The sequence below is a fragment of the Metopolophium dirhodum genome, chromosome 5, assembly GCF_019925205.1.
Source record: "Metopolophium dirhodum isolate CAU chromosome 5, ASM1992520v1, whole genome shotgun sequence".
NCBI lineage: Eukaryota > Metazoa > Arthropoda > Insecta > Hemiptera > Aphididae > Metopolophium > Metopolophium dirhodum.
The window spans coordinates 22652644-22774539 of record NC_083564.1 but is presented as its reverse complement, the minus strand read 5'-3'; the positions used below and the strand labels follow the sequence as shown (position 1 = coordinate 22774539).

At 29.4% G+C, this 121896-nt stretch overlaps 9 protein-coding genes, 1 long non-coding RNA gene and 1 pseudogene across 15 annotated transcripts; 8 read left to right on the top strand and 3 right to left on the bottom strand.

Moving 5' to 3' along the window:
- The first annotated feature begins 2510 nt into the window (after nucleotides 1–2510).
- On the top strand, nucleotides 2511–16737 carry LOC132945435 (uncharacterized). 4 transcript variants are annotated; one of them, XM_061015176.1, is made up of 4 exons: nucleotides 2511–2822; nucleotides 13731–13853; nucleotides 14052–14296; nucleotides 15926–16737. In XM_061015176.1, exons 1-4 carry the CDS (start codon nucleotides 2730–2732, stop codon nucleotides 16341–16343), a joined length of 879 nt encoding a protein of 292 aa, XP_060871159.1. In that variant the 5' UTR covers nucleotides 2511–2729; the 3' UTR covers nucleotides 16344–16737. The 4 variants fall into 4 exon arrangements, with proteins under 4 accessions (XP_060871159.1, XP_060871158.1, XP_060871161.1 ...); XM_061015175.1 differs by lacking the exon at nucleotides 2511–2822 and adding an exon at nucleotides 10483–10967; XM_061015178.1 differs by lacking the exon at nucleotides 2511–2822 and adding an exon at nucleotides 11239–11475.
- Nucleotides 16738–18627: 1890 nt separating this feature from the next.
- On the top strand, nucleotides 18628–23570 carry LOC132944439 (histone-lysine N-methyltransferase SUV39H2-like). 2 transcript variants are annotated; one of them, XM_061013767.1, is made up of 5 exons: nucleotides 18634–18914; nucleotides 18981–19174; nucleotides 19237–19300; nucleotides 20712–20900; nucleotides 20997–23570. In XM_061013767.1, the coding sequence occupies exons 2-5, from the start codon at nucleotides 19118–19120 to the stop codon at nucleotides 22685–22687; spliced, it is 2001 nt and encodes a 666-aa protein (XP_060869750.1). In that variant the 5' UTR covers nucleotides 18634–18914; nucleotides 18981–19117; the 3' UTR covers nucleotides 22688–23570. The 2 variants fall into 2 exon arrangements, with proteins under 2 accessions (XP_060869748.1, XP_060869750.1); XM_061013765.1 differs by having other exon boundaries at nucleotides 18628–18914; nucleotides 20712–23570.
- A 1701-nt stretch (nucleotides 23571–25271) lies between these two features.
- On the bottom strand, nucleotides 25272–30077 carry LOC132944440 (ATP synthase subunit O, mitochondrial). The gene is made up of 6 exons (XM_061013768.1): nucleotides 29920–30077; nucleotides 29817–29864; nucleotides 29623–29733; nucleotides 29418–29550; nucleotides 27990–28102; nucleotides 25272–25610 (listed from the first exon to the last, which is right to left on the bottom strand). Exons 1-6 carry the CDS (start codon nucleotides 29944–29946, stop codon nucleotides 25410–25412), a joined length of 633 nt encoding a protein of 210 aa, XP_060869751.1. The 5' UTR covers nucleotides 29947–30077; the 3' UTR covers nucleotides 25272–25409.
- Nucleotides 30078–35256: 5179 nt separating this feature from the next.
- Nucleotides 35257–49035, top strand: LOC132945113 (thymosin beta). Of its 2 annotated transcripts, XM_061014760.1 has the most exons (6): nucleotides 35257–35448; nucleotides 45983–46114; nucleotides 47664–47777; nucleotides 48040–48165; nucleotides 48278–48391; nucleotides 48638–49035. In XM_061014760.1, the coding sequence occupies exons 2-6, from the start codon at nucleotides 45985–45987 to the stop codon at nucleotides 48661–48663; spliced, it is 510 nt and encodes a 169-aa protein (XP_060870743.1). In that variant the 5' UTR covers nucleotides 35257–35448; nucleotides 45983–45984; the 3' UTR covers nucleotides 48664–49035. The 2 variants fall into 2 exon arrangements, with proteins under 2 accessions (XP_060870743.1, XP_060870744.1); XM_061014761.1 differs by lacking the exon at nucleotides 47664–47777 and having other exon boundaries at nucleotides 35263–35448.
- A 5593-nt stretch (nucleotides 49036–54628) lies between these two features.
- On the top strand, nucleotides 54629–62154 carry LOC132945134 (cAMP-dependent protein kinase catalytic subunit beta-like). The gene is made up of 3 exons (XM_061014789.1): nucleotides 54629–54913; nucleotides 57474–57861; nucleotides 61432–62154. Exons 1-3 carry the CDS (start codon nucleotides 54629–54631, stop codon nucleotides 61842–61844), a joined length of 1086 nt encoding a protein of 361 aa, XP_060870772.1. The 3' UTR covers nucleotides 61845–62154.
- Nucleotides 62155–67925: 5771 nt separating this feature from the next.
- Nucleotides 67926–70394, top strand: LOC132945759 (uncharacterized). The gene is made up of 2 exons (XR_009664593.1): nucleotides 67926–68216; nucleotides 69519–70394. It is a non-coding gene; the product is annotated as an uncharacterized LOC132945759 (long non-coding RNA).
- A 3503-nt stretch (nucleotides 70395–73897) lies between these two features.
- Nucleotides 73898–78081, bottom strand: LOC132945019 (uncharacterized; annotated as a pseudogene).
- Nucleotides 78082–85027: 6946 nt separating this feature from the next.
- Nucleotides 85028–89846, top strand: LOC132945899 (histone-lysine N-methyltransferase SUV39H2). The gene is made up of 3 exons (XM_061015711.1): nucleotides 85028–85545; nucleotides 86709–87303; nucleotides 87371–89846. The coding sequence occupies exons 1-3, from the start codon at nucleotides 85536–85538 to the stop codon at nucleotides 88020–88022; spliced, it is 1257 nt and encodes a 418-aa protein (XP_060871694.1). The 5' UTR covers nucleotides 85028–85535; the 3' UTR covers nucleotides 88023–89846.
- A 7981-nt stretch (nucleotides 89847–97827) lies between these two features.
- On the top strand, nucleotides 97828–100416 carry LOC132945900 (uncharacterized protein C6orf136 homolog). Its single transcript, XM_061015712.1, has 6 exons — nucleotides 97828–98205; nucleotides 98299–98574; nucleotides 98700–98788; nucleotides 98859–99083; nucleotides 99670–99739; nucleotides 99803–100416. Exons 1-6 carry the CDS (start codon nucleotides 98071–98073, stop codon nucleotides 99977–99979), a joined length of 972 nt encoding a protein of 323 aa, XP_060871695.1. The 5' UTR covers nucleotides 97828–98070; the 3' UTR covers nucleotides 99980–100416.
- Nucleotides 100417–102131: 1715 nt separating this feature from the next.
- On the bottom strand, nucleotides 102132–107517 carry LOC132945898 (putative uncharacterized protein DDB_G0271606). Its single transcript, XM_061015710.1, has 5 exons — nucleotides 107167–107517; nucleotides 106438–107085; nucleotides 104205–104618; nucleotides 102516–102708; nucleotides 102132–102422 (listed from the first exon to the last, which is right to left on the bottom strand). The coding sequence occupies exons 1-5, from the start codon at nucleotides 107248–107250 to the stop codon at nucleotides 102292–102294; spliced, it is 1470 nt and encodes a 489-aa protein (XP_060871693.1). The 5' UTR covers nucleotides 107251–107517; the 3' UTR covers nucleotides 102132–102291.
- A 6691-nt stretch (nucleotides 107518–114208) lies between these two features.
- On the top strand, nucleotides 114209–120018 carry LOC132945378 (probable ATP-dependent RNA helicase DDX10). The gene is made up of 12 exons (XM_061015102.1): nucleotides 114209–114500; nucleotides 114925–115116; nucleotides 115190–115340; nucleotides 116865–117108; nucleotides 117192–117393; nucleotides 117466–117628; nucleotides 118193–118376; nucleotides 118437–118613; nucleotides 118686–118903; nucleotides 118979–119196; nucleotides 119252–119622; nucleotides 119684–120018. Exons 1-12 carry the CDS (start codon nucleotides 114402–114404, stop codon nucleotides 119823–119825), a joined length of 2361 nt encoding a protein of 786 aa, XP_060871085.1. The 5' UTR covers nucleotides 114209–114401; the 3' UTR covers nucleotides 119826–120018.
- Nucleotides 120019–121896: the final 1878 nt, after the last annotated feature.

Sequence of the window (121896 nt, the reverse complement as noted above, 5' to 3'; positions counted from 1 at the left end):
TAACGTGCGGTTTGCTTACGACGCACGGTGCGCTGCAGCCGACGACGTGCGGTTCGCTGACGACATACGGTTCGCTGCGTAACTGGCGGTTCGCTGACGACGCGCGGATCGCTGACGACGTGCCGTTGCGCTGAGGACGTTCGGTTCGCTGACGACGTATGGTGCCTTGACGACGTGTGGTTCAATGACGACGCGCGGCGCGCTAAAGAAGTGTGGTTCGTTGACGAAATGTGATTCGCACGATAATTCATACATTTTCCATTAGAGGCTATATATTTCCCATTAGGTGCTTAATATTTCACAGACAAGCATACATTTATTATAAAATCATTGATGTCATCCATTATACTGTAAAAGACCTTCTTACAATGTGGACTATGCCTACCGGGGACACCACAATAAAAAAAACGCGCCATGTGTAATACCTCTTGCGTTTGAACAACATGGACGATATAATGTCTTACGTTTAACAAGCAAATGGTGGTGAGGAAACTTACACATATTTGTCATCATGAATCGTGTTGTACTAATTGTTTCAATAAATAATTACAGAGATTTATTACATATAAAAGTGACCTTAGTTTAAAATAATTAGGATTTAAAGTTAATATGGGTTTTCAGGAAGTAATTTCACACTTTTCTAACTTTGTGAAGTGCTAGACAAAGAAAATAGATGATAATTCAGTGATTAGAGAGTATTGGTGATTTGGTTGTAGATGGAGATGAACATTGTTCGCGGTGCATCGTCTCTGTATTATTCAAGTCAAGTACATTTATTATAAATATTATAATATTATTTTACTTAAGAATTTCGTTAATTTCTCATTTATTCCATATTTTTTTCTACTTGAGGCTAGATATTTCCCAGAAAAGCATAAATTTCCCATTAGGTGCAAAATAGGGGAAAGTACGAGTGCCCCCATAAGTCGCAGGCATGTAATTATACTTTTTAGTTGTTTCGTTGTAATTTGAAAATATTATTAGTCGGTATATGAAACTTTTAGAGTATATTATTATTTATTATTATATACACAGTGACATTTTCAAATGTAATTTTGTTGTCGAAAAAAATTTTACCTACTGTTGTACTTATTCCTCACCGACTTCCGGAAAGCTCTTGATAAGGTGGACTCTAGATAAAATTCTCGTGTCTAATAATATTCACGCTGGTTCACGATTGATGTTTTTATTATTTAAACTAAAATTAAAATCGTATATATTTCGTTAAGATGAATTGATACCTTAAAAATCTTTACAACAACAAACGTTAAGTAAAAAAAAAAAACGAATTCCGTACCTATACTAGCAGTTTATTGTTGAAATGTATATGAAACCGTTTATGTGCTTTTTCAATGTGTTGTGTTAAATTAACTTATGGTTTTAGTCAAACAGCATTGAGCGTATAATTTAACAGTGTATAAGACGTAATTATAAAGTAATTCTAATATTGAAATTTCGTTTACAATGAAATGCCAAACTGAAGCCAACTTTTTTAAAAAACAAATTATGTTGTATGAAGAAGGCTGGCGTTCAATCATTTTCTCGATAATTCGAAGGAAAAGCGGCAGTGGTATATTTTAAATTAAGAAATATTAATGGGTATATCAATACTTTAAATTAAAGCATGTAGTATAAACTCTAATAGAAGATTAATGCTACTGAAATCACCATAATATATATAAATAATTGTTTTAATTGTATTTCTCCCCCGTTATTTTCTTCTATGTTTTCATTTTCGTAATATTTCCGCCCCATTTGTAATGTTTAAAAAAGTGTCTAGATATAGGTCTATCTTCTGTGGTTACTTCATATTTTCTGTTATAATTTTGTTGCTTAAACTGTTTTTAAGAGTTTGACACTTTAAGTCACATAGTTTAAACTTTAAAATTAATGTGGTTAGTTTATATGATAGTAATATTATATTGTTAGATATTACAATATTGATAGCTATACCTAGATACAATCAATTTAAGAAAAAATATAATATTAAAATTTAAAAATTTAAATCTTGACAAAATACTGAAAAATTAGAAAAATTTAAAAATTATCTGGAGTTAAGAATTCATAAAAAAATTTATGAGCGTTTGAAGTTCATGTTTTTACAAGATTGGATTTTTCTATACATGATACAATTTTCAAAATATTTTGTTTTGTTTTGAACTGTTTAGGGACATTTTCAGTTTTAAATTTTTTAAATTTTTTTTTCTATAATAAATATTCAACAACATTTTATTTGTTGGGTAAAAAAGCGTACAAATTTAATACAAGGTTCCTGATATATTGTTACAATATCAGTTGAAAAATATTAATAATACATAGGCACAATATTATATAGGGTGGGGGATGGTGACACTTCTCTCCGGGCACCGTGACTTGACCGAAGAAAAATGCCGTTCGAGGCCGAAGTTTTGAAACGCCGTCTGTGCGCGTCGCAACCGACGCCTTAGTCCGCTCGGCCACTCCGTCCCCCATAATATTGTTATATAGTCCAGGTACCTGGTACTTACTATGCTCTATCAGTCTATCAGCTAAACCTACTATACCTAGCTAGTTTATATTCAACCTGTACCATATGGTTTTTACCTACACCGGTTTAGTAACCGTAGGTATATATAGTAAATATAATATTTCCTATATACCATCGTGCATCCAATTGTTATGATTCATCTCACGATATTGTAATATATTATTATTATTATTACGTCGACAAAGAATACACGTGCATCATCATGACGAGTGAAGTTCTCGAAGAAATGCCCGAAGCAATAATGGAATATTTCTGTGAGCAAGTATTGAAACGCGATTGGCCAAACTGTATTCACGTGAGTATATAATATTTAAAAATAAATGTTCATATGTATTGAACAATCGGTAAATATATTTGTATAATAGAAAAATTGAAAAAAAATCTTAGTAAATTATTCCGTATTTGAGAGAGATTTTGATTTTGAACTATAGACTATAGTGTGCTATATTAGATTTGCATATTTTAAATGAAAAATACAATGATTTAAGAGCAAGAGAATCATAGAAGTTTTTAAACTTGCGTTTAATTAATAATAAATTAGCTGTGGTCTTGCCAATAATGTTGTTGTTGATTGGTATGAAGTTTATAATTGAGTTTTGAATCAAATTAACACCCAAATCATTAATTAAATGTATTTAAGGTAATTTAATGGTTTTTTTTTTTAACAAAAATTTAAAATCTTAAACATAACATCGACAGTGCACCATCTTCACAAACTCTTATCGATCTGTACCGATAATACACGTAATCTGTGTAATCTTAGCCCCCCCCCCCCCACAATTTGCGTCTATGATTATATATTATCTATTTTGAACGTATACATGATAAATGTTTATATAAAGTGGTTATATACTACTGCAAAAGGAAAAAAGGTACTTAAGTATAGTCAATAATCTTAATTTGTATTTAATTGATAAAAAATGTAGCAACAGCTACACTAACTTATTAATGAAGCGATCAATATTACAAAAATAGATTTTAATTTAACGTAAAATGAACATGATGTCAATCAGGCCATTCTTTTGAATTCTACTCCTTAATCACAAAAAAATTGATTTCAAATTGAAAACAGTTGTTTGATCGATCTCATGATTTCACGTTGAATTAAAATCTATATTTATTAATACAATGATCTTACTTATAGACTCAAAATGCTTTTTTAATTTTTTGATATGTGGCACGTGTGAAAGACAGTGCCAACAAAAGTCTGAACCCAGTCCAAAACTTTCATGGGTAGTTATTAATTTCACTACCTATAGTATTATAGGTACCTACTAGGATCTTGGAGATTTTTAAATATTTAGTTAAAAGATTTTCCATGACGTATATTCGTCTACGACATTTTATTTTTTATTTCATTGCTAAAATGTATTCTAACACGATTACAATAAATGTACACCAATAATTCAACCTATAAATTACATATATTTATAACTAATTAATATTTTTAGTATATTTAGCGTGTTAGAACAGCAATCATTTTAGATTCTGAGTGGAACGATGAATATGGTTTTACAATGATGTGTGCTTTTTTCTTTAATTTAACTTTCCGGTTGATATTTTTTTTTCTTTGATAATGGTAGACAAACTTATAGGGATCTCGTATTAAACTTTAAATCTTAGGTTTAAAAATGAAAATTTTTATAAATTTCTAACTCAAAATAATTTGCTAATTTTCGTGATTTTTCCTTATTTTGTCAATTTTTGAACTTTAAATGCTTATAAAAAAATCCGTGACTAAGGATTTTTAATATTATTCAAATGTCATTGTAACAATATAGTAGTTAACTTTTATTAAGTCAAAATAAAGAAATCGTTTGATGAGAAATCTTTCTCGTGAATATCCAATTTCGTTAAAATTTTAACTTCAGACGCTCAAAAAAAAAATATTTGTAGAATTGCGCTCAACTTTATTTTATACTTCCAGTAGTATAGTAGCTTATGAGGAACCTTTATTACGTTTTTAAAACTTATGTAAGTACCTATGAATATTAATATATTATGTACGCTATACATTTAAACCAGGGCTTGAAATCGAAATAAAATTTTTCGATTTTAATTTCAATTTTGCTTATCGATTTTAGTTCTTTTTGATTTAAATTTAAAAATAATTTATCGATTTTAGTTTTTTTCGATTTCAATTTAAAAATAATATATCAATTTTAGTATTTTTTGATTTTGATTTAAAAATAATATATCGATTTCATTATATTATGATTTTGATTTTAAATATAATTTTCTTTTTTTCAATTTTAGATTACATTTTAAAATTTAAATATCAAATTTATACTATTATTATTTCAATGTCACTGAAATATTTTCAATTTATGAACTTTAACTATACATTTTTGATTATTCTTTATTACTTTTACATTTCAATCAATGTGAAATTTAGATTCTGATATTGATTAACTTTATCAATTAAATTTCTGTCGCAACCAGGCCCGTATTAAGGGAGGGCTCGGAGGAGCAATTGCCCCTGGCGGCAGTATAAAAATTAGGTTTAGGGGCGGCAAAATATTGAAATGGTCAAAAATGTAAAATGAAGGTTAGCCCCTGGCGGCAATATTTGTTAATACGGGCCTGGTCGCAACCATTTAAAATTTAAATAATAATGCCCAAGATCTAACGTTTACCTAGTGTTTAGACTTTTTTAATAACAAAACACTTAAGAGCCACCAAAATTAAAGATATTACCCAATAGATTGTTATGCTTTTTCAATTTTTTAAAGAATGATTTTTAAATAAAATAACAATTATAAGACATCATTTGGACGCTTTACACCACTATTTACGAACTTCTGTTTTTTAATATCTTCCTTAGCTTTATCCAACATGATAGCTTCATCAGGATGAGTTGTTCGTATGTGCGTTTCCAAATTATGACTAACACTACCTTTAATTACAGGTCTACGACACCCTTCAATTTTACATACGGACTCATTTTTGTCAATATTGTAAGTAAAAAATAATTTTTTCACGGGATTAGTTTGAGGTCTACCCATTTAAAATTATATAATATGACAATTTTACAACGCGATAACTAATAACCGGGCATGAGCGGCATACACGGCAAGCTTCAGCAAACTGAACAGTCAAATCGACAAAATGTAATGATTGAGATTGACGACGCGTAGCAAATTAAATTATTAAAACTATTTTAGTATTTTAGGTTATTGGTTTAAACTTAACAACATACGCGCCACGCACTAAGATATTATTATCTTACCTCCATAATACAAAATATCTATATACGGAATAAATAATGTACGATAATGGAAAAATTATTTTTCCAAGCATTTTACTTAATAATAAGTTAAATGTGTGTATGGAAATAAACTTGCAATAACAACAACTATCGCCTGTCGAACGCTGATTCCTTTTATCCTATAATATGTAGGTACACTATATTGTAAAGATTCTATTTTAACTTTCAAGAAAACAAAATATTAGACACAAGTTATTAATTATTACTAGTAATTAGTTATTACTATTGTGCATAATACGCAATATGGTCATTATGTAAGTATATAATAGTCAATGCTATAACTTATAACCCAATATATCAATGCGTGTGCCTATTAACAATATAAAATATAAATAGACCTGATGGCTGTATGCCTGTATACTTTTTAATTTTAAATTAAATGTTTTTTGTAATTTCTTTAAAATCGATATTATTATGATATGATTTCGATATTGATATAAATTATCGATTTCAACTTTTTTCAATTTTAATATAAATTTTGGAAATCATTAACCAGCATTAATGATTTCGATATTACTTTTGATTTTTTAAAAAATTTTTAACGATTTTTATCGATATTTAAAATCGATTTTGAAATCGATTTCAAGCTCTGATTTAAACCAACAAAATAATTTATAAATTTTCGAGATTTTCAATTTTGACAAAATTCTAACTATAGTACTACTGTTATTTGTCCCTATCTACATTTTATTATCAATTAAAAAAAGGAGGAAAGTATTGTTGTGTTCTACCATAGACAATCATAAAATTGTAAACTATAATATATAGGTATTACATACAGGGACGAACCGAAGGAGGGTCATTGGGGGGTGTACAACCCCCCCCTCGGCAATATTTGATTTTCAGTCGGCAAAATGGAATTAATTTTCACCTGAATTAAACCAATTTTTTTAAGACGAGGAAAGGAAAATTAAATAAATTGTTTAAATGTTAATATTGTTTTAACTCAATATTTTCGTAATGGGTTATGGAGCGGATTCGCAAAAATATAGCGAGACTGCGAGAATCGGCAGTCGGTACAAGATAAAAACCTAATAAACGGCTCATAACCATAAGCGCAACTAGTGGGGGGGGGGGGGGCTTAGCCCACCAAAACTTGTAATAGCCCCCAAAAAATAAATTATTCATTTGTTTCCTAAAATATTAATAAATCTTTAAAAATTAAACTGTATTTCTTACTTTTATTGAGGGGAAAAAATGTAATTATCTAATTTTTATTTAAACTTGACAATTATTTTATATTGCCTATGATAAAATATGGTAAATATCATTAGCTGTATGCCTGTATTTGTTTGAAGGAAACGATTTATGTCGGTTTATTGGTAAGATTGTTATACATAATTTTAATGAATATGCACTGAACTAAAGTATAAACTATAGAGACAGTGAATTGCGGAATAAAAATCCCCGGAAAAAAACTCCCGACCAATAATCCCGGAAAAATATCCCCCAGACTACAATGTTACTGACAACTAGGTCATGATATTGATTGATCAACGATTTTTAAAAGCTAATTAGTGTAATAATTGTCATATTATTAATATTTAATTACAACTATTTTATACTTACTAGTAGTATAGTAAACCTACTTTTTATTAAAAAAATTAAAATATAATAAATCATTTTCAAAAATTAACAATAATATTATTTTGTTTTATATCACGATTTTAAACAATATATTATGTTTATAGTCTTTTTAAAAGATTAGATATCTATTACCTACATTCATTTATTATTTATTTGATAATTATTTGGATTATTTGACATTTCGATCATTCGAAATATTTTTATTTTTTATTTTATAATCTTTTAAATATTGTATCTATAAATAAAACTTGTAAAATCGATTTCTAATAATAATAATTATTATTAATATTGACATTTTGCTTATCGTCATTTATATATTATTAAGAAATGTAATATTTTATTTTGGGGATATATTATAATATATAATATAAATCAACAGATGATGATTACCGATTATCTTGTACCGTAAATAATGCGTGTGTTTGATGTCTGTAAAACTGTTAACAACAGTCTGCAGGCCTAGATTAAGGGGGGGCATGGGGGGAACGGTCCATTAGGGGCCCATCTTTATCCCCAAAATATATTTTTTTAACGCGTCCGATAGTTTTCAAAAAAAAAATTATTTAAGTAAGTAGGTATAGTAGGTTAGGTTTCCAACAATTTTTTTTTTTTTTTTTGAGCATTTTAGATAACCGATTTAACTATTTAAGTATAGAAAAAGGTTGTTTAGTATTTATATAAGAAAAAATTATTTAGCTCTTGTTCCTAAATGAGGTATTTCAGTTAAAAGTATTAATGCATATTATACTAAACTTCAGAGGACCATAGTTTATAACCTAGCTAACCAAAATTGATCATTTGACGGCCGAAATGTTCAGAAAAAAAGCTTTACCGGAATCCATCAAAAAAATATTGTGGTTACCATTTGAAAAAATTAAAGTCGATTTTATTATTGGTACAACTGCGTGTTGAAAAATTTTGAAAATGTTACAAAAAAATGCCTGTTAAAAATAAAGAAACACGTCTTTTTTTGTTTTAACGAAACTCCCTATCATCAATCCATAATTGTTAAAAAAAACCTGTGTACAATGTCATAAGATACACTTTGTATATTTTTTGTATAGTAAAAAAATAATAAGTTAGGTATTTCTAAGTTTCAACTTCAAATTTAGTTCAAATTAAAATTGAAATATTAGGGAGTAAAGAAATTATAAATTTATAGCATGTAACTAAAAATAACTTAATAGTTAACAAAAATTTTGAATTTTAAATTCTAGTCGGCAATTTTGAAGATTACACCCCCCGATGATTTTTTTTGAGATCGTCCCTGATTACATAAACATCTAGTATTAATGTAGAAATATAATTTAGCAAATAAGTAAATTATTGCTCAGTCCAATAAAGCTAAAATGTGCTGAGGCGACTCTTTAATATTTATACATATAACACCGCCGAGTAGGTGGGACGGTTGAACGCGGGTAAGCGACAACTATAGCACAGGCTAAGTGTTTTATTTTATGATTGTTTTATACTTGCATCAATAAAAGCGTTTTTGACTGAAATCGTGGTCAGCCGAAAAGAGTTATCGTGGTCACCAAAAGGAGAATGTAAATAAGCTTGAACAGCAGGTGTCGATACTTACTCGTTTGACGGTTTGGGAATTGGAAACTGAGTTATATCAGTTATACACGCCAAGCCTTAGCGTGACGTATATGACAGTACCTATGTAACTGTACCTATAATAGGTGTCGAGTGTCGAGTGTAGCTCGCCAGTCGCCATTGAGTAAGTCACTGTAATGTACAATATGTTAAATTTGAATTCAATGATAAATCGTTGCAAATAAACGATTATACGAAAAACGGTTCTGACTTTCTGATCAAAGATCCTCGACGGTCCGTCAGCCTATATTACTATATTTAAGTATATTTATTATTTATACTTATTTATACGATACCGTGATTTTCTGCTTTTGTCTAACACACACGTGAAATATAATTTTAGACTGGTACTTTGCGAAACACACCAATTGATCTAATGAAGCGATAAGAATTCTAAAAATAGATATGAATTTGTCATCAAGTCTACTTGAAATCGACTTTTCCACATTTTTGATTTTTTGATTTTAACTTCTCGAAAAATTAAAATACGACAATTTTTAAATATTCTTTTTTATTATGACATTTATAGGAATTCGGGGAATAATATCAAACATGTGGGAAAGTCGATTTCAAATAGACTTGACGACAAATTCAAATCTAATAGATCAGTTGGAATGTTTGGCAAAAATCACGTATAAAATACTATGTCGCGCATATGTTAGACAAAAACAGAAAATCACGGTATCGAATCCCCTTAATTGTATATTTATATTGCTGTATTAATTATTTATTTTACTATAGGATAGTTAATAGTACAGTAAGGTACTATATGTTACAGTACAATAGGTTGAATTAATTTTTGTTGTATAAGATGCATTTGAAAATGTCATTGTGTCGATTTGTGTGTCTTATTCTAATATCAATAAAACATAATCATATTAAAGGAGCATAAAACACAAAACATTTATTTTTCAAGGAATGGCATATCGATTTTATATTTTATTGTTATTTGACTTTCAAAATAAACAAAAAAAATTCTCTACATTTAAATGGTGTTTAAATTGTTTTGAGAAAATATTTAGACAAATTGATATGACATTCCCTCGAAAATATTATTCTCTATCTTTTTTGTAATGGGTGATTTCACTCTAAGATTACATAGAAAAAATGATTATGCGTAAATGCGTTTTATTGTCTATATGTTGCGCGTGGCCAGAGAGAAAAAACAAATTGGTGCGCCGACACCTTCACTCTAAAGGTATACTCATAAATCCAAAAATAGGGATCCGGGTATATCTGCACTGCGTCGGAGAGTTCAGTATATAATACTATAAGTTTATCTTTATTATAATATGCGTCACTCAGACCATTGGCAGAAAACCTACAGATACAACTGTAGGCCCGTAGTGGATCACGCCAGGACTACCCCCACCTTAAGTACGTATTAACGCCAACGAAGGGTCACGGATTCCTTCTGAGGTGGGCACACAGCACACACCACCACCACCACCACCACCACCACCACCACCACCACTACCACTACCACCACCGGCTGCACCACCTTTACGCCGAACATCACACAGACTCACACACACTTAGACGAGTTTTGTATTTTACGTGAATATTGAACACTTGGTTTTGGGTCCGTGAACTGCTGCTGCACCGTCCATTTTACATTTTACTGGTCATCTGATACACTCGTATACTACCTGCCTATACTATACTCTATCAGCTAAACCTATATTTTAGCTAGTTTATATTAAACCTACGTCTGTACCATTTAGTTTTTACCTATACACCGGTTTAGTAATATATATATATATATATATATATAGTATATAATATAGTAAATATAATATTTCCTATACCATCGTGCACCCAATTGTTATCTCACGATATTGTAATATATTATATTATTATACTTACGTCGACAAAGAATACACGAACATCATCATGAGGAGTGAAGTTCTCGAAGAAATGCCCGAATCAATAATTGAATATTTCTGTGAACAAGTATTGAAACGCGATTGGCCGAACTGTATTCACGTGAGTATATAATATTTTTTAAATGTTCATATTATGTGTTGTACAATCTGTAAATATATTTGTATAATAAGCATAAATTATGTTCATAAGGTTAATATAGTGTAGTAATTTATTATTATTACTATTACTATTATGTATTATTATTATTATTATTATTATAATCGGTCTTTTAAAAAATGGGTAGTTATATGGACCAGGTGCGCGCGGCGTCCGATGATTGTATATCGGCGTTCGTCACAATATTGTTTCTACGGTTCTACCTACCATGTGTTTTATGCCGGGGGCTTGAAACCGTAAATATTTTTTCCTATTTCGATTTCGGTTTCGGTTATTGGTATTTATTTTTTCTGTATTTTTATTGTAATAGTGATTTTCATTTTCATTGAAATTGTGTTAAATTAATATTGTTTTTCCTGATAACATTGATTGGCGGACGTACGAACCGCCGGTATACGTCGCTATAATCTCAGAAGTGGGATTACCACAGATTCCTGAACGAACTTTTTCCGTACGTGTATTTTGACAATATTGACCTTAAGAAAGCAGGAGTTGTGGATTTTTTTTGTTAAGTTGAAAATTGTCGATTTTGGACACGACAGTGCTGCCCAAGGCTTATAGCTACCTACTACTATTATAATATTATTTATAAACATTGAGTGCAGCTGCTGCCAAGGAGTAGCCAGAACGATCATACAAAGAATTCAACAGTTTCCATCGTACGGGCCGTTTCACGCATGGACGCGTATCACACGCGACGTGTACCGTACGAGTACGTTTTCATTTACATTGGTTAAATTCATCGGTGCCACTCCGTCACTCCGACGATATTCCCTCGCCGGTATGGTGCGTATATGAACTTATCAATGTAAACTAAAACGCACGCGTACGATACGCGTCCATGTGAAACGGACCTAACTGATATCAATTATAACAACGGAAGTAATCTTATCAATGTCAACATTGTCAACAACGAGCCGCCGCGCCGCGAAGTTATGAAACAAATTTAATAGTTTTTTTTTTTATTATTATTAACTCGCGGCTACTTAGATCATTGGGTGGTTTTTAACTGTGGGGGAGGGTATACTGTAGGTTTTTGTAAACACATATGTGTTTTAGTTTGGCAGATTTTCAAATTGGGCACCCGTAGGTTTTTGCCATGCCCGATCGGTGGATGGTGGCCTCCCTCTCCAAACAGATGTCTGCCCGGTGAGAAGTGCCGCCCGTGACCGAGATTCGAACCGGCAACGGTGCGCGTCGCAACCGACGCCTTAGTGGCTTAGTCCACTCGGCCACTCCGTCCCCCAAAAATTTAATAGCGTTATGTGAATAAAATCGGATTCTTATGAACCAAGTTAATGATTTTATGCGACAATGCTCGGCGCCGAGCTCCGCGTGCGTTCTTATTGTCGGATCAAATGGCTATTACGTATATTTATGTGATGCCGGTCTTTGTCGGAACCGAATCTCATGTTAAAGCATCAAACTGGCATTGTTAAATACAAAAACAGTATTATAAATACGTAATTATCGTATTATATTTATGAAATTTGTTGTGTGTGTTTAAGTGGTTCCCGGAGCATCCCAGCCCCCCAACCCCTATTTGAGCCTATGGATTTTATTTGCCACTTTATTTGGCATATTCGTAATTAAACAATACCAATAGCTGGTATACTGCTGTACGCGAGGTGCGAACACAGTACTTAATAACTAACAACAGTAGTCAGTAGTAAACTAATAACACACTAATAAACTAATACTAGTAATAATTACAATTATATTACCTACCTACATATAATAAAATATAACAAATTTATGGTATAAGGTGGTTTAATTAAGCGATAGTTGTTAACGAAATTAAACAAATAATAAATACGTGAAGTAGTGAAGTCGTGAAATAGGTAGCAATAATGAAATGCGTCGCGTACACGAAATGGAGTGGGGGAACCGGTCAGCACGACAACACGAGGTGCGGCCGCCGTGATTCCAGATTTCATTAAAAAGTTTGCACGTTTCCTTTAACAACTTAATTTCTAACAGTTTACGATTTCGATAATTTTCGCAAAAGGATCAGCTGCACAATTTTTCTGATTTTTTCCAATTTATTAGGTGTTAATTGATTCGGTAGATAATTAGTTAGGTTCGGCTAAAAAACATCAAAATGTGCACTGTTTAAACGGGCAACTCCTGCTTCCAGATAATAATATACACTGTCGTGCCGCCGCTATGTTTTTTGTTACTTAACTCGCGCTGGTTAAGCTTAGTGGCGATGTATATTATTTTGTTGTTGCAATATAATACTTATTTCAATATGAAACAATTAATTCAAGCGATTGCTAAATTGTTGGTGCATAAGCAAATTATTGTTATTACACATTTTTAAGTAGGTATTATTTATTTTGGTTTTAAACAACACCTTTCTCTTGCATCTTTTAACTAAATATTTTGTAAACAAGAATACTGAAATATTGAACTTCTACTGAGAAATATTGTTTTTTTTATCGTTTGTATAATCATGTTGTTATATATTTACCTTTTACCCTGTGGTTGACTTGGGTCTTATAGTTTTAATTATCAATTATGTGAAGAATTGCATAGGTTTACATACTATTATTTTTTTTAACTTTTGTATTAATTATTTATGGTAATATGATTACATGATTGTGACGTAATAATAGATCGGAAAATGCAAAACATCATCGTCCATCGTTACCACCAATACACTGATACAAAAAAATGTGTTAATTTATATTTTTAACTTTTCAGGCATATTATTTCATCAAAAATGCATTAAAATGGATGCGCAAAAATGCGGCATCGAGTTACAAATTATACTATATTTCTAATGACGTTGACAATGGAACATTTATTGGGATTTTATCACGACCCGTAAGTAGGAATAATAAATAAATTCGTTGAATGTTAATAAGAACAATGTGAAAAAATGTGATCTACACTGCCAAACATCACGGCCAAACATATGATTGTTTATGTTATTTTTGAGAATCTTTATTTAATTCTAGGATTTTTTTCATCCATGACGCTGGAAGATACATTATACAAATTGCACAGTAATATTAATTTCAGGAAGAAGGGTATCCAGACCTCGTAGTTGCATACACTTTCCCGGGAAATGAAGAACAATTCCAAAGGATGCTGTTTAGCACTGAGTACATCAACTGGCAGAAGAAACCACTATTCCAAGCTGTACCGTTGAGGATGAAGGCCATCGTGGAAACGATAATTGAGGAAAAGGGATTGAAGAGTAAACTATACTTCAATGCTGTGCTTAAGTGGATGCCAGCCGATGTAGCCGCCAGATTAGACTATGAGTAAGATATGCTATTATACTACACACGTAGTTATGTTATTATTTATATAATTTTCAACTTCAGTATCTTGTTCGATGGGAAAGTGAATTTAGTTTGGGCATTGAAGACGTCAAAGTTTAAAATTCACAGTAGTTTTCAAAAGCACCGGGAAAAACAAAATAAAAATTAAGGAAATTTTTAAATATTTAGTTAAAAGATTTTCCATGATTTATATTCGTCTACGACATTGTATTTTTTATTTTATTGCTAAAATGTATACTAACACAATTACAATAAATCTACAGCAATAATTCAACCTATAAATTACATATATATATAACTAATTAATATTTTTAGTATATTTAGCGTGTTAGAACGGCAATCATTTTAGATTCTGAGCGGAACGATGAATATGGTTTTACAATGATGTGTGCTTTTTTCTTTAATTTAACTTTCCGGTTGACATTTTTTTTTTTTGATAATGGTAGACAAACTTATAGGAATCTCGTATTAAACTTTAAATCTTAGGTTTAAAAATGAAAATTTTTATTAATTTCTAACTCAAAATAATTTGTTAATCCGTGATTTTTCCATATTTTGTCAATTTTTGAACTTTAATGCTTTTAATGCTTATAAAAAAATCTGTGACTAAGGATTTTTAATATTTTTGAAATATCATTGTAATAATATAGTAGGTGCCTTGTATTAAATTTTCAAACTTTTTTACAAACAAATAAAGTTAATATACACCAATAACAAAAAATTAAAAGTTAATTTAACCATTAATTAACTCAATTAAGTTAAAAGTTAATACACTCTTTTTGTTAACTTTTTATTAAGTTAAAAAAAAGTTCATTTGTTTATACAACGCTAGCGTGCTTATTTTTTTCCAACCCAAAACTAAATTATAGGATATAGTGTTAATACCTCATACAGTATTTCCATTTAAGTTAGACTCGATTGATATACATTTTTAACTTTAAACAATTTACGATACATATTTTTTGACATGAAAACAAAATAGACTGAAATAGTGAAATATTATAAAATTAAATATTAAATAAATTAACTTAACTTACTTCTTAAAATGAAAAATTAACTCGTTAATTTCACATTGATTAAGAAAGAAATTTAGTAAGTTAACGGTTAAGTTAATGAAAAGCCAAAAGTAAATATAGTTAAATTAAAAAGTTAAAATAAAATTAACTTTTTAACTTAACTTTAACTTTTTAACTTGTTAATGCCCAGCCTTGAATTTTTGTGTCCAGGCGATATATCTAACTTTGTGTTTCGTGAAAAAAAATATGTACCTACCCATAAATTCTTAATTTCTGAGTTCTGATTATGATTAGTAATTTATAACAGTTATATAAATATCGATATTTGATTGAGAGTATATATACTATATTATTATGGATGCAAGATCATTTTAATAGTCCGTTAAATTATGTTTAATAGCCAACGCATTGTAATATACGATAAGACAAAAAATAACTTATATATTTCTTTTAAAGAACATAAAACAAGTTTTTTTTATAAAAAAGAGGACATTTATCAATTTTGTTGAAATAAAAGATGTACTTTTGTTGAAATATGAATTTTAATTACTCAGTTGAAATTCGATTATCTATAAATTAATTTTGTTTCTAGGATTCCAGATGATGTTTTTATTGACCAATTGAGCGTGGATCATATAGACTTTATTTATTCGCTATGGACTCACAGCGACGTTTACCCCAAGTCCGATCTTTGGGATACAGTAAGGTTCAACATTGGTTTAGGTGTATTCAGCCGGCTTAATGGCGAGCTATTGGCGTGGGTCATGTGTGGCAGTTATGGAGGTCTTAGTACTTTGATGGTTCAGCCAGATTACAGAGGACGTGGATTTGGTAAGCTGATTTTGTTGGCAGTCACAAAGGTAATGGGTGAGAGTGGCGTCTCTCCTTATGGACTTATTAATGAAAAGAACAAAGTTTCGTTGGGTCTATTTAAGAACGTTGGCTATGTCAAACATTCAACGCCATTACCATGCATAGAAGTCGAAGATCCGGATTCTAGTGGGCCATAAATACCGGGACAATTATCTTGGCATTTGCCCCAACCATTGGATTCAAAAATATGCATTATTCGTTTAATGAAAGTTTGAATTCCACCAAGTGAGAAGAGACCACCATAGCGGTAACAATGACGAATTATGCAGAAACTGCTAATATTATAAAGATTAAAGAATAATGAAAATTATTTTATTTTTTTTAATCATAATTAATTAATTTTATTTTTATACAGTTTAGATTGAATTAATTTTTGTTGAAAACGTTGCATTTTATAATGTCATTGTGTCGATTTGTGTTATCTAATATCAATAAAATATAATATTATATCAATATACATAGGCACGTTAAAATATTATGTATTTTTGAATAGCTATATATAGTCTATAAATAAAAACAACTTATTAAGAACCTGCAGTAGCTAGTATTAATTTGCCAATCTTTTTAAAAATTTCAAATGTTTAATAATAGCTTCAAAAGAGTGGAGATTGTATCATGTACTTATAAGTTATAGAGTAAGTACTAAGTAGTTATGAAAATTTGGTGAAAATATCAAGTATCTACGGTTATTATTCATTTTGGAATTATTTTCGTGTTCTGTGGAACCCCGCGCCTGTAAAACCACTAAAACGAATGTTTTATAGCAATAATATTATACTAGTAATTATTATTTGTGTAAACTTTTTTTCCCAAGTATTATATAAATATTCACATACATCTGGCGGAACCCATGCGAGATTGTTCCGCGGAACACACATTGAGAATCGCTGGTGTAGGACACTTATGTAGGTAGGTACTAGGTAGTACATATTATATAGGTAGTGGGTATACCTACGTCCTACTATATGATGAAGTATAAATTATTCCGTCATGGGGTATAAATAATAAATAATGTAATATGATAGTCCCGATGTAGAGAAGTTATCTTCTCTAGTGAGAAACCGTGGTTATAGTATAGAGTTATAGACACAGAAATACAGAATAGACGAAGGATTGAAATTTCGAATTTCGTCTGTTCTATAGTATCGAACTATCAAATACTATATGTATAATAATACGGGAAAACTAGTATCAAAAATCGCGACACGTGTAGTCCCCTGAGCTGGTAACGAACGGGCTAGGATGGTAACGAAGCGCATTCGAGTATTTTCAGAGGGCGAGTAGACGACATACAGATCGACTACAATAAATTTGTTGAAGTACACTGATATGCAGAAGGTAAAGGCAAATAATAATAAGATCGGATATATAGAATATAATAATAAGTATACTGATAATATGATGTACAATAATGTTACGAGGTGTAATATAAATCGACGACTAACTGTATACACAAGACATGTATACGCTACAGTAAAATGAGATTACTTTGATATTTTTTTACTGTTTTATGACAATTTTACTTTTTATTTTATTGATGACTTCTGTAGTATTAACGATAAAACTCTCAAAATTAAATCTTAGTTACAGCTTGTTATGATCAATTATTTAACGTTTTAATTTTTAAATCGTTTGGGATATCAATCTTTATAATATGCTATCAAAGACCAAAGTTACACAACGTAGTGGAAAACTTTGATACCTATATTTCTTAATGTGATATCAAAATAACCCCATTTTATGAAAAAAAATTAAATCATCATGGTACTCCAGTGAATAAAAAGGGTTACCTACTTGAGGTGGTTTTGCATAGCAAATCGAGTGATATTTTCGATGTGCGGAGCGGAGCGACGTCGCCGAGGAGCGTAGCGACGATTGCCGCAACACGCGTATAGGCATTGCCAATACCACACGCAAAAACTTCAAAAGTAAGTATGTTAGGTAAGTTTTGATTTTACCAATCTATTAAGCGTTATAAAACACACATTTTGAAAAAAAAAAATTAAAATTAGTCAATTCTAAGTATATTTTTTAAACAAAATGAGCGTAACGAAAAAATAAAGTTTTTCAATAACTTCAAAACGAAGTTTGTCCAGGCTTTTTTTTTACATTCTTATAAAACACCATAAGACACACATTTTGGAAAAAAAAAATTTTAAAAATCGATGGATTGCTAAACTAGAATCGTTCCTATGGTCTGGGGATTTTTTTCCGGATATTTTTTTCCCGGGGTTTTTCGTTCCGCGATTCGTATGCAAGACGTACAGGTTGGCCTGATATTAACAACCGTTGGCTACAGTGAAAATGTTTCGTTAAGATTGTTTTTACGCCGCGGAGTCAACACATATTTTAACATATTTGGGCGATCGTCATTCGTCAACGCCGTAGATAAAAAATGGTACGTCTGAGTCTGATGTACCACCATACCAAAACAAATTAACAACGAAACGGCGACTCGGCCATCGTAGCAGCTATCGGCGCATGCAACAGATCGTACGTCGTGCGATACTACGACAATACGCCGATTTCCGACATTGGTAAAATCGTATAATTCGTATTGCTTGAAACAGAATGGGAATTTGAATTTCAACTACTTACACGGATTGGGCGTGTTCGTTGTTCGAGCGATCAGATTTCAGTCATTTTAGTACACTTGTTTATGATTTCAGTTGGCTAAGCTGCTACACAGTCTCCAGCGTCCACAACAAGTTCGTAGCATCGTCGTTTTATCTAATGGTTTTCATTGTTTTTCATCGCTGCAATATTCGTTACAGAGAGGTTCAACAAATAGCTGCCTAACTGCTTGGCGCGCTTGCGTTGTCGCCAGTCGTCATTGTTCGAACATTCTGTTCGAGGGACGTCTATATCCTTGTTTAAGATCTGTTCATAATCTATCCACCATTTTGCCATCATGTCTGATGACCGGTCCAGAAACTATAATGAATATGAGCATGCACCAAGTACTTCGGTAAATTTTACTGTTTACCATGCCTAATTAAAATATTAACATTTATTGTTTTCTTCTTATAGGGTGTCAACACACGCCACAGCAACTCACCTGAAATATTTAATCGTGGTTCTATCAACAGATTAGGTGAATAACTAACATAACTTTGTTTAAATATATTATATTTAATGTTGGGTAGTAATAGTGTAACTAAAGTAACCCGTTACTTTGTTTGTCATGCGTTTTTTAGTTTCATAAGAATTATTTCCAAGTAACAAAAATGTAATGGCAAATACTTTTGATAAGTCATTTCCATAGTATAACACAAGACAGTATTTAAAATAATAATAATATATTAAAATATGTCTAATTCGGGTATTAAGCAGTGGCATAGCCAGGGTAGGGACTGAGAGAGCTGCAGCCCCCCCCCCCCCCCCAAATGTTGAAAAAATTTAAAAGTGATTTTATTGGTCTATGATAGTCGCTCAAAAAATGTTAAATTGTATTTAAAATATTTAAAAATGTACCATAAGTATTAACACTTTTCAGCTATCTATCTGTGCTAGTACGTACTTAATGTGTAAAAGTGTATTAACGTACTGGCCTCGGTTTTTTGACAGGGACAAATTTCCCCGATTCCTATAATGTACACTAAAAATATATTTATTATGAAAGAAGCACAGAACACAATTTTTATTCTAAACTTAAATAATATAAGACAGACATTTAAACTTGTTAAATTAAAGTGTATTTTAACAAACATTATTCAGATCAAGTTTACCGTTAGATTAACCAGATCAAGTTTACGTCTAATGTTGGTTAACATAATTATTTTTACATTTAACATAGAAGCTGAAACGAGTGAAACGTTGTTTAACTTCAATAGTAGTCTCTATTGTTTTATATGTTTTTCTTAAACAATTGTTGATCTTGATTTAAGAAAAATATTTACTAAAATACTTGATTTTCAATAAACTAAAAAAATATGCCTTTAAAAATCAAAATATAACCTTTAAATAAAAAGATTTTAGAGTATAGTTATGTACTAAACATTTTGAGTGTTTGATCACAGAGTTTGAGAATTTGTACTAAACAGTCCTAGTGAGAAATATTGGACTGTTTCTTTTCAATATATTTTAACCTATTATCAACATTTTACGTAAGCGTTTATTAATAATCATGACATTTCACACTATGGAGGCCTCACGGCACACCGGTTGGGAAACACTGGTATATTTGTGTATTGCAAATGCAATGTATTTTGTAAAAATGAATTCAATCTACCTATTATTACTAATTGCAATATGAATATAATATAAAATATCCTAGACTGACTGTCTGCTCAGAATAATTTTCATACACAATGACTTATCATTGAATTCAAATTTAATGCATCCATTTAAGTGACTCATTTGACACCTAATGTACAGCATAACATAGTATAGCAGTACCCACTTGCCCTACTTCTTAAATTTTTTTGCTGTATAATCTCATAATTATTGTGGATATTGATGTTTGGTTCAGTATAGTAGTTATTTATATATCAATTATGTTACAGACTCAACAAATGACAAAATCCAAGAAATTGCAAGACGCAGTGTTACGCCGTCAAACACAACTAAGACAAATAAGAAAAAAACTTCAAAATCTGATTCAAATTCATCCGGGATTAAAGTTATTAGATGTTCTGAACAAAGTCCCAACAATGTTGATGCCGCTATATCCAATGCAGAAAATGTTTTAAAAAGTAATGAAATGAGTCCAATAGATCGAAATACTATGTTAAAAAATCTTTGCCTATCAGAAACTGTTAGAGTAGTTAGTAAAAATATTGTTCTTGCAGGTAGTAAAAAAAAAGGAAACAAATCAAGAGATGAAAACACTTCAATCAGAAAAAATACTCATAAAGTTACAAGTCGTATAGTAAACTATGGTAGTTCAAGTAGCAGAATGGAAACTGATATTGATATGGACACGGGCAACACAAATATTAACTCTTCTGTTGACATCGGGGAAGAGTCTACTGATAGTTTGGATTCCACTTCAACAACTACTGTGGTTCCTAAGTTGGTAATATCAACTCCCAAAACTAAAAATAGAGTAAAAAGAAATTCTAATAGTTTATTATCTTCTAATTCTTTCTGTGATTTTATACTAACAAAATCTGAAGATACTGCATCTATAACATTTCCGTCTATTTTAGAAAATTGTGATCCAGCATATAAATACGTAGTTTCTGATAGAAGAATACAAGATTTTATAAAAAATGCAAAAATGATGGAACCTGATAATGTTCTGCATGCCTTTGACCCAACAGAAATAGAGGAAATTATTAATGATGAAATAATTTTAGGTACGCACTACTATTTAGTGAAGTGGAAAAAATGGTCTAGAGGATTTAATACATGGGAACGTTACGGTGCTCTATATAATTCACAAAAACTCTTACTTAAATATATTGAAAATAAAAAGACTGATGAACATACAAATAGATCTAAATATGTAAATGGAATTGAACTTATGATGTCTAGAAAAATTATTTCCATGATATTTGATTTATTCAGAACTGAGACTGGCTTATGTCTGCCAGGAATTTTACCTGAAGTTTTAACTGGTGTGCTTAATAGTCACGATGATGGTCCTATTCGAAAACAAACATTAAAACTTCATACCCTACAAAATTATTTGACTACAATTTCTTTGGGTCACTTTAGACAACAACAGTTGATCAAACTCCAAAAGTGGGAATTTGACATTAATTCAGTAACTCCAGGTTATCAAATTAAAGTAGAAAATAACATAGACCTTGAAGGACCACCAGATTTATTTGCATACATTACGAATTATATTCCTCAAACAAACATTATTATACCAGATGATCCGCCTATTGGATGTTCTTGTAGAAGAAATTGTCAATCTCCTGAAGAGTGTTGCTATGAAATGTCTGGTTGTTTAAAAGCCTATGATAAGAATAAGAATATAGTGGTACCTCCTGGTAATCCAGTATTTGAATGTAATAAAAAATGTATATGTACAAATGCTTGCTCTAATAGGGTGGTCCAACTTGGTAGCAATGTAAATATTTGTATTTATAAGACAAGAAAATATGGCTGGGGTATCAAATCTTCCCAAGACATTCCAAAAGGACAATTTGTTGGTAAATATATTGGTGAAATTATCACAGTTGAAGAATCTGAACAACGTTTAAAAAAGGGGTCGTCTCTATTGGACAATATGTGGAGCTTGGACTTTGATGATTCACAAAACTATAAATATATCATTGATGGAACACATTTTGCAAATTTCACTTATTTTATAAATCATTCATGTGATGCGAACTTAAACGTTTATGCTGTATGGATTAATTGCCTTGATAGAAATCTTCCAGAGTTGGCCTTATTTGCTAGTAGAGATATTTCGGCTGGTGAACAGCTTACAACTGATTATTTTTCTCGGGGTAATCAAGATTCTTTGAAAAAAAATGGCACTAAATGTCAATGTGATATGAAAAACTGCCAAGGGTATTATTTTTAAGTTTAAAATTAAATTTTTATGATAAGTTGATCATTCAAAACGTATTTAGCAATTAACCTATCCTTTATATTTATTATAAGTTTAATACTTAATGATATATTTTATTGATAAGATTAAGTTATAGAGTATAGATTTAATTGTATTTTCGTACTGATTATATTTTACAAATTTATGTAGAACATTTAATGTAATCGATAATAATGTTGTATAATTTGACTCTATAATATATTTTAGTTATTAAACTAAGAACTTCAAACCCTCATTTTTAATAACCTCACTTTGTTTACTTTAAATTTTTAAGGCCAAAATAATTAATATTATTATTCACAATCTATATTCTTTTTTTTTTTTTTAATTGTTAAAGGCATCAACTACAAGGTTATTAGCCTGCGTTACATATATTAAATTACATAGATTACTTATTACTATTATATTTATACATTTTAAATAAGATGACACAGTTCAGTTTCATTTATGAATTTGATTATTTTCTTGGATGTCTCAGGAGTGGGTGAAAGTATCTCGTATAGTAGTTCCTTAAAAAACCTGTAGTTCCTGTTGGATGCGCATTTCATTGAACTGGCGACATTCGAGGAGGATGTGTTTGACTGTAATTATTGTTCCTCAAGTAGTGCATAATGGAGGATCTTCTTTGGCCATAAGGTATCCGTGTGACATACGGGTGTGGTCTATTCGTTGGCGGACAAGAATAACCTCATCCCTTCTGGAATCTATATTCTATACAAATACTTTTACTAATTATTTTTAAAGATGTTCAGTAAATTAATACATTAATTATAGTTTTATACAGTTACTTAATATTGTTTTTATTTTTTGTGTATACATTTTATAATAGAAATAAAGCTTTGATCTTCAACTTCAAGGGTGGTTTCTGATAACAAATTTATGAGGCTAAAACTGAAAATTTAATACAAGGTCGTCCCTTCTACGTTTTTCTTTCAGAAACCTAAGAATCTTAAATATATTATTATTTTCCAAACAATGACATTTTCAAAATATTTATATTAATTTTAAGCCATTTATACCATTATATTGGTATATGGTTACCCCGCTTCAATGTGAGAAAGCAAAGATATTTCTGATTGTTTATTAACAAAATGGTCAATCTGTATTTCCAATATTTGATGATTTGCTTAAAGTTGTTTTAACTTTTCCTACTTATGACTTAGTGCAATTTGTAAAGGGTAATTTCCCTGCTTAAGAAAACTGATTAACTACTATTATGTCTGAAGGACTTAGGCACCTCGTACCTACATCTATGGATCAACTGGCCGAGAACGTCTACATTATAAATTATATTTTTAACTCCAAAAAAATCCGCTGTTATCTCTGACAGACCAGACGCAACAAAGGATAATTGATATTTTATTTGAAAATTAATATGTTAAACTTGGTTCTATAATTCTACCAACGTCAAGTATAATATTAATTGACAGGCTATTGTTTTGATGTGCCATATCATTTTATTTTAATAGAGAACAATAATTTTTGTTTAGAAAAAAAAGGTGACTCGGTCTTAGGCACAATTAGAATGAGTGGAGGCCTAAGCCCCCCCCCCCCACCAGTTTTTTAATCATATTTTAGTTTAAAATATTAATTATCAGGATTTGGTGCTGCTGATAAAGTTTTAGCCCCCCAGATAAATATCCCTAGTTGCACCTATGGACTCTGTCTTGTAATATTATAATTTAGGTGAGCATAAAATCATGTTGGTATCATAAGTTATAAGACAATTTTTTTTGTAACGCTTTGTAGTTAATAGGTACCCAAAAAATGTATCCCTATAGTTACTTCCATGTCGTCGTGAATCTATTCCCACTATTCTACCCTGATACGTTGATATTGACAATGAACAATTAATATTATTATAATTAAATATATTATGTGATTAGTTTTTAGCAAAAATCAGTTCAACCTACCATATTACCAATAAAAAAAATAAATTTAAACAACTACTCGATATTATTAATTATACATTTTAAAAATATAAAAAAAAAACAAATAAAACAAATAAAATAAAATAATTTGTCTACTCGATAAACATTTAATTTTTTTTCCTCAGTTATTAAAAATGATTAACTCGTTTAGTAGTTTAGATTTTTTAAACTTTACCTATTATTTTAGATTTTCTAATCGTCCCGTAAAATTAAAATTCCAAGAACATTGAAAAATGCAAACCGTCCTCAAAAAATTAGGGAGTATAGTTTTCCAACAGGGACTTTTAGAATTTCATGATGAATAAATGTATCATCTTCATCAACCAATTAATCATTACCTACCTATGTACGATATGAGTCTGCTAACCAAATATATCGGAAAAAATTTATAACAAAGAATGTCTACACATTGTTCAACGGATAACATGCAACAATTTCTAAATTGCACATTAAAAAGTAATAAAAACTCAACATCGCAGATAGAACTAAAAAAATCATATAACGCTAGGAGAAATCTATAGGTTATAATCATGGTTGATATTAAAAGGCACTTTTGGCTGGAAACTCGGTTGGAAATACACTGAGTAGTATTACTTCTTAACGTAAAACACAAAACTGTAATGCAATTTTTTGTAAATACTCTAGAATTTTTAATGGTAGAATTAAAAAAAAAAAAACATTATAAATTTACATAGTTCATTTATAATAATTAGTACACACTAAAATATTCCATTTTTTACTATGACTAAACATTGTATTTAAATTTAAACGGCATCCTGGATGATTTCGGTGTACTTCTTAATTTTTGTAGCAACACTCATATCGACATATTTGTCGCCAATGCTGACTATCATTCCACCAATAAGTGATGAATCGACTTTTAATTCTAACTTGATTGTCTCTCCTTTTTTCGAAAACGCTTGCAATGTCTTTTTAAGTTCCTGTTGTTCAGCTGCGTCCAAAGGCTAAAAATTAAAATACATGTATAATATTATTATAGGACCGATTATATTTATCAGTATAAAACATACTATGGTATAATACATTTTTATTGCATATTATAATATTATATGTACACATATCATGTCGTGGCTACTTTATGAAATGGATACAGGTTATTTCCGCATCGGTAACTTGGTAACAATAGTAGCTTTTTAATGAAATCACTCCCACATAATATTGTGTAATTTCTTTAACAGTGCGCTCATCCACTTTGTGTACTGAAATTAAGCATTTACTGCCCACATCTGTTATAATTGTTTTTATGCTAAAAAGCACCACTAAATATTTGAGCTGAATGATTTTGGGTTGAAATAGGGTTATCGGGAGGAGAAAGACAGTATTGAAAAAACCCATTATTTATTTTAAATGGTAAGATCTACTTTTTCTGCACATTCGGATAACTATTTTTTTTTAAAACAATTTTTGGATGCAAAGTTTTTTTTTAATAACAAAGTTGACTAAGTTAAAGTAAGTTGAAATTTATGAATAAACAATATTTGAACATTTTAACATGATTATTTTATATTTCAGATATCTCTGATATTGTTGAAATATGATTATTTTTACACAATGAAGGCATAAATAGACACGTGTTTATTAAATATCAAAATCTAGATAAGCAATTACTAAATTACCTTAAAAGATTAAATTGTTTTTTATTTTATTCACAAGTAAATTAGGAATAATTATTAAAACAAATACGTGTAAAAAAAAATAATTAGCTTAATTATTTGTAAATACTTAATTTTAACATTGTACATTTTGTTATTAGAAAAAATCTTTTATTTAACATTTTTTTAAAACAAAATATTCATAATCTATAGTTAAAATTGCAATAAAAAAAAATTGAGTTGTGATGCAATGAAAGCATTAAAAAAATTTTATTTTGTCAAAATGTGTTAATTTAGTAAAAAATTAGTCAAGTGATAGACAGTTATATTGTATAAGTTTTATAAGTACCAATTTTTCATTTTAAATCATAAAAAAAAAAAATGTTATAAATAAAATAAAATAACTATTGAAAAAAGGGTATTATTATAGGTATGAAGAGATTTGTAATTTTATTATTTATTTGAGTTGAGCTATAAGCAGTTGTAACAATTCAAAATATCTTTAGACAAGCATATTGAGAAAGTCACATACAAAAACTGTTTAATTTAATATTAAGGTATTTGCAAAAGCTGATATCTAACTAGATCATTTTATAGATATTAATATATTTTTGTGTTATTTACTAATCAACAATATCAACATCCATTAAATTAACCTCGGGCTTCCTGTCTTTGTAGTCTGTGCGGGTGTTTGCGATAACAAAAATAATAAATAATAGCTGTTGAGTCATAATAATAAAGTATAAGTGCAATTAAGTATATATATACAGAGTGATTCTTTTATCATGAAACACTCATTATTTTAAAAAGTATTAATGATTTTGAACATATTTTTTATCCTTATAATTTTTTAAGTTTTTTAATTTTTTGAATGATAACATGGGCAGTGAAGAGTGGAACAGGGTACCCCGCAAAATGTTTGTCCACTACTCCGCTTGTCTAAACTTTAAATACTTACAACTCATAAACTACTCGTCCTAAATTCAATTTTTATGTATAAAATACTGAGAAAAATATTCTGCTTTGGAATATGAAATTAAAACTCTGTTGTCATTCAAAAAAGTAAAAAACTTAAAAAAATATAAGGATAAAAATATGATTTTTTAATAAAAACATTAATACTTTTTGAAATAATGAGTGTTTCGTGAACCTTTTATATAAATATATATTTTTATAATTATATTTAAAATGACTTAAACAATTACATTTTTATTATAATAAATTTTAAACCACAGTGACGTCTGGGAAATGTCAAAAAAATGCACAAATCCAAAAACTGTACAAAAATAGTGCAACAAATTAAGGGAAAACAGTCAGCACTGAAAAATATATTTTGCGTAACCTGATAGGTAATTAGAACCAGTTTTAAACTTATTTTTATCAAGTAAGTGACCTTCACACTAGTAGAGTATGATATATTACAAAAATTATACAGAAATTAATTAAAAGTTAGATATTTAATTCAAACTAATAAATGTATTAACTTAGAGTGAATGAAATCCATTCATGATGTCTGCATAGGCATATTATTAGAAATGCTACATATATTATATGAAAAACTTTTAATTATTTCTGTAAGAATTCCTTTGGTATTTTATTTCTAGTAACAGAACATTATATTTTGGTAATTAAACTTTAATATTTTAAATTTATATTATATATTGTATTTATATATTATACTTATAGGGGTATGTATAACTTTCCTAATAAAAACCAAAATATATTTGGTACCTTAGCTGTTGTTACAACACACGGCAAGTCTCCTCGGTGTGCAGCCATGATAATTTTGAAACTGTTAATGATTGAATTAAGTTTTTGTAATCTTCCATTTTCAGCCAACATGCCTATAAATAAAATATATTTTATATTCAAGTTTTTACAGATAATATGCAACTTACATATTGTATTATTTATAACAGTTTACAGTATTAAATCTACTATATACTTTCAATATAGGATGTATAACCTCTTAATTATTAGTTGAATTTATAACTGTTACTAAAATTTGCACTGTCAGTGTAAAGAAGGCCACAACTCGAAATTTATGATTTTTGTTATGGTGTCTATGAATTTGTAATTTTTTTCTCTATTTTTTTGGTAGTGGCGTCATATGGCCTAACCTATCATGGCTACCTTCTTATATAAATAAAACTAATATTTGCTAAAAATCTTTATTGCATTGAATGTATATGTTAAATTCCTAAGCACAATTTGGCCGTAAAACAAAATATTATGGCTTGTTTACCGAAACAAGTACATAGGGTCAGAACATCTGCTTTAAGTTGCTTTTAAACTTACAACTTTCAAACTTTTAGAGCTATAATACCGCATACTGAGATAATAACATACACCATAACATTAATAATATTAAAATATGATCATTAATTTATTTCACTAATTTTTACTCTAATTCATAGTATTTAAATTGTGTATATTTGTTTAATACAAAGTGATATTATTATTATATTATTTTGTAATAATAATTATTTAATAAACAAATTGTTATAATTCAATGTTAATATTGTTAAAAATAATCAAACATTCAAGAGACTGAAGTTCCTTTTAAAAACTAAATATTATATTATACAATTATTTCATTTTGCAGTTCAAGTGTGTCTTAGATCAACATCAACATATTTAATAATATTAATATATATTACTTAAATCATAATTTTTAATACTTCATACATTTTGTTTACGGTCAAAATAATATTAAAATAAATTTAAAAGGTAGTGCAATAAGGCCTAGAAAAATTTCAATTTTTGTTTATTTAAGTTGAAATCACACAAAAGTAAAGATATTTACATGAATAAAAATCATTTGATTATAATCACAACAAAATTATAAATGTGTCTACCCACAACATTATTTTTTTTTTTTTTTATTAAAAAATTGCCATTTTATTCTAAACTTTCATATTGATTTCCTCAACATCTGATTTTTTTGAGTTATGGCCTTATTGTACTGACAGGGCGAAATTTAACAATTATATTTTTATTTGATCAATTATATAATAAAATACAATTTTTCTAATTAATTTTTATGAACGTTATTTTACCACCAAATAAAACTTAATAGATGCAGAAAAATAAACTCAATTCATCAGAAGGCTAAAAATTTAGCATAAAAACAAATTGATTCCGAGTACTATAACTTACTCAAAAAATTGGATGACGGAGGTGAAAGAGCAAGTTTTTTTGCAGCCAATTGTAAAGTGCTAGACTTTAATGACCTTTTGTTAATTGGGTTATCAACAAACTCCTTAAGGACTTTATCTGATTTTAATGCAGTCTGTAAAATAAATGTTTTCACAATTTGTAAAATATTATGTAGTTTAGTAATTAGATTAAAATCAACCGCTACCTGAAATTTGATCAAATCTTTCTCGATGGCTTCCAATTTATTCTGTTTGCTACCGGCGGAAAACAAAGCAGTGGCATAACGCCCTTCGATGCCAAATACTTTAATTGGGGGCTGTTTATAATAAAAATAAAATGCACAATATACAAATGAACTATATTTCTATTTTATGAAAATCATTAAAAAAAATTACTCACTTTGACCATTCCTTGGGTTGAGCTTGAGGATGAGCTTAACGACCTCACCTGAAACATCAAAAACAATAAATATGAAACGACAAAAACAATAATATATACTTACGACTGTAGTGAATTTTGTGGATGCCATTTTGTAATTTATGGTTTAAACGTTTTTCTCAAACTACAACTTAAACAAGTGCAAAAATTACGAGGATTTTTAGGGAAGGTCAAACTGCTCAAAGTAAGCCCACAATAATTTTCGTTATCACTATTTCAATAACATATGTATTAGATAATTACAGTGCGAACTTTCTAGAGATAATAAACTATTGTGAAATTCCCACCGTTTAGTGCATCACCATAGATTGAGTATCACCATAGACATAATATTTATTTATATGTCTATGGACAATATTATTTACGTCGATTTATTTTGAGGAATGCACTATGCAGTATGCACACACTACTCATATAATATCATGGTATTAAGGTACCGCAAAAAAAAAAAAACCCTGGAAATTTAGTCACACTTGGTCGGTGTGGCGAGCTAGAAATTTTCCAGAGGCAAGTTACAAATATCCCAAGTCCTAATGCATAATAATGTATTGATGTAATATAACTAATTAAATTTCAGATCGTTATTGTCATTGAGTACCTGCCTATTGAGTATATCATATTACATTTACTAGGGGACCCACCAGCTAGCTACCACCCACCCCTATCTATTTAAGAAAAATCTCAGAGGCAATTGCTTCTGAAATTACTGTTCACCACGCCACTGAATGGCCCCGTGAAAAAAATAACCCCATATGAGAACTTGCAAAATTATGAAAATAATGAAAAATGATAAATGATGAATATTTTCAAGCTTTTTGACCTGACGAATAAAATTTTATTGATATTTATAAAAAAAAAAACCTTAAAAAATTAGAAACTGAGAATGTCCTCAAATACCTATAAACTATTTTTATATAAAAAATAAGGTTATATCCATCATAGGTGGAATATGACAAACTCGGTATAACTTTGATGCTTTAGATTTAAATCATACACTTACGTACAAACAGCACGGGGTCCGCGATCTATTAAGATATTTTGCTACTGCACACCTAATTCTACATCAAAATATTATAAAATAATGAACATAGACATTGCATAATATTGTTTTTGCTGTTTATAAATAATTAGTTATAATAAATATAATATAATATAATATACAATCTTCTATAAAAGTCCTTAATACCTTGATGACTAAACATTTTAGAATTAAAAACTAAATAGCTTGGGTTAATGTACTTATTATATTATAAGCCACTCAGAATATGGTGTAGTCGGTATTATTTGCAATGTTAAGGATTTTAAACGAATACAATATGGTAATTAGTAATTTTCAATAATTATTGTTGAATATTAATCAAATAAAAATTTATAAAAGCCGAAAATAGTACTTCACACTTTTAAATTTGCTACTGCACATTTAATATTAGCTACTGCACACATAGTGTGTGCTACTGCACACAATTTTAGGCCCTGATAATATACTGCTGCGAATCAGAATTTTTATTCCGGGCAACGGAAAAGTTAAGATGAATTTTGAACACCGTGCACCGAATATTAAATGACGAATTGAACAAAGTTTGAGTCATATAGAGTTGGTACATTTAACGGGCAACGGAGTGCACGGGATCAGCTAGTATTATAATAATATTAATTTAAAATTAAAAAAAAAGCGGGTAAGTGGATGTCGCTCTGCTGTACAGTAGGTCACAAGTGGTCTGTTGTAATAATATCATTGTATAAGAAAACGATTCTGAGCGGAGACGGTTTGTCAGTCTGGATATTTTATACTGTTTTTATTCATTATAGGTATCACGTAAGTTGAACTAATATTATAATATTATTATTTTATATTCGTTTCTATGGTGATAAACAAAGCATTTTTAGAGGTTTTTTCCGTAATTTTTCGGTGGTTTTTCCCGTGGCATTAAATAATTATAGATAAAATCGAAAAATGACCTCTCTAAAGTACCATCTTGATCCAATTTTCTAAAAGATAAGGTACTATAATGTAGAAATCGAAGCACAGGATATATATAAAAAAAAAAAAAATAAAAATAAACACCACAGTAAAACCACTAGCTTCCTCGCTCCGCTCAGAATCTAATATTATGATAGGTACTAAAGTCTAAAATATAGACGCTATTATATATTTAAAAAAAAAATTTCTCATCAAGTATATTTGATTGCCTATGCTGACTATAATAGGTACTCTGCTTAAATAGCTGTTATATTTATAAATTTATATATTTATATCGTATATTAAGTATGTACCAGGTACCTTTCTAACAGTGTGTCGACTGTATTATTTAGAATCTGCAGCCACATTATTGTACTTTTTAATTTTTTTACCATACTATTCAATATACAATATACCACTGTCCACTATACACTATCACAGTTTGTTTTTACTGACAAATGAATACTTTGCACGCAGTGTAATAAATTAACGTCACCATTATGTCACATAATATAATATAAAATCATCATTAAATACATATTTAAACAAACATCAATAATTATAGAACATTGTATTCAATATATTTTCATCATTAGGTAGATGATAGTTATTATAATATTATTATTTTTACGTGTGAAATACTGGAATCTATTATAGTTATAATTATTTTAAAACGTTTACCTTTGTCCCGTTTATGATTAAAATTTAAACTTGAAATGCCCTAGATATAATTATTTTATTCTATTCACTTTTAAACCACGATGGTGGAAAAGATTGAACTATGGAAAATTAAAAAATGAGAAAGTATTAAAATGCGAGATGAATAATAATATTATGTAGAATAAATTATTGTAGTGTTGCGCAATAAGTGACGTAGGTACTGAGCCGCATCTGAAACCCATTGTAGCTGAGTCAATGCTTTTACAAAATGTCGAAGCATTGTTATCGAAAGTCAAAAAGTAAAGGGTCATAAAGACTAAAGTGTTAACCATGAACTAAGATAGTATCTTAGTTCATGGTGTTAACCAAAGAAAAGTGATTGAACCATATTTATCAAAGAGCTAATCATAAGCCCGTGATCCCGTGTAAAAACTGGCAGGCTGCAGATTCTATAATACACTTATCTATGGGCAGATGAAAACACATTACGACAGCAGACATCAATAGATATAAATATAAAATCTGAGACCAATCAAAAGTACAGGCAGAGAAATAACGTATTCTAATGAGCAATGGAGTTGATGACAATTTAAAGCAATGGCACTGACTGTATGAAAATAATCTGTGGCAATGGGAAAGAAATAATAAATCGAACGTTTAAATTTTAGAGTAAACCAATCTAATTCCAGAAATAATTCCACTTTTTATCTTTCCTCTTTCTCTTCAAACTATATGCTATATACCCCTGCAAATATACTTATGTCAGCAGCTAATTCAACTAAAGACTTAGATTTATTTAACACTACCTTATTTAATTTGTCTAATATTTGATCTAATCATCTCTTATCTTCTTCTATTTGTCTGCTTTCTATATAATATTTTCCCCCTTTTTATTTCTTCTACCTACATTTATAACCACTATACTCTCAATGACTCAATATAATTATTTCTTCATATTATGCTGCTTTTATACAATATCTTTAAGTTTAAATCGTTATTTAATATTTAAGATTTGTATACATATTATACTTTTTTTTTCTATTTTCTTTTGTTTTTTTCTCTATTTTGTTCTGTTTTATGTTATTTGTATTCACATTACTTTTAAGTTGTAACCCATATTATGTGCACTTAACACAAACTGTCACTACAATATTTTTGTAATTGGAAATTATTTCCGTAAATAAATTATTATTATTATTATTAATAATAGACTATGGAATATATATTGTTTGTACATAGTACCGCAGATAAGACGGAGGCAATATGAACGAAAAATGAGAATCATAAAACTGCAGTTCTCGTCACTGTCTCTCTCTCGCACGCCGCATACGACCAACGTGTGCGAGTGAGAGGTCCGAGCGCAAATATGAAACTTAATGTATAAAATAATTAATTTAATAATAAATGTATAATAGTCTCGCCATCGTCATTTGCTCGCTGTTTTTTATCGGTGTTTCTTACCCAAGGAAATGGGTCTCTAGCGAGACTTGAATATATTTACTATCGTACTAGTTTGTGTTATGGGGGATTAATTAACGCAGACCAGAAAAAGAGGCCTGCGCACGCCGATGGTGTGGTATATATAGGTACATAATAATATATATCATAATTAGGGATCGGATTTAAATGCTCTAAAAAACAAGAAAAATGCCTTAAAAAAATGCTTGAACATCAAAAAATGCACTAAAAAAATGCCCTAAAAAACTTTAAAAATGGGTTTTATATTCAATAAAAACAACATTTTAAATTTAAAACTTATAAAAAAAAACATTATTATGAAAAATCTAATAAAAAATATTTAAATACAATACAACCTTAATTAATTAATTTTCAATTATCTTCTGTCCATCTTCTTTTTATTCTAAAAAATAAAAAATTTAATAGGTATACATACCATTTAGATAGGTATATTCGTTATACTTTTACCTTTTGTTTCATAGCATTGTATTATACACGTGTCAACAATAATTTCGTAATTTCGTAACATAATAAATATTTAGGTATTTTAGTTTTTTTTAGAATGAATGTGGAAAACATGTTGAAAAAATGACTTAAAAACCACAAAATGCACTAAAAATTTCAAAAAATGCAAAATAATAGTTACATTTTTTATTTCTTTGACGTATGAAATGAACTTTTTGCTTGGAAACCAATGTTTTCGGACATTCAGAAAAAAATGCAATTTGCATTCAAATCCGATCCCTAATCATAATATATACCCTACTATGGCTGTATAGATTATAATATTTACAGTTACACGAATTACATCCAATATCTAAATATGGTATATTTGAGATATTGTGTAATATATATTTTATATTTGTATTTGTTAGGTAAATATTTGTTAAATAATTCTTTACACAAATATATTATATATATATATATATTATATATCATTGTTGTGGTTTAGTATTTTTTAATAGATAGGTTAACCAGCTTAATAGTAGTATGCGCATTATATTTTGAACTACTATTATTCATTATTATTAGGTAGATGGTAGGTATTGCAATAACGGTCAACGGAGTTAATACATAATAATAACTACGAAATCGTCGCCGTAAGCTTACGGTCTTCCGAAAATGTCCGACGCGGCGTACGATAATCTCGGTGACATCCCCCCCGGGATATTTCACGCTACCATGTATGTTCGCACTGGACCGGCGATTGCAATTTTTTTTTATCTCCCACGGCGTCACGGTCGCCGGTGGCGGTGGTGGTGGCGGTGGCGGTGGCGGTGGCGGTGGCGGTGACGCGGTGTACACCCGCCCAGACACCGGTCCCGCCCAGACGCCAGACGGCACAGCGACGAGCAAAGTGGTGAGCGCTCAGACGACAGACGCTCAGTAGTCACCAGTCAGTTCCACTCGCAAGGTCCGCTGTTGTCCACTGCCACCGTCCGAGAAGACACACCTCTCCAACGTCAGTTCCGCCGCCGCAGTAGTTGTACGTCCGTCGTTGGAATTACCTAACAGGTAAAACCGATGATACTTGTGTCGCATTCGTGCGTTTATTACATAGATTTAATTTATCCAAACACTATATTGGTGTGTGGTACATATTTTTATCTATCGTCTATTCGTGTTTTCCGAAATTATCTATATGGTCAAAACTTTAAACTTTTATAATAATTGGGCGGCGCTCCCTTTTTGAGCTCGACTTTAAAACGAATGTATTTATATAATATTACGGAAGAAAAAACCGTCATTAAAATAAGATTTCGTGAATATTTAAGTAGGAGGGGACCAAACGGTTTGCTCAAGTCTTAATCTATAATAATAATATTATCAATTAATAAAAGGTAGGTACAATACCTGCAATACAAAGGTTGCATATTGATGAGTTCGTCTATGGTTTCAGTCAAACTATTTAAATATCATAACATTGGAATGGGAATGGTATTTATTCTTATACAGGCACCATTTATTATTATGTATCATAATGTCGAACTTTTGCCTGATTGGAAAAAAATTTCTTTCGCAACACTAATTAGCCACTTGTCATATATTTGAAACGACTGAGTGGAGTTTCACATTATTTCTTATTTTTTGTGCCGAATGCTGATTCACTCGTATAATGATTCCTATTTAAAAGTTACTTACTATGTCTTAACTTTTAAGTAGCTCACCTACTATAATATAATATTAAATCATATTAATATATATATTATTTATAGATACCTACTTGTCAATCGAGAAATTATAACTGGGTCATCGTCATCGTTTAAATATTTTACCAGTAAAATCGTTGTTCACATTTTTTGACTATTGGTTAATTATACATTAGCTTATTATTGCAACATTGCAGTAGGTACCGACTACCGACGTTTAAGTCTTTCTTAAATAGTGATTACACTGTTTCTTGTTTGTGTCATTTCATGTCCACGGATCCGTCAAAATACGTTTTCAGCTTATAACAAACATCTCGATTTTGACTTCCTTGTAAAGTTGTTTACTTGTTTACACAGTACGCGGATCGTTCGAATACGTCTTTGTTTTTAACTCCGAGTTCTCCGACCATATGGTGAAAGAGGTGTTGTTTGTGTCGTGACGAGTGCTTCGTGCACCACAATCTGTTGTATAAACATCTGTCTGACGACTGGGCAACGGGCGTACTTATAACCCGCCGGTATTCAGTCATCACGGCATAATAATATAGACTTACTGTTGTACTCGCATACATTGTGACGTTAGTTTAAGCTCTGCATTAGTTTTACACGGGTCGATCGAACCGGCCATTGCCCATGGCTGTATTTCAATGTATATTGTCTAGGAATCGTTTGATTTCATGATTAGTCATACCATCGAGTATACATATTATATACCTGCCGGCTCAATGGTAATATACTTACCACCCAGCGCCGCAGCTTTACATGTTATTATACTTTCGTGTTTTCTATGATTTACAACATAAAAATCAATAGTTCGATAAACGTGTTGCCTATAAGGTCATTATTATTACAATATAGTGGCGTGCAAACTGAATAATATTAGTACCTATTGTGTATTTATATAAATTAAATTGTACTGTAGATGAGTATAGACTGCAGTGTGTACTGCGATGTAACGGTCAACTTCCTACATATAATATAATATGGCCAGTACACCTACAATTTAGAGTTTAGACTACATAATATTATTACTCGTGTCCTTGGACGTCTTTTGGGTCGATAACACCTGAATTTATTCATATTATATACCTATAAAATACACAAGATATACGTAAATGCAGCACGTACAGGTAGTACACAGTACACGTATTTTTATATTACACGCGTGCTGCACTTGATAAGACCGTCTTGAAAATACTAATAAGCTATAACCATAACGTAATACGCATTAACGACGATTGTTATTTATTATTGTATGGAAATATTGATGAAATCATCGAATTGTTTTTTTTTTTTTTTTTTCATACTAGCTTTTTTTTTCTGAACATTATTGTTTGTCATCTTTGGAGAAATTTGTGTTTGGCAAACGTTTCTAATTCGTGATTATTGAAACCATTAGCAAAAAATCAATTATTATCGCCTTCAAATTAATTATTAATATCTGAATCATCGCGCGACAGCAGTGCGTATGGATTATTACCGGGAAAGTCCACGACGACTAACTGTTATTTTATTTTGTCATTAAACAAACGATGAAAACGTCATGCCAAACGTTCGTATACGTTGAACTTTGATTTTTTAGTTTTTTTACATTGAAACCAAACGCCAAGCAAAAACATTATTCCAATATCCAAAGTACGTACAACATTCGTTATCGGTTGTTTTACGACATTCCTAAAGTGTTTTTAACTGCCTGTTTTAAATTATATGTTAATACCTCGGGGGGGTATTTTATGGCTTATCTTTATAATGTGCGGACTATTGTGAATTCTGAATCATTGAGAGGACGCGGCGCCCGCATAACGTCTGCGTAACATGCGGCAAATGTACACCCATAAGTTTAAGTTTAGCTTCGTTAGTTTGAGTGATTTGACCTATTAGGAAACTAAACGGTAGTGACATAAGGTGTTAGACGTTTGGACTTTTAACGATATTTCTATTTTCCAGCAAGTCAAGTGCATGTAAAAATTGCAAATTAAAAATGTTATCATAGTACTCGCTTAAAAATTAAAATACTTATCGTAAAAAATCGGGTTGCAAACACAAACTGTGTTAATAAAAATAAGAAATTCTGGTTAATCGTATTAAATTGTTTTTATAAACACAAATTTGGGGTTTTATAGTAATATAGTAGGTATTTTACATTAGTTATTTATTTGTAATAACATTTTTTTTATTATTAAGTACCCTAATATGCCTAAATCGTAGTAAATATATTTTTCTCTAAAGATGTTCCTAAATCTGTGATTTTTCTATATTTCTAAATGTATTTTATACATATTTAAACGCTAAACAATATCAATCATATCACTATAATTCATAACTATAGGTATTAAACAATAGTTTAATAGCTTATCAATAAAATAAACAAAATCATAATTCGTAAAAACAATGGGTAAGACTTGTAGCACATTTTAATTGCTGATAAAATTACCACCGCAGAGTAGGCATACCACAGATATTTATAAGTGAATAGTGATATTAAAAAATAAAAATAAATACACAATCTTATATTTACTTGCTGTATAATTTACAAGTAGGTGCCCAAGTTTAATTTGTGAGAAATTACTACCTATTTTAAACGATTTCATTAAAAAAAATGTTTAATAGCCCGTAGATTTTAAATATATAAGTGATTTATTTAATCTAAAGTCCAAATATTTCATTGTTCTGTGTTCTTGTATTATTGATTATATATCCAACTAATTTTATGATTTAAAATTCAAAATTAATACTTTCAGTTTAGTGCTTACATAAATCATTAGTTTGAATTTCTGTTAAGTTGATTTCAAATTCCGACAAATATCCTCGAGAATATCCTTATATGTTAATAATACTATACCTAGGTACACAATATATATTATTATGTTAAAATGCCCATAGCTGCATAGACCTTGTGTTTATGAAATGCACACTAAGGTGCTGGTTTCGTAATCATTATAAACGTAAACACAATAATACGCATAGGTATACATCTTTATTTTTAATGGTAATACAATCGCCAAGTTTAAATATGATAATCGCTATGTGATTATAAATTAGTAAGGAGTAACTAATAGAAATGTCATCTACGCCTCGATATGGGATATTTTAAATGTATAGGTAGGTATATAGAAGAATATTGGAAATAAATGAATTTCAATAAAATTAAAATAATTAATAAAATTTTTAGAAGATTTAATAAATTTGAAACAAAACTGATACACTTGTAATTATCTATCTACTTTTTTTACGTCATAAATGATTCAACGGTTGTGTATATAATTAAATTTTTTATTAGTGTAATTATTTTCGATTTTATTATGTAAGTATTTATATGTTTCATATTGTTTTTAATTTGTATATTATTATTATATAGGTACCTCCTATTACAGTTAATACAATCCAGGAAATCTATATAGCCTGTGTTAGTCATGTGGTCAAACAATGTGTATGTGTATATAATATATATAACTAAAGTCTTAATGACACAAAATGGGGGAATATGTGTTTAATTCGAGGTCGGTCGTACCGTTGTATATCAGCTATAGACGATGACATCATCCGCAGAGTTCAACTGCGTGACGTCATCACATACCAGTGTATTATTTTCCTTTTTGTGGCGCGTGCCCCTTCTATTAAATAAATGCATTTTGCACTATGTGCTCCTATAATGCCGTACTGGTAACTTTTTTATATATTTAATTGTTATTACTTATTTTTGAACGTGCACAATATTATTATCTACTAATTGGATACTAAATGGTTCAACAATAAATAGTTTAAAATATTTTTTCGATTTTACATATTTATACTTTTATTTTTATTTAGGTATACCTATTTAGTCTACATATAATAATATAATAATAATTATATTTTTATAAATATTATGAATTATGATCGAAATTAATGCTTAATGAGAATTATATGTAATATATCATGCCAATACCTACCTATATATATATATATATATATATAGTTTACTATATTTTGGTAATTTCGGTGTTAACACAATAATTTACAGCACTGTTTAAAATAAAAATTAATTAAATGCATTAATTATTGTGTAATATTGGTTTTTTGATTAATACACAGACTAAATCATCATTATTACCTGATAAGTTATGCGAATGATGGATTTTATAATATATGGGTACATTATTAGTTTGCGAAGTGACTGAAAATTGTTTAACTAAATATATGAGTTTTTCCCGTTTATTTTGTTTGCATAACTTATAATGTCCATGATTAATTGTTAATACATCTGTGTATCGCGATTTATATATATATTTCAGATTGTATAATATAGTGTACCTACACTTGGGCTTTTTGTCCTATGACCAATCAAAACCGCATAATAAATATAAAATAAATCGCAGACTTTTTTCTTGTAGTCATTCATCCTGGTAACGATATATCTTTAAAATTAACATCTATTTTAGATTCTCAGAGAAATTATAATATTATGTTTATCGATTTTACAATGTGTTTTTATTATATATATATGCAATCAATGTTTGCAGGTTTTTTAGATTGATTCAAAAGTTTTGATTAATTATTTTACATTATTACGTTTAAAAATCGTTTGTAACTTCCCCACGCGTATAAGAAATAAAACTACTGAAAAGTTGTTAAATTGTTGTCAGTTGTTTTATTTTTATTTATAATGTGCAGATAAAGGATATTTATTGTATTACATTTGAATCCGTGTGTTTAATGTGCGATTAACTCTTACATAATGGAATCAGATTCAAAATCAAATTAAAATACTATAATATATGCCTGTAAAGTGGAAACCTATCCCAAAAATACATGATGTTTTAGTTTATCTATAAATTATATACTATTAAAAGGTTGTGAATGGTTAGGGATTGGTTGTTATCTTATTATTTTTGTGTGGATTAAAATTCTATATTCGTTATTATCAAATATCCCAGGAAGTTACCACTTTTTTAAATATTTCATGTCACACAATACATCCGATAACGTTTCGATTATTCAGAAAAAAAAAATGATACGACTAGAATTTTATTCATTATCAATATGCTAAACGATATTTTATTTTTATTAACATCCTCAACTATTTCTACATAAGTACAATATGCATTATTAATTATTTATGATATTTTACCACTACACCTATATACCTGCAGATACCTAGTATGAACATTGAACTTATTGTTAGAAAGGTTGTTAGTAATTGTATCTTAAACTTCTTGATATTCTAGATTCCGAACAACTAATTTGACTTGAAAAGTTTTAAAATATTTAATCGAATATATTATATTTAATATGTACGCCCACCTATATTTATGTGCATAAACCATTCAGTGTCGTATAGTCGTATAATCTCTTGAGCAACAACAACGGACAAATACCTAAGTTGTTTCCGTACCTCATTTCTATTCACATTTAATATTGTACACGGGCTTGGCCACTTAGGGTTAGTTTAGGCCTGTATATACTACAGGGTTCACCGTATCTGTGAAATATTCGGGGGAGTGGAGGAACCATTAAATATCTCACTTTAAAACCATTAAAAATCCAAAAGCAAATATACATTATCGAAAAGAAATATGAATTATACTTAAATAACGTTAACCAATGAATTCAAACATTAAAAATAATTAATTTAGTCGACGCAGGTACACATGGACGCTATTTGTATAGTAATTTTGGTAACAAGGATGGAATTCATGTACGTTAAATAACCTTGTGGATATCACTTACCAACATTTTTATTTTTGAGACACAAACGTCACAAACTTGTGTATAATTGTATAAACACTGATATAGGTATAAATAATAAACATAATAAATAGATTAAGAAGTATGATAAACATAAATAGTTATATCTGTTTGGTATGCGACATGATATCATCATATGTCATATGACTCATATCAATATGCAGTATATCACTAGGAAACTAATTTAGAAGAATGAATCACACTCATTAATCATCAGTTATTCAATTGGAGTATATGGGACATACTGTAGAACAAACTATAGTAAATTCCTTGCTAACAAATTTTTACTGAGTAACAAAAATCAATGTTGCCAGAATTTCATAATTGAATTTGAAATTCTTATTATTTCCATGATTATGCTTCAAACTTTATGTAGTTATTTAGAGTCAATAATATTAAAGCAATCTTAATGTTAACTCATTTATTTCTGATTGGCCATATATTAATGATTCTCAACAATAATAATGCTAATTATCAAATTTAATAGCATTTTAATAGCATTTTAGTAATTTTATTTTTATTTGTTGTGAATTGTGGTAAATAAGAAGTCTTAAGTTTATACATTTTACTTTATATTTCTTAACACGAATTTAATTACCTACCTATTGTATTAGGTAAAAAATTGGTGTTCTTTCTGTAAAAATGTGTTTTAAATATTTTACACTTGATTATGTAGGTATACATTTTTAAACTTATCGTATAATTCTTTAATGGTTAAATCATACAAATAGTATGTAGAGAATAGTGTTTATAAGACTCGTTGTCAATAGGTACGCATAATATAAAAAACTGACATGTTTAGTAAGTCGTTTTGATGCATAACAAGGATTTTTACCTTTTAAGGTCTCAGGTTTCATACAGTGGTACCTCTATATAGAAACACGTATGCATTTACGGTGTTCATTATTTCTGTTCCGTATATTTTTAATGCCATAAGACCATAACACATAACCGTTAATGTAAATGTTCAATACTTATATTATATTTTATTGATACGTTCTATATAATGCGCGTTTACAAAAGGAAAAAATTGTTTGAATTATTATCTTTGATATTTAACACGTTCTCCGTGTTTGCTTGCTTGATACTCTGTGAATTGTGATACACCGGATGAAATAAGTACACAATTTTTATTGTTTGAAAAATACATATTTCTTTTGCTTCACATGACAATAGTTTATTAGCGAATACCGTATAGTAAACATTAAACAATAGTAAATAGCCATGCCCTACATGTATCTCCTTTCTTTTTTTTTTATTTTGAGGTAGGTATCAAATTTTTTTTAATACATAGATTATCATAATAGCCGTAATACATGCAGGCGTTTAAAAAAAAAATAAAAGAATATGTCCATTTATGTATTCATCTGGTTTTCGATCATTTATCTTGTTGGTATTTGATAAATACCTAATATCTGTTTTGGGACTCGAAGAAAGTATAACATAGTACACAATATACATATTTGGATGTATCATATACCTATACCGTCAGATGGATGGGCAGCCATGGGGATAAATGTACGGTTACATGGCTCATCTACATAATCATTGTCTTTAAAAATAATACATTATAAAAAAAAATATAGCGTCGCGAAAACGGTTTAACAGAGAAAGAAAGACCATGGAGCTAATACTGGTTTCAAGACCTATTTACCGTACAAGGAAATGATTTTTAATACGCACAGTATTACTCCAATGACGAACTGTTTCATCTTTCTAATATACAACTGTAGATTGAAAACTGCAAATGGTGTTATATTATAGAATAAACTTCATGACTGTTCGAGTAATATTATATTTTTGATATTTTAAATTAAATTATTTACCTAATTATAAATTATAAATTATATTAATTGAATGAAACATGTATGGATACATTTTTGCTTTTTAATCAGCTTAATTTAAGTTTATATGTTGTTGTTGTTGTGTAAGTTTACTGTCTTAAAATTGAATAATATTAAATTTTTTTTTGCTCAGATATTATATCTATAGTTTTAAATTATGTTAAAAAGAAGTATAATTACTTTAGAGTAAGCCTGTGTCTTGTATGCGTTTTCGGGTGAATGACCCAATTTAAATACGGATGCACCGATCCATATCAACAATTAACTAGGTAGTAATGATTTTAAATGTGGATGTTCTAAATGGCTGATCATCAATTACCACTTTACCTACTTAGCCGTGTGTTTATATGATTTATAATCAAAAATGTTAAATATACCTTATAACAGTTATAATAAATTAACTTTTGTGTGACTGATGTGGGTCTGTATGAAGTTCCCCATTTTATACTGACTAATATCTTATACAAGAGTGAAATATTATACCACGTTACAGTGGTTAGGCGTACAACGTACACATACGTTATACCTACTAATGTATTTTGTATACAAATTGACAAATATTTAATATCAAACGTCGACTCTCAGGATATATTAAAGAGGACGCTACCCTTACATTTGTTGTCTCCGCCTTATACGAGCACGATATAGCAAATTGTCGTTCACTAGTTTCAACAGTGTGCTATTAGTTTTGATACTAGAGTGAATTTACCTATTATAAAACGTTTAGTTAAAAACATCATATGTGCTTATGCGTTGTCAATTTTCGAAATTTTCATTTTCAAGCAATGTATAGGTATGTGAAATATCAAAAATTAAAAATGCTCATAATATCACGTTTGAAAATAAAAATATCGAATAAAAGCCAACGCTTAAACATAGATAATGTCATTATCTAAAAAATTGATAATAGGTCAAATCACTCTAATATCAAAACTAACTGCACACTATTGGTATTGAAACTAGTGAACGGAAATTTGCTGTGTCATACGTGTGTAGCATCCTCTTAAGTGTAAGTATCTAAAAAGGGTTACAATAAAATGCGATAACAGGACGTGCAAATCAAATGATACCCGGAAAATACTTTTATCTAAAAACGAATATAACCTGTAATAATATTTAAAAAATATTTATCAAGATTGACATCACAAAAAGACTTGTAAAGCTCACCCGGTTAGTAGGTTTTAACTCATCGAAATAGGGACGTCGCACGTGAATAAACATATTAAAGGGCATACAATCATGCTCTACCCTTCTATGGTTGTATGCTCAGATAGAATCAATCTGTAGGGTCCCCGAATTACCAGTGGTTCCAAGTCTCGGTCGGCTCTGATCAGACACACCCTGTTTTAACTTTTATTTAACAATAATTCGAAACTTCGAGATGTATATAATTTTACCAGGATAACGCTAATGTTAACTAAATATTAATATGATGTAATATAAATTATGGTAAAAGAATAGGAACAAGAATATTATTTTAAAATATACTTATTAGTATTTTTATTTCTTTTTAGGAGCTAAATTTATGTAAATAATTATATTATGTTATTTCCTCGTATTATGTATTATTTATAAGATTTGTAGCATAAGACCCAAAAAGGTTTACGATTTCACTTAGATTGGGAAAAAACTATGAATCAGATTTTAAATGATTTATATTGACGTCAACTGGTAAAAAACACGTTTTTGCACTTTCAATTCTATAGAGCGTTCACGAAAATGCATTATAATATTATATTTTATAGTAACATAGCACACATGTTATATATTTAAATGTGTAGCCATTGGATAGGGTTGTGGGTACGTTGTTCTACCAGTTTGATACCCCCTGCGTGATCGATAATGTCTCAGCATCCCCCAAATGTTTAATGCATTATTTACTGACAAATGTGTATTCAACAAATAAATCTCAACACATATTGGGGGGATTCTATTTCCGTTGTATACGTTTATTATAACTGTACTTACATTAATACATACATCATAGATATTTTTTTAATACGGTTTCTTTATAAAAATATAATTTTCTGAAAAAATGAATTTCATTTTAAAGTATATTAGGTAGCTAATGCATTGTATGTTCTTTGTACAGAATATATAGAGTCAAACTGGAATAAGCGTGTGTACATTTTGTGCTCGGTTTAATCAGAATGAACACTCAATGCTCAAGGGATACGAGTTTTTTTCCCATTTAGTATGAGTCATTGCATGAATCACCCCTTTCGAAAAAAAATTTAAATTCATTACTTTTAGTATATTATCCCGGGGTAGCTTTATTAACACTATAATACTACTGCTCTTGATTTAATGTTATTTTTATTTTTATAGAAATGAGTTCTCCGTCGTTAAAAGATCTGCCAAAGGTAGCATTCGACCTTAAAAATCAACTCGAGGGGTTCAATCCCGACAATATGAAAAAGGCCGATACTAATGAAAAAATCATTCTTCCTACTGCTGAAGGTAATTACTTATTTAATAATCCAAATAATTAATACAATTTATCAATCATTATTTATTTCTTATATTGATCGTTTGAAATGCTTGTATCAGTTTAGTGTGCGTATGAGTAATTGAAACCCAAGCCTTATAAAAAACCAATTTATCAAAGCTTTTTTTCATTTCTGATAAATTAACTATTATTTTATTAGTTTAATAAATTACTACAAATTTGAGTGTATTGTGTGAGATTTCCTGACATTGTATTTAGTACATTTCTACCATTGAATTTGTCTTAGTATATTATACACAATTTTTTTTTCTTTTATAGTTTTATTTATAAAATAATTATATTAAGGGGATTTTAACGCACCATTTTTTTCTTTCTATGACTCACCCACAATATACCAAATTTACGTGCATCACAACCAATCCTATGTTGCTACTTTTAATATTAAAGTGAAATCGCCTATTATCAAACTTAAAGTTGATTACATTTCAATTGTCGCTATTTCAGCTATTTTATGATATTTTTATTTTTGTTTAAGTTATGAACTAAATTATTACAATTTTAAAATTCTTATAAAACGCATAAAAATTAAAATATTGTAAAAAAGCGAACGTAGCGACACAGCCACACAGGTAATGTATTCTTAATTTCAAGTTTGGTGTAATAGGTGACTTCTCTAATATTAAAAGTAACAACACATAGTTGGTTCTGCTAAACGTAAATTTGCTATGTTCGCGTAAGCCAGAGGGTGAAAATGAATGCTGCGCTGACATTCTCTTAAGTATCTATCATTATTTATTACTAGGTAAATTTTAAATTCGACAATATAATATAATGTTTTCCAAAGCATGTTAAATATAATATAGATTTGTCACTTTGAAACCTAAGCTTAAAGTCATTACTCATTGGCATAACTAGATTATTGGCAGGTTATCTAAATAATGTATCTAAAGGAAAATTCTAATCACAAAAAAGACTTCTAACTCTAAAAAAAAGTGCAGGTATATTAAAATACAATTTATTTGTTGGTAACTTTTTAAAAAAAATATTTATTTACAAAGCTTAAGTAGCTTTTTCACCGACATATGCGGTTTGAGCTTGTTTGTAACTTCTTCAATATAATATATTTCATTGGCCATTTTTTTTTTTTTTTTTACTTGTCGGTATTAATAAACTTTTAAATCTCTAAACTTTTAAATATTGAAATTAATATGACACAATGAAATACAAAAATATTCCAAAGAAAATTTTAAATAAAGTAAAGTTGAGTTATGAGAAAATAGACTTCCAAGTTTCAAGTGGACCTGGTACCTAAATACGGCGCTTTCTTGGCGTCCCAGAGTATGCAGTGCAGGCATATTCCTTGCGCACACCAATGCTTAAAGTATTTGTTATTTTAAATGGCTTTATAAGTTTAAATAGTCTGCTAAATGCCACCATAAATGTGTTGCTTTTGTGTGTAAATTTCATAGTTAGGTATGTGAAATTTTCATGCTTTTTGCTAATATACATATGAGTATGTTAAATTGCTTGCTGTTGCTTTTTTCTTGGATTAAAAAAAAGACGTGAAACGCGAACGCCAACATAATGATCTCATCCATGGCGTCAATAACTTTAGCGCGGACAAGCTAAAAAGAACAGATACTCTGGAAAAAGTAATTTTGCCGAACGCTCAAGGTGAGTGTGCTCATGCTATAAATTATTTTTCGTGTCTAATTTTTTCTGTAAAAGTGCATGCATACAATTTATTACCTATATACTATATATAATATATCTTATAATAAGTACTTACTTTAAATACTTACAAATTATGTTTTTGTTTTAGATAATGAAACAATAAAATGAAATATATTTATTTTTGTTCCATGTTAAAGAATACACAAAAACTGAATAGTTATCATATAGATATTAGATAAGTAATACAATTTTTAATTTGTAGATGTAGCTGCAGAAAAAACCCAAAAAGCCATCACTGAAGCACTTATTGAAGGCGTTGGTGGGTTCGATACTAACAAATTGAAACACACCGAGACTCAAGAAAAAAATCCACTCCCTGATAAGACTGGTCAGTATTTATCTAGTAATTTAATATAATATTACCCATATACAAAATTTAAATTATAGAGTTTTCTATAAATTATTAATAATCAAAAGTATTTATTTGTTTTTTATTTTAGTGATCGAAGCCGAAAAGGAACAACAACAATTAATTGCCGGTATTGAGAACTTTGACACCGCAAAGTTGAAACCCACAGTAACTGAAGAAAAAAACCCATTGCCCACTAAAGAAGGTACCTACAGTTAATATTACCCATAATAGGTTATATTATTAATATTTATTATTAATTTATTATATGAATAGTAAGAATTTAAATTAAATTAAAAAAAAGTCTATACTAATATTAATTTGGTATAATTTTATTTCACATTTGTATCACTTATTTTATAAAGTTACCTTTATACAAATATGAAATAATACAAATTTAATTTTATACCTAACTTTATAATTTAAATTATTAATGACTTTTTTTTTTTAGTCATAGCTGAAGAGAAAAAAGCCTAAGCATCAACATTCCTAATGGTTCCTCTATGGGATGTATAAACTATTATATTATTTATACTCTTACATTTGTATCACCTTTTGAGTTGGTAAAATCTGTATGAAAATGTGAACATTTTACATAAAATATATATGCTAAAGATGGTCGTTTAAAATTAAGAATCTCTAAACCAATTCTGTCTTGATGTATTAACTTTTAAGTTAAAAATATAATATATGTATTTATTTTGCATTTTTTTAACACTCAATGTATGTGTATTTTTTTACTCTTTTTAAACTTTTTTTTTTATATAACCCAATACATAGATATGCTACTTTATAACACCAATATAAACATAGTACTTAAAAATTAAAAATAAATGTATTTTTTTTTTATTGTGTTTTGGCTATTAATAAATTATTGTTCAGTTTATCAATTATGAACAGAAAATGGTGTGATCAGTAATATATTTTAGAAAAAATAATTTTAAATTTTGAACATTTTTAAACTAAAAATAATAATAATTAGTAAGATCATTAACTGTTAAAGTATTAGGTACACTATAATTCACAAATATTTTCAACAGATTAATTTTTGTGAGTTTTTAGAAAATATATCAACTAAAAAATACTTAAATACCTGATAGGTATAAGTAAAAATATTATTAATGAGTTGATCAACAGTGGATAATTATGTTCATAAACAGAACATATTGAAATTTCAAATTATATTTTATTATTAATTATCAACTATTGGTCAATAAAATAATTTATAGTATAAAACAAAGTACCTAGGTATTAGCATAGTATTAATGCTACAGAAATATGTTAGTCATAAAAAATATTCTACTAATTTTTATAAGATATTATATATAATTATACAAATATTTTATAGGCTTAAATATAGTATTATAATCAATGGTGTATTTCTGTAGGCAGAGGATGATCAGAGCATCAGGTGATTGTTAAAAAATATTTTAAGAATCAAAGACAAAACCAGCTACTAGCCAGGCTATAGCTTATAGGTAAATACACTTAGGTTATATGTATTAAGTATATTAGGTATGTGGTTGATGGGTTACAATATATTTTAATATTTTAATGAATTAAAAAATTGAAAAGTTGGAAGTTGAAAATAGCTTTTGTCGTCATGCACACTTATTAAATATGATAATATACCTAAATATATAAATAATAAATACATATTACTTCCATTAATATTAGTATATTATATTATGTGCATTGTGCATTAAGGTTTTCAGAATATATAGGTAGCTTAACTTTTATAAATTAGTTAGCTTTTAACTTAACTTAGCTATTATAAATTGATGTGCAGGCCAATGAGGTGCAGAAAATATAGTGGTACCAAATACACCCAGCCACTCCCCAAATGGCTTCCTTAGTATCTTTTTTATAGTCTACCTACATCGAAAAGACTTATTCTCGTGAATTTTCTGAGTAATACATCACTAAAATACTAAATACAAACCTGAGCAACTATTTAGTGATAATTTATCTAACAAGTTAAAGTTAGAATATTAAAAAAAAAATAATAATTAGTTATGTATTTAAGAATTAGGTTACCTTCCTAAGAAATATTATAACCTAGTTAGATTATAAATTTGTCGATTAAAACACCAACTAAGTATCCCGTCATTTTAAAGTGATTTGAAAAATGTAGTATTATCTATTATAAGAGATTTTTAATGACATTTTCATTAGTAGGTACCTATACATATAATAGGTATATTATATATAAAAATAGGTGGGTAAGTGGATGTCTCTCTGCTATACAGTAGGTTACAAGTAAGTCACTGAAATGGATAGTGTTATATTTGAATTCAATGATATAATATCATTGTATAAGAAAAACGATTCTGAGCTGAAAACGGTCATATAACATTTTGTAAATTTTTAACTGCAAAATAATTACTAAATTTTGTCAAAATTTGAACTTTAAATGCTTATAAAAAAAAATTGTGTCTATATATTTTTAATATTTTCAACTGCTATTGTAACAATATATCAGGAGCCTTACATTAAATGTTGACACATTTTTACCTAACAAATAAAATGTTATTGATATTTATAGAAAACTAAAAAAATTGAAAACTGACAATGTCCGTAAACAGCTCAAAAAGAGTCAAAATATTTTCAAAATTTTATGGTGTATAGAAAATGCTAATATAAACATTCAGTGAAATTTTCAAGTATCTACAGTCATTCGTTTTTTAATTACAATAAAATAAGAAAATCGTTAAATGAGATATCGAGTGAATATCAAATGTTGTAAAAATATGCATTTCAAACGCTCATAAAAATTCAATTTGACTTTCTTGTAGAGATTTTTTTTTGATAAAGGTTGACAAACTTATGGATAATTTTGTATTACATTTTCAAATCTTGGATTTAAAAAGAATGATTTTTATGAATTCTCAACTCAAAATCATTTGCTAATTTTCGTGATTTTTCCGTATTTTGTCAAGATTTGAACTTTAAATGCTTTTAAATAAAAACTGTGACTAAGGATTTTTAATATTTTTCAAATGTTATTGTAATAATATAGTAGGAGCCTTGTATTCAATTTTCATGCTTTTTTACCCGACAAATAAAATTTTATTGATATTTATAGAAAAAAAAATGGAAATGTTATGGTGTATAGGAAATGCAATTATAAACATTCAGTCAAAATTTCATGTCCCTACGGTCATTTGTTTTAGAGATGCACCAAAAACCAAAATCGATATTCTCGAAAACAGATTTTGCGTAAAAATTCCCGTTTTCCCTTAAATTTTCTTTTGTTTTTCACGTCGCGTTTGAAAACTACTGAGAAATTTTTACGTTTGACCCCCCAAAGTACCAACTAGATTCACTTTCTTATCAGTAAAGTTACTGTTGAAGAAGATCCAAGCATTTTTACTTAAAACTTAAATGACGTCACTGCGGCTCTAGGTCTCTTGGTAAGGTCGAGCATTAAAAGTGCTAAACGCAGGCACTTTGTACGGTCTGGTAAAAAGGTTTATTTCAAAACGTAGACACTATGTACTGTTATATTATTGTAAATATAAGTTTTATACCTAACTAGTAAGTAAGTATTATAATGTAATTTATTAAAATGTAAAAATTAAGAATTAAATAAAAATGAAATAAAAAATGTTTTAAAATATAGTATATTAATAATATACCTAGTCAAACTAATCAAAGTGTTTTTAATTAATTGGTCAGATAACAGCCAAATATTATTTGGTGCTATAATAAATTTATAAATAAATTTAGGAACTTGATGACTTAAAAATCATGAAATTATCAAAATAATCAAATAATCAAATAATTTATAAATTCGATTATAAATTATAATTGTATTACATCACTATCAAAAGTTATGTTAAAAAGTAAATTAAAATATGTGTACAATATAAATATGTCAAAATGACAAATAAAAATTATTTTAGATATAGGTAGGTAGGTAATAACTAATAAGCCACAATTCCCTCCTATTTGGAATGTATGATACTTAGATCTACCAAATAATATATAAACTTAACAACAAGGGCTGGTCATAACTTCAGACTTGTTTATATTAAATACTTAATGTATATAATAGTACAAAGTGTCCGTGTTACGCATTTTAAACAATGAACTGTACCAAGTGACCACCCGTCACTGCAGTCTTAAAAAATTAACATACATTTTATGCTATTTATAGGTATTTAGGGCCGTATACATAGTCAATGCTGATTAATAAGTATTGCTTAAACTAATTATGATAAATAAAAAAATAAAAAATAAAAAATGTGTGATAATAACTACTAAAAGCAATGTTTAAGGTTGGTCTCGACCAACTTTTTCTTTTCTTTAGCCAAAGTCTCGTTTATAAATCTCATTTTGGTCATAAATATAGCTTAAGCAATACTTATTCTTAAGCATCAACTATGAATACGGCCCTAAAAGTTTTTAAATTCTTTTATAAATGTTGATCAAATGTTCTAGGCTCTGTCAAAAAACTGGAAAATATGGTACAAGAATACAAGTTTCCTGATAAGCGATAGATACCTACTTATATTAATTTTAAAATATCAAAAACACATGATGTGTATTTACATATTTTTATTAAAAAAAATATTTTAGCTTAAAATATATTAGACTGTTATAGCTTGTGTATAGGTAGTTTTATTTTTGTTATTCAAAAAGATTAATTGTATGGATTTAAATTGGATTTAAGTTGGATTTTTGATGCCGTTGGAAAATTTAAGACATGTAATGAGCTGTGGGGGACTCAACAAGTACAATAACGATCCATTATACATTGTCCTTGACCTAGTAAATTACTTCATGTCCAATTTACTCCACTTGTGGATAATTTAAGTTGATAAAAACTACCTATATATATATAGTATTTATATAGATATATTTGAAATCTATTTAGCCACTTTCAGTGGATGCCCTAGAAATTTTTTTATTTAAATAGGCCATAACAAATCCTACTATTAAGTATTACTGCATATTAGGTAGGTAAATTAAATCAAATTATTTATTTATTTTTAATATTAAGTTATTACGGTAACATAGTAATACAATAACTTAAGTTATGGTCCAAGGAGCTATAGTTGTTATATAAATAAATAATAATAAAACTTGAATGATGATTTCTACAACTTAAATTAAAATATTAGTTATAGATACTATAGTTAAATTCACGAAATTTACTATTATTATTTTTTTAAAATAAAATTGAATGTACCAATTTAATTTGTTTGTTCCTAACTCTAAGACTGAAATCTATTTCCAGCACGAATATACCGCATACAATTTTTTTGCTATGCCTCGCGCTGCTGCCTCCATCGATATTACGATAATCCATAACGAACTGTTCTTGCGCCGTACTTGGTATCCTAATTTTCCAACCTGTTTCATGGAACAGTACGGGAGTAACCCACTATACGAATAATGCGTTAAGTGGGTAGAATAGTGGGTACTGAAAATAACAGGATAGGTCCGACAATACCTATATCGGGAATCGTCTATCCTGTACCTAGACCTATAAATGTTCGTTATCAATTATTATTAAATGATTAATCATACATCAACATATTATATATTATACTAGCTGATCCCGTGCACTTCGTTACCCGTTAAATGTACAAACTGTATATGACTCAAACTTTGTTCAATGCGTTATTTAATATTCGGTGTACGATGTTCTAGATTTATCTTAACTTTTCTGTTGCCCGGAATAAAAATTCTGATTCGCAGCAGTATATTATCAGGTGGGCAATCTACCTGCGGTAGATCGTGGACGCCGTGCTGTTTGTACGTAAGTGTATGATTTAACTCCAAAGTATCAAAGTTATACCAAGTTTGTCGTTTTTACTTAATTCCACCTACGGTGGATTAATATAATCAATTAATACAAAATTCTAACCTAATCTAACTGAACAAAAAACCGAATTTAACCCTTTTTAAATTAGCTTATCTTCTTCCCAGAGGTCTAATCTACACACAAACATTCATTTATATATATATATATATTGACAAAAATAATAATACAAACTTAGAAACATGCCCGATTAACTAATAGCAACCAATATATAATACACTATTATTATTTCTATTTTTATTTTTTTCTGGACAACCCTTATCACTTAGGGGTATGAAAAATAGATAGTAGCCGATTCTCAGACCTACTGAATATGCATATAAAATTTCATAAAAATCGATTAAGCCGTTTCGGAGGAGTATGGTAACTAACATTGTGACACGAGAATTTTATATATTAGATTTTGTTATTTATATCCTAATATTATACTCAACACAACATGTTTACTGCGCAGTAAAAACTTAAATTACTTAGTAACAACAAGGTCAAACAACCATATTTTATTTTATATTTTGTACAAAATACTATAATGTACGCACCTATACACGGCTACACCTATACTTACAATTTTATTTTATTCCACACAATTAATTTTATTTTCTCAACAAATCTATGGGTAATTTATCATTTAGACAAAAGAAAGGTGGGAATGATTTGTCGATCGGTAAAATATCGTCATGTGGCCTTACCGAATTCTGGAACCAAAAAAGACAAGATTTTAATGATATCTACTTTAATAATAATAATTTTCCACCAGCTGATGCTGCGGACTTTCGTGTGACAACCATATTGGATGAAGGATCTTTCGGTTCTGTTGCATTGACAACTCACAAAATAACTGGTACTGTTCATGCAACAAAAGTAATTGCCAAAAAGAAAATCGTTAAAGGTCGTAATGTAAGTATTTTTTAGTACCTACCTATTGCAATTTCCAAGTGTTGAAGTGTCGATACTGGATTTACCTATTTTCTACTCTTGTAATTACCGAACTTATTTCCCTCTGTGTACAACGAAATATGCATACTTCTACATATACATATACCTAACAAGTAATAATATTATCTAAACTTTATACCTAACAATAAGTATTTCGGCGCAATTGAATGGGCTCCCAAAGTCCCAAATTACAGACACCTATTATAGGTAGTGTATGTTATGTCCGTTGACGACAGCCACTCTCAACATAGCCAAATACGTTTAGTATGTTTCTTAATTTTAACACATATGGTTTATGGTATCAAGTTCGTACATTTTACATCGTTACATCTAGAGTTATATACCTAACCTATCTTAATTGTTAATATAACCATTTTTTAAATAAATATAGTACCTACACAAATCTCATGAGAGTGGAGAAAAAAAAGCTAAACAATAATTTAAAAAATATTAAGCTAAACACGTCGTATATTACATGATGTCCTCACGATTTCCTCGTTATCCAATTATTTATAATTTACAATGCATCCTCGTTTAATGCATATATTAGGTACATCGTTATAACCCATTTTGGAGCAATTTTTGAAAACTATACTCGTATTTATTTACTAAATTAACTAACTTAATTAATTTTCCCTTTTCGCTTTGGATTTTCTTAACCAAATTCAAAATGAAGGCACAAACACTGCAGCGTATACGTGATTTATTTAAATTTTACACAATAATCACCAGAATATTTGTATGTAGTTTATTAATTTTTTAATAATAATTGTTGTGTTTTTAGCCCTTCAGAGCAATAGGGGATCGTGACATTTTACGTACTTATATTACTTATAAAATTAAACAAATATTAATAGTGGGTATAAACATTAAACAGTATAAATATTAATATTAATAATTAGAAACATCACAAGTTTCTCGTCCAAATAATACATTAAATTATAGAAATCAAAATGACATAAAAAGTACAAAAATTCAAACATATTTTAACGCATTCAATATTTGCTATATGAAAAAGAGATTTGTTTGACAAACTCGAACCTAGTTAAATGGCCATGAATATAGGTATTTTTGAATGTATATAGGTATTCTTAATTTCCTAATTGTCTTAAATTATTTATACAATAATAATAATAACACGAGATATAACTGATATTAGGGGTTCTCAAAAAATATCTTAAATAATTTATTAATTTTTTTTTCGCGGAAATCGGAATATAACCTTTGGGGGAAAACGGTTATGGCGATAACGGGTGAGCCCTCATTTTGGCAGAAAACAGTTACGCCTTTCGTAATATAATTTAAAAGTCACATTTTCAATTGTATTATGCCGTCTACGCACACAACCACGATCGTACATGCAAGTATTTCTTTTCTTTTTTGGAAAATCAAAATCTATTTCAACACGCCCATCATCTGAAAAATCCACATCGATATACGCAGCACACATTTTAAACCTTATTTTAAATAGGCGCTATAGAGGAATATAATATGTTAAACGCTGCAACAGAGATTTGAAAGGGGTTAAAAATCTATACGAGGGACATGTCCCCCCATAACTTACGCTTAGATATACCTATATAACACTTGTGTTTTTGCCTGTATATAGAATTTAATATTTATAATAATATAATGCCTATAGCATCTGGTATGTTACAATACGTATTACAATACAATAGGACGTCTATTGCGGTTTAAATCATTTAAGGCGTATAGGTAGTTAAACATCATGAACTGAAAAAAAAAATTGAAGAGGATGCAAAAATATAAATAAAAAATGCGTAGGTACTTACCCGAATATTTAAATTTCTTATTGATCAGGATATAATAATTATAGAATAAAAAGTACGTTAAAATATTTTTCTAAAAAGACGGGATGAGTACCCTCGTGTCACTCTACAATTCAAGCACTAAATATGATTGTCAAAAAATTGGTACGGTCGTTAAAAATCAGGGTTTCTTAAACTATATAAAAAAAAAAAAACAATCGTAAAGAATCTACTCGTAAGATCAGAACTTTAGAGAGGTATTAATCTATAATCTACAACGACAAAATATGTCAATGTCGATAACGGTGATTAAAGATATTGTATATGGGTTTCATACGACCTAGTGCAACTGCTGCAATGTTCAGCTTATTACCACGTCCCCAAAATGTTTGTATAATGAAAAGTTTTGAATGAATACGTTAGAATTGAAAGAATACGTCATAAATCAAATCATTTAACACCTAGGAAAAAAATAAATATACTTATCTTCACTTCAATACGTCATACTTCATCAAACTATTATTAGTTACTAAAATAAAGAAATAACAATGGATATTATTCTAAATACCATAGGGAAACCATTGTTGTAACTATTATGAATTTATATTTAATTTTGGACACATTTTTTGAACCACTGAAAATAAAATATTTTATAGTACTTACTAATATTCCGCCTATTTAATATTTTTATTCAAAACACAATAGACCGTACAAATTTTCCGTTTACCACTGAATATATGCGTCTATTTTAGGTGCATCGAATGCTTAATGAGAAACGGATTTTGGAGTCCATCAATTTTCCGTTTGTCATTCGCCTCGAGTATTTCTACCAAGACAACAGTTACATTTACTTTGTCATGCCGTTCGTTTGCGGCGGTAACATTCACACGCACATGAAACGCCACGGACCGATGGACGAGGCCAAAGCGCGGTTTTATTTTTCAGAAGTTCTTCTGGCCGTCGAATACCTGCACAAGTTAAACTTGGTGCATCGAGATATCAAACCCGAAAATGTACTAATCGACGTCAACGGGCATGCACAACTCGCAGACTTCGGGTTTTGTAAACACATTAAGGGTCGTACGTTCACATTTTGTGGCACTGCCGAATACTTGGCGCCAGAAATTATACTCAGACGAGGTAAGCCGTAGTGACACATTAAACTATTGAAATATTATACTATACAACTCTACAAGTGGTATACATATATTATGGTATATGCACGTGTAGCATAAGACCACGGTTATCTTTGTTATAGTAAATATAAAAACCTTAGTGGTATATAGATCAGATAGGTGGCTCAAGAGGTTGATGTTGGGGAATGGGGACATAACCTCTATGGCATTTAAAAAAAAAATAAATAAATCCTGTAAGAACGTCCAAAAATAAATTATTTAAAAAGTTGCATCCAAAAACCACGCACTCGACCCCAAAAATGTCGATTGACAAATCCACACAGTTTATCCGTTTATTATCTAGTAAAACCCCGCACACTATTTTTAATCTACCTACAATTAATGTATTATATGTTTTATGATTCATGAACGTCAACAACTATTACTAAGTTTACCAAATACTTTGTTTTCAAATTCTGAATTATGATAGGTACTCTTATTATATACTATATCTACTATACCCAAAATGAAAAAAATTACTTATATTTACTAAAGAAGATGATATTGTTATTGTAAAATATAAAAAAAAATTGAATTTTTATCTAATTATTGTGATGAGTACTTAGCTGCAATATAACGACATGATAGAGCTACCGCTGCAGAATCAAACATGCGTATAAGTTGATAGTGGATTTGGGGTGCTCGAGTCTCACCTGAAATTATTTTTTCATACACTTTATTGACCTTTTTTTAGAGATTTCTAAATAATATTGCTAAATATTAACCTGACCATCATTCAATTATTGTGATGTAAAACATTAAAAACATTGTGGAAAAGTATTATTTAGATTTCAGATTGATTTTGCCTATTAATTATCTAACTTGTTATTTATTCTTTCTAGACAAGTAGGTACGTACCCTCCACCACTTTAATATAGTAGGAGGTACATACAGTATTGTAACAAGTAACAACTTAACTATTGTGTATGGGTAGGTATATAAAAATACTGTGGGTCGTTGGTCTGAATATACCTATAAAACATAAAAATAATATAATTTATTCTGCAGCTTTTACTATGAGTTATTTTTTGTTTTAATAATGAGAATTATGTACATATTAATTAATGTACCATAATTAACGACGCGTAGATATTTAACCACCACCAGTTATGATAACTCATTAAGTCCTACTTTGATGATACAATTAACTACGACCTAAAGACAGGTTTCTCGCTACCTATACATAGGTAGTTATTATAGTTATTAATTTTTGTTCTGTTATAATAATATTCTGAACGACATAACGTTCTTCAAATCTCTTCGAGTAAATAATTAAAACAGTAATTATTAATTAATAATTAATTATACAAATTAAATACTTATACAATATACGTTTACAAAGTTTTTAATTTATTTGATAAATTACAAATATTAAAAAGATAGTAGCAAATATAAAGGACAATTTTCAATACCACATTTCAAACTAAAGCCTATTTTCCCCATAACACAATTAAAAATTATAATATTTTTTCCGAATAAAAAATTACAAAAACCATTTACATTACCGAATCTTTATATTTTACCGTATAAGAAAAAATTAAAAAACCCAAACCTAAAAGTTTTAAAAACCGTTTCTAAAACCAAATTACCAAAAGTGAACAATTTCATTTTAAACCAGTTCGCAAGACTACAATCGTGTTGAAATGTATAAAATACCGAAATCGGTGATCAATATAATCAGTCCCACGAATCCTGCTGCACAGTGCACACCATGTAGTCGTCTATGAAATATTTGGGGGCCCGATATTATGGATATCAAGTAGGTACTACAAAAGATGAAAAATTAAAATAATAAAACTTTTATGTAGTTTTATTATAAATAATAATTTACCAAGTAGTTTCCAGACGTTTTAAGTGTTTGTATAATTTTTCTGACAGTGCCGATCACTGTGGCAGGTGCAGAACGATCATTTTTCAAACTTAAACTTATAAAGAATTACCTAAGAAACACATGTGAACAAGAACATTTATCTAGTTTATAAATTTTAAATATAGAAAAAGAACGAACTAAAACTCTAGATATTATTGAGAAGATAATCGACAATTTTGACATTGCAAAAGCGAGGAAAAAAAATTTCTTAAAATAGAACATCTTCACATTTTACTTTTCACTATTATATTGGAGGCTGGCTTTATTCTGTAAATAATAATATACTAATATACTATTCATTTAATTATACTTTGTACTTTATTTTTTTTGTAAGTGTTGAGTTATCATAGTTGGTATACTTGTAGCTTTTTTATAAAAATTTTAATTAGGGGCCCCTACATTTTTTTTTGCATCGGGGCCCTAAGAGTTTAAGATCCGGCAATAAGTCCATGCAGAATTATATTAATTTTAAATTCATATGTTCTATAATATTCTAATTTAAGTTGTAAACCGTATAGGCGGAGCCACAATTGTTGTTCATCGTATGCAGAATCTAAATCGGCCCACCACAATTAGGGGGAGCGAGGCTAATTCCTAAAATCACTAAAATGTTTTTAATGGTCATTTTATATTTAATAATAATAAAGATTTAAGTATGTAATAAAGATATAACTGCATTACCTATCATTACGGATAAAAACAAATTTAAAAATAAATATTTATAATATATTTATAATATAATATTTATAACATGGGTAAATAAAATTGACTCAAAAATATTATAAAGACATTCGTCTCTTAAAAACTACCACTATCTTTAAATCGTCTATTACAGCATCAGTATCAACATTGACTGCCATTTCCTGTTCTATTCTTAATACCATCAAAGCATTTAATTTGTCTTGCTTCATGGTAGATCTCAATTTGGATTTAACTACCTAGGGTGAATTTAGAGAAAGACCTCTCACAAGTACAACTTGTTAGTTGTTAAAGGGATCACTACAAACTTTTGAATGACATAAAAAAATTGGTTAAAGTATTTATAATGATCATTAGACTTCAGCCAAATTAACCATTCATGGATTTTACTTGTATTTGTTAAATAGTCTTTGTTAAGAATCGTAGAATTATTTTTTAATAGCATTACTTCTATTTCAAGTTGTTCACTATCACATTGAAAAGTTTTCGATGGACAATATACCTAAGTCCGTTTCCGATGTATCCAGATTTAAGTAGTAGTAAATTATCAACTGCATTTATAGCTTGTATAGTGTGCTGGCTAAATCGTTCATCAATACTATGAAAGTATGAACCATCACGTCTATCATTGGATAAAAGGCCGATATTCCTAATTCTGATTCTTTATTTTCTTGAAAAAATTTTGTTATGTTACTGTCTATTTGAGAAGTAATTTTTCTTTTATTAATTAACTGAAGGACAATCATCTATGGGTACATCTGCATAATATGCTAGCGCACATTGATATTTCAATATTTAAAATGCAACCTCTAAATTTTTGCTCAACTTAAATTAAAACAGCCTTCGGGGCGATTATGGCGTGCCAGCTGCACACCCTGCACGCCCCGTGCCTCCGCCTATGATCACTAAACCGTGTATGTATACGCAGTAACTTATTATTTTGTGGTCGTCGCCGCCGTTCCGCAGGATACGGAAAAGCGGTCGACTATTGGTCGCTCGGCGTTCTCCTGTACGAGATGTTGGCCAACCGTTCGCCGTTCGTCGATCGCGACACCGGCAAGCTGTTCAGTAACATCGTGACCGGGACGTACAGCTGCCCGTTGGGCTTCTCGGGCGACGTGATCAACCTGTTGCGGAACATCCTCAAGGTGGACGTGACCAGGCGGTACGGGAACCTGGCGAACGGCATCCGGGACATCAAGAAGCACGGGTGGTTCGGTGACCAGGACTGGTGCGCGGCGTTCGACAGGCGCGTGACGCCGCCGTACGTGCCGGTGATCAGCGACACCCTCGACACCAGAAACTTCGACGCGCCACACGGCCATTTGTTCTACGACGCCAGCAAGGACATGTTCGGCGACATTTTCAAGGACTTTTGACACGGCGGGACCGGTCTGCATACGCAACATCGCGTCGAGATGACAAACCCATATGTTATATTATAATATGTTCATCACGATTCGCGGACAGGGCAGATGGAAATCAAAAACGTAGGTACCTCTCTCTGCCTACATCTTGGGCGCAATGCCAAATATATGACAGTGTTATTTTTTTTCCAAATATTGTTTTACAAGTTGTGTACTGCAGGTGAAGGTACCGCAGACGTTTAATGTAGCCTAACTCGCTCGTACGCAGCGTAATATCTACTATACTGTTCCAAGACTATTGTCGTTAAACTATATAGGTATATGGTATATTTAATATTATTTTAGTCTTGTTACTTTTATAAATAAATATTAATATATTATGTATTTATGTATGTAAGAATCAATACCTATACTATACGATAATATGATTTTTACAATGAATGAATATAAGTATAAAAGAACGATATAAAAAAAAAATCAAAGAAAAGAATAAACGTGCGAAGAGTGCCTATCAAAGTAACAAAAATTTCAGATAAAACAAACAGATGAGCCTGGATATACATACAACAGTTATCTTCTTAACGTATTATAAAACTAAGTCCCGCTGTCTGTCTGTATGACAAGAAAAATGTCAATAATCTAATGCGTAGTCTTTTAAATAAAAAAGGGAGATGTGCAAACACGTGTTGTCGCCACGAAAAAGTTAAGCGCCCTAAAAATGATGCGTGTCTACAAGTATTTATTGTACGGTAACGGGTATAAATGGTGAAATTTATAAACATTTTAGACAGAATATCAGAGTTTATAGTAGTTTATTTTCAATCGCTTCTTTTAATGCTCAGAATATGTTTATATTTTTGTTATTTTTGGTCGATGAACTAGTCGAATGCAATTTCAAGTGCGTAATAATATTATTGTAACAAGTGTCCAGGTCCAGCATTGCACTCCAGCCGGCAGCCATACTCCCCCACGCTACTCAAGAGTTTCAAGTAGGTACTTACTGTCAAGTGTCAACGGTTAAAATAATGTATTAGTGAGTCTAATCTGGAAATCTTATCGGCGATCGGATGAATAGTTTATTTATTATTTTAATCGGTGCACCTAGCGTCCTAGCACATGGTAATACAATTACACATCCATGCGCGTAACTGCGTAAGTCACGTCATTTTAAAGCTACTCATAACGATACAAAATAACCACATTTTATGTTGCCTGACAACACTGTGGGACTTGGTCAATATTGAGCTTTAAAATTGAATACGGATTTTAATATTTCAATATTTGTTTTGTCAATGAACTTAAATTTTTATTATTATTATTATTACCCACATTATCAGTTTTAAAAAATATAAATAATTAAATATATCTTCGGCCAGATGACATGAATCAAAATCGTTAGATCACAGTTAAGTGACATCCTGCAGTCATAAGCAAAAAACCTCATCCGTTAGCTTTTTAAAAATAATGAAATTCCGTGTCAGAAAAATAAATACAAAACAAAAAACTCATACTGTTATACCGTATAAACCGTTATAGACCTATAAACTAGTCTGTTATACGACAGTTTAGTCTAGCGACGAAAACAAGCGAAAGTTTACGGTTCATCAAGTACAAAATTAAAAGTCCAGAATGACACCGGTAGATAGCGCTGTCGTTATCGTCCGTGAGTGGTTCGGAGCAATAATAATAATATTTATTTATTTAGTATAGCCACCAATTCTGTACTTAAATCAGCCATTAAGATATTTAGGTGTACTCAAATTATTCCTTTTCCTAGGAAATTTTGGAAATTTAACTTACCGTTCCCGTAAGCTTTCTAGCCTAGGTAGTTGTGAAGATCGGTCAACATTCCTTCCACCGCAAAAATCAAAAACACGTAAATGGCAAGCAACGGTAAGGACTGCCGGCAATGGTGGTCCCCCCCCCCTTTGAATTTTTCGTAAGTATCAGTCGGCATTTTCTTAATAACAGAGAGGTGTCAGAAATTATACGACTTGTTAAAAACTGTTTTCCTAGATTTTCTTAGGTTATAATTTTAATAATATAAACGAGAACGGGTCCTCGGCAGTCAGCAGTATTTTGATTTCTAAATCGTTAATTACAGAGGATGACACTGTTATTAGTTTAGGTACTATGTTAAAAAAAATTTAAAAAATATAATTGGATATTTATTATTTAATCAATGACTATATTAAGTATACAAATAAGGGGAAGTAGAACTCCTTGTTTTCCTTATTCCCACTGACTTCGACTATACGCACTTGACAATTATTATTAAGAGTTTACTGATTTAGAAATCAAAAAACTGCCAATTCCTATATACATATATAATACCTATAATAACTTGTTTAGTACCGTCGTCCATAGTTTGTTTTAAGAAATTACGGGTTGGCATAAATTATATTTCAGTCGGCAAATACTTGATCTCACCCCCCCCCCCCCTCCCGTCAAAACCGTATAACACCGGCCATGGCAACGGGTCTCATTGGCCCCTTGAAAAAAAATAATAAATGAACTTTTTCGATAGTTTTTATATGTCAACATCTAGCTGGTTACCAGGCACATCAATTTGCAAGCCCAGTTTGGAAAATTGCATGGCACTCCTTCCCCCTCAAAATCAAAAAAAAATTATATATATGGAGTATGAAACACGACTATTCGTCCCTAACCTAGTGAATATTAACATTTTGGAAATCTTTTTTTGCAAAAATTTAACTTACTTTTCCCATCAACTTTACAGTAGTTATGAAATTCGGTCAACATTCCTTCCACCGCAAAAATCAAAAATATATAAATATCATATGCAATCGTCAGCCCCTTGATAGAAAATAAATTAACTTTTTCGACAATTTGTTTGTGTCAACATCTAGGTCACCAGTCACAGCAGGTACATATTTATAATTAGGTGTGCAAATTGTACCTAATCGAACGATTTCATAGTAAATATGCATTCATGATGCAAAGCTTAATGATATTAGGTATATTATCATATTTTGATATAAATTATGTCAATAAAAAATACTGATCGCAATTTAAAATACGGGTTTAAAAAGAGACATTTAAATCTCTATAGAGATATAGTGAGGAGTGAGAAATGCTTATTTAAATATATGGGTGTTTGTTGAGGCCATATAATTGATCGATGCATCAATGCAACAAGTACGTTGAAAATTGTGAAGTTTAATATGAATGGTCGGCCAGCAGCCTATATATCAGTTCTAGTAGTAGGTACTCTGCGGTGTGTATATTACGTAGATATCGCTTGCCTGTGTATAAATTCATGACGTTTAGGTAGTATAGTGGTATAAGTACAACTTTTAGAGCAATATTTCACTAATGGCATGTACAAGGTGTATACTAATATAATGACAAATTAAATCATTTTTGTTCTAATCAGTATTTAATATTTATTTTTTCTCTATATAATTTACAGACTCTTGCGCTACAAGTACAGTGTAAATTTAATTTTTCATTTTTTAATACAGAAAGTCAGAAAATAAATTATTTTCAATTGTAATACAACTTTTTTTGGGAAATTTCAAAATAGCCAACTTGTAAATCAAATATTTGATGGTGAAAAAAGTTTATTTAAGTCAAATAATTTATTTTAGATTCTGAGTGAAACGATGAATGTATTGATTTTACAATGATGTGTGTTTTTTTTTTTATTTTTTTTTTTTTTTTATTTTTTTTTTTATTTTTTTATTTTTGTGTCTGTGTACACGATAAGTAGTCGAAATAATGCTTCGATTTTCGACTTCAGTATCTTTTTCGATGGGAAAGTGAATATCGTTGGTGCATTGGGGAGGTCAAAATTTTAATTTCCCAGTAGTTTTCAAAAGCGATGTGAAAAACAAAAGAAAAATTAAGGAAAAACGGGAATTTTTACGCAAAATCGATTTTTAACAAAATCGATTTTGGTTATTGGTGTAACTCTAAAACAAATGACCGTAGATGCATGAAATTTTCACTGGTTGTTTATATTTGCATTTTCTATACACATTACAATTTTGAAAATAATTTGACTTTTTTTGAACTGTTTACCGACATTGTCAGTTTTCAGTTTTTTTAAATTTTTTTTCTATAAATATCAATAAAATTTTATTTGTAGGGTAAAAAAGCTTGAAAATTTAATAGAAGGCTCCTAGGTTATTGTTTCAAAGGCAGATGAAAAAAATTAAAAATCCTTAGTCACAGTTTTTTTTTATACACGTTTAAAGTTCAAATCTTGAAAAAATACGGAAAAATCACGAAAATTTGCAAATTATTTTGAGTTAGAAATTCATAAAAAATTTTCTTTTTAAATCTAAGATTTTAAAATCTAATACAAGATTCCTCATAAGTTTGTCTAACTTTATCAAAAAAAAAATGTCTACAAGAAAGTCAAATTAAATTTTTATGAGCGTTTTAAATTCATATTTTTACAACATTAGATATTCACTCGATTTCTCATGTACCGATTTCCTTATTTTCTTGTAATTCAAAAACGAATAACTGTAGATACATGAAAATTTCACTGAATGTTTATATTAGCATTTCCTATACACCATACAATTTTGAAAATATTTTGACACTTTTTGAGCTGTTTACGGGCATTTTCAGTTTTCAATTTTTTTAGTTTTTTTTTCTATAAATATCAATAAAGTTTTATCTGTTGGGCCAAAAAGTGTAAAAATTTAATACAAGACTCCTGATATATTTTTACAATAGCAGTTGAAAAATATTGAAAATACATAGGCACAGTTTTTTTTTATAAGCATTTAAAGATCAAATTTGGACAGAATTTATCAAATTTATAATTTAATAATTATTTTGTAGTTAAAAATTTATAAAATGTTCAACTTTTATAGCTAAGGATTGAAAATTGAAAACAAGGCTCCACGTAAATAGGTTATTTATAAATTACTTTATTCACAATAATATCATCAAATATACTTGGTAATATCATAGGCTGACTGACTGTTTTCGCTCAGAATCGTTTTTCTTATACAATGATATTATATCATTGAATTCAAATTTAACACCATCCATTACAGTGACCCACTTGTAACCTACTGTACAGCAGAGCGACATCCACTTATCCACCTTTTTTTAAATATAAATATTTTTTTGGAGTAAAATGACAGTAGTAAAATATGTATTTTATTGGAATTCTCATTCAAATATTCTGCTTCGAAATATTAAACTAAAAATGTATCCAGTCATTCAAAAAGTTAAAACTAACGAAAACAATAACAATAATTATATATATTTTTTTTAAAAAACATTGTTTTACAATGACAGAATCGTGTAAACTTTATATTGCATTACCCGGTCGCGAATTATGTGTGCGCAGGTGTCGAAGGTTTTCACTTTTCAGGTAATAATTATTGTATATTGTATTTAGAATTTATACTGTGTGCTTTTAAAATGTATTATGCATCTTATATTTAAATTGTAAATACATTTAATTATATTTTATACTACATTATTATTGTTATTAATTATTTTTGGGTCATAATTTTTAAAACGTTGTTTTGCCTATAGGTTTCAAAAAAAAATGTGGGCAAGTGGGTGTTGCTCTGCTGTACATAGGTTACAAGTGGATCCCTGTAACGGATTGTATTATATTTGAATTCAATGAATAGAGGTACCTTATCGTTGTACAAGGAAAACGATTCTGAGCGAAGACGGTGATAATGCCTATGACATTACTATTTACTAAGTATATTTGTCGTAATTTATCATTGTGAATAAAGTAATTTATACATAACCTATTTACGTGGAACCTTGTTTTATGTTTTCAATCATTAGCTATAACATTTGAACAGTTTATAAATTTGTTAAATAAGTTAATAAATTATACTACAAAATAATAACTAAATTATAAATTTGATACATTTCGTCACAATTTGAACTATAAATGCTTATAAAAAAAAATTGTGCCTATGTTATGTCCAACCACAATTAGCTGATCGAGTTTCGCTTCTATATTGTTCTATGGTTATGTACTTATGTCTATAGGGCATAGGCTATGGTTTATGTCATGGTTAAAATACGAATAATGAATAATGAATATTCAACAGTTGCAACAGTTTCTGCCGAGTGCCGAGTACCCGTAGACCTTATACCTTATACCTTATACCTTATACCTCATACCTTATAGTGTAAGGTCTATGGCCGAGACCCGAGCACCGGCATGCTTATCATGATATCATATTAATAATATTATTATCATTAATATTAAATCGTGCACGTGAATGCAGATACATAAACATACATTTTTATAATATATCTGTGATAGACGCATTGTACAATTTAGTGCATTCGCCATTCGTGCTTTAAGATTTTATGAGAATTACGTACCTTGAACTTCTGAAACCAGTGGATAATATTCAATAATAGGTATGTATTATGTTTGTCACTATTTGTTCTTCGGTGTATTCGATACCAATAAAAGTATTTAAAAATTGTTTTAGTCAAATAATTTACCTTAACCAGCGGTTCTTAATCTTTTGTTGCACGCGGACCCTCGTAAAAATAATCTCCGGACCCACGGACTCCCGAACTTAAATAATAATTTACGTGGTCAAATTTGTCCACAAAAATGCAATTAAATTTTCTCGTTCATTACACTAAAGCTTATTTTTTCATTACAAACCATACAAAAAAAATCGAATAATACATATACAATAAAAACTAATTAATGCAGAGGCAGATGTAGCATTGCTGCTACGAGTTTTGATATTTCAAGCTCGATACTGGATAGTTGTAGCCGGAGATCGGAATCTATATTTTCAAACCGGTTTCCATACTTATTCTTAATGTAGTTACACTAGAGTAGAAAAATCTGAGGTATGTAGTGCGAAATGGTATTGGAACTTTGATAGAATCTTGTTTGTTTACATGTATACTTTGTGTCTACGTACATTATTTTATAGTATTTATATATGAGCATACAAATACGCATGCACGTATTGTGTGGGTGTACGACCAGAAGACGATGGACTCTTGACTTGAGTGTTTTGCGGATCCCCAGAGGGCTGTGGATATACAAGTAAAGGTTCGCTGCTTTACAACAGTATTTGTTAATACTAGGGAATATTGAACTACCGTCCACCTACTTTAGTTATTAACTTAATCAATTATAAACTTCATTAAATTAAATTTGTTAATTTTTGGTTGTAAATTAGTTCTGTGAAATATAATTCAAACGCTTTTTTTAATATAATATTGACTGGTTATGAAAGGTAAAAGGATAAGCAACAGTTTTACCACTTTTCAGGAGAACAAAATCAAAATTTTCAAAATATATTCTTAACTATGGCGTTTGATTTCCGTTTTTGTAAAAGCTTTAGGACTTTAGGAGGTTTTTATATTATATTGCTATTCTGTTTTGTGTTACTCAAATAGCCTGAACACTTGATTACTATTTTAATAGTATTTAATCAAAAATCTGACTTTGATAACTATCATTTCTATATTATAGTTTTAAAAATCAATTAGAACTTTATTGAGAACAATATTTTAAATAAGAAATACTTGAAAAATGTAAAGCATAGTACCATATTTTGAAGTCTGAATTTTGATTAGCCCCTTAACATTGCTTAGTCTCTTTTTATCTTTTACTAGTCTATATGTATGGATAAGAAAATATATGTGTAAATTCTGCTTTTAGTAACAAAAATGCTATAAATTTTATTTCAGAATATCTTGGAGTGGAGAAAACAGTTAACACAAATCGACAAATATGGGGACCATCGAAAACCAAATGAAAGATGCATATGAAATCACGGAAACTATTTCATCTGAACACGTGAAAGATGATTACGATTTGTTTGGCGAACAACTCGCTAACAAGTTAAGGGAATTTGATGAACATACACGTGCAATCGTTATGAACGAAATTAATTATATTATTTTTCTTGCCGAGTCAAATTTGCTCTAATGCAATGATCATCATTTTTGCCCACTTAATTTAAATACAACAAAATTCAAGTCTCCGACAATATTCTCATAATGCTCTTTGGTTTCTTCAGAGAAATTTTCCTTACTTGCCAATATTCACAATGAACTCACCTATAAAATATCTGTCATTAGATAGACGATAGTCAGCTTCACAATATTCTCTGCCTATCAAAGTAGTTATTCTTTCAATTCATCGCTTATCTGTTGTATGTGACCAGTTAATACAATGAAAAATACCAAAAAACCCTTAAAATTGCTTCACAATAAAAAAATATAATTTATTTTCTTAAATAATAACTGTTGATATCATTTGTTATTATAATATTAAAAAGAAGGATATGTCAAAGAGTTATTGATTATAAGTAATAATGTTTAATATTATTTTTCAAAAGAATGTTTTTTATTTTAACCAGGTATCATGTATACATTTATCTTAAACGTTTATTTTTTGCCTATGAAACTATTTTTAAAAGATAGTGTATAGTAATTCTGCTGTATAAATATATAATTAAGTAAAATCTTTTTATTAATTGTTTAGTTGTTTTTTTTCGTGACCATTATACTGTTAAAATAAGTACTTATTTTATTAATTAAAATTATATTTTGAAATATTTAGTTATTAGTAATTGATGGTGTGCTTACACTATTTAAACCTTTAAAAAAAGAAAAATTAATTTGTGATTATTCTTAAATAATTGTGACATTTATTTTGGGCCTCTATACGAGTTTTTCTCAGTAATACCCAGAATTTGCCTGTCAAGTGTAAGAATTTAAAATATGTGATAGATTTAACTTGGTAATCTTTAATAATTATTTTTGATAATATATGAGATAATTTGATATTTGAGATAATATTCCAGTAACTTAACCACGCATATGATGTTTCATTCTTCAAATACCAAAAGATTAAACAATTGTTTGTAAATAACATATTTTATGCAGTAAAAATGTACTACAAAACTACCTGTTGTGATAATGTTACATTGCTACTTATCAATCTGTATAGGGAAATGGTAATCACTTAAGTTTTAATTTGGAAATATATCAAAAGTTTTATGAGTTATTTAGGCAATATTTTTGGATATGAATAAAAACCTAACCTAACCAACTCTCAATAAGGAATCTAGGAAAAAAAAGCCCCGTACCAACTAAATACATTATTCTTTCTTATTATGATTTACATAATTAAATATAATCAATAATATAATCATTACATTTATAAATGTACCTAACACTTCTTTAATATAATATCTATAACCATAAAATATATAATATTCTAAAATACTAGTTTAGTAACAATTGTTTTTCATTAATTATTATATTATTAGGTGTGTATCTAATTTAATATTTATTAAACAATACATTTATTTTATTAAAAGGTAACTATAAAAAAAATTACATCTAGTATATGACATTAAACAATAACTAATTATATCACAGTTCAAAAATCATATAACATTATCGATAAATCAAAATATATATAATAAATAGTTAAATAACATATTATATATTATGTATTACTTATTGAATATTATAAAGTATACAAGTATAGCTACAATCTGCATTTTACACTGTCAATAATTGTCATTTGTCATTTGTATATAAAATTTAAAATAATTTAGTGGCATTCTTTCTAATGTTGTGGCTAACTGCCATTATAAAAATCTAAGATAGAGTCTACATTAAAATAAAACACCTTCATAATTTTTAAGATAAAGTCAAATGTCAAATACTTTTATTACCCTACTATACTTTAATCTTTTATATTTCAAATGTTACTATACATATATGTATGGTTATAGAATATACCTATGTCCAAAAAAGGTTAGGTTACCTATATACAAATATTAAATTATAAAATGTACACTATAATAAGAATGCGTTGTGTTTAGTTAGTACGGGGCTTTTTTTTCCGAATACCCTCAATAAGTTAATTTAGTGGTCAAATGCCATGTCATGCAGATTGACATATTATCTATTTTAGATTCGTGCTTCAGTCTACAATTTTATACATATAGGCACGTATCATTATATCAACATAAAAATGTATAGTATAAATATATTGCTTGAATAACATAAGTTATAATATGACGTTGTCACACATGTATGTAGTCATTGTAGGCAGTTTTGGAACCTATGATTATTACATAATATAGAACAATTAACTGTGGCGCGTTGGCAGCTACCAGTCGCGGAATGCGACTGGGAGTAAGTAACGGCCATAGCTACTAGCTCCAGGATGGGTGATCACCCGGGTTCATAGTAGTTAAAAACCTTTCCACACATACACGTGTTTGCTACCTACCGTAACAACCGTTAAAACAATCATAAAATCAACCTACCGTACCAACCTTACCCCTACCACAGTTCATAACCCCTACAACAGCTAATGGCCATAGTCGCCGGGCTTAAGTTCAATAAAAAAAAAAAAAGAACAATTAACACTGAATATAGTGAATATAATATTATATAATGACATTTAAGTAAGAAGTATTTTATTTATAAAATATGTTATGTGCATAATATGTGTTAATAATAATATGCATACACAATAAAAATAAAATAATTAAAAATATTAAAACATAATGTTTGATTACTTTTAAAAAATTTATTATTTCAGACTGTATTAAATTGTGAAGTTGTATGCAATATATATTATTTTTAATTTTAAAATTTATAAGTATCTATGCTACTATGCCTAATGCCTATATTTAATTTTTAATATTATCACTGATCAAACTCATTTATAAATGTATTATAACTTGGTACTTATACTTTTTTAAATAATAATCTAAGACATAAATTATTTTATTGATTGAAAATTGTACATTTAACTTTTGGTCTAATACCTACTCTAATCTTTATCATTATCATTAGGTATATTTAAATTTAAAATTTTACTAATTTTTAACTACAAAATAATTTTGTGTTTTTAATACATTTTAACACAAATTTAATTTTAAAAAAAAGCTTTCGGTATATTATTGATATTTTTAAATTTTCATTAGTACAACTTATGAAGAATGTTGTGAACAATTTTGAAGAACTTGGTAATACAATGAATTTGAAATTGAATACATTAAGTCATTATACATATTATTATGTATTTATGTACAAAGAAAACAAAAAAAAATAAAAAATCTCTAATAAGCACTTACAATATAAATAAAACTATTTAAATTGATTTACTTTATTTTCATATACTAATTCACGATTAGTCAAAATATTGGGGTAGGTACATCAACATCATAACTAATTTAGTAATATCTATAAAAAATTCTAAAAATCGAGAAAAATTGTAGACCTCTAACTTCATATTTTTCCGATTTAAATGTAGACTAATGACTGTCAATGTGGCATGATAAGGTCGAACGTTTGACATTTTCTTTACAATTAAGAGACAAAAGTGTAATATTTATTTAAATTGTTGATAATGGTAAATTATTTAGATGGTCTTATGTACAAATTATACATCACAATAAGATAATTTTCCCTACCTAAAAAGTAGAACGTTGGTTCTTATTTTTGTAACTCAAAAATCAATATTTACAGCACAAAGCCATTAAATATGGACCTTTATATGCTTTCTGTGAGGGATGAATGATGACCGACAAAAAGTCGGTAAACGTCAAACGAAAATATCTGTTGATCAACTTAACGACAAACCAGGGCCCCCAACATTTTGAAGTTTTCATTGGAATTAATTTATTTTTGCTGCTAAAAGGACCCTAAAATTCTGTGTGCCCAAGAGCCCCTAGCCCCTGCATACCCAAAGACACATCTGTGCTCTGTTGTAGATGAGGTGTCTGGAGAGTCACTGTAATGGATGTATTAAATTTGAATTTCCATGATATAAAATCATTGTATACGAATATGATTCTAAGCAAAAACTGTCCGTCAGCACTCAGCTTATTATATTACCACGGAATAATTTTTATTTTGTGTCAATATGTATTAACATTCAATAATACTATTAATACTGTTAATTTTTTACAATTCGGTTTAAGTAATTAAAAAACTGCTTTATTTTTAAATTTAATCAAACCTTTTATAGTTTACTCTATATTTGAAAATTATAATAACATTACATTGTACAGTTCAAAATACTAAAAAAAATGTTTATAATTAAATTATTTATTAATTCATATATATTATATGTATTTTAAATATTAAAAAGAAATAATAATACAATTCATTCATGGTTTAAATCACATAAAATCTGGCCTAGTGTATGATATGCTTTATCATATTTTGTGTTGAGCACGTAAAAATACTTTTGTATAAAGAGCCATACAATAGATGATTGTAATGGATAATCTAAATTAAAAGTATGAAACATTTTAAAACATACATCAATTGCCGATGATATAGAAAATAGTTTAAACTGTATATAATGAAAGAGTACAATTATTTCTTTGAGTTTGTTTGGAGTTCCACAAATCAAAATAATTGGTTGAATTGGTGTATTTTCACTACGACGTTTCATTATATATTCTTCAATTTCAGCTATTGAGGCTTTAAAAATCATAAAACTGTCTTGACTGTCTTTTATTGAATACTTGATCAGGTTTTTTTTGCCATTATCATCTCTAGTTATTTTTTTGGTTGTGGGAACAAAAATTGTATGCAATAAATAAAACAAGACTGCATGTTTTTCATCTAAAAAAAGAAAAACATTATTTTTATTTATATGATTGACATTTAAAAAACTTATTTAAATCATTACTTTCACCAATAGTAGTTGTATTTTCATTTAAGTCCTGTAGTAATTTTTTACTTGCTGGGTCTTTAGTTTGTTCATTTAACAGTTTAGTTACTTTTTGAAACTTCACATCCAATGAACATTTAAGATCAGGACAGTCAGGGTAAAGTGTATTAAAATCAATATCAATCTGTTAAAATACATGTTTTTAGTTAGAAAAATGCTTAATGTACCAGTGAACAGATTGTATATTTTCACTACGTGTTTTTTCGTACAATATACGATGCTGCATGGGGGCCAAGCGATGTGTAAACAGTTCAGACCCCATGCGGCAGTGTAACAAGGAAAAAAAGTTGGCAAAATGCTTTTTTTTAAATGATATGTTATTCTTACGAGTCTATAACCAAAAGGTTGAGTATAACTCTTCCATTTTTGAAGAATTTCAGCAGTAGAGGAAGCTTTTTGAATTTCACATAATCTATGTTTTGTGGTTTGTTTCCACGTATGTTCAATTTCAGGAAATGAGCAATCACTGTCATACATTATTTTATCCAGGAAAAAGGTTATGTCATCTTCAGGTTCTAATAAAAAAAAAACAAAAATCATTAATTATTTGAACAAGTTATACAAATTTTTTTTTTTTTAACACTGTTATACAATTTTATTTTATGGCCTGGTGCAATAGGCATCTTGAAGTAAAAACTAAAACTACAAAGAATAATACTTAAAAACAAATTTGTCCTTACCAAATTCAATATCATGTCTACTGTGTGATATAGTTTTGACAGCAGGTTCTTTAATGGGCACTAAACCACTAATTTTAAGAGACCTCATTGAATTATAATACTTTGCATACAGCTTTCCTTTTGGGTTTTTATTCACATTATCTCTCATAAAATAAGTGTCCTATAGAATAGAAATATACTTTATATACCTAGTAAATTAATTACACTGTTTTAGATAATTTTTGTTTAACCTTCACTTCAGATTGAAACATTTTAACAATATCCGACCCAATACTGGAGGCCAGATTTACAGACATTGGAATCTGTTTTGTTATTATATAATTAATAATTGCATCAACCAATAATGTTCTTATACTTTTGTTAAACTTATTGTTGATTTTGTAGTAATCCAAGATCATTTTTCCAGTTGCTGTTGAATTTAAGACTTCTTGCAAACATATTTTAATAGACAGTGGTGTTGTATGCTGCTGCTGCACTGATATTGATGAAAGATTATTTACCGGCAAATTTATTATTGGATTGCATTTTTGCCATTCTTGAAGTTTATGTGTAAATTTTACTTTTATACCAATAGGAAACTTTGATATCAATTCATTAATATGATCCTTTTGTATGATTTGTAACACTTATATATCAATCAATTCATCTAAATACAAAACAATTAATAAAAATAAATAAACTTCATTATGAATTAAATTTATTACCAACTAATGTTTGATATAAGAACTCCAACTTCCACGTCCTTAATAAGTCAAGCAAAAGTTGAAGATCTTCTACTGGATAATCATAGTCATACACTTGCATTATTACTGGCATGTTATTTGATTCCTGTTAGAATAAAACATTAAAGTATGTACATACTATTTGGATATGTTTAAATAATGTAAAAATGTTGGAATAATCATTTACAACTATTATATCTGAAATTTCAAACGGATACATTTCATCAATAAATTTTGTTAAACAATAACCTCTTTAATATACTATTCCCATATATTCAACTTGGCTATAGCAATCTGCAATTATAAGTTGTTAATGGAATATATATTTTGTTTAGTGCATCAGAATAATAAAGAGTACAAATACAATATTTTGGGTTTATTTATTATTGTATAGTTAGACTGCGGAAGAAAATGTGCAAATTTTAACTGCAATTTTTTTTTTGCTTAGTTATATTTTTTCTTAAGCAATTAGAACAAGCAAATATATTAATCTCTTTATGTTTGTCACATGATGATTGTTGGTGGGACAGAATATTGTTTTATTATAGGATAATTAATTAAAAAGTGGTGCTTTAGTTTCAAATTGTCACAAAAAACTATTACATATGAGTTATGTTGTATAATCAGCTGTTTAGAATTTAAAATTGAATTTTCAGAAAATTGATAAACCATAATTAAATCAAATATTTTAAGAATCATTAAAATTAAAATACTTGACAAGTATCTGCGATTAAATCTCCAACTATAATTAAGAAAAAATGAACAAATGTCATAATTTCCCTGGGTGACATTTGTTTTGGTGTAATTCAGTTTTATTTGGAGATATATTTCCAACTTCAATAGTCCCACAGTTAATACCTATTATCTTTTTGATTATTTAGTGTGGTCAAAAAAAATAATTCAAGAAAACTATTTAATGTATTCATAATGACTACTGGTTATAAATACAAATTTCACTAAAGCACATTTTAACCACATCATCAGAATAATTTTGAATACTGCGCATAACTGATGCATCTTCTTCATAGAGCTCATTTTTTACAGATTTATGGATTTTACAAAATCTACAATAATAGTTTGCAGAAAATGGCTTGCTGAATTCTAGTTAACTATTTAATCCTAAATTGTCACCAATACCAGGCAAAAAATGTACACGGAAATCACTATATTCAGTAGATAATATGTTCAATTTATTTTCAAGTTCATTTAATTATGAACGCAATATTATGCACATATTATATATTAATTATTCAGTTATCCCTCAAAAAAAAATGGGTTATTTATACCTATGATAGTAACCCATGATTCTAACTAGTAAGTATACAATTATGTAAGAATAGGCTATTTGTATAGAGATAAAAATGCAATTTTAATATTATAATGTAATTGTTAGTGGGCAGTTTTCTTTCAGTTTTATAACGGGCTGGTCAAAAATGTCGACCCCCTCCTCTCAAAAACTGAAATGACGCCGCTGATTATGTAGTGATATTATAATGTTGGAATTTTGAGTAACATGTTTTTTCTAATATACCTATATCTTTCGAAAGAAGACAGGCAGACGGACAATGATAAATGATTGAGAGTAGAATGCTTTACACAACAAGTATTATAGGTGCTATCGGGTTTTAATAAATGAATTAAGCATCTTAAAGTGGTCCACCAAAGCGTGCAAACCGTTAACCACTTTATTACAAATAAAACAAATAATTTCATTGCTTACCACTGTTATAGACAGGACAACTGGAAAATGTCGATTCACGTTTGACAAAGAACAAACACGTGTAATGCGGTGCTCTATACTTTGTCTACTCCAGTGAGGTTCGACGGTGTGCCAGCGGTCCGTAGTAAGTTAGTAACGCAGTAACAGTGACAAAATTGTTGTCAAACTGATAGTATATTTATAGAATCAACAGTGCTAAATTGTCAACTTCACAAACTGCGGAACGCATTCACATTAGTTGCCCAGCATTATTTTTGAAACATACGTAGGTACCTACGCGTATTTCGACGAGTTAAGAACGATGGTGCATAAAAAAAAAAATTGCGGAAATCATTATTTCGGAAGTTATGTCCTTCCAAAGTTTGCGGCTTTACGTTTACATTATACTCACTACACTGTATTTTGCAGCCGTGCTCAGCGCCTATATAAAATTTAGATTTTTTATTTTAAACGTAGGTTCCTATAGAATATGTAGTTAAGCATGCTGTGAAAACGACGGAGAAGACAGAATCTGGCAGTCGGCCTTGGTTTTAAACTTATATAGCTAATTGAAATGTATAGTATTTTCATATAGGTATACCCGGCGCGTATAGCGACTCGCTCGGAAAATATTAAAATCGAAAACATTCCTCGGCTTGTTATAATATGTAAAACCACCTTGGGTGGGTCTCAGACTACAAATGGCTAAATCTTTAAAACCAAGTCCGACTGTCAAATGGTGACTACACCATCGTTTTCACCATGCTACCTCTATAGTTAGAATTTATTTAGGGGCCTCAGATTTGTCCATTACTTTTTTCGTTACAGGCTATAACACTGCATAAATCACCTAAAAAAAAATCGACTGTCATTTGGCGAGGAAAAAAGCTTGTAAATTATAATTTATAAATAAATAAGTGATACATTATTCATTATTTATTGCTATGTATACCTAATACCTATGTATATTTATTATAACAGGTACCTATATAATATTAAATAATATATAATTTATATTTTTCTTTCTTTCGTGCAGGGGCCTCATTTAAAACTTTGGCCCCTGGGCCTCGAAATGTCTTGATTCAGGCTTGCATATAGGTACGTCAAAATTCATTATAGGCGATGCGCGTGGCAGTAAAATACAGTGTTTGCGTATGCGTATATAAAGTATAAACGTAAATTATTCGCAAACTTTGGAAAGATATAACTTCCAAAATAATGGTTCCCGCAATTTTTTTTTGCACCATTAACTCGTTGAAACACGTAAGTTTTGAAAAAAAAAATGCTGGATAGTTGAATTGATGCTCAAATTGTATTGGAAATAAAATAACATTTTTTTTTCTTCAAAATATTATAATTATTAACAAAATCTACCTTGTTCATATCAATAAAACTCCCCAACACCTTGTAGAATAAATACAATTTTTTCTTGCCAAAAAACTTTATATTGTCAAGCAGTTCGTTACTTGAACTTTATTTCATTGACTAGTCATGTGAGCTCACACAGTCACATTTAGCATTTTTTTCACTGCTCTCCAAGTAGCGAATTCATAGGTAGTTATTAATACGTATTATAGTTCGTACATTATTGATGTATATGACTATAGCAAAACCTAAATTATAATATATTTAAAACATAACTATGTATCCACTACACCTACCTATTTTATTAGTTATAATATTTAAATTTTAAACTAATAGACGTATATTAATATTATAACTGCAACCCTGCAGGTATATTAGTTAGGGAACAATTTAAATTTATAAGAAAACTTACTCTGAAACACTTATAAACGTACAAATATTGTTATTATTTTTAAATTTCTACATTAGTTATTGCGAATTGCGATTCAATAATAATTTAACACAGGTAAGTACCGGACTTGTTATAAAGTTTACATGGAAATTAGGATTTGGATTTTTGGAATTAGTTTTATGACAATTCTGTATTTCTGTTTTACACATAATAATACTCTTATTTCTTAGTATTGATATACTTTTATAGTTCTATGATTTTATAATTATATGTTATTACTAATAAGTAGTATTTAGGTACCTAATGTAATCAATGATGAGATCCAAAAAAATAATTAAATTTTTTGTTAACTTGATGATCCACAACTAAATTATAACAATCAAATTCATTATTAGAATATAATACTATACACACATTACACATAATATGATTATTTAATTCAGCAGTAATTCTAGCTATGAATGAAAAATTAATATGATATTAAGTATACCTAATAACTATTAATAAAATATAATGATTAATATTTTGTGCAATGCAAACGTCAAACATTAAACATGTGCACGGGAATATAGGATACAGTCATACAGAATAAAAAGAAAAAGGTCGCGGCAACATTATTTTGTCCTGGCGGTGCCTCCGCAGTGGCGGTAAATTGTGTCCGGACTCATTTTACCGTCACCGCCATCGCCACCGTTGCAGTGTGTCGTGTGTGGGGACCTTAAGGGGGCTCCAGTCCAGTGACGGATCAAGCGGCTTATTTTGGGAGGGTCATGGGGGGGGGACAAAAGTACAAAATTGACTAAACACTGCAGTGTAAAACAAAGAAAAACTACGGTGATTTGGGGGGGGGGGCAAATTCCCCCTTTGCCTTCCCCCTGGATCCGCCACTGCTCCAGTCGATGAGCTAATAAGCCAATAAGCTAGACAAAACTGGACGAATTTGGTTTGACAGATTTTATTTTTGAAAACGGATTATGATTAATTAACTAGTTTACTAGGTACCAGAGGCGATGTTGAATACTTATTTTTTCAGCTGTGATATCCATGAATAAAAAATATGATATTTTCGTATTTATAGTATTCATCATGACACCAACAATAATTGAAAAAAAAATCGCCTCTGGCAAAACCTAGTAAACTTGTTAATCAATCATAATCCGTTTTCAAAATTAAAATCCGTCAAACCAAATTCCTCCAGTTTTGTCTGGCTTATTGGTCTGAAAACCGCTTATTTTAAATTGAAAAAAAGTTGATCATAATTATTTAAAATCTCCGTCAATGCCTGCGCGTACGTTAATTGACGACGAACATAAATAACGACCGTTTTACCGGGCGGTATTATGCGGGCCAACTGTTATAATTCAGGACATTTCTAGGAAATATTAACCGAAAACGATTACAGATTAAACTCGCACATACCAACTTTCATTTACTTTGCACTTACAAGTCATTTTAATGTCCTCATGTATTGCCTATATTAATTTCCTTAAAACACGACCGACTGGAGCCCCCTTAACGCAGACACGCAGTTATAACTTTTCTGTTTTTAACATCTATAATATTGAATTATGTGAATCCTCAATATTATAACCATTATTATATTATAGGAATCGGATTTCAATGTACCTATTTGCATCCTGTTTTGGAATGTATCTTATGCGGTGCTTTCATGGCTACAAATGTGTTTCAACTGTTTCAAGTACTTTACATAACTCCCACGTAACAACAACATTTTTTTGGGCATTTTTGCATTTTTATACTTTTTATAACTAAAAAAAATTGACTTCATTAAAATATAAACATAATATTACGTAATACAAATCAAAAAATATAACATTAGGATCAGGTAATATGGTAATTTAAAATTAGGCTGAAATTTATCTTTATGTCACACCAACCAATTAACCGATTTAGTTGCATACAACTTTTATCGGAAACCTGAGTATCACATTGTGACCCATAGTTGTATATTTATAAACGTACCTACACAATTATACATGTTGAATTCATTTTTTTGATATTTTTAGGGAATTTAAATCTGAACCCTAAGCTTATAAATTATTTATTACTTATTATATTCATAAATAATATTTGATAGTTCCGATTATTATTATTATTTTTATTAAAATATAATTTAAATCTTTGGTTAGAATAATTAACTTCAACTAAAAGCAACTAATAATATAAAATATTTCATAACCAATTATTAGTACATCTAAAATACGAGAGATACAATAGGCCAGAAAAATGAGAATACTTTCTTGGCGGGCGCCAAGTTATAGTACCTACCTAAACGGCTAAACATTTTACAGTTCCCGCCTTACATTCCTATTTCCTATTTTGTAAAAAATTTTCGAAGCTTTAGTTATCAACATTTTCAATAAATATCGTGATTTTTTTGTAATCAGTTTGGTACCAAAAATTGTTGAAAAATACCGAGTTCATTTTTTAATTCAGATATATTGTAGTTTTGTACATTGCCAGTATCTACAGCCACTCCAGAGAGATATTTTTCAACCTTAAAAAGTTATCTAAGATCAACTATGAATGAAGTAATGTATTTTTAGGAAATATTTGTATAAAAGTTATAAGTTATAAGTTTATAACATAACTTTATTAGATTCTGAGCAGAGTGAGGGATCTATAATTGGTTTTACAGTGGGTTATCCAGTATACAAAATTTTCTACCAGAAAGAGTGCTTCAAAATTCTCGACAAATTACGAAAAACCGCTAAAAATGGGATTAGAAACAAATAAAAAAAAATATTTCAATATTAATTCAACTCACAGGCTATAATAAATAATAACAATATAAAATATCCAGACTGACAAACCGTCTCCGCTCAGAATCGTTTTTCTTATACAAATATACAATGATATTATATCATTGAATTCAAGTTTAATACAATCCACTATACATTGACCCACTTGTAACCTATTGTACAGCAGAGCGTCATCCACTTACCCGCTTTATTTAAAATTTGTTTTGTACACACTATTGTTTAATAATTAAAAACTCATAAATTTTATATCGTCTTACAAATATGGTATATTTATTTAATAAAGAGTAAATGGGTGGTGTGGGGGGACGTTGCCCCCTGCGGCTCTTTTTTCTGAAAATTATCTGGACCCTCCCCATGACAAATTTCTAAATACGCCACTGGCACTCGTGAGTCGAGGACGTGGTTTTTTCCGGTGAATAAAATATGTTTAATTTCAACAATATTTCAATGTAATGGGGTGGCCAACAGGGTGGCCTGTAAATATTTTGGGTGGCCGGGCCACCCCTTAACTACGTGCCTGCCCGTAAACATCAATAATATTCTCGGAACAGTCGAATTGAATTTTTTGCTTTGTAGCAAATAACAAGGCAATTATTTACTGTCGTAGAATCATTTACTTCATGTTTGTATAATATTTCGTTACCGAACGACGGCGGCGGCTACAAGTACAGTTTATATTTCTTCAATAAAATAGATAATGTCTATTACGTATCTATAAGTACCAAACTACCAAATAAATTTATAATAAAATAGTAAATAATAATAATAGCTCATTGATCCGATGTGAGCCGTAAGGAATATATTAAATTTAATAAAAATACATAACATGGACGATTGTTGTCATAGGCGGCCCAGGATTTTACTTCAGGTACAGCCGTGCTTTAGCCATAGATCAGTCCCTAAAATTGTGTGTACTACGACACACTTTGTGTAGTACGAAATTTAAAAGTGTGTTATTTTAATTAAAACTTTATAATAATATTATATGTATATAATTTTATATCTTCACATTTTTTTTTATATTTTAATTGTTTTTTGCCAAACCACATTTTAATTATTATCTACATATTCAAGAACAGACACACAGTAAACAATATTTTGTGTTGTTACGTCTTATACTTTTATTACCTATAGTTATTATTATAAACTATTCATTGTTATTGAGAGTAGCTATTTTTATTATTAGCAGCTCAGTAGTGAACGGTGGTATATAGTATACTAGTGTTCTAAGTGTTTATCTAGAAATAATTTAGATTTGACTGATTTGGGACTATGTGTGTAGTACGAAAATTTGGATATTTTAGGGACTGCCATAGATGGCTAATTTCTAAATGTTAGGGGTATCGAGAATGTATTCAATACTATCAAAGTAAGGCTTTAGAGCAACCCCCCTTCCCTCCAAATCCCAAACGATATTTGCGCTTATGTACGAGACATATTTCAATATTTGTATAACTTATATAAACAGTATGTTATAGACTGAACTTTTAAATACAATATCATATTATTTATTCTTTAAAAATCTATGCGTAGCTCTATCTGTACTTAGTGTCTCTGTGATGTATGCCGGTTAATAAATGTCTCTAATAGAAAATGCATAGAATCGTCTTGCAAACCGTCGAATGCAATGTTTTTTTTTTTCACTAACCTTTTGTATAACACGAGTTGATATAGAATATTTATTTTTAAATACAATGGTCTCTCGTTTGGTTACAACTTACAGGTCACATCCTCGTAATACATTTCCCCGTCCAGTGATTTTCCCCGTAAAAAAAAAAATACTAATTTTTTATAATTCCACATTTATATGTCTTAATAATTCACAAATGTTTGCATAATGTTCTTTAATAATAACAATAATTATAAACAATGATACGCTAATATTTTTAAATTTTGTTCAGTTGAAAACAAAATTATTCGATTTTTTTTTGATATTTCGATATAACGACGCGAAGTCGATTGTCGATAACAAACTGTTCAAGTTTTGGCCATGAATTGTAAGTGTTATTGTATACGGACCTTATTATCTTTATAGGTACAACTAAACAGGCTAATGACCTCCGTCGGCAAAGCCTTTATATTCTTTATAAAAACAAAAATAATATTTGATAAAAACTATAAGAATATTTATAGATTAAACAACAAAGTTAAACTGTTTGTCCATGTACATAGTGTACCTAATTATAAGCATTTATAAGCTATATAAACATATTAATATACGGTGTGGACTTTTTTAACGGGGGCATGTAATACGGGGATCTGTTCATGAATCCCTGTCATTTATGATATAAATACAGATTTGACAAAACCTTACATATTTTAATAATTGTGGATGAACTTTGTAAAAAAAAAGACCATTAGATTTTGTATTTTAAAATTATAAAATATACTTGTGTTAAAATTAGCCCATGAAATTTAAAATACTTATTAAAATATAATAAAACAACTAGGTAATTTCTATTCTTATAATCTATTCAAAATTATTTCTTTTTATCAGTATACCTACCTATTATATTACGTCTGAATTATTGTACCTCTCCCCCCCCCCTCCAGAAAAAATTGAAAATACGCTACTGCATGTATAGATCGTCTACAAAGGCATTATTGTTATTGTTACGACAAAGGTCTTGGTTTCCCGCCAACGCGTATACCCGTTTACCTCCCATCGTATTTTACGGCCGCCGATTGCGCCTACCGGTGTTGGCGACACTGCGATGCGACATGCCGTCCGCCATAACGTCGGGTACCGCCGCCCGCCGGCGCGTTCAAAATCCGACCGTTGGACTGGACGTGCTACAGTACTGTACGCCGTGCGAAACCGCGAAAGCAACGGCCGTTTATTTTCATTGTTATCTCCGTGGTGTCGGTACGCCGCCGTCGTAGTGACGCCGCAACAGTCGTTACTACTATCTAGACCGTCGTATTCGTCGCAGAGCCGTAGTCACTGTCTAGTCTGTTGCTGTTGTAGCCCTATCGCCTGTGCCCCGTACCTAGTGTGTGTACCGCTTTTCGTTATCGCCTGTCCAGCCGTTATTGTACGCCGTCGCGCTCGTCTACCGCCGCTTCACCCCGCTACCCCTCCCGGCGCGTACCTTCACCACCGTCCGCCTGTCCCGCACCGCGCCCGCGCGTTTCACAACACTCATTCGTTCGGCGGTTCCCGCGCTAACCGATACGGTACGTGTCCCGGTACAGCAACAGCGATCGAGTGTTCCCCGTGCGTGTCCGTCAGTCTGCCGCCAAATATTTACTCGATCCAGTTGATCCGTTCACCGCCGTCGTTTCCGGCAGTTGGGGCTGTTAATTCCATCCGTAGTTCGCCTTGATTTCGTGCTCCAGGCCACTACAATGCATAAAGGTACGTTCAAAATCGGTGTCGTCGCATGGTGCGTGGTGTCGTCTCGGTGGACGCGCCGCGACGACGACGGGTGTTCCGTAATCGACGGGCCTCAACGGTTTTCACGCCCGACGTGTACGGACTTATCCGGCTCGCGGCGTCCGTCGGCGTCGTGGTCGGACGTTTGCGCGCGAACGTCTGTGGGATTTTTCGTTTTTCTTATGTGACTTCCAAATGGTGACAAACGCGAAATCGGGCTCGGTCCGAGTTTTCTGACGGCGACCGAACTCGACGACGGTTATAGTAGGGGTACTGCTCGGACGGCTTCATTCGCAACGTTCGGGAAACACATTTATTCAGTTCCTATTTTTCAATGTTTGTTTGTTAGTTAGTTAGTTGGTCTTATAATAACAAAGAATCAGATTTCGCCAACTTGATCATAATCCTCTAAGGCCAATGACAAGGTTAAAAAAAAACTCTAAACTGCCTACCTGTTCGCTTTGCAACATAAATTAATATAATATGATATACATTTAAGTCTGTATTCATTTCCAGATAACTTCTGCTTCGTGAGAATACCTTAAACTAAAAAACCTTGTCCCATAAATATTGTTTGGCTATTATTGTAAATAGGTAGGTAGGCAGGTAGGTACTCAATGAGTGCATTTTACATAGGTATTATTATGTTTTAATTTTTTATTAAGAGGACAGTTCACTGGCATTTCTTGTCTCCGTCTTATAAATGTACGGTAAATGTCAATTATTAAGAAGTGAGTTATGAACATTTTTTGTACATTTTAAAATTCTCATAACTTACTATTCAAAATAATAATATAAATTAAATCCTCAAAGATGTCCAAGTAATATTCTTACTTTAAAATTGTATAAGAGGTAAATTCACTCAGTAAATTACAGATTAAAATTTACAATTGTGAACGTAAAATTTGCCATGTTGTACATTTGTAAGACGATGACAACAAATGCCTGTGTGGCGTCCTCTTAAGTACTGAAAAGTTGTTTCAAATAAATAATTTAGAGAAGCTTATCCACCTACTTATATTTATGTATATAAAAAAAAAAACATTATTAACTAATATCTACCTATATTCTATTCCAATTTGACTTAGATATTTATTTAGTGCGAATCAAAATTGTTTAATTAATATAGTCCAATTTTTTTTCAGGAGTGGCTGATAACGAGTATGAGATTGAATCCATTTTATTCGATGATACATATGGGAGCAAAACAATGTATCTCGTTAAATGGAAAAACTATCCCATGGACCAATGCACGTGGGAACCATATCGAAATCTGACAAATTGTACCCAGGCATTAAATGATTACAGATCAAATAAAATAGTTGCAACTGAAATCTACCAGACTTCACGCTATAAAGAACTATATGACTCGCTAAATATTTTTGCAGATCAGGAACTACTTGAATTGTTGCACCATGTAATTCAGGATGGAATGCCTTCTGTAGATGACAAATTTGTTAGGGGTACAATTGCTTATTTATCAACTGTATCACCCAGTAGTAGAAGTTCGTCTTTAACTAAGCTCATCAGACATAATTTAATGATAATTGAAGTTGACAAAAAAAGGCATAAACAACAAGATAGATTAAATAAATGGCAAAATGATATGGCAGCAGTATGTGGATTTAATATAAGTGTACTAAACAATGTTGACTTCGAAGGTCCGCCAAAACGTTTTTATTATGTGGATGAATGTGTGGCAGGCAAAGGCGTTGTTATTCCGAATGACCCTCCAGTTTGGTATGTAAAATGAAAATAATATTTTTTGTCACTTAAATGTTATAAAATTATTTAATTTCAAATTTAGGTGCCACTGTGATGTTACCTGCGGAGGAAAAAAACGTAAGAAAACCGAATGTCATTTTGGCGATTTTCAACTCGCGTATAATAAATTCAAGCGCATCATAGTTCCTCAAGGCACTCCTATTTATGAATGTAATAAAAAATGTACTTGTGACGCAACTTGTGTAAATAGAGTGGTCCAACATGGTCCAAGCAAAAATTTAAGACTTCAAATATTCCGTACTGACAATAATCGCGGTTGGGGAGTCAAAACATTGTTAAGTATAAAACAGGGTACTTACATTACCAAATATACTGGTGAAGTAATCACCAGATCAGAAGCTGATCAACGGGCTGTCACCCATGGATCAAAGTCAACATACTTGTTTGATCTTGACTACAATACTGAGAAAAATGATAGTGTTTATTCTATTGATGCTACTACTTATGGTAATGTATCACATTTTATAAATCATTCGTGCGATTCTAATCTGGCCATATTTGCTGTATGGATTGATTGCTTGGATACTAATATACCAACTCTGGCATTATTCGCGTCTAGAAATATTAGTGCAGGTGAAGAGATTACATTCAATTATATGACTTCTGTCAACAATGAAAATCGGAGAATTAAATGTAAATGTTTATCTGATAATTGCCGTGGTTACCTTTGTTAGTATAAATAATTTTATATTCATACCATCTAACACAAATTTAGAATTTTAATTGACTATTTGATACTTTTTTTATTATTATTTATTCTCAGATAGCATTGCTCATTATAAAAAAAGTTCAAGTTGAAATTAATTTTGTACAGTTTTTGGCTAAAAAAAGGGTTATTTAGATGTATATAATGTAAATTTTACTGATTTAAATGAAAAGACAAAATATTATGTCTTAATAGTAGGTACATCATAAATTTTTTTCAGTCGTAGCAGACATAAGTTTATTTTATTGGCATTTAAAATGATAAGATTACTATTTTGAGTTTAATTTTTTTTCACTTCTAAATATTTGTTTTTGAACTGAATTCTCAATAAGACAGTTGATATAATTTTCTATAGTGATGCCTTTGTATCTAATATAGGTGACTAAATATTCTACAAAATATAGTGTATAATAAATTAGACTTTATAATTAAATATTTATAGGTAGGTTGACACATTAAGTTAACCGACCACACAAGAACACAATTTATTAAAAGTATTAATTGTATTGCTCCTTAAATGTATAATAAAGTTGTGTTTTTTTTTTAATTTGTCAAATTGTATCTATCACAAAATATTTATACCAAGGTATAATTATTCATTATTATTTATTATATTATAAAAAAGAAACAATATTATTCATGTATGACTAAAATATTTTGTTAATAATCAAATTACTACTTAAGTAGTATTTAGTGATCTTTAAAATTGTTTATTACCATATTTTTGTTTTATTAAGTCTAAATTGTCAATTATTTTCAGTATTTCAATAATTAATTTGTTTTGAATTATTCATTCCACTAAAAATGTTTATTTATTTTCCATTTAATTATAATTAAGCAACAAATGTACTTGGTTTTTAAATGTTCATTTGACTAAAATATATTTATTTTTTGTATAGTAAGCACAAATTTGACTTTTTTTTAAATAATCATAAACCTCGGTGATATTTAAATTGTTTATTACATTAACTTGTGCTATATTATATATTTCTTTGTGTATGTTTTATTTTGTATTTTAAGTCATAAATTAATCATTATTGCGCTATAAAATTAGACTTTGCATTAGTTTTTTATTTTTAAGTTTTCAATTATTAAAGACTAAAGTTATTGACCAGAAATGTCAATGTTTCTTTTGACAAACAAAAAATTGAGAATTCATATTATAATAATTCAACTTTTTATAAATTAAAGTCATGTTAAATGTTATTATAATATTATAAGAGACTGAGTGTAATTTATATTCAGTTGTTTTAAGAATTAATTATATTTTCAATTTTAAAAATATTTAAAATATTATGTTGTACATTAAACAGAAAGATTTTTTACTTGATTTTTATATCACAATATGGTTGTAACTATTTTATTTTAATGTATCTGATGAGTTGAATGCTGTGTAATAGTTAGTACCATTTTTTACATACAAATGGACTACATTACGTATGCATATTAATGTGATGGGTACAAAATAATTAGACTATTTAGTATTTAACTGTCAATCAAAATTGTTTGTATCATGTGGTTGATTTAAATGTTAATTTAAAAACAATTTTAATATTGTAAGTGTTTAAGAATGGACTTTATTTTAAATAACTGAGTTGTATAATATTATTTGTAATGTTTTTTTCAAAGACTGCATTTAAATTATGTCATTAAAACATACCTTTTGTTTACATATTGTAAAATTATTTTGTTTATTTACTTTCATTTAAAAGGTTCAACATAGCAATGGAAAAATTGATAATTTTCACTTAATAAAACTCATTTATATCTATCCTTTAATTAAATTAAGCGTAGAGTTAAGTAATTGATAATTGATTTAAAATTAGTACTTGAAAGTTCTATGAATACTGCAATAGTAAATAAAGCTTTACACCAAATCGTTTTTTAAACGTCATTAAATATGTTCAATTGTTCAAAAACTTAAAACATGGTTACTGCAGTCTTGTACTGAAGTGTGTGAACTGATAAAGAACAAAAGGTCAATACCAGATGTCTGTATTAAGTGTAAATCTTACAGTGTTTGGAAGGAACAGATTCCTGGAATGAATTCCTTTTTATAAAAAAGAATGAGAAAATGAACCAGTTCTTTTTTTTAAGGAAAAATAACAAAATCGTTCCTTTCTAGTTCTAATAATTTACACAGATAATTATGTAAATAATTGAAATTAAGATAAATATTTTTTAATGTGTATAATGTTTATTACTAGTGATCGTTATCGACGTTAAGGCAATCAACAACGTTGGCCAACAATTTAATTTTAAAGAAAATCTCAAAATACAATTATAAAATATACACCTATATGTTGTTATATATTATAATTAAAAATTAAAGAAGTATACATAAATTATGAAAAAAAAAAACATAAGTGATTAAATAAGAATTTTTATTTTATTTGGAACTAAAAAAGGAACAAATTCTTTTTTTTTTAAAGAACAAGGAACGGAAGGAATTTTTTTTATAAGGAACTTGCCAAACACTGAAATCTTATAGATATTTCATTGTCTTTAAAACTTAATGATACCAGTCAACTATGAACAAATTCACTTAAAAATAATTCACCAATTTTCATTTTATAGTCCGTAGACTGTAGTCTGTAACCACTATCAGGCGACTAATAATGAACATATTATATTATAACATATGACTACTATGAGTATAACATGAATTTGTAATAGTATAATAATTAATTTATAATTTAACCTTTTTAATTATAAGTATTTATAACCTATTAATTGAAACTAGAAAATTTACAACATATCCGTATTGGCGAATGGTGATCATTTAAACAAAACAAATAAACGATATTATGATTGTTTTTAAATAATCGTTTCATTGTTTACATTAATTGTCTTTGGGCGTCCGAAGAATGTTTTGGTTAATTAATAAAATTATTGTGTTGCACTACCAAAGTACAAAAACACGTACAAAGAATCGATAACATAATGATAATATAGGTAATGGCATTTTAATGACATATTCTACATTAAGACTTTGTTCTACATATTTTAAAATTACATACCTATTACCGACACCAATACGGATGGTGGCGTGGACTTTGGTAATTTACTTGTGACTGTTGAGTGTGTGCTCTGTAGCAGTTAGTTATATTCTACGAAATATGTTGATACCATAGACAAGAATTCTAATAATTATTTAGGCATGGCTAACTCACAGAATATGATGATAAATTCATTGAATTGTCAATTAATAACTAAAGTATAATACTTACATGTATTATTATATAATCTTAAATCTATGACTTATGAGAGTATAATATTACTATGTTAGTATTTAAGTATCTACTCTTATGGCTATATTATTAATAGAGAACATAGGCTATATCATAGAGTAATCATTGGCACAAATCACAAGGGTGCACTACATTTATATGCCAGCACCTCGGATCTTGTGATTATTTTAAATAATAATTAAAAATCTTATTTACTATTATCGTGGGCTTATTTATATATAAACCATCGGACATCTCTTTTTATGTGGATATAATTGATAGCTCTCCTAATAAACTATTAAAAATAATAAACATGTTGAAAAATAAGTGTCTGCTTATTTGAAACTTTCAACTAACAAAACACTCTGTTTAACTAAGTATTTTTAATAACCAAATGTATTTAATTCTATTTTATGAAATTCTCCATAATACGATTTTTTTTTGTTGCTCATGCGACTACATATTATAAAATAACTTACATAATAAATGTATTTGATTTGAATAAATTGATATAATTATGGCTGAGGCCTATTAATTTAATGCAGTAAAAATCCTTAAAAATAGGTACATTTAAAGTCTCAAAAAATTCACTGTAAAATGCACTAATTATACATATCTTTTGAAAAATGAATTTTGGATGTAAATATGTAATAGTAACAATAAAAACCAAGGGTCTTTCCAGGTTACCGTGTATTTCTTTTTAGAAGAAATGGGCCCTTTCAGTTTTTTGTATCTGGGTCAAATTTTTATATTTACGCCACTGCGAGTCGAGTGTACTTCGTCATTAGTATAGGTCACTGTAGGTCCAAACTGTATCTTAAGGATGTTTTTAATTTTAATTCAATGATGTCTAAAATATTTTGAAAATTCTAATATGTATTAAATATTCGATGACATTTTCAAGTAGGTACTTATCTACTACAGTTATTTGTTTTTGAATTACAACAAAATCGATTTTGTTAAAAATTGGTTTTGCGTAATAATTCCTACTTTCCTTAATTTTGTTTTTGCATTTTCTGATATGTAACGGTTTAATTTTTTTTTTTATAGCACTAACCAATAATTTTTAATAAATAAATGAGAAAAACCTAATGACCTAATAAGTAATAATATTATTAATATGTTCATAAACTGATAACTTTACATTTATGTTATCCAAATAACGTCACAGATAAAGTTCTTCAATGCGATGTGGAATTTTGGTAATTCAACCATATAGTATAAAACTATAAATAGTAAATACAGAGGGAGTAAAGTCGTGCTGCGCAAAACAGTTTTTGCTATGTTGTACATTTGTAAGACGGGGACAACGCAATATACATGCGGGTACGATGTCCTCTTAATTGATTTCTGGGAAAAAAAACGTATAGTTTGGGAAAAAATAGACGGAAACTAAACAAATACAACGTTTCAAAATTAGACATTTCAGTATTTCACTGAATAAGGCACCTGGCACATATCACGATTTAATATACTATCTTAAATCGTGGCACATTTGAAAACAGAAGCATTGCCCTGATAGCCGAGTGAATTATAAAGCCATGTACCTAAACTAATTTATTTTCAACTGCAGTCGACCGCGGCACTCAACGCATTAAAACACCATAATCAATTTATATTACCTACTTATAATATTACTCATTAGTAGGGTTGGAAAAATAAAAACAAAAAAAAGCGTTTTAAACATGACGTAAAAAAAACCTTTTAATGAAGCTCTATAAATCAATTATAGTCAATTATTACAAATAGGTTATCGGTAGTATCCATCAGTGGCGTGACGAAGGTCTTTATTTAAAGCACGTGCCTCAGCTTAAAGGGTGGTGGGTGTCCTGGAGACTAGAGGCATTTCACATAAAGTAAATAATTTATTAAGTACACACTAAGACTAAGCCAATCTTTCTCAGTTACCATTTAAGTAAATATGTAATTATTTATATAAGTATTTATAATTACTAATATAAATTATTGTGCCTCATAAGTTAATGAAGTTCGCCTCGCCACTAGCATCTCTCATCACTTATCAGTCATCATGTCAGTATTGTTATTATTATTTTTATAAATATATAGATTAAACATACATAGATAGCCAAGTGCCAACGGCTGCGTAGAATTTGGGGTAATCGGAAAAAAAATCCCCAAAGCTATACTACCTAACGGCTAACAGCTGTTGTACTGCTGTACTGTTGAATAAAATCCAAAATCCACAAAGCAAATACTTATATATAATTGTACATCATAAAATAATAAATATACTCATAACTCGCTTTAAAATTAAAATATAATATAAAACCCTATGATATTGCCTAGATAATAATCTTAACTTCAAATTTTATAAGAAGTCAATCCACTCTAGTGGCGTATATAGAAATAATTTTTGTGGTGGGCTATAATGCTATATAATATGATTGACTATTAAATAATAAATGATACTCTAATTTTACAGTAAAATCTAAACAAATTTGTTGCTTATATAATAGTCGTCGAAATTACCTCCCATTAGATATAAATAATTGCAGTGTTACCTATTACTTTTTTTCGTCTAGATAATGTTATTAGTTATGTCTATTGTCTTTTATTATATATAAAATTGATAATTGTAGTATACCTATAATTACATATTAATACATATTAAGTTAAAAAAGGTGGATAAGTGGATGTCGCTCTGCTGTACAGTAGGTTACAAGTGGGTCACTGTAATGGATGGTGTTAAATTTGAATTCAATGATATAATATCATTGTATAAGAAAAACGATTCTGAGCGAAAACGGTCAGTCAGCCTATGATTTTACCAAGTATATTTGATGATATTATTGTGAATAAAGTAATTTATATATAACCTATTTACGTGGAGCCTTGTTTTAAATTTTCAATCCTTAGCCATAAAAGTTAAACATTTTATAAATTTTTAACCACAAAATAATTAATAAATTATAAATTTGATAAATGTTGTCAAAATTTGAACTTTAAATGCTTATAAAAAAAAATTGTGCAAATGTATTTTTAATATTTTTCAACTGCTATTAAAACGATATATCAGGAGTCTAATATTAAATTTTCACGCTTTTTTACCCAACAAATAAAAATTTATTGATATTTATAGAAAAAAAAACTAAAAAAATTGAAAACTGACAATGTCCGTAAACAGCTCAAATAGAGTCAAAATATTTTCAAAATTGTATGGTGTATAGAAAATGCTAATATAAACATTCAGTGAAATGTTCAAGTATCTACAGTCATTCGTTTTTTAATTACAATAAAATAAAAAAATCGTTACATGAGAAATCGAGTAAATATCAAATGTTGTAAAAATATAAATTTCAGACGCTCATAAAAATTTAATTTAAGTTTCTTCTAGACATTTTTTTTTTGATAAAGGTAGACAAACTTATGAGTAATCTTATATTACATTTTCAAATCTTAGATTTAAAAAGAAAAATTTTTATGAATTCTCATCAAAATAATTTGCTATTTTTCGTGATTTTTCCGTATTTTGTCAAAATTTGAACTTTAAATGCTTATAATTAAAAACTGTGACTAAGGATTTTTAATTTTTTTCATCTGCCTTTGAAACAATAACCTAGGAGCCTTCTATTAAATTTTCAAGCTTTTTTACTCAATAGATAAAATTTTATTGATATTTATAGAAAAAAAAACTAAAAAAATTGAAAACTGACAATGGCTGTAAACAGCTCAAAAAGAGTCAAAATATTTGGAAAATTTTATGGTGTATAGAAAATGCTAATATAAACAACCAGTGAAAATTTCATGCATCTACGGTCATTTGTTTTAGAGTTACACCAATAACCAAAATCGATTTTGTTAAAAATCGATTTTGCGTAAAAATTCCCGTTTTTCCTTAATTTTTCTTTTGTTTTTCACATCGCTTTTGAAAACTACTGGGAAATTAAAATTTTGACCTCCCCAATGCACCAACGATATTCACTTTCCCATCGAACAAGATACTGAAGTCGAAAATCGAAGCATTATTTCGACTACTTATCGTGTACACAGACACAAAAATAAAAAAATAAAAAAAAAAAAAAATAAAAAAAAAAACACACATCATTGTAAAATCAATACATTCATCGTTTCACTCAGAATCTAAAATCATTTAAGATGTTAGGATTCATAAACAGGAATACGATCAAATTTAAAAATATTAACTCATTTATAATAAAATATTATTTAATTATATAATATTTGTCAAATTGAGATTCAACTGACTGTACTTTTAATTTTTACTAGTAAAGGGTATACTTATCTGTTTATAAATAAATAAAAAATATTTATATAGCAATATCATATAATATAATATATACCTATTTATGAATATTATAATAATATAATAATTATCGTTCAAATTGTTATATTTTTATTATTATCAATTATTATTTTTGACAGCTGTTGTACCCACCAGGTATAGCTTTGGGGATTTTTTTTCCTAGATTTGAATTTGGAAATTATGTTCTTGGTTACAAACATGGCTTGGGTTGAGTCGGGTACAATGCTATGATATTATGTAGAAAACGTCTAGCAGGGCCATCTAATGTCACCAACAACATGGTTTTCAAATTCTACATAGCCGTTGGCTACTTGGCTATCTATGTATGTTTAATCTATATGGATTAGGTCTTCCATACGGGACACCTTTTTTTAAAACTTGTTTTTTTTATTCATACTTATATGTAGTTTTCGACGCTGAGAATGGTGGTACAATCAAAATTTGGGGGGAGCAGGGCCTAAATTCTAAAATACATCAGATTTTAGAGACATACTTATTAATTTGACAACTTAAATGTTACCTTCGGGTTTTGACAGATTTCTAAAGCAACAAAAAGAAACCTGCGGGGGTTGTTATATATACCACTTATCTTCACATTAATTTGACACACTTTCTATTAATAAATACATTTTTTTGTTGTTCCGATATCGAAAAAATAATAAAAGATATTGCCGCCATCCCCCACCCGGGCATGGCAGATACATACCTACAGGTGTCCAAATTAAAAATTCTGCCAAAACAAATCACGTGTAAAACAAATCTACAGTACCCTCCCCTACGGTACCACAGGCTAATGACCTAGTAATCGAAGCCTTAACCCTAATAAAAAAAAAAAAGAAAGATATTTCACAGCTAAAATTCTCCTTTTTATGTGGTGAAAATTTCGTTTTTTAGTCATCACTGTAGCCTTCAATAGATTCTTTCCCAGGCAAAACCGTTTTTGCTATGTTTTACATTTTTAAGACCGAGTTAACACATAGCGTCCTCTTAATGTTGTTATCACGATGTAGAGAAGATATCTTCTCTACACCGTGATTGTTACCAGTGGCGCCGACTTGTATTTCATTTGGTGGGGCAAAGTTTAAAATTACTTACCACCACCACCTACATGATTCAACTATCACAAAGCCGCTCGCTATTTAACCTGTTACGTTCTGATCAATTATTAATACTTACATAGAACAACTAGTTAGTAGTTACTAATAGACAAATTATACCTATCGGTATACTAATTACCTCTAAGATTTACAAACTAAAGTGTCAATACTTTCAATGTATACACCCTGACACCCATTCACCCGACACCCACCACCCGTCCACCCGTCCACCCACCTAATAAAATACTGGGGCGAATCGCCCCATAAAAGTACGCGTTCGGCGCCACTGGTTGTTACTATCAATGATAATTATTTTAAGTGTTGTATATTTTGTATAATATTAACTGTCTATAGTCTGTGGATCACAGCTATTGGCTAAAAATAAACAGTGTATCTATATTTAGCCATGGTTAGTTGCAGTGGCCACAGTAATTTCATATACGTCTTACCGGGATGAATTCATTTTCGAAAAGACATTGTATTTGCATACGAATTTTCCTGAAATTATCCGTAATTTGTCGGCAAAAGTATGAACTTACTTGTATGAAAGACCTTGTATATTAAATTATCTAGTCTTAGGTTATACAAATTTAATATTTTGTTTATAAGTTTAGAACTACAAATTAACTGTTTTTTTTTTTTTTTGACGAAATTTGAACTTGAAATGGGTGCTTATAAAAAATAACCACGATGCCTATGTATCGTTAATATTTTAGCTATAATAAAAACTTACGTATTACATTTTTAAAGTTTTTCGGCCGGATAAATAATTTTTTATTGACATTTAAAGAAAAAAAAAATTTTAATTAATCAAATACAATCCAAGTGAGGACGGTATAACCAAGCTGGTTACCAAACATTTAAATAAATTTTCATTTTTTTTTTCTCCAATTATTTTAAAAAGCACTGAGCATTTTCTAAAAGTACCGACTAAATCCAATTGGCTTCCAAAAACATACATCAGACATCGAATGTTTATGATCAGAGCATTTTTTCTACCAGAAAAGTTGTGAAGTTACAAACATTTTAAAAACACCTCGAATAAACCGTCTGAAATTATTAGACTGGACAAAATAAAAATAAAACTGTAACTAATTTGTCATGCCCCCGTGGATTATCTATGCAAGCCCCCCCCCCTATCTTATATTATCTATGGCTCGTCCATGATTCTTGTGATAACCGTTGTCACATTTTACCAGTCTTTATCAGCTTTCGGCCGTTCGCCGTGCACATCTTTTCATTTCTCTTTGCGCGCGCAGTGCCGCCGGCCCTGTGGATTTCGCCGTTCTTCCTTCGATGTAAGTCGACTGTCTCTGAGGAGCGTCACAAACGCCCTACCGGCTTACCAACAGCTCGACTCGGCCCTAGCATTTGGAGCTCGTCACCGTAGGTTTCCAGTGTGGAACCATGGCCAACTCCGTGCGAAAGATGTGCACGAAAATCGGCAACGGTCATCAGTATTTGTTGGGCACGGCCAAAACGTCGGCCTACGGTGGTCACGTCGTGTCGGATACCGTTCAGCAGCACCCGGCCAGACCACAGGTAACCCGCTTGGCCCGTGACCTTATTGCTCGCCCATAAGGTCACCGTCCTGCCAGGGGTGAAACTACAATGGGGTGGCACTTTCGTTTTCAGGTCGAGACAATGTGCAAAATCAATGCCGACAATTTGTTCCGTCAGTCACGACCGTTGCTCAACTATATTGTACGACCCGTCAAAAACAAACGGTCTGCAGATGCGGCTGTCGAATGGTACAACACACGCACAAATCCCAAAAACAATGTCTGTAACAGCACTGAGCTTAAACTAGACAATTCTATAAAGTCTAACGAAAACATCAGCACATCAGATTCTAATGGACTACCAAATTTAGAACAGCTCGATCATGTGTTTAATAGGTTGGGAGAAGATGTAAGTAATCAACCGTATCAATATGTAATGTTGCTAATACGTTGAACTTGTATAGTACTGGTCATACGGTTCATACGGTACCTACGTTCAATAATATATTATTCTTTTTTAATTTTTTGATATAGTTACCATTAATGTTTAAACAAAATTTGGACTATGCACTATACCATCCCAAATTGGTATTTGAGAATAACATTAGAAGAACGAAGAGTGTGTAAGTAAATAAAGACAAAATAATTACTAAGTATAGAATTTTTAAACTATTATATTTAACCTGATTTTAGAGGCTTAGAATACTTCATGATAACAATTTCTTTACTACGTTTGATGGGCCATATAAAGTATGCTTTTGTAAAATTTGATATATTAAAAATAACCAAACATCCAGAAGACGGAACAATTAAAGTACGATGGAGAATCAAAGGTATATCAGGAATGAAAGTGTTCATGAAGTTTTGGAAATTCAGACTTTGGAATTTGGAACAAGTCATTAAAGAAAATGTTGAATCGTATGTGAATTATATTTTATCTAATTGCTTAATAACAATTATTAATAAGTTTATAAATTAACGTAGTTATAACTATATTAAATCTTCCATACAACAAACTTCCAGTTAAATAAATTTTCTGTTTAACATAATATTTTTGAGAACTACAATCTTTTTTATGTAATTCTACTTAACAAATTTTTCTAGTTTAAGAATTTTTATGGTTGGCCGTTGAGACTATAATATTGAGGTTTCATTGTAGTGTCATACAATTTTTAGTTTCAAGGGCAAACATAATGATTATTTCGACAAAAATTACCATGTACTTAAATATTTAATACAAAAATATGCTCTAGACTCCACAATGTTACTATTTATGCAACAGTTTAAATAAATATTTGGGTTTAGTTTAGGAATTAAATTACATATTCATTTTCCTATTATAACACAAATTGAAGAATTATCTAACAATGGTTTTTAGGAAGAATTTAATACTACCAAGATAAATTAATATTATTACGAATTTCAGCTTTATTATTTAAAACCTATCTGTAACTTCAGTAAACAATTAATTAATTGATAAAATAATAATCAAATTTTATTCTAGGTGGCATGATGGTTATTCAGTATTCTATTTAGGATCTGATGGTCTGGTTCATAAGCTTACTGCAGATAAAGTATGTTATTTTTTTAATATTTTCTAATATATTAAGTTTTCATGTTGCCATGTTTATGTTTAGATGCAACCTGATAACGACCCAGTAATAGAGGATAAAAATCCACTGGCTACCAAACTGGCTCTATTTTTAGGACTATCACCGCAGTTGGGTAATTTGGATTGTTTGATTTCATTTGACTCTGAACCGGCAAATGAATTACTTAAGATGGTTATTATGTCCCTAGAAGATGTCATTTAATATTAATGACAACATATCAAAATACTTCATGCCGCGATAAAAAAATTCATTACGTTTATGCAATTGAAACCTTATTGCTTGATAATATTTATATTATAATGTGTTGTTGATTTATGTGGCTGTTGTAAGTTTGTTTTGATAATTTATAAAGAAATGTTTGTTAAATGTAAAATAGTAAAATAAGTAGATAATAAATTTAATCAAACACTGTTAACTTGTTGTAATAAAAAGTTAAAACACAGAATTGCTTACAGAATTTCAAAATACTATAGATAAGCATTGCAATTGACCTTTTGTGTAAACCAAATATAAATTAAACGCTTAAATGTTTTACCAAATGTCATAATATTCAATATTGAGTATATTTGTTTCTTCATATTTTGTATTTTATTAATTTGATGTTTTTGAGTAAATATGAAATTTTTTGTAGAAGACCATACGTTGTTAATAAACTTGTGTCTAATGTGTCTACTTGATTATTTTAGATTCTGAGCGGAGCGATGAATGTATTGATTTAACAATGATGTATGTTTTTTTTTTTATTTGTGTGTACATGATAAGTAGTTGAAATAATGCTTCAATTTTCAACTTCAGTAACTTTTTCGATGGGAAAGTGCATCTAGTTGGTACATTGGGGATGTCAAAATTTGAAATCCCCAGTAATTTTAAAAGCACCAAGAAAAACAAAAAAAAAAAATTAAGGAAAACCGGGAATTTTTTGGAAAAATTGATTTTGGATTTTGGTGTAACTCTTAAACAAATCACTTTTGATACATGAAATTTTCATTGGATGTTTATATTAGCCTTAGCTATACACGTTAAAATTTTAAAAATATTTTGATTTGTTTTGAACTGTTTATGGACATATTCAGTTTAGTATTTTTAGTTTTTTTTCCTATGAATGCCAATAAAATTTTATGTGTTGGGTAAAAAAGCTTGAATATTTAATACGACGCTCTTAATACATTGTTACAATAGTAGTTGAGAAATATTAAAAATACAGTCACAATTTTTTTTTATAAGCATTTAAATTTCATGTCTTGAGAAAACGTAAAAATCACGAAAATGTGCAAATTATTTAGTGTTAGAAATACATAAAAATTTTTCTTTTTAAATCTAAGATTTGAAAATGTAATACAAGGTTCCTCATAGTTTGTCTAATCTTATAAAAAATTTTGAAAATATTTTGAGCTGTACTGACATTTTCTTTTTTCAATTTATTTTTCTATAATTGTTAGTAAAATTTTATCTGTAAAAAACTTTAAAACAATGCTCCTGATATGTTGTTACTATAGCAGTTGAAAAATATTAAAAATACACATAATTTTTTTAAAAAGCATTTAAAATTCCAATTTGGACAAAATTTATCAAATTTTAAATTATTTTTTAGTTAAAAATGTATAAAATGTTTTAACTTTTATAGCTAAGGATTGAAAATTTAAAACAAGTTTCCATGTAAATAGGTTATATTATATAAAGTATATTTTATTCACAATAATATTATAATAAAATATGCTTAGTTATATAATTGAGTTAATATCATAGAATTCAAATTAAACACCATCCATTAAAGTGACCCACTTGTAACCTACTGTACAGTAGAGTGACACCCACTTGCCCACCTTTTTAATATTTGTTATTATGATTCCATCAGTGTTTCGACTCCATTGTCACTACTATACTCTTTAAATTTAAATAGTGTAAATAAGATTCTTATTTGTTCTAAAGCAAATATTTATACGGTAAATCAATGTACATAAATTAATATAACACAAACTAAAGTCAATATTTTTTTTTTCTATTGTACATGTTAATGTACTCAATATACTTCAAACTTCTAAACTTAAGTTAAGGAATGTTCTCACTATTTTTTCATTGATAAATAGAAAATAATAGGTTTACTTTATTCAGAATTTTAATAAACAATGATGGATATCCTAATAAAAACACCGATAAGTAAATAAGTCATTGGAGTTAGAAAAGTTGTAATATCAAAAAGGGGTTTAGTAGTTTCCTAAATTCTTTAGTATAAAAGTATTTATAATTGTTTGGATTTAATGAAGTGTGTTTATTAAATACCAATAATTTAACTAAGAACTAAGAAGACATTTTATAAAAAAAAATCAGTTTAGAATAATATTAACAATGTAAGCTAATTCAAAACTTTTTAATGATGAAAAAATATTGTTTTATTAATAAAGTAAGTCTTACATTTATCCAATTTTATATTAAACAGCCCTTTAAGTGGTGTTCTTAACAACCAAAAATTCTGAACAATAATGCTGGTGACATGTAACAAATTAACATTTAAATTAGTATTTTTTACTGGCAACTTTCTTGATAAGTGCTGTTCGTTGTTTATGTGCTTCTGTGATCGGCGCTTTTTTGTACGGTTTCAATTCATCAGTGCCAAAACCAGGTATCCACATATTTAAGTACCGTTCTGTAAAACATTTACAATGGTTATAGATTTTGCTCAAATTTTAATAAAATCATTTTACATTTGAAAGTTTTTAAAAATTATTTCAATAGTAACCTAAGTAAATTTGGACGTCTTTAACTTCAACGATATTTGATTTTCTATGTTTAGCGAACACGCATGCTGCTTTGACTAATTCGTTGACAAAATCGTCAGATAACTGCAACATAAGATCTTCTACGTCCTCTTCTAGCTGTTCATTTGGATCTACTTCTTTGACTAGTTCACGCAAACGTGCTTTTGTTAACAACTGTGAAAAAAAACACGAATAATATGTTTTATTAAGTTACTTCATACTATAATACAAAAAATAGTTAAACAAGTGATGTCTTGTTTTGATTTTTACAGGAACAATTTTTTACAACATATTTATCAACTAGTCTGAGGTGGGTCATCCCACATGGCCTTTTTTTTTTTTAGATATTAAATTATATTTTAGATGTAAAAGACACAAAGCCGAGGCCGACAATCATAACTAGGAAGCTATTTATAAATAGAAACATTGCACAATAAATTGCAATGATAGTTTAAACGTTCATGTATCTCCTTATGCCATTAAACTAACTTCTAGAAATAATTCAATTAGTCAGAATATGGGCTTTGAGTGTACTTAAGGTTATTAATGAATTATTTTATTTTACAAAAAACCTACAAATATAATAAATCATAATACTTAATTGTCGATCTATAGTAAATATTTTAATTAACAAATTACATGATTTCATAATTAGGCATTTTTATATTCCTATAAATATAAATACTATTAATGTTTTTACTTTTTTTATTTAATGACATTTGAACATAATTTATTGTATATCGATAACAATATAAAACATATAGGTGTCTATCAAATTTAATAATAAACTATTTTATTAAAGTTAAATTTCCTATATATTATTACAAAGTAGATTGAATAAAATATGTAATATTTTGGCTATATTAATAGTTTTTTAATAAGGTACTTGTTTATATGTGACGAGTAAATGAACCTGGCCAGGTTCTAATAAGACATAAATGGCACAGCATGATACCTCATAAATACAAACAATAGGTCTCAAATTCATAGCTTGATAAAATAAGTTTGGATTATTCAACCCATAAAAGTATATCTATTGAACAAATGTGGGTAGGTATGTTGTTGAGCAAGTCGTTCCAGTAAACTGTCCGGCCATTGCAATTTCTTAAAGTAAGATTCATTTGCAAAGTTTTCCTGAAATGCTTAGGTTGTTACTTGTATTATCTACACGACTACACTAGTGTTTGAGTGTTGGTCTTGTTCTGGAACTGAGATAAGTCATAATTCAAAATGTAGTCGAATCAAAAACGATTCACAGATTTAAATATTTCTACTGTTGACATACCAGGAGGGGCAGTATGATACTTTTGAACTCCACCAGTATAATTTAAGGGGGTCAAAATCAACTGATTTGGTCACTAGTTTCTGAATTTTCTACTATATAGCAATACTAAATGGTTTTGATGATACAATATTTGATAATTGTACACATTTCAGTAAATAGGTATAGGCACCAACTTAAAATATTTAATTCATCCAGAAAAAAGCATCTAACTTAATTTTCGCAAAATGTTGATATTTTTGTAGTAGGTACTGTTTTACTAGTAGTAGGGCAGATATATAGTGGAGACTGAAGTGTAGTCTATTACTACTTTTATGATATCCAATTTTAACAAATTATATCGACTTATATGTGATAGGTTAATAGGGTTATTTATAAAAAAACATACTGCTGCATTGTCTGCATTCATCATGTTTTTAATGGTAATTTGTTGTGATGGTTGCTGTTGTTGTGGTGTTTGTTGTTGCTGCGATGATGGTTGTTGTTGCTGTGACGGTAGTTGTTGTTGTGGCTGCTGTACCGATTGTTGTTGCTGTTGTACTACTTGTTGTTGTTGCTGCTGTACTACTTGTTGTTGTTGCTGCTGCTGTACTGCTTGTTGTTGTTGCTGCTGCTGTACTGCTTGTTGTTGTTGCTGCTGCTGTTGCTGTACTACTATTTGTTGTTGCTGCTGCTGTTGTGTCGGTAGTTGTTGCTTTTGTTGTAACGGTAGTTGTTGTTGTTGTTGCTGCTGCAGCTGTTGATGCTGTTGGGGTTGCTGCTGTGCTGGTTGTTGTTGTAGCTGTTGATGTTGCTGTGGTTGCTGTACACAAATAAAAGTTAATAATAAATAATTTATTCACATTACTGTATTCTGTAAAAATGTAGCAATCATAATGAGACTATTTTGAATTTCAAGACTTATGTTGTGTAGTTGACACTTTATTTTTAGAACATCTTATCAGTATCAATACCTACTTATTACTCCCACTGATTTGCAGATTATTACAATCACGTGTTTTTAATTTTTTAAAACAACAATTTTATATTATGGTATTTTATACTTTGAACATAATTTTGAAGTTTTGTAAATTTTTGACCTAAACATCCAAACAAATTTGAATTACTTTTTTTAATTTATCAACAAGCAAATCATTACAAAAAACCACGCATTTTGAAGAAAAAATTCACAAAAATCTCTTTGGAGCTAAACTGTATTTGTACTAATATTTTATATTTTAGATTCTGAGCAAAGCGATGAATGTATTGATTTTACAATGATGTAAATTAAAAACTTTTTTTGTGTCTGTCATCACCTTTTTGGTCAGTGAAAATGGTTAGATTTTCTTCAACAGTATCTTTTCTGACTGGAAAGTGAATCTAGTTGGTACTTTGAGAGGTCAAAAGTAAAAACTACTAATAGTTTTTGTAAAAGCTGGGAAAAGGAAAAAAAATTAAGGAAAAACAGGAATTTTCACTCAAAATAGGTTTTTGACAAAATCGATTTTGGTTTTTGGTGTGACTCTAAAAGAAATGACCGTACAGATACATTAAATTTCCACTGGTTGTTCATACTAGTATTTTCTATATACGATAAAATTTTCAAAAATATTGTTTTGAACTGTTAACAGACATTAGTTAAAATATATAATATACATTTTATTACATATTATTGAGAACTAATTACTAATTAGTACTCAATAGTAATACGTCAATTTAAATTTACCACCCCTAAATGGATTAAAAAAAAAATTGCTGCTCTGGGAAACAGGGTGCACATGCCCCCCCCCCTAAATACTGAAGTCAGAATTTGGCGGTCGGACTTGGTTTCAAAGTTGGCCATTTGAATTTTGAAGTATGGTCATTTTTGGTACTACAACAATAGCATAATGTATATCGTAGTGCAATGGATAACAGATATTGTAGAATACAGATGAGATATTACAAAATTTGAATACACATAGCTCAAAAATTGTTTGCATTTTTCTTTTCAAATCTTCAATACTTGATGGATTTTACAGCAAATCGAGAAATGTTTTCGTTTGAAACTGTTTGAGCGAATGACTCCACGTCACTGCCTGGGGCTAATATACCTATAAATAGGTACTGACAAAAAGTGCTGCTGCCCTGATTGAGATGCGGATTGTAGTGTAGTTGAGGGGGCTTTAACCCTCCATGAAATTCAAGAAAAATTTAAGTTGTTTCAGTATTCCGTGAACGGATTACATAAGAGTAGGTATAAAAATGATGTATGTACAACAATTTTAAAAAGTTGCCGCTGAACTGAAAGTCTAAAATGTTATATACCACAACATTAGCATACCAAACCTATGAGGGATTACTAGAATTATGCCTTCCCAATATAACAAATTATCAGCCCTTCTCTCCCCAAGAAAAATCCTGGTTATGCTACTCAATGAAGTGGTATTGTGTAAAGAATTAAGAAATTTAACTATACAAGGATAATGACAATTATAAATGTATAATTTATTGTTATATTTGTTTTTAAAGTAATAATGTGCAACCACAATTAAACATTGTACCTATTATGTTTAATTGTGTGTGCAATTAAGCCATTGCCCCAGAGGACTATAGTATTCAAAAAAATTAAAATTTTTAGTTCGATAAAATAGAATTCTTACTTGTTGCAGCTGCTGTAGTAATTGTGGTTGCGGTAGCTGTTTTATTTGTTGCTGTTGGTGATGTTTTATTTGTTGTTGTTGTATTAATAGTTGTTTCTGTTGCATTTGTTGGATCTGTTGCTGTTGGAGTTGGATTTGTTGCTGTTGTATCGGTAGTTGCTGCTTCTGTTGGAGTTGTTGCTGCTGTTGGAGTTGTTGCTGTTGGAGTTGTTGTTGTTGCTGTTGGAGTTGTTGCAGTTGTTGGAATTGGAGATGTTGCATTACAATATTTTGCTGGTTGGTTGTCACTACTGAAGGGTTATTGAGTACAGAGATTGTCGACACAGGAGTGCTATTAAGAGAAGTGACTGTAGATACTGTCGTTTGGTTTACATGTACGACCGGAGACATGGACGGACTGATGAGTGGAGCGATTGTCGATATAGTTGAACTAATGAGAGGCGCGACTTGAGGTACCAGTAGATTGCTGTGAGTAACAGATGTCGTGGACGGTTTGTTATTGAGAGCCACTAATGTCGGGGACAGTTTGTTGGTTAGCGCTCCTGCTGACGGCGTCGATGAGCTTAGAATTGGTGCGACTGCAGAAACTGGTGGATTGACGAGGGGCTCGATTTCCGTTGGTGCCATTTCAACATCGGTAGTTTGAGCCTAAAACGTATGAAGCATAAAATCACTTTCGGCAGTAAATATGAAAATTATCAAACACTATCCATCGGCAGTAACACTTACCACAAGTTGATCAATTTCGTCATCCGTTTCCATTGGCATCGAACTCCCGACGTCGCTTTCGACCGCACCACTTGAGCTCATCATGTCGCCGACGCGAATTGTGTTTGCCAGAAATTGTACAGAAGTTGGCCCTCTACCGACCAGCGGCTTCGTCGACGGACGAGATCGTCTGCGAACGGCACGAATTAATAAATATTCGATTTGTCAAACGAGAATAATGATATAATTATTGTAATATTCGGCGTATGAAAGTAGCAAAGGGTTCTTCTTGACTCTTTTCGTCTTTTGTGTTTATTACAAAATTATGTAATCACCACGGACTAAGATAGTACGATACTGATAGATATAATCACATACGAACTGGAAACGACCAAAAGGTCCCTCACCCAATGTATTCAGCGCTACCGGTGGTTTTATTCGGCTTTAAATTTTCTATCTTTAGGCCGGTGTCAGACTTGCGGAATATCCGCAGCGGCCGTTCCGCAGCAGAATTTCCGCTTTGTATAGACTGGTGTCACACTTGCGTTTTTCCGTAGCGGAATTGGCGTGAAAATATAAACTTGATACTACAGCTCAGTATAAGTTTTAATACTTCAGTTTGATTTCATTTGTCATGCAGAACAAATCGTTTGTCGTATTAAAATAATATATTATGGAACTATTAGAACATCTATAAAAGATATTTTTAATCTTAGATTTAAAAAGAAAAATTTTTATGGATTTCTAACTCAAGATAATTTGCAAATTATCGTGATTTTTACGTATTTTGTCAAAATTCAAAATTTAAATGCTTTTCGACTCACCAAATAAAATTTTATGAACATTACTAGAAAAAAACCAAAATATTCCCATTTTTCTTTAATTTTTTTTTTGTTTTTCTAGACAAATTTGAAAACTACTCATAATTTTTAATTTTTACCTCTTGTAATATCGAAGTTAAAAATTGAAGAATTATTTTGACTACTTATTGTGTACACACACACACAAAATAACAAATAATTTTTAAAATTCTAAGACGATAAAAAACAACATTTTGTTTCATTATTTATTATTTTATAATATGAATAAAAAAACATTTATAATTCCTTTTTTAGTAGTCAACATCAATGTAACCAGCTGATTGATTTGAAGCATCTGGTGGACTAGGAGAAAATAAGTTAGAATAATTATGATTGGAAGAATTTGTAGTTATGTTTTGATGTATATTCGGGACGGTGTTGGATAAGTATGGTGTTTGGTGTTGAATAGGCATCTGGTTTTGGAAAGTACTTTGGCTGTAGTTATTAGAGACATTGGTTTGAACAGGATATGGATACTGGTTCATTACATTATTAGTTGAAGGTAAATTACGATTAGTTTGAAAATTAATGTTTTTTAGCATTTGCATTATTTGAATTTTAAAATCAAATTTTTCATCACTTGGCATTTTTTTTAATGTTGGAAGAAGGGATAGTACAAATAATTTATCTTCATCCAAATCTTCGTTTTCGTTGCTAATTTTTCTTTTAGATAAAACTTCAACCACACTTTTTTGAAAATCAGTCATTTTTTGTTTACGAGGTTGAATTGTTGTTTTTGATTTGGATAATACCTCATTTTCCAGAGGATCAGATTCGACTGTTTCATTATCGATATTATCATGCAGGTTATCAATAATGCTTTCGTTTGAGATTACGTTGCTAATAGTACTGTTAAAAAAAATAAAAATTCAGTTAAATAACTTAATAACAGTAAAATACACTGAACCGAGATATTATATTTGGAGCCAGCGTGACAAATTTAAAAATGTGGGTATACTGTATAGTATAAACTGTAATATACTATACACTATACTGTAAAGTTATTTTTTAAATATGTATATCGTATGTGCTTACTTTTATTTTAAAATTCAATATAATATTTCCAAGTAAAAAAATCTCCGAAAAATAACTCGAATAAAAATGTTTTTTACATTACTTAAAATTTATTCGTATTTAGTACATTATTAATTATAAAAATAAATACATTTTAAAAGAACCAATGCATATTAATCCTAGCCCTAATATTAACATATTATTGTGTGATTTCTAATTATAATACGGTATTACCTTCTACGTTCAATAGTTTTATCCAAAAACCCAAGCATTTCAAAATAAACATATTTTTTTTTCTTCGTAGCAGCTGAACCGGAAGGAAGTTCTTTTTTTTCTTTTTTATAGTAGTCTTTAACATTCTTCCACTTTTTTTGTAAATCATCAACTATATAAACAATTCAATACCTATTATAAAGCAGCTGCGACACCCACATAATCACCTTCTATTTTTAATTATGAATGAAATTCATCAATATGAACATTGCATTTTTCAGCTTGGAATATAATTAGTGAATAATATAAATTTTCCATTATTGTACTTATCTATAGAAAAGAGGACGTAAGCCAGCGATTGATTCAGATACTATTTTCCAAGTTCTAGAAGAAAATAAATATGACTTGTTTGAGGATGAAAAATTAAAATCAAATACACACACAATATGGACAAAAATATCTGAACAATTAAATTTTAAAGGCACGTCTCTAAATTTATTCATTTCTGTCTACAAAGATCGACATAATTTTCAAACAAAACTAAAGAAAAGTCTAAATATTGAACATTCGTGCATTTTAAAAGAATCAATAACTGACGAAGAAGATTCACCTAGTGATTTAAATGAAGTAAACTATGAAAAGAAAATAGATGATTGTGTAGAATCATTAGATAGCGGAAGAATTATTGATGATGATACTACATTATTTAATTTTTGTATTCCTTTTGAGAAGTACTTAGAGTTCAGACCTTCAATAGTAGAATACCGACAAAAGAATAAGATAAGAAAATATAACGTTTTAAAACCATGTATCTGGTCAGATGTAATTAATGATGCTTTTCTATCTGAACATAAACTACCTTGCAACTTTATTTACCAGAGAAATAAAGTATCCATTGATAACACTCGAAGTAAATATTTCTTCACATTTAATGCCAAGTGTAAAGATTGCGGCAGTAAACTATTTGGATGGAGTGAAAACGAACCTACTGACGGAGATCCACTGTATATCAATATACGAACCAAAGACACTAAAGGATGTGAGTTGGAGCATATAACTAAGAGGCCAATCAAAGGAGAAAAACGAACTGAAATTGGAAGACAGCTATCAAGAGATCTAGCCAGTAATTGGAGACGAGAAAATGTTTCTGATATGGAATTTGGTCGTATTTCTCCTCCAAATTTATATTGCCTTTCAGTTCTCCGTAAAGCTAAACAGCAATATAAGGATAAAGTTTTAAGTATCACAGAAAAGTGTCCTTTTAAGTCACTAGTAGAGTTGAAGCATAATTCGCAGTTTGCTGGATCAATACACTCTATAAGCATTGATCCTTTAATTGTGCATTATTGGAGCACCCATCAACTAGTTATTTATAAAGATTTATGTAAATCTTACACAAAAATCTCTATTGATGCAACCGGTGGATTATTAAAAAAAATTAAGCGTTCGTCACTTAATTTATTATCAAGCCATATTTTCTTGTACGAAGCTGTTGTAAACACTAGGTATGGACAGATACCAATCACTCAGATGATATCTGAAAAACAAAATTGTCTGACGATATACAAATGGCTTGGTGATTGGCTTAATTCTGGTATTCAGCCACCTAATGAAGCTGTATGTGATTTTTCTATGGCTCTTTTAGGTGCCATATCTAGAGCGTTTTGTGATGGAAGCAGTCTACGTTCTTATATGGATAATTGTTTTAACAAATTGTTGGGTCAAGAGAGACTATTTCTCCAATGTTTTATACGTATTGATGTCGCACATATGATGAAAATATTTTGTCGATTGAAATCCTTAACTGGAATTAAAAATAAACATTTTAAACATTTTTATGTAAGAGGACTTCGACTTTTATTAACATCGTATGAAATTAACGAGTTTAAAAATATTTTAACGTCATTATTAACTGTAATGATGAGTGAAAAAGATGGTTGGTTAATCGATAACTCTATTTCTCCTGCAGAATCAAGTCGGGAACATATATTGGATTTAGTTAAAGGTATTAAATATGATATAGAGAATGTATATGATGAAGATGTTGATATAGTTCCAAATGAAGAACCAGGTACTGAGTTTGAAGAAACTCCAAACTCTATTGCAGATTTTTTGAGTGATATTGATAGGGTATGTTCTGATAATGCTAAGAAAGAGGGGAATCGTATTTCTGCATATTATCTTCCCAACCTGGCAAAAGATGTACAAAGGCTATGTAAATACTTTCCTCTTTGGACTGGAGTCATGAAACCGAAGTTTAATTCTCCATTTAATATCGCTTCCTCGGCAGCTGTTAAAAGCGATTTTGGAGAACTAAAACACAAGATTCTTCGTTTTGAAGGACAACCTATGACAGCAGATCGGTTTGTATGTAAACATTTAATATCCATCAACAGTAATACCAAGCTTTTTAGAAGTTCTCAGCTAAGAAATGAGTTACCAAAAATTTCAACTACTGATATTCCAATTGAAAAAAAAAAACAATATGTAATTGATTGGAACAGTGATGAAGTTGATATTCATGAATACAATAACAAGAGTGATGAACAAAAATATAGATACTCAGAAAGTTCAGATACTTCTTTAAAATCAACAGAAAATACTAATATAAGTATAAATTATCGTATTCAAGATTCTGTTATAGAAAATACACAGTTTCCTCAATCAGACAGCAGTGACTCTGGTAAATCAAAATCATCTTTAGATTTTTACTGAAAATTGGCGTGGTATAGGTAAAAATGAAGATATAGTACCATATGTTAAAGAAAAAAAGAAAAAAAAGAGATTGACAATGTACATGCAATCAGCACCAGAAATTGATCAGATTTTAAACAGAAAAACACGTTCTAATTTGAACACATTATTAATTAATGGTAATGTTTCTACGCCTCTTCGTAGAATGAAAAAAAAATACATCGTTAACAATACTTGTCCTTTTGACTCTATTGCTTTCATACTATCTATGGCATATATAGATCATCCTCAGTATAAATCATTTATCGATGTTAGTGATAATACTCTTTTACAGTTTTGCAAACATTTGGCAGTAAATGGCACAAGCAAAATATCATATATGACACGCTTGGATATACTCAAAGACATTTTTGAAGAACAAGAAAGTATTAATAACGTTAGAGTTATTGATGCTAGATGCAACGTATTATTTATTATCACACAACTATTAAAAACTGCTCCATCAGCAATTGATCATATGATATGTTCTAACAATATCAATTGTCCTCAATCAACTAGAGATATACCAAGCCCCACAATAATTGTACGATTACAAAACAATATGCAAGATTTAAATAATGCATTAAACTTGTATGTAGTTCCCAAAGAGATAGAATGTCCATCAAATCAATGTACAGGAACAGTAATTGGAACAAGAATTCTCCAATCACACATATTTATTGAAACTGACGTATTCACTGAAAATCAACAAATTCCACTTCATGAATTTCCATTGGAATTGTTTATTGAAAAATCAAGGTAAACAAATAAATTTTCATTAAATTTATACAATTACTTATTTAATATTTATGAGTTTTAATTCTGTGATAGATATGTTTTTTATGGCGTTGTGGCATATGGAATGGGTCATTATATATCATATATTCGAAGAATTGATGGCATATGGGAATCTCATAATGATCTCCAAAAAAAAATTAAACGGTTTGTTTCCACAGGACAAAAAAAAGGCAAATCCGCATTGCTTAGTATATATTAAGTGTTAAATAAAACAGACCAATAAGTATATAAGTTATTTTTATTTTTAATATTTTTTATGTTTTTGATTTTGTTAGTAGTTTGTACAACATAATTGATAACACTAGTTGGTATATTTAACAAGAAAAAATATACTACTATTTTAAAATTATAACTGTATATAATTATTTGAATGTGAATTACGAGTATTAACGTGGTAGAATAGTTTATAATATTACAAAATATTTTATATTAATTATATTATAAACATTAAACATACTAGGCCATTGTACTGACATAGTATAAATTTATCGGTGACTTTACAAAAAATTACATACATTTTACTAAGTTGCAAAAATATAATAGGACCTTAAGTCAAAATTGTCCAGCAAAGGCTGTAGGATAGGATTAAACTGAGTATTTTAAATGTTCATGGGCGTTGTTTTATTTTCAAACGCTGTGTAGAGTCAACTTAACAGTAAAATTATTATCCATGATTGTATATAGTTTTTTTATGAATTGAAATTGTTAACCTAGTTATAATATTATGGCCTATGGGTATATAATTATGTAAAATATTGCTAAAGCAGTTTGAAATTTTTGTGACCACGTGAAGGGACTGCATACAATTGCACTCCACGCACAATTTCGTGTTTTACCATCCGCTAAACGAATTGCAATTTTTTTCGAGAGACATGCAATTAGTCAAAGAAAGTTTGAAGTCAGTGAGACCATAATATTGGCTGTGTAGCCTACGTTATGGTAATTTTAGTTATAGTTACCAAGTATATTTAAAAAAAATTATGTTTATTGTTATTTTTATACCAATTATAGGTTAAATGGGAAATCTTTGAATAAAAAAATTCGGCAAAAATAAATATTTGAAGTCGACAACTTCAATAATAGATTAACTACTATTTATTTTGCTATTTATCCGCTTACTAACTGTGCTGGTTTCGGATCATTTGTGTGGGGGGGCTACCATAATTATTTTTGAATTTACGGGCCCCACGAAGAATTGCAAATTTTTTGGCGAGACATGCAATTAATTGCATAAAAATTGCAAAATTTTGATACCAGTTTGAAGTCTGTGGGACAAAGTGGGGGGGCCAACTTCACGAACGTGTATTGTCGTATTGTTCTGTGATGGTCAAAAGGATTTCGAACGACACGGATTTCTCGATGGAGTACGATCGTGTGTACTGTGTGATAACCACGATGTAGATAACATTTTATCACAATTTGAAATCGCAGGCCTCAAAAATCAAAATCACAGGCTTAATAGCTCTAATGTTCTATAGGTGCCTACAACCTGCTGTAGCCCACTACACGTGTGTGAACACTTAAGAAGTCAGTGTTTTTTTCTACATTTATGTTTACAACTGTTAATTCTTGATTGTTGACTGCTTGAGCCTTTAATACTAATTATTTACGGTCTCGTCGACAACCGATTTGTCCAAAATGGTGTACAAAAAACGGAAAATAAAAGTTTTTAGATCGAAAAAAAAGAAGGAGTCTATTGATGTCGTGATCGGCAAACTCAAGGAATCGTACGAGCAGGTGACATATTTTTATGCGTTTCGTTACTAGCGTAATGATATTTTTTCCATCCGCATGGTTCCTACGTTTCATGGACATTATCGCTTGTGCACAGTAGACATTTATCATTTTTATTTATTTTTGCAACAAAAATAATATGAAATCAATAAATCTACAAATACCTAAACTGTCATGTTTGGGTATTGGTGATTGTCCCTTATTTGTCTGCTATATTTACAGCAGCGTTTGTCCGTGGCATAATAATTTAGGCTGCAGGGGTGGTTAAAAATAATAACTTTAGTGCTAGGGGTTAAGGGGATCGTGTATTGTATATATTGTGATTTTTTAGAGCTACAAGTCTAAAAATACTCTGTATCAATTTTATGTGTGTTATTACTATTCTGTAGAATATAATATAAAATTTGACTCAATTATTTTTTTTTAGATTGATCCAAATGCTATTGAAAAATTTGAACATTTTCCCTTGTCGGCACCAACATTAAAGGGATTGAAAGATAACAAATACTTTGTGCCTACTGAAATACAACGTGAAAGCATCGGTTATAGCCTACGTGGTGAGGACATATTAGGTGCAGCAAAGACTGGCAGTGGTAAAACACTAGCCTTTTTAATACCAGTAAGTAAACCTGTGCTACTGTTAGAAACATTTAAAGTTGTTATAGGTATCATAATATTGTTAATTTGATCAGGTATTGGAAATATTGTATTGTAACAAATGGAATCGTACTGAAGGGTTAGCAGCACTTATCATAACTCCTACCAGAGAATTAGCATATCAAATATTTGAAACGTTACGTAAGATTGGTATCCACCACGATTTTTCTGCTGGTTTAATTATTGGTAAGTGTGACATTTTACATAATATAAATGGTGTAGAGGCAAAACTGAATCAACAAACAATATTGATCTTAAATTAAGTAATTGCTATAAAATAGTGTACATAACAAAATAGTAAGTTGAAATCAGAAATAACCATTTTCCAGCTATTCTTGTTAAGAAAATATTGTATCATCATAACAATTTATTGAAGGCAGGAACGGATTGGAATTTCGGACTGGCCTGGGAAAATAACTTTTAAGCAGCCCACAAGCCAGTCGTGTATGTATGGCTTGTGTATCATACTGAGGATGTTAATTTTAGTCCTTTAAAGTTTAAATTCATATTAGGTTATATGGTGTATTCAAAAATTCAGAATACAATATTACATATTAGTATAAAATCAACCTTTATGGCTTTAACAATCCAATGTATTATAGATTTTACTGTCCACGGAGGTGGATATTATTAGGGTTGTTGTTATTACTTATTATTCAGTTTTTGTTATACTGTTATAATAATATATATTATTTATATTAGCTAATAGCCTATTACTCTAGTTTGTTGTTTTGTAAATTTAAATTCTTGATATGAGAAAAAATTACAAGATAACAATAAAAAACAAAATTAAAACCTATACCTAATTCTTGTTAGTTTGCAACAGGCGATTCCCAACATTCCCGATGGGCCGCGTACTAACTAGTTGACGGGGCCACTGCACTAAAAACTCCACGGCTAAATATTGAATTTCAGATGAATTAATTAACATGCACTCGACTTATAGAACTATCTGTATAAAATACAGATATTGTGTCACAATTCACACAATACATTCTCTACTTCACCACAAACTATTATATAGCTTAAAGGGGTAGATTTAATTTATTGTATTTATTATATATTATGTCACAACTATATTTGAAATAAATAAAAAGCGGTTAAGTGGATGTCACTGCTGTACAGTAGGTTACAAGTGGATCACTGTGTAATGGATTGTACTAAATTTGAATTCAATGATATAATATCATTGTATACGAAAAACGATTCTGAGCGGAGATGGTTTGTCAGTCTGGATATTTTATATTGTTATTATTTATTATAGCTTGTAAGTTGAATTAATATTATAAATTACAACAAAATAACTAAAATCGTTGTTTTTTATTTTTGATGATTAACAAAGCGTTAGAAATTAAAATCCCGTTTTTAGCGGTTTTTCGTAATTTGTTGGTGGTTTTTTCTGTGACATCAAATAACTATTGAGAAAATCAAAAAATGACCTCTCTAAAGTACCATCCGATTTGCTAAAAGATAAGATACTATAATATGTTGAAATCAAAGCACTCTTTCTGGTAAACATTTTGTATATAGCACAAAAAAAAAAAAAACACCATTGTAAAACCACTCAGAATGCACTCCTCGCTCCACTTAGAATCTAAAAATTATCCAATCAAAAAGGTACACCTTATGTATACAATATTTTGAACAAAATGTAATTTGGTTATTTATTAATATGTTATTATATACATATATATTTTGAATGTCTTTTAGGTGGCAAAGATTTGAAATTTGAACGCAAACGTTTAGACCAATGTAACATAATGATTTGCACTCCAGGTCGCTTATTGCAGCATATGGATGAAAATCCACTTTTTGACTGCTCTAATATGTTGGTACTAGTGTTGGATGAAGCTGACCGATGTCTTGATATGGGTTTTCAGCAAACTATGAACAGTATTATAGAGAATTTGCCTCCTGAAAGGCAAACACTTCTATTTTCAGCTACTCAAACCAAGTAGGCAATCTGAGTATAAATACATATTATACAAAGTATAATATTATATTTACTGTAAATTAATTACTTATATTTTACTTCAGGTCTGTGAAAGATTTGGTAAGACTCAGTTTGAGTAATCCTCATTTAATTTCTGTTCATGAAGACTCCGAGCACAGTACTCCATCAGGCTTAGTACAAAGTTACATGGTATGTGATTTGCATGATAAAATGAGTCTACTATGGTCTTTCATAAAAAATCATTTGCACCATAAAGTACTTGTGTTTATGTCAAGTTGTAAACAAGTAAGAGTAGTATAATTCAGCCAATAAGATATGGAATATGTAATATTAATGGAGACAAACTTGTTGTTCTAGGTTAAATATTTTTATGAAATATTATGTAAACTACGACCGGGTACTAGTCTATTAGCACTGTATGGTACTATGCATCAGACAAAACGTATGGCTGTGTATGAGTCTTTTAGTAGAAAACAACGTTCAGTTCTCTTCGCTACTGACATTGCTGCTCGAGGACTTGGTAATTAAATTAAATTTTTTTTTAAAACTAATGCTTATTAAGAACTAAAAGTATGTAAATATATTTTTTAAATCAATTCAAAATACACTTTTTTAAAAACAGAAAATACTGTTTATAGATTAGCTTGTTCAATAAAGTATTTAAAATGATAGATTTGTGTAACCATTAATACTTTAATAAATAATAAATAATATTTGTTATTAAAATATAGTAATATCATTGTTGATATCGTAGTTATTTTTAATTTTTAACACAATAAAAAAGAATTTGGAATATTTTTATTATTTTGTAATATCTAAATAAACTATTGTAATTGTGATCCATTATCTGAAACTATATGCACCTAACTTACTTATTATTTCTTGAGGTTAACTCAAATAACAGACACGTACCTCTTAAAGTATATATATCATGGATTTAATAGATACAATTAAATACATGCCAAAATATTTTAATGTAGGTATTAACATTTTAAAATTTAATAACAAAAGTGAGATATAAAATGAATTATTTAGATATAATATAGGTTGTATGTGTGTACAATAATTTTGTTTTTTTATTTAGATTTTCCTGCTGTTAATTGGGTTGTTCAGTTGGACTGTCCAGAAAATGCAAATGAGTATATTCATCGTGCTGGTAGGACAGCCAGATTTCAGAAGTCTGGAGAATCATTGCTTGTGCTTTTGCCATCTGAATTAGCCATTTTAAAACAGTTGGAAAACAAAAAAATTCCGATCTCAGAAATAAAGTGATTACATAAAAAAAATTAAAAAAAATAATTTTAGCTTTATCAAATATTTACTTACAGAGTTAATCCTAATAAATTGACTTCAATCCAACGGACATTGGAAGCAACTTTAGCAAAAGATCACATTTTGAAAGAATCGGCTCAGCGTGCTTTTGTTTCTTATATAAAATCTGTATTCTTAATGAAAGACAAAAGTGTATTTGATGTTTCAGCTTTGGATACAGATTCATTTGCTAGGTAAATACTAAACTCGCAATTTTTTTTAATAAAATGTTTGGTAGTTAAATTTAATTTTAATGTCCGTAAAAGTTCATTAGGTTTAGCGATTCCACCACGTGTAAGATTTTTACAAAAATGGAAAAAAGCTAAAGAAGCCAAGAAAAAAGAAAAGGATACAATTGCACAAACTGTAGTTGAAGACCTTAATGAGAAATTGAACAAATCATCTGATTCTGAAATTTCAGATGACGAACCGGAACCTCAGGCCTATCAATCTTCTGTTAAAGATTCATATAATTTTCATGATGGTAATTTTTAACTTTTTTAATTTCAAACTAAACATATTTGGGTGTTAACTATTCATATAATTTTTATTTTATAAGATGATAATAGTGAGGAAGAAAATGATGATTTATTTACTGTAAAACGAAAAGATCATAATATCATAGAAACTGATGACTTTGAAGATGAAGTAGAACTAGCAACTGATACTTTGAATAAAAAGAAAAAAAAACCTTTAACCAAAGCGGCAGTAGCAAAAAAAATGATTAAAAAACAAATCAAACCAAATCAGAAAACTGTTTTTGATGAAACTGGAGAAGTATGGTATTTATTAATTCACACTGGACATAATAATTGATAAAAAAAATTTTTAGGCTGTTCTGGACAAGGCTAAAACAAAAGTTTCACAAATGGCTCGAGAATATGAAAATAATAGTGACAAGGGCGGTATCGATATAGAACAAGCCAAACAAATGTTGCGTGAAGAGGATGTGTATGATAAACAATTGTTTCGAGAGAAGGTTAAAGCAAAACATAGAGAGGAAAAGAAGAAAGCCAAAGAAGAAGCTAAGAGAGCTGAAATGGAGGATGCAAGTTCTAGTGATGAAGCATCTGTTGATCTATCTTGGCTGCCTGATCCAGACAAGGTTTATGGCAAACGAGATAGCGGTGATTCTGAAGATGATTTTGATCCTAACTCTGGTTCAGAATCTGAAGTTGAAGATGATTCATCAAATATTCATCGGTATGATTTTGAGTAATATTTGTTTATTTGTTCATTAATGTTTGTTTTTATATTATCACAGACCACCTAAGCGGAAATTATTGACAAATAAAACCAATATTAAGAAACGAAGGAAAATTGAAGAAGACTCAGATGAACCCGTGGACACAGGTTTGAGTCTAATGGAAGATGAAGAATTAGTGCTTAAAATGTTGGATGTGTAACTTTTTGTTATATTATTATGAATTCCTTTTTATTAACTGATATTGATATTTATTTATTGATTGGTCTTATATAAATGTAATCAATTTATGAATGTGTTCAATTTTAGTATGATTTTTATTTACTTTTTGAGCCCGCATTGTTTTTCATTTATATGGTTTATATTAATCAAGAAATACACAATTATTTATCATAGGTTTTAAATTCTCCTTGAAAACATAGCAGAACAACTCCATCTATGATGACTATTATTTTACACCATGTGGCATGTAGTGTCCATTCGAACAATAAAGTGGTTGCTGGTTTTTAACACAACGTGAAGTATGAATATTTCATCTATGATCTCATTAGTTATAAAAATTCATGAGACACTGCATATCGTACAGAAATTTCAACTGTTGGTATGTGCATGGTATGAAATTGATTTTCGGTACCTACTGGTAAACTCATGAGCCCCAACTCAATGAAGCGGGTCGCATAGCAACTTATTACGAGAAAATAATATATGTATACGACATTGTCTAAAAAATGGGAAAAGTCAATTTGTGATATAGCCATATAAAACTGAAAACTAAAATAATATAGAATTATTATGTAAGACAATTCTGCACGACGTCCAACCTCTTTACCTCCAATCCATGGACAGACTTTGAAAGTTTGAGTCCCTTGGCTTAAAAAATCACCCGAGCTTAACTCTACACTCTACACATGTTTGTCCTTTAAATAGTATAAATATGTTTCTAAAATGTATTAGTAAAAACGTTTGTTGACAAACTGAAAGTAATACATTTTTCGAAATTAATTTTTAAAAAGTAAACTGTAAACAAACTTAAAGAATATTTATCTACTGCTATTAATCGGTGCACAACGGATATAATTATGCCCGCCGCCTAGTGCTCGTATACTTACCATGTAGTATGTAGGTACCAGGTACGCGTTGTACTGTTGTAGGGGTAAGAACTCCCGTATTCGAACGTTATTTTTTATTTTGATAATAATATGTGTAAGAAAATATACTAACTAAAAATGTTGATAGAATTTCGGAAATAATACCTACATTATGTATTTACACGAGCATAGTTGTAGAGTGAACAGTGATCAATTATATTGTGAGGGGTGGGGGGGGGAGAGCCTGAAGCCCCATTATTAATTTAGAATGTGGCGTTTCGTGATATCTAATGTAGACATTTGAACTTCAAACACTTATATAAATTTAATTTGAATTCCCGGTTGAATTTTTTTTAAAAATGTCGGAAAACTTACGAGGTATCTTGTATTAAATTTTCAAATCTTAGATTTAAAAAGAAACATTTTTATGAATTTCTAATAAAATAATTTGCACATTTTTTTGATTTTTACGTATTTTGTCAAAATTTGAACTTTAAATGCTAAATGCTAATAAAAAAAGGGATCGGCATGTAAACGAACTGGAAACGACCAAAAGGTCCCTCACCCAATGTATTCAGCGCTACCGGTGGTTTTATTCGGCTTTAAATTTTCTATCTTTAGGCCGGTGTCAGACTTGCGGAATATCCGCAGCAGAATTTCCGCTTTGTATAGACTGGTGTCACACTTGCGTTTTTTCCGTAGCGGAATTGGCGTGAAAATATAAACTTGATACTACAGCTCAGTATAAGTTTTAATACTTCAGTTTGATTTCATTTGTCATGCAGAACAAACCGTTTGTCGTATTAAAATAATATATTATGGAACTATTAGAACTTTTATAGATATTTTTAATCTTAGATTTAAAAAGAAAAATTTTTATGGATTTCTAACTCAAGATAATTTGCAAATTATCGTGATTTTTACGTATTTTGTCAAAATTCAAAATTTAAATGCTTTTCGACTCACCAAATAAAATTTTATGAACATTACTAGAAAAAAAACCAAAATATTCCCATTTTTCTTTAATTTTTTTTTTGTATTTCCAGACAAATTTGAAAACTACTCATAATTTTTAATTTTTACCTCTTGTAATATCGAAGTTAAAAATTGAAGAATTATTTTGACTACTTATTGTGTACACACACACACAAAATAACAAATAATTTTTAAAATTCTAAGACGATA

Excerpts from the sequence above, each read along its gene's own strand:
- LOC132945435 (XM_061015176.1), top strand. The coding sequence starts at position 2,730 with ATGACGAGTGAAGTTCTCGAAGAAATGCCCGAAGCAATAATGGAATAT. Across the intron at positions 13,854-14,051 it reads TTGGGATTTTATCACGACCC|GAAGAAGGGTATCCAGACCT; the intron begins GTAAGTAGGAAT and ends TATTAATTTCAG. Across the intron at positions 14,297-15,925 it reads GCCGCCAGATTAGACTATGA|GATTCCAGATGATGTTTTTA; the intron begins GTAAGATATGCT and ends TTTTGTTTCTAG.
- LOC132944439 (XM_061013765.1), top strand. The coding sequence starts at position 19,118 with ATGTCTGATGACCGGTCCAGAAACTATAATGAATATGAGCATGCACCA. Across the intron at positions 19,175-19,236 it reads AGCATGCACCAAGTACTTCG|GGTGTCAACACACGCCACAG; the intron begins GTAAATTTTACT and ends TTCTTCTTATAG. Across the intron at positions 19,301-20,711 it reads TGGTTCTATCAACAGATTAG|ACTCAACAAATGACAAAATC; the intron begins GTGAATAACTAA and ends ATTATGTTACAG.
- LOC132944440 (XM_061013768.1), bottom strand. The coding sequence starts at position 29,946 with ATGGCATCCACAAAATTCACTACAGTC. Across the intron at positions 29,865-29,919 it reads CCACAAAATTCACTACAGTC|GTGAGGTCGTTAAGCTCATC; the intron begins GTAAGTATATAT and ends TTGATGTTTCAG. Across the intron at positions 29,551-29,622 it reads AAGATTTGATCAAATTTCAG|ACTGCATTAAAATCAGATAA; the intron begins GTAGCGGTTGAT and ends TTTATTTTACAG.
- LOC132945113 (XM_061014760.1), top strand. The coding sequence starts at position 45,985 with ATGAGTTCTCCGTCGTTAAAAGATCTGCCAAAGGTAGCATTCGACCTT. Across the intron at positions 48,166-48,277 it reads TCCACTCCCTGATAAGACTG|TGATCGAAGCCGAAAAGGAA; the intron begins GTCAGTATTTAT and ends TTTTTATTTTAG. Across the intron at positions 48,392-48,637 it reads CCCATTGCCCACTAAAGAAG|TCATAGCTGAAGAGAAAAAA; the intron begins GTACCTACAGTT and ends TTTTTTTTTTAG.
- LOC132945134 (XM_061014789.1), top strand. The coding sequence starts at position 54,629 with ATGGGTAATTTATCATTTAGACAAAAGAAAGGTGGGAATGATTTGTCG. Across the intron at positions 54,914-57,473 it reads AAATCGTTAAAGGTCGTAAT|GTGCATCGAATGCTTAATGA; the intron begins GTAAGTATTTTT and ends CGTCTATTTTAG. Across the intron at positions 57,862-61,431 it reads AGAAATTATACTCAGACGAG|GATACGGAAAAGCGGTCGAC; the intron begins GTAAGCCGTAGT and ends GCCGTTCCGCAG.
- LOC132945899 (XM_061015711.1), top strand. Across the intron at positions 87,304-87,370 it reads CCGAATGACCCTCCAGTTTG|GTGCCACTGTGATGTTACCT; the intron begins GTATGTAAAATG and ends TTTCAAATTTAG.
- LOC132945900 (XM_061015712.1), top strand. The coding sequence starts at position 98,071 with ATGGCCAACTCCGTGCGAAAGATGTGCACGAAAATCGGCAACGGTCAT. Across the intron at positions 98,206-98,298 it reads AGCACCCGGCCAGACCACAG|GTCGAGACAATGTGCAAAAT; the intron begins GTAACCCGCTTG and ends TTTCGTTTTCAG. Across the intron at positions 98,789-98,858 it reads ATTAGAAGAACGAAGAGTGT|AGGCTTAGAATACTTCATGA; the intron begins GTAAGTAAATAA and ends ACCTGATTTTAG.
- LOC132945898 (XM_061015710.1), bottom strand. The coding sequence starts at position 107,250 with ATGATGAGCTCAAGTGGTGCGGTCGAAAGCGACGTCGGGAGTTCGATG. Across the intron at positions 107,086-107,166 it reads ACGAAATTGATCAACTTGTG|GCTCAAACTACCGATGTTGA; the intron begins GTAAGTGTTACT and ends CATACGTTTTAG. Across the intron at positions 104,619-106,437 it reads TACTACAGCAGCTGCAACAA|CAACCACAGCAACATCAACA; the intron begins GTAAGAATTCTA and ends ATTTGTGTACAG.
- LOC132945378 (XM_061015102.1), top strand. The coding sequence starts at position 114,402 with ATGGTGTACAAAAAACGGAAAATAAAAGTTTTTAGATCGAAAAAAAAG. Across the intron at positions 117,109-117,191 it reads TTTTCAGCTACTCAAACCAA|GTCTGTGAAAGATTTGGTAA; the intron begins GTAGGCAATCTG and ends ATTTTACTTCAG. Across the intron at positions 118,377-118,436 it reads ATTCCGATCTCAGAAATAAA|AGTTAATCCTAATAAATTGA; the intron begins GTGATTACATAA and ends ATTTACTTACAG.